The following is a 124,657-nucleotide window of genomic DNA, read 5'->3' as shown; positions in this document are numbered from 1 at the left end:
TTAGGATAATGAAAGACTGGGTAAAAATCATAATGTTCTAATCTATACCTTGAAGTTTTCATGCAGCTCTTTGATGACGGTTAATAGCGCACTGTTCAATGTTAGGATTTTAACTTATAAACTGCAAATAGCAAAAGAATCTCAGACAAAAACAGTAACTCACTGACCTATTTCCATGATATGCATTTTGTGATCTGCGTGGTACACGTTCTTTGCAGCAGCCATATTAACACATTGTGGCTACTTACCAAGAGTCAAAACTTCCAGTAGTCAGACCTCTGATCTCTCTCAATAAAGATCATTAATCACTGAAGTTATCTTCACATTTTTATTGTTGCCTGAAAACACAGGGAGGCCACCGAGGTGCCGCACATTTCCCCACGCAGGGGGCATAATCCGGAGTCATGAAGCATCAACATCTCATAATGACATAGGCATATCAAGATCGAGATCACGTCCTCGTATCCATACAGCTATATAGCAACAGTTCGGTGAGTCTCTCAACGGGCTTGTGCGCTATAAGGGCCACGCAGGAGAGCTGTCAGGCCCAAGCTCCCACATGTCCAAGTCGATCAAGCCACGGACCCAGCTACATGCACCTCAGTGTACCATGAACCAGATAATAAAACTCCCCCCCTCTACCCCCCTTCCCATGGTGGCGACTCCAGTCATACCAACACACATTCTATCATTCAGACTAGACTTGAAACAGGTGTAGCGACCTTAAGGACGCAGGGCATACAGCTGATGGCAACCCCTTAGAGAGGAAGGTAACCAAGGGACCCCACTGGCAGCCCCTAGACAAAGCCACAAAATCTTCTTGTCTGCCCGAGTCTGATGTTCCAGGCCGGGTTCACGCAGGCCTAACAAGACAGAAGCCATGGAGTCCTATACGGGGTAGTGGAGAATATCCCTGATGTGGGAGAGGATTTCCTCCCAGTACGGCCGGATCACTGGGCAGTCCCACCAGATGTGGCGGAAGTCCCCGAGGAACCCACAGCCCCTCCAACATTTATCGGAGGTAGACGGGAAGATGCGGTGAAGCCTGGTTGGGCATAGATACCACTGCATAAGGGTCTTGAGATGGGCTTCCCTTAGGTGTAGCGAATGGTTAAACGCCGTCAGGTCCTGCCACAACGCCGACCACTCAATATCGGAGATATCTCTCCCTAGCATCTCCTCCCATTGCCCCATGTAGCGAGGCCTAGGTGACACCGCCGATTTGAGCAAGAGCTGGTACAGGGAGGAGATGACACCCTTCATGGCAGATGTCCGCAGAAGGAAGGCCTCGAATGGCGACGGAGGTCTCGTAGCTGCCTCCAGTACCCCCGGCGACGTGGCCCAATGAAGCAGTTGTGCATGACGATACCGGTCGGACAAGGGGACCCCGTAGTCCCTCACGCAGTTAGCAAAAGTGAGGGGATCCTGTCCGTGAAACAGGTGAGTCAAGGCCCTGCAGCCTCCCTCCCTCCAGGCGTCGAAGGCCCCCTCTCGACATGCCGGCGGGAAAGCCGGGTTAAAGTGCAAGGGCGTGAACGGCGATGGGAACCTAGTCCAATGTTCGTCCGAGGCCAGGGTGTCCCATACCTTCAGAGTGGTACCCGTGGGGGTACTGATATAAGCGTTCAGAGGGCGATCCTTCTTTGGCTTCCAAGCCAAGTCCCAGACCAATCTTCCAGCCACGCTCCGATCCATGTGCAGCCAATGTTTTTCTGATGTTTGCTGCGACCACTCCACCATCACCCTCAATTGCGCCGCTTTATAATAGAGCTGTAAGTCAGGGAGTCCCACTCCGCCCTCGGACTTCGGCCTACGCAGTACCGCAAAGGAAAAGCGTGCCCGACCCCCTTGCCATACAAAACGCAATATCTGAGTCTTGAGATGCCGAAAATAATCGCTGTCCAGAGGAATGGGCAGGGCTTGAAGTAAGTACAGATATTTAGGGAGGAGAACCATTTTTATAGCATGGATTCTACCCAGCCATGACAAAAATTCAGGTTTCCACCTGTCCAATTCCCCTCGGGTCTTTGCCAACACGGGCGGGAAGTTGGCCGAGAATAGCTTGCCCACTTTTGGAGTCAGGTGGACCCCCAGATAGACAATTGAACCATCGGCCCAGGCCAAAGGCGTCAAGGGCCGCACGCGTTCCATCTCAGCCTGCGAAAGAGTAAGTTTCAGGATATGCGATTTGCTATAATTAACCTTGATGCCAGCCACCTCTTCATATTGCAGCAGGATCTCCCTGATACAAGGCAGCGAGTGTTCCGGGTCCGCCACAGAAAATAAAATATCGTCCGCGAAGAGCGTGATTTTATGTTGCTCTCCCGTAAACGGAAGGTCCCGAACCCCTTCATGCTCTCGCACCGCCACCGCCAAGGGCTCAATGCTCAGTGCGAACAGGAGGGGGGAAAGGGGGCACCCCTGCCTAGTGCCTCTGGAGTGCTGGAAGAACGCCGACATGTGGCCATTTACCGCTACGCGAGACCTAGGACCGCCGAAGTTAGCCCTCACCATGGTAATAAACTTTTCCGAAAAACCAAAGGCCGCCATTGTATTAAACAGGAAGTTCCAGTCCACACGATCGAAAGCCTTTTCGGCGTCCAACCCCACCAGGACCGCCGGAATGCGAAACCTGTTTGCTTTTTCAATTAAGTGAACCACCCTACGCGTATTATCGGTCTCGGCCATGCTATTAAAGAGGGATACCAAAAAATCACAGAGGTCGGTGGCGTAGGTTTTGTAAAAAATGGCGGTTTCGCCATCCGGCCCAGGAGCCTTGTGTAATTTTAGATTCTTGATAGCTTCAAGCACTTCCTCTCTGGTAATCGGGGCCCCCAACAGCTCGTTCCACTCGTTAGATATCTGGGGGAGGGGCAAGCGCCGCAAATACTCCCTCTGAGCTCCCGTGTCCAACCTGTCCCCCGCGTAGAGGTCCGCATAAAAGCGGCCAAAAATGGCCGCTTTCGCTTCATCCCGATGTTGTACCACACCCGTCGCATCTCGAATCCCACCGATGTATTCTCGTTCCCTCCTATCTCGTAGTTGACGCGCCAGGTGTCTGCCTACCTTGTTCCCACAAGAGTAAGATTGTCTTCCCAACCTCAATAGTGTGAATTCGGCCCTATTATTGTAGTGGGCTCTCAATTTCCCTCGGACCGCCATCAGGGGTCGGAGGGTCACTCTCGAGGTGTTGAGCTTGTGAGCCTGTTCGAGTTTCGCCAACTCAGCCTCCAGGTCCTCCCGGTCCTTTCGCCGCAACCTATTGAGGTGTGCATTGAGGCCCAGGCACGTGCCCCTGACGGACGCTTTAAAGGCATCCCAAGTGTTGGAAACCGAGGTGTCGGACGCGGGATTAAGCTCAAAAAATTCCCTGATAGCCTCCCGTAACGACTTATTAGAGGTATCATCCCTTACCACCGAGGCAGGGAAGTACCATTTCTGTTGCCCGTCACCGGACGGCGACCAACGGAGGCTAAGCACTAGCAAACTATGGTCAGAGACGGAAAGCGGAAGAATGGTGGAATCAAGAACATCCCCTCTAAGATCCTGGCTAAGGAAAATGTGATCCAGTCGGGAGTATGAGTGATGTACATGAGAAAAAAATGTGTAGTCCCGGGAGGTAGGATGGAAAAAGCACCAACCATCAACCAGCCCTAGCTCCCCCACCAACTGCTGCGATGAGGCAGAAAACATCCCTGTGTCAGCCCTATGGGCCCCAGAGCTATCCACTGTTTTGTCCCATACCAAGTTAAAGTCCCCCAAAAGGAACAAGTGCCCTTCAGCAAAATCACCCACTCTCTGCAGCAGATTTTTTAGGAACTTGTTTTGGCCAGCATTGGGGAGATACACTACCACAAAGGTACATAGCCGTCCTTGAACGAGCCCCTTCACCATCAGCCAGCGGCCATCCTTATCATTGCGCACGTCAACAGGCTGGAAGTGCAGCGCAGCGCGGAAGAGGAGTGCAACCCCCCTGTGTTTCGTGGATGCCGAAGATCTGTATATAAGGGGATACGCCCTATTCCTAAGGCTCAGCTTGTCTTTGTGCGCTAAATGGGTCTCTTGGAGCCCTACAACATCCAACTGGTGTGCAGTCACATATTTCCATACTTTCTGTCGCTTCTGCAGAGAATTCAGGCCCTTAACGTTCCAAGTCCCTATACTAACAGGCATAATGGAATAACAGATCAGAACGCTCTACAGCCACCTCATGAATCTCCCATCCCATATTCGAGAACCCATCAGTCAAAGACAATGCGGAAGGGTGACCCATCTCTCCCCCCCGGGCACCGGATCCTGGCAATTAGCCTTCATTACCTGTGGCACCGTACCCTCCCACTCCACGCACGCCACACTCACCCACATCCATCCCGGCCATAGAAGCCAAAGAGCATTCACGTCGCCACCATTAAACCCCCATGCAACCCCCCCAAGCCCCCCCCTTCCAACCCCCCCTCAAACAAAAGAACAATAGGAAAGAACTCAAGGCACTACAACCCAATGTACTTAACACTCCCAGTAGAAGGTAGAACGGAAGAATCCTCCTCGGGTGGGGCCGGGAGACCACATCAGGCGCCCCCAGGGACCACGGACCGGGGTGTCTTCTCCAAAAGTACATTCAAACCCATGGCACCCAAAGTCATGTGCCCCTCCGGCGCCTGCCTGCTGTTGGTCAAAGACTAAGCAGCTCCAGAGCTTTGCTGGGAGGACGCCAAAGTCGCAGAGGCCACTGAAGCTACAGCGGCCCCCTCTCCTGCAGGCTAGTCGAGCGGTCAGGACGTCTGGTATCCAAATCTGGGCCCACCCTTTGCCAAGAGGAGGAGCGCCTGCGCCTCCTGGACGGAGAGCCACCCGCGGCCTGTGATGGAGGCACATCATCCAAGCCAAGTAGATCCTTCGCCACTTGGAGGGAACGGATCTGCACCAGCCTGTTCTCCCACCGAAAAATAATGCGGAATGGATGGCCCCAAGAGTAGGAGATGCCACGCTCCCAAAGAAAGGAAGTCACAGGGCGAAACTCCCGCCTCTTCTGGAGGGTCGTTGCCGCCAGGTCTTGGTATAGCTGCAGCCTGTGCTCCCTAAATTGCAGTGAAGCGATGGTTCGGGCCTTCCGCAGAATGCGTTCTTTCAGTTGGAAGTCATGAACTCAAACTAATATGTCCGGGGGCGGCCCCCTCTCCTTGGCAATCCAACTCTGTGCACCCTGTCCATCCTGATTTCCTGGACGTCGTCGTCGCCCAGCACCTGCAGTAGAAGGGCCTGGACATAGCCCCGGAGGTCCCCCGCCTCCCCGTCCCACGGTACAGCTTGAATGCGAATATTGTTCCTTCGAGAACGGTTCTCCAGGTCTTCCGTATGGGATTGGAGGTCCAGGTTTTGTTCAGTGAGTCGGATGATGTCTTGCTGCAACTGGTGCACATCATTTGCCACACTCAGATCATGATCCTCCAGAGTAGCCACCCGCTCCCCGATACTATCCACATCCCTCCGCACCTCTCGGAGGTCCGATGCCAGTTGGGCACGTAGCTCCGAAATGTCTTCCTTGATGGAGGTAAAGAGCTCCGTCATGGCCTTAGTCGCTGGGGCCTCATCATCCGACTTCTTAGGCGATGCGCTGGCTCCGGGGGATGCCGGGTGCAAGGTAGACTTTGACGCGCCATCCTTACCCGCCTTCCCTTTGTTGCGGGATGCGTTCGACATTGCGGCACTTCTTGTGGGGCGCAGTGAGCCTTTCGCTGCTATGGACGACTCCGGCACTCCAACTGTCCGCCTCCACTCTCTGTCACCCAGTGCTGGTGCATCACCCAAGTTGCGTTGTCCAGTCCCCGCAACAGCCCTCATCAGGTGGTCCCAGTGCCCACTCCAGGCGCCCTCGGCACCCCGCTCCGCAGTGCAGCAAGAGGAGGCCCGGGTGCAGTGCTAGGCCGGGGATCACAGGCCTACGAATCACAAACGCCACCACTCCAGTCAGAGCCGAACTCCGATGCTCCCCTCTTGCGCGGCTGCGGCAGGTCGTGTGCGCCAGACACTCCCGTTGTGCACCACTCGCGCGGCCGATCACTCCGTTGACCCAGGTATTCAGCGCCAAAGCAGGACCAGGCAGACCCCAGCCCGATGCCCAACTTCTCAGGAGTAGCGCTCCAGTAGGGCCCCTCCACCATCCAGGGCGCCTCGGAGTACCTTGGGCAGAGCCAGAGGGATGAAGAGCTATGTAACCGGGCCCCCACAAGCTGCTGGGTCTTCAGCAACTACCTCCGCCGGGCAACAGCGACCACTCGATCTCCTCTCGGGCCAGCTCCCCAGGTGCTGCGGGGCCAGCCAGCTCAGGCCCCAAGGATCAGGGCCCTCCCGCCTCAGGCCTTCTCCTCGTCCCCTCCTGCGGGGTGCTGCCGCTCGATTCCGGGTCCGCCTGGCTCCCAAGTCCAAACAACCCCCCCGAGTCCGGGCCGCTAGGGGTCCGGGGACCTCCCTCAACGCACCTCCAGGTCAGCGGGCTCACCAGCAGTCACAGCTCCACGCCCGGGTGCTCTCCAAGGGCAGAAGCAGGCAGGGAAACCGCGATCGGGCCGCTCCGCCAGATCGTAGGGACCGGGCCGGGGGGGAGGGGAAGCTGCAAGCCCGCAGCACTCACCAGCCTCGCCGCTCCGATCCACAGCTCCCCCCGCCTGTCCCGGCCTCCAACGTGGTACTGAGGCGCTGCGCTACTCCGTGGGGGCGATCGCCCGCTCCACGTCTCCTCTCAGACCCGGCCTGTGCTGTTCCGCCGCAGACCGGAAGTCCGGCGTCTCCCCTCACGGCAGGCCAGGGATTGCAAGGCCGCTGCAGGGCCGCAGGTCGCCGCCACTGCCGATTCCACTCTCGGGCCTCCGCGGCTATCACCGAGACTCCGGACCTGTCCCCTCGTCACCAGGAGCACGGCGGGACCCAAGAAGGCGAAAAGCAGGCCGCCAATAGTGCTGGAACAATGCTAAGCACGGGCTCGGCGCCGGAGGGACTCGAAAGAGCGTCCTACTCCGCCGCCATCTTGGCCACGCCTCCCAAGACCATGTTTTTTTTAACATTTGGTCTGATTACTATGTGAATGTAAATAACAATAAAGCAAACATGCAAACTGTGACTACATGCCTGCTTTTCTCAATATTTCACTTCAAATCTATGCGACTGTATTTGTTTAACAGGTGGTGATTTGTATAGAGTCAACGGAAAGTCCACCAGGTCATCCCTGTCCCCCCCAGAATTTTAGTGTCTCCTACGCCCCTGCCCGAGAGTGATCAGCAATGTGCCTGGAGGTGGGGGCACCCTGGGTAAACACACCCTGCCGCGGTGCCCCCGTGCACACAGCGCCTCGTTACTCACACTCTTTCCATGCAGCGCTGACAGCACCATCGCCACCGGAAATGAGTCCGTTAGAAGAGCAGGAAAGGGGGGGTCCGAGGAGATGGGGGGTCCGAGGAGGGTGGACCCAGAGTGTGCATCAGGGAGGGGGGGCAGAGTGAGCATTAATGTCCCTGGCGGCGGGGGCCCACTGGGTAAACACACCCTCCCGCGGTGCCCCCGTGCACACAGCGCCTCGTTACTCACACTCTTTCCATGCAGCGCTGGCAGCACCATCGCCACCGGAAATGAGTCCGTTAGAAGAGCAGGAAAGGGTGGGTCCGAGGAGATGGGGGGTCCGAGGAGGGGGGACCCAGAGTGTGCATCAGGGAGGGGGGGCAGAGTGAGCATTAATGTGCCTGGCGGCGGGGGCCCACTGGGTAAACACACCCTCCCGCGGTGCCCCCGTGCACACAGCGCCTCGTTACTCACACTCTTTCCATGCAGCGCTGGCAGCACCATCGCCACCGGAAATGAGTCCGTTAGAAGAGCAGGAAAGGGTGGGTCCGAGGAGATGGGGGGTCCGAGGAGGGTGGACCCAGAGTGTGCATCAGGGAGGGGGGGCAGAGTGAGCATTAATGTGCCTGGCGGCGGGGGCCCACTGGGTAAACACACCCTCCCGCGGTGCCCCCGTGCACACAGCGCCTCGTTACTCACACTCTTTCCATGCAGCGCTGGCAGCACCATCGCCACCGGAAATGAGTCCGTTAGAAGAGCAGGAAAGGGTGGGTCCGAGGAGATGGGGGGTCCGAGGAGGGGGGACCCAGAGTGTGCATCAGGGAGGGGGGGCAGAGTGAGCATTAATGTGCCTGGCGGCGGGGGCCCACTGGGTAAACACACCCTCCCGCGGTGCACCCGGCACACAGCGCCTCGTTACTCACACTCTTTCCATGCAGCGCTGGCAGCACCATCGCCACCGGAAATGAGTCCGTTAGAAGAGCAGGAAAGGGTGGGTCCGAGGAGATGGGGGGTCCGAGGAGGGTGGACCCAGAGTGTGCATCAGGGAGGGGGGGCAGAGTGAGCATTAATGTGCCTGGCGGTGGGGGCCCCCTGGGTGAAAATACCCCCCAGTGGTGCACCCGGCACACAGCACCTCGTTCCCCACACTTGCTCTTTCCATGCAGCACTAACAGCACCAGCGCCACCGCGAACATAATTCCATTACAAGAGCAAAGGCGGGGTCGGGGGGGCGGGGGGGGGGGGGGGGGGCAGAGTGAACAGGAGGGGGCTCCAGAGTGAGCATCAATGTGCTTGGAGGTGGGGGCCCCCTTGGTGAAAATACCCCCCAGCGGTGCACCCGGCACACAGCACCTCGTTCCCCACACTTGCTCTTTCCATGCAGCACTAACAGCACCAGCGCCACCGCGAACATAATTCCATTACAAGAGCAAAGGCGGGGTCGGGGGGGTCGGGGGGGCGGGGGGGGGGCAGAGTGAACAGGAGGGGGCTCCAGAGTGAGCATCAATGTGCTTGGAGGTGGGGGCCCCCTGGGTGAAAATACCCCCCAGCGGTGCATCCGTGCACACAGCACCTCGTTCCCCACACTTGCTCTTTCCATGCAGCGCTGGCAGCACCAGCGCCACCGCGGACATAATTCCATTACAAGAGCAAAGGCGGGGTCCGAGGGGGGGGCAGAGTGAACAGGAGGGGGCACCAGAGTGAACAGGAGGGGGCTCCAGAGTGAGCATCAATGTGCTTGGAGGTGGGGGCCCCCTGGGTGAAAATACCCCCCAGCGGTGCATCCGTGCACACAGCGCCTTGTTCCCCACACTTGCTCTTTCCATGAAGCGCTAGCAGCGTAGGGCGACCAACTGACATAGGTGCAAATTCAGGACGGTGAGTGTAAAAATTAAGGACAAAGGTATTAAATTCAGGACAAAAATTCAGGACAAAAGGTCAAAATTCGGGACAAAAGTTCGGCACAAAATGTACGTTTTACAGACACGTCAGAGGTCGTCGTGCAATAGTATATAAGTAAGTACATAAACAACCAGCTAAGTACAAATCTAAATAAGTTTATATTAGGTTGAGACAATCATGCACTTCACGTTTTTTCAGTATGGCCGCAGCTTGCTACCTTAGACGATTCAAAATTCGCATCTCGCTCCAGCAGGTACATTAGTCACCAGACAATGGTGAACCACAACTGAATAGGCAGCTTTTATTGTTGATTGAAAACTACTGGATATACAAGGAACTTTGCAGTGCCAGCCCCGAGTAACAAAACCACCCTCTACCCCCTTTCCAGCCTCCCAGGGAAACACCCAATGCCCGGTCCGGCCAGCCCGGCCTTGCTACCACCCTCCAATGGTGCCCTTCATCTTCACTTAGACGGTCTCTCATATGTATTTTATTTCTTTTATAGTGCTGCTCATCCCAAGTATGTAGCGCAGGGTGTCGGAGTATGTTACATCACACACACATTATATAGAGACAATGATTCATATTAACATGAAAGTCAATGTATAGGAAATGTTACTTAAGATAATGGGTGCTACAAGGTGTAATCATACTTTCATCCATCATTCAGTCTTTCACCATTCATTCTGTCCTTCCATCTGTGTACCCATCTACATCCAAACATATTCAACCATTTTCAAACCTATCCACCATATATCCTTCCATCCATCATTTCACTCATCCATCCCTCCATCCACCCTTCCACTCATCAATCCATTATTCATCTACCCACCCTTTCCCACCTACCCATCATCCGTATAGTCATCCATACACTCTTCCACCCATCCATCTATTCACTCACCCATCCAGCCATTTACCCTTTTACCCATCCAGCCACCCATCCACTTACTCATCCATCCACCCAGTCACTTATCCTTCCACCCATTCACCCTTTCAGTCATTCATCCCCCCTTTTTCTCTCCATCCCCCTTTCACTTATCCACCCATCCATCTACTCATCCATTAATGAATCCATCCATTGATCCTATTACTCATCCATCCTTTCACTCATCCAGCCATCCGTTCTCTCATCCATCCACCCTTTCACTTCACTCATCTATCCATCCTTTTGTCCATCTACCCCCTTTCACTCACTCATCAATCCTTACATCCACCCTTTCACTCATCTATCCATTCACCCTTTCACTTATCAATTCATCCATCCACCCATTCACTCACCCATCATCTACCCATTCACTCACCCATCATCTACCCTTTCACTCACCCATCCATCCTTTCACTCATCCATCCATCCTTTCACACACCCATCCAATCCACCCTTTTACCCATCCATCTACCTTTCCAACCATACATACATCGATTTACCTTTTCTCTCATCCATCCTTCCACTCACTCATCCATTCATCCTTTCTTTCATTATCTATCCATTCACCCTTTCATTCATCCATTCATCCTTTCAGTAATCCATCCAGGCATACACACATTCCTTCACTTATTTACTCACCCACCTTTTCACATTATGAGCTGAGCCTTTGTATGCAGAGTTGCAGACAGAAGAGGCCCATCAAGAACGTCACCTCGCTGTAGTTCCTAAAGCACAGGGTGGCTGCGGTGGGGGAGAATTCACTATGCCCCTGCACATAGGCAGACTGAAAAACGTAGAAGTCATGAGTCATGCATGATGCACAGTGCCAGGATGTGAGGTGACTATGACACAGTGTTGTTATCAGGGCTTTAAGTGGTGTAAAAAAACTGGGGGGTCTCTTCAAAGGGGGTGTTCGATGTAATTAAGAGCGTGGTTTAAAACACCTAGGCTACAAATCTGCGCTTAGCATAGTGTTGCGCCTGACTGGTATTATGTCATTTCAGTCATTGCATTCATATATATATAATACAGCAAGTATCATTACACCAACAACAAGCCAGGACTATTGGCTTTGTCAATGGTTGCTAGTTCCTTAAAATAAAAATAGCAGCAACCATGGTTTTGTTGAATATTATATTGAAAATACTTCAGTTCTAAAATGACCAGACAGTGAAAGAACGATAACCTGTTCTTTTTAACTTATTTTTCGGCTTTATTAAATAAACTGTTTTTTCACGTTGCAGCATTGGCGTTTTACCTATTTTCTAACAGATTGCCCTGCTGTACACCGAGGCTCGAGGAGGCCTCCACATGCTGTCACACCCCAACTGCCCCATTGACATTCTGTATGTGGCAATTAGCCGGCATACAGAATGACAATGGACAGGTGGGGCTGCTCTTGTGCTCCAGGAGGAGTGCGAGGTGGCAGCAGCAAGAGGGGAGCAGCGCTGCTCCCTGTGATGGGCAAAATTACGGACAAAAGGCGTCCGTAGTTAATCAAGGACGTGATCATCATCTTGATTGTTTCTACTCTGCCCCACCAGCTAATGTATTTGGGTGACCATGAGTTCAGTTTCTCTTTTACCTTTTTTAGGGTGACCTCCTCATTGTGATCCAGCGTTACCCTGAGATCCCTACTGAAGTGGAGGCCAAGGTATTTTAGGTGTTTCTTTTGCCATGCTAGCCCTGATAGGCCCAGGACTGCGCTAGTGGTGTGGACATTCATGGGTTTGCACTCAGATTTATCCCTGTTCAGTTTGTACCCCGAGACCTCTGCATACATCCCAATGGTGTTCATTAGAGCCGCTATTGATTTATTCGGTAGGGTTCTTGGTTATGATCAGAATATCATCGGCATATGCGGCCAACTTCACCGTATTCCCCCCTATGCAGATGTCAGAATTATGCGATATCAGTATTGTTCCTGATCATGCCTAGCAGCGGCTCTAGTGCTATTAGGAACAGTGCTGGGGAGAGCGGACACCCCTGTCTCTAGTGTTAGTTGTTCGGATGTGCTACCGTTAACCACGACCCGTGCTTTGGGTTCCTTGTAGAGGGCCATCACCATACTCCTGTTTCTTCCCCAGCCCGAACTTCTGCATACATAGGACTAAGTAAGGCCAGGAGACTCTGTCGAAGGCTTTTTCTGCATCAAGTGCGATCATGACTGAGGGGTCAGTACTGTTGGATGTGACGTTAATAAGATGGCAAAGAAGCCTAGTGTTGTCTTGGGTCACTCTGTTCTTAATTTACCCTACCTGAGAGTTGTCGATTAGGTGGGGGAGGTGGTTATTGAGTCTGGTTGCTAGTATTTTTGCGTAGACTTTGCAGTCCACGTTGATTAGTGAGATCGGCCTGTAGTTTTGGGGGTACTGTGGGTCTTTCCCTTCTTTGGGTATTACTATGATGTTGGCCTCTGCCATTGTGTCTGTCATACAGCCTTTTTGCGCGCAGTACGAGAACAGATGATGATCACGCCCTTGATTAACTACTTGATAGGCATGCTACCACTAACACTGACGGATGAGTTCCACAAACAGCTGGACAACATGATAAACACATTTTTATGGAAAGAAAAAAGACCCAGGATAAGCCTGCAGAAGCTAAGGCTGAACAAAAGCCTAGGGGGGCTAAACATTACAAACTTCAGAATATTCCAAAGAGCATGCTTAGCGAAACAGGGAGCCTACTGGCTCATCCCTAACGAGGAATACACACTGGTGTGGCTAACACAGGAGAGGGCGATCATTGGCGGATTAGACCCCGTAGCCATGCTCACAGCAAACAAGCACCCAGAGAGCAAAAACATTATCCTCAAGAACACAAAGGCCGCCCTACTAAAAGTAGACAAAAAGATGGAACAGACAATCAGGAACACTAGCTGCGAATCCATCTGGTTCAACTCAAAGGTCCAATACAAAAGGAAAACTCTAGACAACAGCACCTGGTACGGGAAAGGAATCTCAACCCTAATACAACTCGAAGTGAACAAGACACCACTAACATTCAAAGCCCTAAAACAAGCCCATAATCTACCAATGGTTGAGTTCTATGAATTTCTCAAAATTAGAGCAGCCATCACAAAAGCAAACCTAGACAAAAAAATCCCCTCCATTATACAATACATGCACAACCCTAACAAGATAGGCCACCAGACCTCGCACATATACAAACTCCTGAACCCTGCCACATCGAACCTCAACACCAAGGCAGTAGGGTTCTGGGAGACATTGCTCGCGAGACAACTGAGCGAGAGGGAAAAGTGCCGCCTGTGGGTTTCAGCATCCCAGAACAAGATCTCCCCCCAGGTGGCACAAACTAAATATTGGCTACTACACAGGGTCTACTGGACACCGGCCCGCCTAGCGGAGGTCGGAGTCAGAGACAACGACACCTGCTGGAACTGCCAAAAAGAAAGAGTCGACCTCAGCCACCTGATCTTCTACTGCACCAAAGTAAAGAATTTTTGGAGCAAGGTCAGGGACTTCATCACTAAGATAGCAGGGAGGGAAATACAACCAGGCTTTGTGGTGCTAGCCACTGCATTCATGGCCACAGATTTAGACTCCAAGGGGGACAGGGACCTGATAGGCCTTCTCCTCACCACAGCAGTCAAGACAATACTGGCGAACTGGAAAGACACAGGGAAGGCGACCTTCAATGGCTGGGTCAACTGCGTCACCTTCCTCAGAGGGGCGGAAAACATAAGGGCACAACATGCATCCAACCACACAGCAAGGGGCGATATGTGGGCCTCGCTGGATAGACACTTGGGGAAAAACAAACTTCCAAACAATCCCCCATAGAAGCCCCATACTAGGCCCACCGAAGCCAAAAAGAGCCAGTAAAGAGCACTGGATCATCACCGCGGAGAACCATCAAACATCTTAACGCTCTATGTCCCCCCCCCCCCACACCTCCTCTCTTTCTTCTTTCTTCTTAGTGGGGGTACAACATTGCGACCGAGAACAATCTGCGTCGGCCAGCAATTCGAGAAGCGTTGACTTAATTAAGCCATACGAGCCACTACGCCTAATGTAACCCCGAAGGCGTTTTTTCTCACCCTCACGCACCACTACTACTGTACTGTATGTAACAGCAAAGCTCTAGCGAGAGCTTTCTGTTTCTATGTAATGTGAAAGTCTTTAAGATTTTTCTTCTGAATGGTTAAGGGCTTTTCCGTTCGCTCTAAACGCACCACACACTCACCCAGCTACAAAGTACTCCTCAACGTAAACACTAGGCAGAGCACCCCACGTATCTGAGATCTTTTTGAAAAAACCCTCATAGCTGTATCTTACTGTACTGTATGTATCTATATAATCTTCAATAAAATACTTTGAAATTAAAAAATAAATAAAAGGGATCCTCCCGGACAACGGACGTGAGGTCCCAATTACGGACTGTCCGTGAAATTTACGGACGGTTGGTCACCCTATAGCAGCACCAGCGCCACCGCGGACATGAGTCCATTAGAAGAGCAGGAAAAGGGGGGTCTTTCATCTCCTGTGGCGGTAGGTCAGGGTGTTCCTCAAGGCTCTACACTTGCACCCACATTGTTCAATCTCTATTTCGAACCACTAGGTAATCTCCTAAGTAAATCCGGGATCCACTATCATCTCTATGCAGACGACACTCAAATCTACCTCAAGGTTGCCTCCACTCACGATCTCTCCATCCTAAGCTCTACTCTCGACTCCATTCAAAACTGGATGTTTACTCATCAACTGATTCTGAATCCCTCCAAAACTGAATTCCTCCTCTTCTCCTCTGCAATCTCTCCTCCCCCGGTGCAATCATGGATGGATCAGTTGAATCTACTGAACACTAAACCCATCATTGCTGACAGCGCAAAATCCCTGGGCGTCATACTCGACAAAAAACTCAATTTAATCCCCCACATCAATTCCATTACAAAGTCTGCTCGATACCACCTGCGCCTTCTTTGGGGAATCCGTCGCTTCTTCCCGGAGCAGGACCTTATAACCCTGGTGCAATCGCTGGTCCTCTCCAGACTGGACTACTGCAATTCTCTTCTGACTGGCCTCCCCGCATCCCACTTGTCCCCCCTTAAATCTGTTTTCCATTCAGCAGCTCGTTTCATTTATGGGGCCAAAAGAAGCGACCACATCACACCGATGTTATCCACCCTCCGCTGGCTTCCCATCGAGGCTAGAGCTATCTACAAGACTGCTTGCATTACCCACAAAGCCTTGCACTCCTCCTCTCCTCGCTACCTGGCGAATAAACTGAAACTCTCTGGAGGCTCTAGACCTTCACGTAATGAGGAAAATCTTCTGCTTGAACCCCCCACTTTCAAGAAGGAAAGATCGATGGCCCAATCCTTTTCATGCAACACGGTGAGAATCTGGAACTCCCTTCCGCCGCAGCTCCGGACCACCGCCTCCTCCCAGGCCTTCAAAACGGACCTCAAAGTTCTCCTCCTTCAAAGACACCTCCAAAAGTAATTCACGCCCTCTCTATTATCTGAAGGAAGACATCCCATTACTGGAAACTCTATTCTCCTTGACTATGGAAGTGCCTTCCCAGTGTGTTCTTGTGGTTGGAGTGTTTAACATTCACTGCTGTTTTATCCTTGTACCTGTGTTTGGTACTTTTTTGTAACTTGCACACGCCACTTTTCCCCTGTAACACACAGTATGCTACAGCTCACATTTTGTTTGCCTTTGATACTTGCACAAGGGCCACCATTGCCTACGTTACGTTTGCTCTTGTGCCTGAGTGTCTAGCATATTTTTCAGTATTGTACTTTGTTTTCTCTTGTAACCTGCACACTTGTCCCTTTTTCCTCCTGTGCACTTTTTGCTACCTCATGTATTTGGTTTGCTCACGATTGTCACTTTTGCCTCATGTAACTTAGCGTTTCTTTTTGTAATTTGCTCACCAGTAATGTTCTCATGTATCAGTTCTGTTCCTATTGTAAAGTGCTCTGACGCCTTCGGGTAAGGTCCGCGCTATATAAAAACGCACAAAAAAAATAAATAAATAAAATAAAAGAGTGAACAGGAGGGGGCCCCAGAGTGAGCATCAGGGGGGGTGGGGGCAGAGTGAGCATCAATGTGGCTGGAGGCGGGGCCCGGGGCACCCTGCCGCGGTACACCCAGGACACAGCGCCTCGTTACCCACACTCTTAGTGCCAATATCGGCCCCCACCCAGACCTTTATTCAATACAACACACTATTTCCCAATAACCGACACAACACAAGTTGATGGAGAAAGTTGTTGCAGTTTTATTAGCATAACATTATGCCAACATGTTGGGTTATCGTATGGGCGATCCAGAGCAGGCCGCCCCTCGCGACCCGTCCACCTGATGAGTCATAACCCCGCGGTGTTAACCGTGGGGGCGTTGTCAGTTTCTGGGGGGAAGGTCTAACCCCTCCCCCGGCAAACCCCTCGTTCGCCCATTACTCACGCCCCCCCCTCGGGGGGCGGAGCGTTGGCAACCCCCGGTTGCTCAGGTGCAGACCGCCCGAAGGACTAACGGGGCGCCGTCGGTCCTCCAGGATCCGCCGTGGATCTCCCTGGGGGATAATTCGCTCACGCACCCTTCCGGTGCTCCTGTAGAGGGTACCCTTCAGTGCCTTCCTGTATTGGATCGCCCTGTAACTCCGCCTGCAACACGAAGACAAGTCATTAGTACAACAAACAACCCTCCAATCTGCCCAAGAGCAGGGTAAGCGGATGGGAGGGAAAATGCAGGGCAGTTCTTCGCCCCGCGAATATACGGGTCAGCCTGGGGGTGGGGGGGGCGAGGGTCAACTCGCCGCTGCAGCAAGAACAAAGAGGGTGCTTGACCCTCGCCCCCTGGGCTATATAGCCCATCCCCTCCCCCCTCTTAGCAGGAAGTGACATCACGGGGGGACCACTGGTCCCCCCCAACCACTAGACTGCTCAGGGTGTTTGCCATCCTTGGCACTAAGGTTGGCCGCCCTCGTAGGTGGCCACCTTTGGTGTCCCGGGGCAGCCTGGCATAGTGCCAATATCGGCCCCCACCCAGACCTTTATTCAATACAACACACTATTTCCCAATAACCGACACAACACAAGTTGATGGAGAAAGTTGTTGCAGTTTTATTAGCATAACATTATGCCAACATGTTGGGTTATCTTACGGGCGATCCAGAGCAGGCCGCCCCTCGCGACCCGCCCACCTGATGAGTCATAACCCCGCGGTGTTAACCGTGGGGGCGTTGTCAGTTTCTGGGGGGAAGGTCTAACCCCTCCCCCGGCGAACCCCTCGTTCGCCCATTACTCACGCACCCCCCCCTCGGGGGGCGGAGCGTTGGCAACCCCCGGTTGCTCAGGTGCACAACCGCCCGAAGGACTAACGGGGCGCCGTCGGTCCTCCAGGATCCGCCGTGGATCTCCCTGGGGGATAATTCGCTCACGCACCCTTCCGGTGCTCCTGTAGAGGGTACCCTTCAGTACCTTCCTGTATTGGATCGCCCTGTAACTCCGCCAAGGCTCTGGGTGCGGCAGCCCCCGTCCCAGAGTCCCCCCACCTACTAGCTTCCTATTAGTACAACCTGCTGCTCCTAGTGCTCTCCGCTATATCAACCAAGGATCGCCATATCATTTTGGGTAAAAGAACCCTGCTACATCAAAGCACACAGTGCATTTGGCAAATAGCAACCCAAGCCTGATGAAAAAAGTTCTCCTATGTTTCCGGCTACTTCCAAGTTTGACGGGTGACACTATCCACCTCTCCTAGGCAATCAATTCACCTCTCTGCCCCCTGAGATGTGGCCTGCCTGTATGGGAGATCTTCCACCCCCTAAGCAGCAAATAAAAAGCCTAGGGATCTGGTTCGAACCCCAACTGTCCTTCAAGACCCATGCGCAGAAAGTGGTTGGAGGCTGCTTCGGTCTGCTTCGGGCAGCCCGGAAGGTCCTTCCTCTCCTTCCGTTTCAATCTAGAAAGCTGTTAATCCAGGGTTTGATTTTGTCCAAACTGGATTATGGTAACTCCCTTTTCCTCGCAGCCCCTCTTGCTACCATCAAGACTCTTCAGCGAGCTCAGAATGCCGCAGCCAGGCTGCTGATGGGGGCGCCGAGACGGGCCTCAGCCAAACCATTGCTGAAAGCCCTGCACTGGCTCCCCATCCAAGAGCGGGTCTCTTTTAAGTCTCTCTGTATTGCACATAAGACCCTGCAGGGTAAAGGCCCTCCAGCCTTGAGAGGATTGATCCGACCTTACAAGTCGACCAGGGCCCTTCGCTCGGATGGAGAAAATCTGGCCATTGTCCCACGAGTGAGGAAAGCACGAACAGGAGGCCGACGGTTCTCACTGAATGTGTCAAACAAATGGAATGCTCTCCCTAGAGAACTTCGAATGGAACCGGATCATCTGAAATTCAGAAGAGCACTTAAAACCTTTTTGTTCCCTACCACCCTCTAACCTTGCTTCTCGCTTGAGTTCACTAGGTTCAGATTAGGATTAGCGCTGGGACGCTCTAGGGCAGCCATGCGCTCTCCAAGTCCAAATCAAATCAAATCAATCAAATCCTTGGCGCCATGGACCTATTGCACTACAATTGCTATCACTGGCCTCCCTCGGCTCAGGCAAGGACAAGTCTGCTCTCTTCCTCAGCACCGCCAAGCTGGCACGCAACCAAACTTCCTTCTCACTTCTGCCGCCCTCTGGACAGGGAACTGTGACAGTGGTGTCCATGAACTTCACAACTAACTGCCAACTGTGCTTTGCAGGTGTCCATCTAGTGCGCCATCCCCCAGTCTATTCCCATTCTGTACAGCTGGCTGACCAGCAACCAACAAGCCCCTATCAGGTAACCAACACCACTGGCATGGTGTACCCGGTCTAGCATTTGGCCTCACGCCCTTACTTAGACCTACTGGGGACTTATTCAACATCAAGGTCCCGCCAGGCAGCTCACTCCCATGAAGCTGACCCTACTGTAGGCTAACACACTCCTCGCATGCGTAGCCTCACTGGAAAGACACGTAACTTACAAACCCATGGAAACCTAATTGTAAGTCCATCACCTCTCAACTATGCCTGCCAACTGCGTTCTGATGTTGATTGATAAAGGAACTCCATTTCTGCACTTAAGTCAAAATGCCCACTCCTGGAGCTAACTTACACACACACACACTTGATCCAAAAGGCAGGTATTAAAGAAACCCAGAACTGTGTAACTCCTCACCTAATCAGTGTTCTGCAGAAAATATAGCAAGATAGACTGCTGAGTGTGCATAGAACCACCCGGTTCTGAAAGTCCTCCACACCGTATCCGGCCGCCAGCTGCTGACCTTGCCCGCCCAAACCCTGGGCGAAATAAACTGAGCCACACTGTTACCCATGTGCCCAGCCGCCGCTACTACAGATGATCCCTACCGAAACAGAGAACTAGCTGCTGTACTAAGCCGTTACACAACTTGACAAGCTCTGGAGTAAGCCTGTTCTGGTTAACCCAGGTCCCTCCTGCGCTCGTCTTGCCCTAAAGAGCTCTCTAATACGTCTATAAAATAAACAGAAATGACCCAGCCCAGAGAGACGCCGTGTGACAGAAGAAGCAACCAGGCCCCTCTAAAGTGAAAATGTTGCCCTGGGCAGAGGGCCGATGTCCACCATCCTCTGGACCTTGGGCGACCCTGGTCGTGCTTACCCAAAGACCCATGGCCCCTGATGATCCCAAGCCAGTCTTCTGCACACTACCCTTGAGGGACCCTACGCGCTGAGGCCAGTATCTGCATAAGAATTGAGCACAACAGGGGCTGAAGTATAAGGGTTGTCCTGTTAATTTGCGCAGCCGCTGTATTTAACACTGCTACTACTCTCCCCTACCAGAAGTCAGAAACTCAATGTCGCCATGCCCCCCAAAAGCACTTAACCATGAACAGCATTCAAGTTCCAAGCCCGGGGCAGGCCATGGACCTCCTGCTCCATTCCCACCTGTCCTACTCCGAGTGGTGCCTGTGTTTTTGACCAGAATTGTCCAGAAATCTGAGAAATGTTACACTCCTATCCTGGACAGTTTGATTCAGGCCCCCAGTCACTGGCCGCAGTGAGTTCTTCCCTATACCAGCTCCAAGGCCTAACATGCCAGACAGCTAGGCGTATTTTGACCATAAAGGCGCGAAAATTGTGCATTACTGAAGGAAATAACAATTCCATGGAACATTCCCCAACCAATGATGACAAGTAAGTCATTGCTCCTTCGATCGCCGGGATCAGCGCCCATCGTTGCGCTCCCGTTGCTGAACTAACAAACCTGATTCCTATAGCACATGGGATGCATGATATGCCAAAATCAAGTAGTAGTATAGATGAGAACACCTTTCCAATTCTCTATCGCATGAAATGCATGAGTAGCCCCAGTTCTGCCACTGCATCTAGCTTGAACATCCCCATTATTGCACCGTAAAACGCATTGTCCAGACTCAACAGCAGAGAGAACATAATACTGCACAGGGCTACCCAATATGTCCAGGCTCCCAGTTAACTAATAATGTCTCATTTACCTGAAAGAAACCTGCACGCGTCCCACACCCCGAATAGTCATGGCAATGGGGGGGAACATGGGAATCCCAGACCCTAACACACTGCCCACAGTGTGCTAAGACCCTTATACCTTTTGATAATTCATGTGGTCTCCCATGTGGGTAGGGCCGTTCTCCTGCGCGGTCCCTGCATTAGAGACAGAAAAGAAACATAAAAGCTGTCCCCCTGATCCAACACTCTGCATTGAGACAAGGCCCTCAATGCCCCAAGCGCTACCCCGGCCAGTGGGATTTGCGAGTACTAATTAGTCCCCATTAACTGCGCACTTCCAAATGAAAGTTGTCCACTCTAATACTTAATGGAAGACCTTTCCTAAAGAACTACTCCTCTCCCTGACTCCGGAGGTGACTTCTCAGGACCGGTGCCTAGTGGGTTTGCCCATAAATGCCGTAATGGCCCTCTAAATGAGTCTGGTCCTCTTTAGTCAGATGCACCCTACATGAATCTCTGGTAACACACAGCTGCCTACCTCTTACAGACTGTTATGTACCGGTGCTTGCACAAATGCACACAAGCCTACATAACGTTTGTTCTTACATGAGACTGTCTACCCAGAAGTACCAATGACCTCATTGGTACTAAATAGGCTAAAATAATAGCCTACATGACTTCCAACACCCGGAGCATTGAGCTGCAGAGACTTGCAAACAAAGTTTCTATCACCTCTGCCTATAAACTAAGGAGTCTAGTCGTCGGCGGACCATTAATCTGGCCGAATAGTTCAGTCATTCATCTCTTAACTTATTAGAATTTTATGCTCGCTCCCCAGAATTCGGCCTGAAGGTGTAATAGTTAGTGCGCTAATATCCTTATGCAAAGCCAAAACATCCTAGTGAGCCCGCCCTGGTCCGGATCAAATTATGATGCCATGCTAGCATGGGTACCCCTGCCCCCATATATCGTGACCGGACTGATGAATGAGGGCCTTATAACCACAACACCACTAATGCGCTCTTAACTGATCATAGATGATAACCACCATCAGTTAATAACAGATCTACTTAATAGGTTATGCTATATACACCCCATCTACATCAGTGTGTAACTGTAGGAAGGGGGAGGCTCTAGTTGGCGCAGTGCAACACTAGCGACAAGCAGGGACTCTCTCTTCCTCGTCAGGGCTGAGGGTTACCTTCCAGACAACCTCTGCTTACCCTCTAGGTAGTGTGGCTTAAGCAGTCGTAGGCTAATCTTTGGGGCACATAGGGTTAAACACTTGTAATATTACACCCTCACAACCAACCCACCACACAATGAGACCAAACTGTATTCTGTAAAAATATATATCTTTATATAGATTTTAAGCAGGCTTGTGAATACAGTTAACGAACTTTCAAATATCGGTTCCAAATTACTTAGTTCAGGTTGCCACAGTTCTTTCTAGCAATAAGCGTTCTTTTAGGCCTTCAGGCCGGTTCAACAAAGTTCTTGTGGAGCGGGCGGCTTCCAGGGGAGCTGTCCCACGTCGCGTTGCCTTCCCGGGGTCGCTGTTCGTTGCGGCTCTCAGCCGAGCCGGTCACGGGTCATCCGGGGCAGCGGTGTTCTGTGGCGGCAGGGTCCTTTCCTCGTCGTTCGCTCCGACCCTGGAGGTGGCGGCTGTGTGGTGGCGGCAAGTGGCAGTACGGTCCCCAAGTGCAGGACGTACCCAGCCAAGTGCCGGTGCAGCTGTGCGCTCACAGCGGAGCTGTCGGGCAAGATACCAACCCAGAGGACTCTCACAGGGCGACTGTCCGTCTTTGCAAGTGGATTGGCTGCTCGTGGTGCAGTCAACTCGAGAGCTCGGACCAGACGGGTCCTCCTTCGCTTTGCTCTCGGGCTCCCGGTGCAGTTGCGGTCACGGTGTTCGGGCCAGCGGCTGCTGGACCTCACGTTGCTCTCGCTGTTGCTTTGGGCCCCGGTCACGGTGGTCAGGTGGATGTCGTTGCCTTGGAGGAGGTTCCTCCGTCGGTACTGCAGCGATAAGCAGCACACACAATCGCTTTCTTCAGGGTGTAGCGCCCACTGGTCCTGGGGCGCTGGTCAGGGGGCAAGTTCACAGCAATCCCTTGGAGATCTCTCAGCAGAGTTTGGTACAAAGTCTTTGTAAAGCAAAAGTCTTCTCGCAGTCTTTCCTTTTTCCTCTCCTTCGGCAGCAAGGCACCAGACACAGGCAAGAGACAGCACCCTTCCTTGTCCTTCACGGTCCTTCTCGTCGGGCAGAGTTCCTTCTGTAGCCCAAACCGGATCTAACTTTCAAGGAGCAGGGCTCCTTCTTTTATATGGCCTTTCTTTTGTTCTCGCAGGCCAGGGGGGGCCTTTGCATAGCCACTTTCAGTCCTTGAGTACTCCGGCGGGTGTAATCCGGCTTCTGCTTTCAGTGTGAGGGGCAGGCGCATCAGACGCCCCACAGGAGGTGGAGCCAGCATTGTGCGGACAGGGGCAGCCAGAGTACCTTGTTGATGGGGCTTCGCCCTTCCTGGGCCAGATGTCGGCTGAGTCATCAGTCGCTCCCCAGGAGGGTGGAGCCAGCATTGTGGTGGCAGAGCACAGCAAGATCCAGAGTCAAGAGCCACTCCTACCTCCCACTAAGGTGTAATCTGCGCATTCACCACCTGTCACCCCCCAGCCCTGTCACTCACACATCCCAGACAGTCAGATACACATACCAGCAGAGGCGGGCTGAAATGGTTAGGCAAGCAAATGCTAACTTTCTAAAAGTAGCATTTGCAAACCCAGGATACTAAAATAAACTTGACTACAAGAAATATTTTATCATCCTGAGTTCAGGCATACTAAACACGACTCGCTACCATGCTCCTTGAGCCTGCTGGGATTATAGGGTGTAATAATTCCAGCAGCTCAGTCTGGCCTAATGGAGCAGGTAGCCTTCAATAGTGAGCTACGATTTTGGTTGTAAGTCACTACTAGGACATGCCACACACATCAGGGCTTGTCCTACCTTACACCTACAATGCACCCTGCCCGCAGGCCTACCATAGGGGTGACTAATATGTAGTTAAGGGAAGGTTCAGGGGCTGGCAAGTGGGTGCACTTGCCCAGCTAGCGTGACAGTACGAGACCGCACGCGGGTTCTGCGGGCGCAGTTCCCAGACACATCTTTACGGCTGCTACGGTGGGTGGCGCAACCAGCGCTGCAGGCCCACCAGCAGTATTGGCATCTACAAGCCCCGGCACTCTCTAGTGCGCGTTACTAGGGATTAACAGTAAATCCAATGCACCAATCATGGATACCAATCGCATGTACAATTTACAGTAGGGAGCACTTGCACTGCGGCACGGGTCGGCCGTGGCGCAGTGCCCTGAGTATCGGAAAACCAGCAAAACATCGGAGGCACATCAGCAAAAAGGTGCCAGGTCTAACATGTGTCCCCTCCAGCTGAAATGTGGGGGGAACTACCCTTCCCCAGGGAGTTCCACATCACTAAGGCGGAAAAATCTGGACAGACCGTCAGCGTTGGCGTGATCGGTGCCAGGGCGGTGTTCCACCGTAAAGTCCATACTCTGTAGAGAAATGGACCACCTCAACAGTTTCGGGTTCTCACCCCTCATTTGCATCAACCATCTGAGGGGCCTGTGGTCCGTCTGAACTCGGAAGTGAGACCCAAACAAGTAGGGTCTTAGCTTCTTCAGTGCCCAGACCACAGCAAATGCTTCACGCTCTATTGCACTCCACCTACTTTCCCGTGGAAGTAACCTCCTACTTATGAAGGCTACGGGTTGGTCAAAGCCCTCCTCAGTCATCTGTGAAAGAACAGCCCCTACACCATGCTCTGAAGCGTCTGTTTGCACTATGAATTCCTTGGAGAAATCAGGAGCCAGGAGCACGGGCGCCGTGCACATGGCAGTCTTCAGGGTGTCAAAAGCCTTCTGACAGGTGTCAGTCCAAATCACATTCCTGGGCTGCTTTTTCGAAGTCAGCTCTGTCAAGGGGGTCACAATCGTGCCATAGCCCTTGACAAACCTCCTGTAATACCCAGTGAGCCCCAGGAAGGCTCTCACCGCAGTCTGGGTCTTGGGGGGTTTCCAAGCCAGGATGGTCTCAATTTGCAAGGGTGCTACCTTGCCACTCCCAACTTGGTGTCCCAAGTACACCACTGAACCCTGCCCAATCTGGCACTTGCTTGCCTTGATTGTGAGGCCTGCTCTGCGCAGGGCCATCAACATTTCCCAGAGGTGTCGCAGGTGTTCTGGCCAGGTGCCACTGAACACCGCGATGTCATCCAGGTAGGCGGCACTGAACTCGTCCAGCCCAGCCAACACCTGGTTGACCAATCTCTGAAAGGTGGCAGGGGCATTCTTCATCCCAAATAGCATGACCCGGAACTGGAAATGCCCATCTGGTGTCGAGAATGCCGACCTCTCCTTTGCCCCATCGGTCAAGGCGATCTGCCAGTACCCAGACGTCAAATCAAACGTACTGAGGAACCGGGCAGCCCCTAGCCGATCAATGAGCTCATCAGCTCTGGGGATGGGGTGCGCTTCAGTCTTCGTGACTGAATTGAGCCCTCTGTAGTCCACACAGAACCGTAGTTCGGGTGTGGCTCCCGGCGCAGCAGCCTTTGGGACCAAGACCACGGGGCTGGACCAAGGACTGCTGGAAGACTCAACCACCCCGAGGGCAAGCATCTTGGAGACCTCCTCCTTGATGCAGGCCCGGACCCTGTCAGTCACTCTGTAAGCCTTATGCTTCACAGGTAAGCTGTCTCCAGTGTCCACATCATGGACGCACCAATCTGTGACACTCGGAACCAGGGAGAACAGATCGTGAAACTGCCCCAGCAACTGGCGGCAGTCCTCCTGTTGTTCGGGGGTCAGGGTGGGTGAGAGGTTAACTCCATCCACTGACCCGTCCTTCTCACAGGCCACTAAGAGGTCAGGAAGAGGCTCCGACTCCTCCTCCATTCCGTCATCAGTTGCCAACAACATGCCCACTTCGGACCTTCGTAAGTGGGGCTTGAGGCGGTTGACATGTAGGACCCTCAAAGGGTTCCTGGGCGTCTTCATGTCCACCAAGTATGTCACTGGGCTCTTGCGCTCCACAACCTCAAATGGGCCTGTCCACTTATCTTGAAGGGCACAGGGCTCCACCGGGGCCAGGACATACACCTCTTGTCCAGGCTGAAGCTCGACCAGAGTGGCATTCTGGTCGTACCACCGCTTCATCTCCTCCTGGCTCGCTTCCAGATTTGCCTCGGCAAGTTGTCTGAAGCGTCTGGTCTGGTTTCTGAAGGCCAGCATGTAGCTATATACATTCTGGGGAGGTTTCCTGGGAGATTGCTCCCAGCCTTCCTTTACCAAACTCAGCGGTCCTCTCACGGGGTGACCGTACAGCAGTTCAAAGGGGCTGAACCCTAGGGACTTCTGTGGTACCTCGCGATATGCAAAGAGCAGGCATGGTAAGAGGACGTCCCACTTACCCCTCATTGGACCTTCTAGGCCCATGATCATGCCTTTCAGGGTTCGGTTGAATCTCTCAACCAACCCGTTACCTTGGGGATGGTAAGGTGTGGTGAACTTATACGTTATGCCACACTCTTGCCAAAGGGACTTCATATACTTGGATATGAAGTTGGTCCCCCTGTTGCTCACCACCTCTAGAGGGAATCCTACTCGTGAGAAAATTCCCATCAGTGCACGTCCCACCACGGGGGCCGTCACTGTCCTCAGAGGGATGGCTTCAGGGTACCGGGTGGCATGATCCACCAAGACCAGGATGAACCTGTTGCCCATGGCTGTCTTGGGGTCCAGAGGCCCAACTATGTCAATACCCACTCGCTGGAATGGCGTACCGACCACAGGGAAGGGTTGGAGGGGAGCCTTGTTCTTCCCTCCGGTCTTCCCACTTGCCTGGCAAGTCGGACAAGTTCTACAATGAGCGTCTGAGCTCTTGTGCATTTGGGGCCAGTAAAAGTGGGTGACAAGCCTGTCATAGGTCTTGTCCATCCCCAAATGTCCTGCTAAAGGCACATCGTGAGCCAAACCCAGTAGGAAGGCTCTGAACTTCTGGGGTACCACCAGCACACGGGCTGACCCAGGTTCAGCAGCCTTAGGCTCTGAATACAGGAGGTCGTTCTCCCAGTACACATAATGTGTTTTGGCCTGAACACCATTGGCCTGGTCTGCAGCCTGCTGCCGCATACCCACGAGAGAAGGGCATTCTTTCTGCTCCTTGCAGAATTCCTCCCTGGAGGGTCCTCCTTCTTGCTGCCAATGGGTCAGCTCAGGCAGGTCCCCCAGTTCGGCAATCTGTTCCCCTGTAGGCTCCAGGGCATCCCCCTCAAGGTCTGCTTCCTCCTGGACCGTGGGAACTTCGGGGACCGGTTTCCCGCGTCCCCTGCGCCTTCTCCCTAAGGCCGGTTCCTGGGCCTCTCCTTCAGGCCCCAGGACCTCTTGATCACCCCTACTGGCTGCCATCGACCGGGTGGTCACGCACGCCCAGTCAGGCAGACCCACCATCCGCAGGTGAGTCGTTTTCTCCACCTTTTCCCAAGGGGAGTGCTCCAAGTCATTCCCTAGCAAACAGTCAACAGGCATGGTTTTTCTCACACAGACCTGCAGAGTACCAGAGACCCCCCCCCACTCGAAGGGGACTTGAGCCATCGGACACTGACTCTCAGAATTATCCGTGTTGATAACCCTACAGTAGGCATGGGGTACAACCTGCTCTTGAGACACCAGGTGCTGCCTCACTGCAGTCACACTGGCTCCTGTGTCTCTAAGAGCCTCAGCTTCCTTGCCATTGATGATCACCACCTGCCCATATTTCTTAGTGTTAGAGGGCAGGTAGTTCGTAGGGATCATCTCACTGTCTCCTAGCGAGACCAGGGTCATGTGAACGGGATCTCCACCCCCCCCGGACCATCACTTCTTCTCCTAAGTGAACACTAGTCACTTGACGGGGCGGAGCACCAGTGGGTGCGGGTTTTCCAAACAGGCGACACTTGGGGTCATTGGATATGTGCCCATGCTCGCCACATTTGTAACAATTGAAGGGCCCCTTTGGAACAGGCTTACCTGTCGGGGCCCCATTCTGCTTCGGGGTGGGGGAGGCTGAGAACCTTGCTGCTGGTTCCCCTGGGAACTACTTTGGGGGCCTTTTTGGAACTCTTTCTGTTTCCCCCCCTTGTCCCCCCCACTCTTCTGCTGGGGACCCTGCCCACTCTTGGCGGAGTCTCCCACGGGACCCTTGTGGACCCTGGTGCTGAGCCAGCGGTCCGCCTCCTCAGCAAGCTTCCTCAGGTTGGACAGCTTGCTATCGATCAGGTGTTGGCGTAACTCAGGAAAACAGTGATCAGACAAGTGCTCCCATGCAATCAAATCAAAGAGACCTTGAAAATCATTCACTTTGCTACCCTTCACCCAACCATCCAGTGCTCTGCAAAAGTAAGTCACATACTCCACATACGTATTCCCAGGCCGCTTAGTACATCCCCTAAACTTCTGTCTATACATTTCAGGGGTAAGCCCGTACCTGTTCATTAAAGCTTCTTTCATGTGGGAATAGGATCTCTGATTTTCCACGGGCAAATCTAGCAAGGTATCTCGCCCTTCGCTAAGGAACCTTCCCCACAACCCCGCTCCCCAATCCTTGTCAGGGACCCGGTGGGAGGACATGGCTACCTCGTATGCCCTAAACCACTGTCCTATGTCATCCCCCTTAAAGAACTCCTTAACTACGTCCTTCGGGATGTGCACTCTTGACTCTACCTGCACTGGCGATGTGCTGCCACCAGAGGGAGGATGATCCAAGCCTCTTTCTTTCAGGCTCATCTCCCTCATTTTCACTTCGTAATCCATTTGGTGCTTTTGCTCTTCCAGCGCCATTCTTTTGGTTTCAAGCTCCAGTTGGATTTTTAATTCTGCCAGCTTTCTTTCGTGATTCCTCGTTTCCTTCCTGTCCGCCAGCTCCTCTGGCGACAGGCCTTTACCAAAGCTGTGTACGCTGTCCTGCCTTTCGAGGTCTATCAGATCCCCAAGTGCATTCTGCTCCTCAGTCGCATCTTGCTCCGCGAGGGCGTCTTGATCCTCCGGGGTCTTTCTGGACTCTATCCAGGCTTTCATGGCCTTGTAGAGCTGTGGCTTGTTCTTGCAACCAGCGTGCGGAACCTTGAGTTTCTTGCAAAAGAACTTCAGTTCATCCCTGGTGTATGTATCCAGCTTCGCGGCGTCCTACTCCACCTCCAACACCTCGGAGGTCGTGGACTCCGCTCCATCCAGGCTTTTCGTGCCCGGCATGGTTCTCGCACTCGGAATCTTCTTTCGCAAAATTCAAAAGCAAAGTCTGTGGCTAAGTAACTGGACTGTAATCACTGTGCAATGGTCAGAAGCTTAGGTATAAATAATGCAAATGTAGATTCGAAAAATCCCACCGCTGCCACCAATGTAGGAAGGGGGAGGCTCTAGTTGGCGCAGTGCAACACTAGCGACAAGCAGGGACTCTCTCTTCCTCGTCAGGGCTGAGGGTTACCTTCCAGACAACCTCTGCTTACCCTCTAGGTAGTGTGGCTTAAGCAGTCGTAGGCTAATCTTTGGGGCACATAGGGTTAAACACTTGCAATATTACACCCTCACAACCAACCCACCACACAATGAGACCAAACTGTATTCTGTAAAAATATATATCTTTATATAGATTTTAAGCAGGCTTGTGAATACAGTTAACGAACTTTCAAATATCGGTTCCAAATTACTTAGTTCAGGTTGCCACAGTTCTTTCTAGCAATAAGCGTTCTTTTAGGCCTTCAGGCCGGTTCAACAAAGTTCTTGTGGAGCGGGCGGCTTCCAGGGGAGCTGTCCCACGTCGCGTTGCCTTCCCGGGGTCGCTGTTCGTTGCGGCTCTCAGCCGAGCCGGTCACGGGTCATCCGGGGCAGCGGTGTTCTGTGGCGGCAGGGTCCTTTCCTCGTCGTTCGCTCCGACCCTGGAGGTGGAGGCTGTGTGGTGGCGGCAAGTGGCAGTACGGTCCCCAAGTGCAGGACGTACCCAGCCAAGTGCCGGTGCAGCTGTGCGCTCACAGCGGAGCTGTCGGGCAAGATACCGACCCAGAGGACTCTCACAGGGCGACTGTCCGTCTTTGCAAGTGGGTTGGCTGCTCGTGGTGCAGTCAACTCGAGAGCTCGGACCGGACGGGTCCTCCTTCGCTTTGCTCTCGGGCTCCCGGTGCAGTTGCGGTCACGGTGTTCGGGCCAGCGGCTGCTGGACCTCACGTTGCTCTCGCTGTTGCTTTGGGCCCCGGTCACGGTGGTCAGGTGGATGTCGTTGCCTTGGAGGAGATTCCTCCGTCGGTACTGCAGCGATAAGCAGCACACACAATCGCTTTCTTCAGGGTGTAGCGCCCACTGGTCCTGGGGCGCTGGTCAGGGGGCAAGTTCACAGCAAGCCCTTGGAGATCTCTCAGCAGAGTTTGGCACAAAGTCTTTGTAAAGCAAAAGTCTTCTCGCAGTCTTTCCTTTTTCCTCTCCTTCGGCAGCAAGGCACCAGACACAGGCAAGAGACAGCACCCTTCCTTGTCCTTCACGGTCCTTCTCGTCGGGCAGAGTTCCTTCTGTAGCCCAAACCGGATCTAACTTTCAAGGAGCAGGGCTCCTTCTTTTATATGGCCTTTCTTTTGTTCTCGCAGGCCAGGGGGGGCCTTTGCATAGCCACTTTCAGTCCTTGAGTACTCCGGCGGGTGTAATCCGGCTTCTGCTTTCAGTGTGAGGGGCAGGCGCATCAGACGCCCCACAGGAGGTGGAGCCAGCATTGTGCGGACAGGGGCAGCCAGAGTACCTTGTTGATGGGGCTTCGCCCTTCCTGGGCCAGATGTCGGCTGAGTCATCAGTCGCTCCCCAGGAGGGTGGAGCCAGCATTGTGGTGGCAGAGCACAGCAAGATCCAGAGTCAAGAGCCACTCCTACCTCCCACTAAGGTGTAATCTGCGCATTCACCACCTGTCATCCCCCCAGCCCTGTCACTCACACATCCCAGACAGTCAGATACACATACCAGCAGAGGCGGGTTGAAATGGTTAGGCAAGCAAATGCTAACTTTCTAAAAGTAGCATTTGCAAACCCAGGATACTAAAATAAACTTGACTACAAGAAATATTTTATCATCCTGAGTTCAGGCATACTAAACACGACTCGCTACCATGCTCCTTGAGCCTGCTGGGATTATAGGGTGTAATAATTCCAGCAGCTCAGTCTGGCCTAATGGAGCAGGTAGCCTTCAATAGTGAGCTACGATTTTGGTTGTAAGTCACTACTAGGACATGCCACACACATCAGGGCTTGTCCTACCTTACACCTACAACGCACCCTGCCCGCAGGCCTACCATAGGGGTGACTAATATGTAGTTAAGGGAAGGTTCAGGGGCTGGCAAGTGGGTGCACTTGCCCAGCTAGCGTGACAGTACGAGACCGCACGCGGGTTCTGCGGGCGCAGTTCCCAGACACATCTTTACGGCTGCTACGGTGGGTGGCGCAACCAGCGCTGCAGGCCCACCAGCAGTATTGGCATCTACAAGCCCCGGCACTCTCTAGTGCGCGTTACTAGGGACTAACAGTAAATCCAATGCACCAATCATGGATACCAATCGCATGTACAATTTACAGTAGGGAGCACTTGCACTGCGGCACGGGTCGGCCGTGGCGCAGTGCCCTGAGTATCGGAAAACCAGCAAAACATCGGAGGCACATCAGCAAAAAGTGGAAGGGAAACTCACGCCAAGGTGCCAGGTCTAACAGTAACCTACATGTCAGAGAACCTCGAAGGTGAATGAATTGATTAACAGGCACGCGCCACTATCATTTACTATTTTGCTCACATGCTGGACCACAGCACCGGTCACTTCGGTGTCTTCCTTTGACCGATACCTGCATGTATGAGAAATGACATCCAAGCCCAGACCCCTCCCTCTCAACACAGCAGGCCCTGGGGAGGCTGGGCGGGCTCGAGAACATGCCTAGGGATAAACTCTCATGGTGTTGTGAAGCCCTTGGCATGTAAGCGTATAGTGGACACGACACCTTCCATCGGTATTGCTTCCTAAGACCTGTCCAGTGCCTATGTGCACCAAGTAGAAAAGATTAAGCAATTCGAGATATAATCAAGAGTGCAATACTAATCAGAATGAGCAACAATAACCTCCGGAATACATTAACAATGGGTACAGCAGCAGTGTGTTGCCGGTGTAAAGAGCTCTACCTGGTGGCAGTAAACGCTTGTCGTCCTACAAGTGTTGTGTTAGACGCATGGAGAAAGAAACGATGGCCCTCTCTCCTTCATCACCAATAAAGAATGATTATATATTGAACATTGTCTGTCCACCACGTGGTTTCCCATGTATAATTAGGCCAGGCATATCGCGGAACAATCCATCCGTAGGAGCTGGGGGGGGAGGGATGATGGCTAAACCCTGGTTGATAATATTGTATAACTGCCACTAAATGTAAACTTTCTCACATACCGAAAGCTAGAAAGAAGCTCCCTGTGAAAGTGTTGACCTTGGTGAAAATTAACTAAACCTGCGTAACTATGGAAGTAAATTACAAACCGACAGGAGCATAGATGTTACATCAATTCAACCTTTAGTTAAGATCCCTACTGTACTCCAATCCAAAAAAAAAAAAAAAACACGACTCTCGTACCTCCCTCTGGACAGCTAGAAAAGAGCTCCTTGTGAAAGTGTTGACCCTGGGTTGAAATTTAGCTCAACATGCGTAGCTATGGATGTAAATTACAAACTCAACAGGAGCATGGATGTATACATCGACTCAATCCTTTAGTTAAGCTCCCTAATTTACCCAGACCTAAAACCCGACTCTCTCACCTCCATCTAGCCATGTCGCAGTGGAAGAATAAAGTAAGATCAATTCACTCCTCAGTACCTCATCCTTGGTTGGCCACCTAGGCTACCTGATCTAAGCCGTGGGTGTACCGCCTTAGCTGTCCATAAGATTGCCACTAAATATGCAGTACTTATTGAGGTGGTACCAAATCTATTCCAGATTTCAATATTGATAATTATTATTTAGAGTACTTCCATCGATCACGAATATACCCAAAGGTGTCAGGGCACTGCACTATCTAACCAGACACGTGACCTGAGATAACTGTTACAGGAAAAGAACGAGCAAAATTAGCAGGCCATAGCGCTGAAGCAACACATGAAGAAGGCACACAATCTCAAGCGCAGCATGTACAGACTGTACAAGCCAAAGTAAGAATAACATTACAACATTTTCAATTACAAAGAACTTCCTGGCGAGCAATCCTTCAGCCTGTATCCCTTAAAGCCGGCCCACTGACCAATGGAACAAACCAAATGCCAAGCGCTTTCTGTTGTGATGTGTGATCCTACAAACTCATCTTGATGAAGTCCTGCAGTAAAAGAAATTGAAAGTAACAATACCTTATACCCGCCCCCCCACCACCCCGTTCACTCCAGGTTTGTCGACCTTCCCTTTGCTGCTCTCCAGCTGAAAGACAAAAAACAATACGTAAATTCCCCAAGCCCTCCACCCCCCTCAACCAACAAGGTCGCCCAGCGGGCAAGCGCGACCCCGGAAGGCCAGCGAGTGATAAACGCTCTACCTGGCGTGTGCAGACCTTCTCTGCCGCCATCCTGCAGTAAGACACAAACAAAAGCGTCAATGCCACCCCCCCCCCCCCACCCACATTGCACCGGTGAATATAAACCCCAACATCTGCACCAAATTCGCCGATCCCTTAATAAATCCATGACATGATATATAACGCCTGCATCCGTGAACAGTTACATGAAAGTTATCCTTGTGTTACAAATAATGTTCCTCATCATAGCGCACCGACGCCTGCTTGTAAACATCGCGCTAGTAAAATGCCTAACGGCCACATCATGCACAAAGAAACTCACCGGACCACCAGGATCGCGACAGGGGAGGAGGCCCGGGGCCGGCGCGTGCAAAGTCAGCAGCACGGTGAGGTTGCTGAGAGGCTGCGGAGCTGAGCGCCGACCAAATGCTGCCCCAGAGAAAACCCGATGGAACAAGGAGGCTGCGTGCAATAACATCGGTCGCTCACAGGAGGGGGAAGGAACGAAGCGGAATCATGGACGAGGGGGGGCTATTTATTAATTATTTGTGCGTGTTTATACAGCACGGACTACACCCGAAGGCGTAAGAGCGCCTCACAACAGGAACAGAACCGACACATGAGAACATCAAAGTGAACAAAACACAAAAGCAAACGCTATACCAAAGAAGCCAATGACGATCGTGCCAACTAAATGCAAGAGGTAGCAAACGCTTCCGCCCGCTAGAATGGCCCCCAGGAAACACCGGCCCCTTCTCCTCATGCGGACAACAAGAGTACAGCACCTCCAGCCGCCTACCTCGCCTCCCTCAGCCTACCCTCTTCCCCTCCCCCCCCCACCCCCCCAACAGGAGAAGCAGAGCGCCTCACAACAGGAAGATAATCGACCCAAGAGAACACCACAAGCGAACAAATCCAAAAGCCAACGTAGCCAACGTTACACAAAGAAGCCAAAATGACAATCGTGAGCCAACAAAATACAAGCGGAGCAAACGCTTCCGCCCGCTCACATGGCCCCCAGGAAACCCCGGCCCTTCTCCCCACACGGACAACAAAATTACAGCAGCCTACCTTGCCTCCCCACCCCCAACAGGAGAAGCACCGAATGCCCCCCCCCGACAAACCAGCCACCCTTAACCCTGCAATAAACCCACACCGTCCCTCCTCACCTTCTGCAGGAAAACGCAGGGCAGTTCTTCGCCCCGCGAATACGGGTCAGCCTGGGGGTGGGGGGCGAGGGTCAACTCGCCGCTGCAGCAAGAACAAAGAGGGCGCTTGACCCTCGCCCCCTGGGCTATATAGCCCATCCCCTCCCCCCTCTTAGCAGGAAGTGACATCACGGGGGGACCACTGGTCCCCCCATCCACTAGACTGCTCAGGGTGTTTGCCATCCTTGGCACTAAGGTTGGCCGCCCTCGTAGGTGGCCACCTTTGGTGTCCCGGGGCAGCCTGGCATTACATGCAGCGCAGTCCGTTAGAGGAGCAGGAAAGGGGGGGTCCGAGGAGAGGGGGGCCCAAGGAGCGGGCGGGGGTCGTGTCGGACGGGGATCACCATTAGGCCCGAGCGCGTGGTCTCCTTTCAGAATTGTTCCTTGTGGCCCTTGTGTATAGTGTGAAATCTGAACTGACACGAATGAGGGGGGAGGGGCAAACACTACCAGCCCCCACCACCCACCCGGCCCTCTGGGCCGCTCACCCAGCATCTGCAGCGCCTCGAAGCCTGGGGTGCGCCTGCGAGGAGCCTCTGCCTCTGGGGGTAGGCTCAGGACATGTCTGCAGGCAACCTTTATGGGGTGCACAGGCAGCCTTTATGGGGTGCGCAGGCAGCCTTGTATGGGGGGCACAGGCAGCCTTTATGGGGTGCGCAGGCAGCCTTGGCAGCCTTGTATGGGGGGCACAGGCAGCCTTTATGGGGTGCGCAGGCAGCCTTGTATGGGGTGCGCAGGTAGCCTTGGCAGCCTTGTATGGGGGGCACAGGCAGCCTTGTATGGGGTGCGCAGGCAGCCTTGTATGGGGTGCGCAGGCAGCCATGTATGGGGTGCACAGGCAGCCTTGGCAGCCTTGTATGGGGGGCACAGGCAGCCTTGTATGGGGTGCGCAGGCAGCCTTGTATGGGGTGCAGAGGCAGCCATGTATGGGGTGCACAGGCAGCCTTGTATGGGGTGGACAGGCAGCCTTGTATGGGGTGCTCAGGCAGCCTTGTATGGGGTGCGCAGGCAGCCATGTATGGGGTGCACAGGCAGCCTTGTATGGGGTGGACAGGCAGCCTTGTATGGGCTGGACAGGCAGCCTTGTATGGGGTGCACAGGCAGCCTTGTATGGGGGTGCACAGGCAGCCTTGTATGGGGTGGACAGGCAGCCTTGTATGGGGTGGACAGGCAGCCTTGTATGGGGTGCGCAGGCAGCCATGTATGGGGTGCACAGGCAGCCTTGTATGGGGTGGACAGGCAGCCTTGTATGGGGTGCACAGGCAGCCTTGTATGGGGTGCACAGGCAGCCTTGTATGGGGTGCGCAGGCAGCCTTGATGGGGTGGACAGGCAGCCTTGTATGGGGTGCACAGGCAGCCTCTATGGGGTGCGCAGGCAGCCTTGGCAGCCTTGTATGGGGGGCACAGGCAGCCTTGAATGGGGTGCACAGGCAGCCTTGTATGGGGTGCGCAGGCAGCCTTGATGGGGTGGACAGGCAGCCTTGTATGGGGTGCACAGGCAGCCTTTATGGGGTGCGCAGGCAGCCTTGTATGGGGTGCGCAGGCAGCCTTGGCAGCCTTGTATGGGGGGCACAGGCAGCCTTGTATGGGGTGCGCAGGCAGCCTTGTATGGGGTGCGCAGGCAGCCTTGTATGGGGTGCGCAGGCAGCCATGTATGGGGTGCGCAGGCAGCCTTGGCAGCCTTGTATGGGGGGCACAGGCAGCCTTGTAAGGGGTGGACAGGCAGCCTTGTATGGGGTGCGCAGGCAGCCTTGTATGGGGTGCGCAGGCAACCATGTATGGGGTGCACAGGCAGCCTTGTATGGGGTGGACAGGCAGCCTTGTATGGGGTGGACAGGCAGCCTTGTATGGGGTGCACAGGCAGCCTTGTATGGGGTGGACAAGCAGCCTTGTATGGGGTGGACAGGCAGCCTTGTATGGGGTGGACAGGCAGCCTTGTATGGAGTGCGCAGGCAGCCATGTATGGGGTGCACAGGCAGCCTTGTATGGGGTGGACAGGCAGCCTTGTATGGGGTGCACAGGCAACCTTGTATGGGGTGCACAGGCAGCCTTGTATGGGGTGCGCAGGCAGCCTTGTATGGGGTGGACAGAAATCCTTGTATGGGGTGCACAGGCAGCCTTGTATGGGGTGCACAGGCAGCCTTGTATGGGGTGCTCAGGCAGCCTTGTATGGGGTGCACAGGCAGCCTTGTATGGGGTGCAGAGGCAGCCTTGTATGGGGTGCACAGGCAGCCTCATATGGGGTGCACAGTCAGCCTTGTATGGGGTGGACAGGCAGCCTTGTATGGGGTGCACAGACAGCCTTGTATGGGGTGCACAGGCAGCCTTGTATGGGGTGCACAGGCAGCCTTGTGTGGGGTGCACAGGCAGCCTTGTATGGGGTGCACAGGCAGCCTTGTGTGGGGTGCACAGGCAGCCTTGTATGGGGTGCACAGGCAGCCATTATGGGATGCACAGGCAGCCATTATGGGGTGCACAGGCAGCCTTGTATGGGGTGCACAGGCAGCCTTGTATGGGGTGCACAGGCAGCCTTTATGGGGTGCACAGGCAGCCTTGTATGGGGTGCACAGACAGCCTTGTATGGGGTGGACAGGCAACCTTGTATGGGGTGCACAGACAGCCTTGTATGGGGTGGACAGGCAACCTTGTATGGGGTGCACAGGCAGCCTTTATGGGGTGCACAGACAGCCATTATGGGGTGCACAGGCAGCCTTGTATGGGGTGCACAGGCAGCCTTGTATGGGGTGCACAGGCAGCCTTTATGGGGTGCACAGGCAGCCTTTATGGGGTGCACAGGCAGCCTTGTATGGGGTGCACAGACAGCCTTGTATGGGGTGGACAGGCAACCTTGTATGGGGTGCACAGACAGCCTTGTATGGGGTGGACAGGCAACCTTGTATGGGGTGCACAGGCAGCCTTTATGGGGTGCACAGGCAGCCATTATGGGCTGCACAGGCAGCCTTGTATGGGGTGCACAGGCAGCCTTGTATGGGGTGCACAGGCAGCCTTTATGGGGTGCACAGGCAGCCTTGTATGGGGTGCACAGGCAGCCTTGTATGGGGTGCACAGACAGCCTTGTACGGGGTGGACAGGCAACCTTGTATGGAGTGCACAGACAGCCTTGTATGGGGTGGACAGGCAGCCTTTATGGGGTGGACAGGCAGCCTTGTATGGGGTGCGCAGGCAGCCATGTATGGGGTGCACAGGCAGCCTTGTATGGGGTGGACAGGCAGCGTGGTATGGGGTGGACAGGCAGCCTTGTATGGGGTGCACAGGCAGCCTTGTATGGGGTGCACAGGCAGCCTTGTATGGGGTGGACAGGCAGCCTTGTATGGGGTGCACAGACAGCCATGTATGGGGTGCACAGGCAGCCTTGTATGGGGTGGAAAGGCAGCCTTGTATGGGGTGGACAGGCAGCCTTGTATGGGGTGCACAGGCAACCTTGTATGTGGTGGACAAGCAGCCTTGTATGGGGTGGACAGGCAGCCTTGTATGGGGTGGACAGGCAGCCTTGTATGGAGTGCGCAGGCAGCCATGTATGGGGTGCACAGGCAGCCTTGTATGGGGTGGACAGGCAGCCTTGTATGGAGTGCGCAGGCAGCCATGTATGGGGTGCACAGGCAGCCTTGTATGGGGTGGACAGGCAGCCTTGTATGGGGTGGACAGGCAGCCTTGTATGGGGTGCACAGGCAGCTTTGTATGGGGTGCACAGGCAGCCTCATATGGGGTGCACAGGCAACCTTGTATGGGGTGCACAGGCAGCCTTGTATGGGGTGCACAGGCAGCCTCATATGGGGTGCACAGTCAGCCTTGTATGGGGTGCACAGGCAGCCTTGTATGGGGTGGAAAGGCAGCCTTGTATGGGGTGGACAGGCAGCCTTGTATGGAGTGCGCAGGCAGCCATGTATGGGGTGCACAAGCAGCCTTGTATGGGGTGGACAGGCAGCCTTGTATGGGGTGGACAGGCAGCCTTGTATGGGGTGCACAGGCAGCCTTGTATGGGGTGCACAGGCAGCCTTGTATGGGGTGCACAGGCAGCCTCATATGGGGTGCACAGGCAACCTTGTATGGGGTGCACAGGCAGCCTTGTATGGGGTGCACAGGCAGCCTCATATGGGGTGCACAGTCAGCCTTGTATGGGGTGGACAGGCAGCCTTGTATGGGGTGCACAGACAGCCTTGTATGGGGTGCACAGGCAGCCTTGTATGGGGTGCACAGGCAGCCTTGTGTGGGGTGCACAGGCAGCCTTGTATGGGGTGCACAGGCAGCCGTGTGTGGGGTGCACAGGCAGCCTTGTATGGGGTGCACAGGCAGCCATTATGGGGTGCACAGGCAGCCTTGTATGGGGTGCACAGGCAGCCTTGTATGGGGTGCACAGGCAGCCTTGTATGGGGTGCACAGGCAGCCTTGTATGGGGTGGACAGAAAGCCTTGTATGGGGTGCACAGGCAGCCTTGTATGGGGTGCACAGGCAGCCTTGTATGGGGTGCACAGGCAGCCTTGTATGGGGTGCACAGGCAGCCTTGTATGGGGTGCACAGGCAGCCGTGTGTGGGGTGCACAGTCAGCCATATATGGGGTGCACAGGCAGCCTTGTATGGGGTGGAAAGGCAGCCTTGTATGGGGTGGACAGGCAGCCTTGTATGGGGTGCACAGGCAACCTTGTATGTGGTGGACAAGCAGCCTTGTATGGGGTGGACAGGCAGCCTTGTATGGGGTGGACAGGCAGCCTTGTATGGAGTGCGCAGGCAGCCATGTATGTGGTGGACAGGCAGCCTTGTATGGGGTGCACAGGCAGCCTTGTATGGGGTGCACAGGCAGCCTTGTATGGGGTGCACAGGCAGCCTCATATGGGGTGCACAGGCAACCTTGTATGGGGTGCACAGGCAGCCTTGTATGGGGTGCACAGGCAGCCTCATTTGGGGTGCACAGTCAGCCTTGTATGGGGTGGACAGGCAGCCTTGTATGGGGTGCACAGACAGCCTTGTATGGGGTGCACAGGCAGCCTTGTATGGGGTGCACAGGCAGCCTTGTGTGGGGTGCACAGGCAGCCTTGTATGGGGTGCACAGGCAGCCGTGTGTGGGGTGCACAGGCAGCCTTGTATGGGGTGCACAGGCAGCCATTATGGGGTGCACAGGCAGCCTTGTATGGGGTGCACAGGCAGCCTTGTATGGGGTGCACAGGCAGCCTTGTATGGGGTGCACAGGCAGCCTTGTGTGGGGTGCACAGGCAGCCTTGTATGGGGTGCACAGGCAGCCTTGTGTGGGGTGCACAGGCAGCCTTGTATGGGGTGCACAGGCAGCCATTATGGAGTGCACAGGCAGCCTTGTATGGGGTGCACAGGCAGCCTTTATGGGGTGCACAGGCAGCCTTGTATGGGGTGCACAGACAGCCTTGTATGGGGTGGACAGGCAACCTTGTATGGGGTGCACAGACAGCCTTGTATGGGGTGGACAGGCAACCATGTATGGGGTGCACAGGCAGCCTTGTATGGGGTGGACAGGCAGCCTTGTATGGGGTGGACAGGCAGCCTTTATGGGGTGCACAGGCAGCCATTATGGGCTGCACAGGCAGCCTTGTATGTGGTGGACAGGCAGCCTTTATGGGGTGCACAGGCAGCCTTTATGGGGTGCACAGGCAGCCTTGTATGGGGTGCACAGACAGCCTTGTATGGGGTGGACAGGCAACCTTGTATGGGGTGCACAGACAGCCTTGTATGGGGTGGACAGGCAACCTTGTATGGGGTGCACAGGCAGCCTTTATGGGGTGCACAGGCAGCCATTATGGGCTGCACAGGCAGCCTTGTATGGGGTGCACAGGCAGCCTTGTATGGGGTGCACAGGCAGCCTTTATGGGGTGCACAGGCAGCCTTGTATGGGGTGCACAGGCAGCCTTGTATGGGGTGCACAGACAGCCTTGTACGGGGTGGACAGGCAACCTTGTATGGAGTGCACAGACAGCCTTGTATGGGGTGGACAGGCAGCCTTTATGGGGTGGACAGGCAGCCTTGTATGGGGTGCGCAGGCAGCCATGTATGGGGTGCACAGGCAGCCTTGTATGGGGTGGACAGGCAGCGTGGTATGGGGTGGACAGGCAGCCTTGTATGGGGTGCACAGGCAGCCTTGTATGGGGTGCACAGGCAGCCTTGTATGGGGTGGACAGGCAGCCTTGTATGGGGTGCACAGACAGCCATGTATGGGGTGCACAGGCAGCCTTGTATGGGGTGGAAAGGCAGCCTTGTATGGGGTGGACAGGCAGCCTTGTATGGGGTGCACAGGCAACCTTGTATGTGGTGGACAAGCAGCCTTGTATGGGGTGGACAGGCAGCCTTGTATGGGGTGGACAGGCAGCCTTGTATGGAGTGCGCAGGCAGCCATGTATGGGGTGCACAGGCAGCCTTGTATGGGGTGGACAGGCAGCCTTGTATGGAGTGCGCAGGCAGCCATGTATGGGGTGCACAGGCAGCCTTGTATGGGGTGGACAGGCAGCCTTGTATGGGGTGGACAGGCAGCCTTGTATGGGGTGCACAGGCAGCTTTGTATGGGGTGCACAGGCAGCCTCATATGGGGTGCACAGGCAACCTTGTATGGGGTGCACAGGCAGCCTTGTATGGGGTGCACAGGCAGCCTCATATGGGGTGCACAGTCAGCCTTGTATGGGGTGCACAGGCAGCCTTGTATGGGGTGGAAAGGCAGCCTTGTATGGGGTGGACAGGCAGCCTTGTATGGAGTGCGCAGGCAGCCATGTATGGGGTGCACAAGCAGCCTTGTATGGGGTGGACAGGCAGCCTTGTATGGGGTGGACAGGCAGCCTTGTATGGGGTGCACAGGCAGCCTTGTATGGGGTGCACAGGCAGCCTTGTATGGGGTGCACAGGCAGCCTCATATGGGGTGCACAGGCAACCTTGTATGGGGTGCACAGGCAGCCTTGTATGGGGTGCACAGGCAGCCTCATATGGGGTGCACAGTCAGCCTTGTATGGGGTGGACAGGCAGCCTTGTATGGGGTGCACAGACAGCCTTGTATGGGGTGCACAGGCAGCCTTGTATGGGGTGCACAGGCAGCCTTGTGTGGGGTGCACAGGCAGCCTTGTATGGGGTGCACAGGCAGCCGTGTGTGGGGTGCACAGGCAGCCTTGTATGGGGTGCACAGGCAGCCATTATGGGGTGCACAGGCAGCCTTGTATGGGGTGCACAGGCAGCCTTGTATGGGGTGCACAGGCAGCCTTGTATGGGGTGCACAGGCAGCCTTGTATGGGGTGGACAGAAAGCCTTGTATGGGGTGCACAGGCAGCCTTGTATGGGGTGCACAGGCAGCCTTGTATGGGGTGCACAGGCAGCCTTGTATGGGGTGCACAGGCAGCCTTGTATGGGGTGCACAGGCAGCCGTGTGTGGGGTGCACAGTCAGCCATATATGGGGTGCACAGGCAGCCTTGTATGGGGTGGAAAGGCAGCCTTGTATGGGGTGGACAGGCAGCCTTGTATGGGGTGCACAGGCAACCTTGTATGTGGTGGACAGGCAGCCTTGTATGGGGTGGAAAGGCAGCCTTGTATGGGGTGGACAGGCAGCCTTGTATGGGGTGCACAGGCAACCTTGTATGTGGTGGACAAGCAGCCTTGTATGGGGTGGACAGGCAGCCTTGTATGGGGTGGACAGGCAGCCTTGTATGGAGTGCGCAGGCAGCCATGTATGGGGTGCACAGGCAGCCTTGTATGGGGTGGACAGGCAGCCTTGTATGGGGTGGACAGGCAGCCTTGTATGGGGTGCACAGGCAGCTTTGTATGGGGTGCACAGGCAGCCTCATATGGGGTGCACAGGCAACCTTGTATGGGGTGCACAGGCAGCCTTGTATGGGGTGCACAGGCAGCCTCATATGGGGTGCACAGTCAGCCTTGTATGGGGTGCACAGGCAGCCTTGTATGGGGTGGAAAGGCAGCCTTGTATGTGGTGGACAGGCAGCCTTGTATGGGGTGCACAGGCAACCTTGTATGTGGTGGACAAGCAGCCTTGTATGGGGTGGACAGGCAGCCTTGTATGGGGTGGACAGGCAGCCTTGTATGGAGTGCGCAGGCAGCCATGTATGGGGTGCACAAGCAGCCTTGTATGGGGTGGACAGGCAGCCTTGTATGGGGTGGACAGGCAGCCTTGTATGGGGTGCACAGGCAGCCTTGTATGGGGTGCACAGGCAGCCTTGTGTGGGGTGCACAGGCAGACTTGTATGGGGTGCACAGGCAGCCATTATGGGATGCACAGGCAGCCATTATGGGGTGCACAGGCAGCCTTGTATGGGGTGCACAGGCAGCCTTGTATGGGGTGCACAGACAGCCTTGTATGGGGTGGACAGGCAACCTTGTATGGGGTGCACAGACAGCCTTGTATGGGGTGGACAGGCAACCTTGTATGGGGTGCACAGGCAGCCTCGTATGGGGTGCACAGGCAGCCTCATATGGGGTGCACAGGCAACCTTGTATGGGGTGCACAGGCAGCCTTGTATGGGGTGCACAGGCAGCCTCATATGGGGTGCACAGTCAGCCTTGTATGGGGTGGACAGGCAGCCTTGTATGGGGTGCACAGACAGCCTTGTATGGGGTGCACAGGCAGCCTTGTATGGGGTGCACAGGCAGCCTTGTGTGGGGTGCACAGGCAGCCTTGTATGGGGTGCACAGGCAGCCGTGTGTGGGGTGCACAGGCAGCCTTGTATGGGGTGCACAGGCAGCCATTATGGGGTGCACAGGCAGCCTTGTATGGGGTGCACAGGCAGCCTTGTATGGGGTGCACAGGCAGCCTTGTATGGGGTGCACAGGCAGCCTTTATGGGGTGCACAGGCAGCCTTGTATGGGGTGCACAGGCAGCCTTGTATGGGGTGGACAGAAAGCCTTGTATGGGGTGCACAGGCAGCCTTGTATGGGGTGCTCAGGCAGCCTTGTATGGGGTGCACAGGCAGCCTTGTATGGGGTGCACAGGCAGCCTTGTATGGGGTGCACAGGCAGCCGTGTGTGGGGTGCACAGTCAGCCATGTATGGGGTGCACAGGCAGCCTTGTATGGGGTGGAAAGGCAGCCTTGTATGGGGTGGACAGGCAGCCTTGTATGGGGTGCACAGGCAACCTTGTATGTGGTGGACAAGCAGCCTTGTATGGGGTGGACAGGCAGCCTTGTATGGGGTGGACAGGCAGCCTTGTATGGAGTGCGCAGGCAGCCATGTATGTGGTGGACAGGCAGCCTTGTATGGGGTGCACAGGCAGCCTTGTATGGGGTGCACAGGCAGCCTTGTATGGGGTGCACAGGCAGCCTCATATGGGGTGCACAGGCAACCTTGTATGGGGTGCACAGGCAGCCTTGTATGGGGTGCACAGGCAGCCTCATATGGGGTGCACAGTCAGCCTTGTATGGGGTGGACAGGCAGCCTTGTATGGGGTGCACAGACAGCCTTGTATGGGGTGCACAGGCAGCCTTGTATGGGGTGCACAGGCAGCCTTGTGTGGGGTGCACAGGCAGCCTTGTATGGGGTGCACAGGCAGCCGTGTGTGGGGTGCACAGGCAGCCTTGTATGGGGTGCACAGGCAGCCATTATGGGGTGCACAGGCAGCCTTGTATGGGGTGCACAGGCAGCCTTGTATGGGGTGCACAGGCAGCCTTGTATGGGGTGCACAGGCAGCCTTGTGTGGGGTGCACAGGCAGCCTTGTATGGGGTGCACAGGCAGCCTTGTGTGGGGTGCACAGGCAGCCTTGTATGGGGTGCACAGGCAGCCATTATGGGGTGCAAAGGCAGCCTTGTATGGGGTGCACAGGCAGCCTTTATGGGGTGCACAGGCAGCCTTGTATGGGGTGCACAGACAGCCTTGTATGGGGTGGACAGGCAACCTTGTATGGGGTGCACAGACAGCCTTGTATGGGGTGGACAGGCAACCTTGTATGGGGTGCACAGGCAGCCTTTATGGGGTGCACAGGCAGCCATTATGGGGTGCACAGGCAGCCTTCTATGGGGTGCACAGGCAGCCTTGTATGGGGTGCACAGGCAGCCTTGTATGGGGTGCACAGGCAGCCTTGTACGGGGTGCACAGACAGCCTTGTACGGGGTGGACAGGCAACCTTGTATGGAGTGCACAGACAGCCTTGTATGGGGTGCACAGTCAGCGTTGTATGGGGTGGACAGGCAGTCTTTATGGGGTGGACAGGCAGCCTTGTATGGGGTGCGCAGGCAGCCATGTATGGGGTGCACAGGCAGCCTTGTATGGGGTGGACAGGCAGCGTGGTATGGGGTGGACAGGCAGCCTTGTATGGGGTGCACAGGCAGCCTTGTATGGGGTGCACAGGCAGCCTTGTATGGGGTGCGCAGGCAGCCTTGTATGGGGTGCGCAGGCAGCCTTGTATGGGGTGGACAGGCAGCCTTGTATGGGGTGCGCAGGCAGCCTTGTATGGAGTGCACAGGCAGCCTTGTATGGGGTGCACAGACAGCCTTGTATGGGGTGGACAGGCAACCTTGTATGGGGTGCACAGACAGCCTTGTATGGGGTGGACAGGCAACCTTGTATGGGGTGCACAGGCAGCCTTTATGGGGTGCACAGGCAGCCATTATGGGGTGCACAGGCAGCCATGTATGGTGTGCACAGGCAGCCTTGTATGGGGTGCACAGGCAGCCTTTATGGGGTGCACAGGCAGCCTTGTATGGGGTGCACAGGCTGCCTTGTACGGGGTGCACAGACAGCCTTGTACGGGGTGGACAGGCAACCTTGTATGGAGTGCACAGACAGCCTTGTATGGGGTGCACAGACAGCCTTGTATGGGGTGGACAGGCAGCCTTTATGGGGTGGACAGGCAGCCTTGTATGGGGTGCGCAGGCAGCCATGTATGGGGTGCACAGGCAGCCTTGCATGGGGTGGACAGGCAGCGTGGTATGGGGTGGACAGGCAGCCTTGTATGGGGTGCACAGGCAGCCTTGTATGGGGTGCACAGGCAGCCTTGTATGGGGTGCGCAGGCAGCCTTGTATGGGGTGGACAGGCAGCCTTGTATGGGGTGCGCAGGCAGCCTTGTATGGGGTGGACAGGCAGCCTTGTATGGGGTGCGCAGGCAACCTTGTATGGGGTGGACAGGCAGCCTTGTATGGGGTGCACAGGCAGCCTTGTATGGGGTGCACAGGCAGCCTTGTATGGGGTGCGCAGGCAGCCTTGTATGGGGTGGACAGAAATCCTTGTATGGGGTGCACAGGCAGCCTTGTATGGGGTGCACAGGCAGCCTTGTATGGGGTGCTCAGGCAGCCTTGTATGGGGTGCACAGGCAGCCTTGTATGGGGTGCAGAGGAAGCCTTGTATGGGGTGCACAGGCAGCCTCATATGGGGTGCACAGTCAGCCTTGTATGGGGTGGACAGGCAGCCTTGTATGGGGTGCACAGACAGCCTTGTATGGGGTGCACAGGCAGCCTTGTATGGGGTGCACAGGCAGCCTTGTGTGGGGTGCACAGGCAGCCTTGTATGGGGTGCACAGGCAGCCTTGTGTGGGGTGCACAGGCAGACTTGTATGGGGTGCACACGCAGCCATTATGGGATGCACAGGCAGCCATTATGGGGTGCACAGGCAGCCTTGTATGGGGTGCACAGGCAGCCTTGTATGGGGTGCACAGGCAGCCTTTATGGGGTGCACAGGCAGCCTTGTATGGGGTGCACAGACAGCCTTGTATGGGGTGGACAGGCAACCTTGTATGGGGTGCACAGACAGCCTTGTATGGGATGGACAGGCAACCTTGTATGGGGTGCACAGGCAGCCTTTATGGGGTGCACAGACAGCCATTATGGGGTGCACAGGCAGCCTTGTATGGGGTGCACAGGCAGCCTTGTATGGGGTGCACAGGCAGCCTTTATGGGGTGCACAGGCAGCCTTTATGGGGTGCACAGGCAGCCTTGTATGGGGTGCACAGACAGCCTTGTATGGGGTGGACAGGCAACCTTGTATGGGGTGCACAGACAGCCTTGTATGGGGTGGACAGGCAACCTTGTATGGGGTGCACAGGCAGCCTTTATGGGGTGCACAGGCAGCCATTATGGGCTGCACAGGCAGCCTTGTATGGGGTGCACAGGCAGCCTTGTATGGGGTGCACAGGCAGCCTTTATGGGGTGCACAGGCAGCCTTGTATGGGGTGCACAGGCAGCCTTGTATGGGGTGCACAGACAGCCTTGTACGGGGTGGACAGGCAACCTTGTATGGAGTGCACAGACAGCCTTGTATGGGGTGGACAGGCAGCCTTTATGGGGTGGACAGGCAGCCTTGTATGGGGTGCGCAGGCAGCCATGTATGGGGTGCACAGGCAGCCTTGTATGGGGTGGACAGGCAGCGTGGTATGGGGTGGACAGGCAGCCTTGTATGCGGTGCACAGGCAGCCTTGTATGGGGTGCACAGGCAGCCTTGTATGGGGTGGACAGGCAGCCTTGTATGGGGTGCACAGACAGCCATGTATGGGGTGCACAGGCAGCCTTGTATGGGGTGGAAAGGCAGCCTTGTATGGGGTGGACAGGCAGCCTTGTATGGGGTGCACAGGCAACCTTGTATGTGGTGGACAAGCAGCCTTGTATGGGGTGGACAGGCAGCCTTGTATGGGGTGGACAGGCAGCCTTGTATGGAGTGCGCAGGCAGCCATGTATGGGGTGCACAGGCAGCCTTGTATGGGGTGGACAGGCAGCCTTGTATGGGGTGGACAGGCAGCCTTGTATGGGGTGCACAGGCAGCCTCGTATGGGGTGCACAGGCAGCCTCATATGGGGTGCACAGGCAACCTTGTATGGGGTGCACAGGCAGCCTTGTATGGGGTGCACAGGCAGCCTCGTATGGGGTGCACAGTCAGCCTTGTATGGGGTGCACAGGCAGGCTTGTATGGGGTGGAAAGGCAGCCTTGTATGTGGTGGACAGGCAGCCTTGTATGGGGTGCACAGGCAACCTTGTATGTGGTGGACAAGCAGCCTTGTATGGGGTGGACAGGCAGCCTTGTATGGGGTGCGCAGGCAGCCTTGTATGGAGTGCGCAGGCAGCCATGTATGGGGTGCACAGGCAGCCTTGTATGGGGTGGACAGGCAGCCTTGTATGGGGTGGACAGGCAGCCTTGTATGGGGTGCACAGGCAGCCTTGTATGGGGTGCACAGGCAGCCTTGTATGGGGTGCACAGGCAGCCTCGTATGGGGTGCACAGGCAACCTTGTATGGGGTGCACAGGCAGCCTTGTATGGGGTGCACAGGCAGCCTCATATGGGGTGCACAGGCAGCCTTGTATGGGGTGGACAGGCAGCCTTGTATGGGGTGCACAGGCAGCCTTGTATGGGGTGCACAGGCAGCCTTGTGTGGGGTGCACAGGCAGCCGTGTATGGGGTGCACAGGCAGCCGTGTGTGGGGTGCACAGGCAGCCTTGTATGGGGTGCACAGGCAGCCATTATGCGGTGCACAGGCAGCCTTGTATGGGGTGCACAGGCAGCCTTGTATGGGGTGCACAGGCAGCCTTGTATGGGGTGCACAGGCAGCCTTTATGGGGTGCACAGGCAGCCTTGTATGGGGTGCACAGGCAGCCTTGTATGGGGTGGACAGAAAGCCTTGTATGGGGTGCACAGGCAGCCTTGTATGGGGTGCACAGGCAGCCTTGTATGGGGTGCACAGGCAGCCTTGTATGGGGTGCACAGGCAGCCTTGTGTGGGGTGCACAGGCAGCCTTGTATGGGGTGCACAGGCAGCCGTGTGTGGGGTGCACAGTCAGCCATGTATGGGGTGCACAGGCAGCCTTGTATGGGGTGGAAAGGCAGCCTTGTATGGGGTGGACAGGCAGCCTTGTATGGGGTGCACAGGCAACCTTGTATGTGGTGGACAAGCAGCCTTGTATGGGGTGGACAGGCAGCCTTGTATGGGGTGGACAGGCAGCCTTGTATGGAGTGCGCAGGCAGCCATGTATGTGGTGGACAGGCAGCCTTGTATGGGGTGCACAGGCAGCCTTGTATGCGGTGCACAGGCAGCCTTGTATGGGGTGCACAGGCAGCCTCATATGGGGTGCACAGGCAACCTTGTATGGGGTGCACAGGCAGCCTCGTATGGGGTGCACAGTCAGCCTTGTATGGGGTGCACAGGCAGCCTTGTATGGGGTGGAAAGGCAGCCTTGTATGTGGTGGACAGGCAGCCTTGTATGGGGTGCACAGGCAACCTTGTATGTGGTGGACAAGCAGCCTTGTATGGGGTGGACAGGCAGCCTTGTATGGGGTGGACAGGCAGCCTTGTATGGAGTGCGCAGGCAGCCATGTATGGGGTGCACAGGCAGCCTTGTATGGGGTGGACAGGCAGCCTTGTATGGGGTGGACAGGCAGCCTTGTATGGGGTGCACAGGCAGCCTTGTATGGGGTGCGCAGGCAGCCATGTATGGGGTGCACAGGCAGCCTTGTATGGGGTGGACAGGCAGCGTGGTATGGGGTGGACAGGCAGCCTTGTATGGGGTGCACAGGCAGCCTTGTATGGGGTGCACAGGCAGCCTTGTATGGGGTGCGCAGGCAGCCTTGTATGGGGTGCGCAGGCAGCCTTGTATGGGGTGGACAGGCAGCCTTGTATGGGGTGCGCAGGCAGCCTTGTATGGAGTGCACAGGCAGCCTTGTATGGGGTGCACAGACAGCCTTGTATGGGGTGGACAGGCAACCTTGTATGGGGTGCACAGACAGCCTTGTATGGGGTGGACAGGCAACCTTGTATGGGGTGCACAGGCAGCCTTTATGGGGTGCACAGGCAGCCATTATGGGGTGCACAGGCAGCCATGTATGGTGTGCACAGGCAGCCTTGTATGGGGTGCACAGGCAGCCTTTATGGGGTGCACAGGCAGCCTTGTATGGGGTGCACAGGCTGCCTTGTACGGGGTGCACAGAAAGCCTTGTACGGGGTGGACAGGCAACCTTGTATGGAGTGCACAGACAGCCTTGTATGGGGTGCACAGACAGCCTTGTATGGGGTGGACAGGCAGCCTTTATGGGGTGGACAGGCAGCCTTGTATGGGGTGCGCAGGCAGCCATGTATGGGGTGCACAGGCAGCCTTGTATGGGGTGGACAGGCAGCGTGGTATGGGGTGGACAGGCAGCCTTGTATGGGGTGCACAGGCAGCCTTGTATGGGGTGCACAGGCAGCCTTGTATGGGGTGCGCAGGCAGCCTTGTATGGGGTGGACAGGCAGCCTTGTATGGGGTGCGCAGGCAGCCTTGTATGGAGTGCACAGGCAGCCTTTATGGGGTGCACAGGCAGCCATTATGGGGTGCACAGGCAGCCTTGTATGGGGTGCACAGACAGCCTTGTATGGGGTGGACAGGCAGCCTTTATGGGGTGGACAGGCAGCCTTTATGGGGTGCACAGGCAGCCTTGGCAGCCTTTATGGGGTGCACAGGCAGCCTTGGCAGCCTTGTATGGGGTGGACAGGCAGCCTTGTATGGGGTGCGCAGGCAGCCTTGTATGGGGTGCGCAGGCAGCCTTGTATGGGGTGCACAGGCAGCCTTGTGTGGGGTGCACAGGCAGTGCCCGTGTCCGATGCCCCCTGGCCAATCAGAGCCCGTGTGGGAAGCTTATTTGTGAGACTGGGTGAAGGTTTTCAGGGTGCAGCACCTGCACCAGGGCGTGGGGGGGGGGGGGGGGGAGAAGTGAGTGTGAGTGTCACCTTCGCCTCCTGTAACTCGGCGTCGTCTGCTGCTGTAACGTGTTCTCTTGTCTTCTTCTCCTCGTGTTTCTTTTCTGTTCCTGTTGTGAAGCCTCCGACGCCTTCGGGTAAAGTCCGCGCGAGATAAAAACGCCTCAGATAATATAAATCAATCAATCAGTGAGAGTGCACGAGCAGCACAGGAGGCGAGGCTGTGCAGGGCGGGGTGTGGCCCCCGCTCTCTGATTGGCCCTTTCAGAGGCCGGCCCCTCAGCCCTCCCCAGAGCCCTCCGGAGTGAGCAGAGAGTGCACACTCACACTCACTCCATCCTGCCCGTCCAGGCGCACTGCACTCTAGCGCCTTGAAGCTGCTGCCGCCGGCCGTCCTACACCCAGGGGTAGCAAGGAGGGTGCCCCCTGGAGAGGGGGGCCGACCGTCCAGCAGAGGGCGCTGCCCGTCCAGCAGAGGGCGCTGCCCGTCCTGCAGAGGGCGCAGAGCACCGACCTGCACCCAGGGGTGGCACAGAGGGCGCCCCCCTGGAGAGGGGGGGGGGGGCGACCGTCCAGCAGAGGGCGCAGAGCACGGGTGAGTGAGTGCCTGAGGACTGCAGCTCCTGTGCAGCGCTCTCCGTCGAGCCCTTGGTCTCTAAGCGCTAGTCTTTGGGAGTCAGGTTGCACTGGCCCGAGGGGCCTGTGGCGCAGCCCAGCTGGGGGTCGCTCTTGCTGATAATCTGGTCCCATTGGCCAGGGCGGGGGCCGCAGCAGCCTTAGGGTGTGTTTAGGGCTCAGTGTGACCGACTCCAGTGCCTGGGTGGGGGCACTGCCATGAGCACGAGGACAACAGGGCAATCTGAGCAGGCACTGTAGGGGGGGGGGGGGGGCTCCTCTGAGCAGGCACTGCAAGGGGGCTCCTCTGGCTGTGCTCACCCTCAAGCAGGCAACCAGTGTCCATCCTTAAGGGCCTGTGAGGCTGGTTGATGCCTGTATGAATGAATGAATTAAATATACACTTATATAGCGCAAAACTGCCACCCTACGGGTATCCTGGCGCCTGGATTGTCGAATAGACACCACAAAGCAGACTCAGTTGTCAGTGAGAGGATCTAAAGATCAGCCTTTGGAAATAGCCAGGTTTTCAGGATCTTCCTGAAGCATGTCAGGGAACTGGCCTGTCTACGGTCCAGAGGGAAGTCATTCCATACACGCGAGGCCGTCACACCAAAGGCTCTGCCCCCCCATCCGAGACCTCTTAAATCTGGCAGCTGTTATCAGATTTCCATTTGAAGAGCGGAGGTAAACCTCTCCTGCAGGGGGACAGGACCCTGACCATGTGCTGCCCTGTATATAATGCAGAGAGATTTAAAAGTGTCTTTTGGAAGTAGCGGAAGAACCTCCGTAGCATGCTTAGCAGGGTGAAGCAAACACTGGCCGTTTATTTGGCTTGTGAGTCCATTTGAAGATTTTCATCCACCATGACCCCCAGGTTATTACTTTTCCAACGGACACACAACTCAGGGGCAGAACAGATGCCCGTGTGTGACCGGCACGCGAGACCTGAGAGGACCTAGCCGGCTGCCAGTTGACGGAGACACGTAATGTATGATGTACGATGCATGTGCGAATAATTCCCTGCCTTTTCAAGCATGGTCTAGACTGGTATGCATGTCCCGGGAAGGTGAGGGGCCCTCACACAACGAACCTTGTAAATTTAGATTACAGTTATAGTGCGCATTGCACAGCAACCCCCTTAGCTTTGGACTTTGTTGCTCTCCTCGAGAGAATGGACGGGGGCATGTTTGGCAACCGACCTTTTGGTATTGTACATGTATATTACGTTCCATGGCTTATCGTTTTATTAGTCATGTCCCCCCCCCCCCCCCCCCCCCCTATTCCAATGATGTGGTGTGTGGACATGGGTACGATTTCGAGGAGCACTGATGGGAGAGTATTTTCGTTAGGAACTGTGCGGTCTTCTGGAGGGTGGCGGGAGGGCCGGAGAGGGAGATTCGCTGATGATGTACAATGTCTACTGTTAAGATATGTACGTGGAATGTGAGGGGCATGCACACACCGTCCCCACGCTATCAGATCTACTCATACCTTAAACGTCACCACATACAAATAGCCCTCTTACAGGAGACGCACCTCAGCGAGGCAGAAATTCGTATCTTACAACGCAGATGGCGAGGGCAACTATATGCCACGCACTACTCCTCCTACGCTAGAGGAACTTTGGTATGGGTGAGGCTGGGCACTCCTTTGACGGTAATGGAAACACATATAGACCCCGGTGGGAGATATGTAGCGGTAAATGGTAGGCTAGACGGGAACCCAGTGGTATTGGCCTCGATATATGCACCTAACACGGGTCAAACGGACTTCCTAGCACAACTATCAGACATATTAGCGCCCTGGCATGGAATCCCGTGGGTGTTGGGTGGAGACTACAACTGCACATTAGATCTGACACTAGACCGGTCACATCCCCTGCCACCAGGCTCACAGGCGCAGCATGCCGCTAAAACCTTACAGGCCTGGTCTGCGCAATGGGACTTGCAAGATGCATGGCGCAGTCGCAACCCACACACTAAGGTATATTCCTACTTTTCAGGAGCACATGCCCTACATGTACGTCTGGACAGGTACATGGTCACCAGTGAGCTACTACCATATGTGACGGACACCTATTATATGGGCCGCACACACTCGGACCACAACCCACACTTCATAGACCTGACATGGGAACAGCCACGACCTCCGGTGCCTACCTGGCGACTGCAGCCTGATCTGCTACTGGACGGTCCATTTAGAAATTCCATATGCGCACAAACGGCGCAATACTTCGAAGAAAACACGGGCACGGCATCGACCCCACAGCTTGAATGGGACGCATTTAAAGTGGTCCTCAGGGGGCAGTGCCTGGGCAATCAGGTTCACTCCCGGCGTCAGATAGAAACAGATCTGAGGCGTTTGGAGTCAGACCTGATGCGGGCAAAACATGAAGCGACCGACGGCGATACACCCTGCTGACGGCCCAGTGGTATACACACAGGTGCAGATACATGAGGCCTTCGTAACGCACTATCGCGCACTATATGAGTCGAGACTCCAGACTCCTCAGCCGGGCATAGCAGCCTACCTCGAAGAGGTCACGCTGCCTACACTAGATGATGGCCAACGAGATGACCTGGGGCTGCCGATCGCACCAGACGAGTTACGTGAAGCCATCTTCGCCCTCTCGAATGGCAAGGCTCCTGGCCCGGACCGGCTGCCAGCCGAGTACTACAAAGCCTGTTCCGACATACTGATCCCGGAGCTCCTCCGGGTATACTCTGCGGCGCTGGAGGACTCGTCCCTGCCCCAGTCGATGAATGAAGCAACATTAGTGTCTCTTCTTAAGCCAGGCAGAGATGGCATACTCCTCGGATCATATCGGCCTCTGGCACTCTTAAATACGGACCACAAGATCCTGTCATCAACCCTAGCCCGACGACTAGAGGCCTTGGTGCCCACCTTAGTACATGGAGATCAGAACGGCTTTGTGCCCACCAGGTGCACCTCCCAAAATATCAGGAGGCTGTTCCGAGTGCAGGAATACGCAGTGCGACGATGGCCGAGATCGGGATGTTTGGTTTTAGACCTTGAAAAGGCATTCGACTCGGTCAAATGGCCTTATCTGCTGGCAGTGTTGCGCAAATTCGACCTGGGGGATGACTACATTGAGATGGTCAGATTGCTATACAGAAACCCAGTGGTAAGAGTCCGCACGGGCAAGCTGCTGTCCGATGCCATTAAGGTCAAACGAGGCACCAGGCAGGGGTGCCCGTTGTCCCCTCTACTCTTCTCGCTGGCGATAGAGCCTCTTGCCGAGATACTGCGCAATGGAGGCGCAAACTGGGGCATCCCATTGGCAGATGGCACACACATAGTCTCGCTGTACGCAGACGACCTGCTCCTGTACATTAGAGACCTGACCCGCTTACCACCGGAGTTGTCAGACATCTTCCGAACCTTGAAGGCCATGTCGGGCCTAAAGGTAAACTGGGCTAAATCGGGGGTGTACTCATTCGGCCCTGACACCCCAGAGCCCGAAATCAGGATCAGTGGCGAACGCTTACCATGGTACCCCACCACGTTCAAATACTTAGGAATATATATATATATAGGACTCCTCCAGACATTTTGGATGGCAACCTGACACGCGCCATGTAAATGTAAATGTAAATGTAAATGTACAGGAATTAATATAGCGCAAATCACCAACCGGAATCTAAGCGCTTGCTTAGGGAACCCGTCCTGGTATTCCCCTGTGAGATAACCCCAGCAGGGTATCCGCAAGCTGAAAGCTAGGCATCCTGCCGCGAGGGGCCGTTGTGGAGATTAAGCAAGCTATTTCCCAGAGTCGCAGAGTGTGAACCCGTGAATTGAGTAGGCACCGGAGCGAGAATTGTCAAGCCCATGGACATTTTAGGACTCAAGACCCAGCCGAGCCGGGAATTGAACCCTGGTCCCGGGCTGACCTCTGCTTCCAGGTCTGCCTCCTCTAACCAGTGAGCCACACTTCTCCAGTGAGCCATCACGTCCATAAGGTCCCAGGTCGCCTTTTGGAAGACCCTTCGACTCAACGTACCAAGCAGAGTGACACTGACGAAAATGATTGTGCTACCTAGGCTCCTATACTACTACGCCAACATCCCGGTATACGTCCCGGTCCGTACATTCAAGGAATTGGAAACCATGGTCCGGGATCTGATTTGGAACACTGGGAGACCCAGAGTGGCACTGAGTAAATTATATGCGCCTGTCGACGACGGGGGTCTCGCAGTACCAAACCTAGAGCTTTATTACCTGGGGGCACAACTACAAGGGGTAGCGGCCTGGCTCAGTGGCAGACATCTAGAAGATACGGCCACAGACGTAGATGCGATGGTACACTGGTTAACACAAGCACTGTTATCACACACGCTACATACTTTACAACCGTTGCGTGACAAATGGGCGGTAGATAGAGGGAAAGAATGGACGGACAAGGAATGGGCGATGGTAATAGTGAGTCCCAGAAATATCCCTCGCAACGCACGATTTAAAGTGATACAATTTTATATATTGCACAGAGCGTACCTCTCTCCAGATAAAATTAACCAGTACTTCCCGGGCGCCTCAGCGGGTTGCCCGAGATGCATGCTGACAGGGGCGGACCTACTACACATGTTGTGGCACTGTCCGCGGATCCAAACGTACTGGCAGACGGTACTGCCGATACTCGAGCGGAGCACGGCCATGCCAATACAACACACATGGGAGGCATGTCTGCTGGGCCTCTACAAGAGGACCAAACTCACCAAAGTCCCCTCCCGTTTTTGGGACCTAGGCCTGCTCACAGTCAAAAGACTCATCACTAAGCATTGGAAGAACGCGGAGCCACCTCTAACTGAACACTGGCGCGCCTCCCTAGATAAATGGGCGAGAGCTGAGAATATCAACCTTCATAATGAGGAAACAGCAGGACTGCGGAAATTCCCCATTGCGACCCTATGGGACGAGACGCTGAGCTCCTTCCATCGAGAATGCCAGACGCAGGAAGTTCCCTCGAATGACACTCCCCCGACACAAACGCGTCACCGCTGACAGGATAGACACCACAAGCCATAGCCCCGAAGGCCCCACTGTAGACGAATTTGAACCGTTAGATTGGGGCACCCTCTGACCTGTTGGTGGTACTTCTACCTAACCTGCACGATGGCGCCCCTACCCCCCCTCACCCACACCATGACCTACCCTCCGACTGGCATGCTAATCTCCCAGGAGAGGACGGGCTGCCATGAGCAACAAACGACAACACTTCCTAGCTCCCACCACACTGATGTGTTCCCACCATGACACACGATCCACAACTCCGAGTTGACTAACCCCTACCCCTCCTTCTTCCCCCTCTCATCCCTTTTTTTCCCCTTTCCCAATTGCATCCCCACTCACTCTTCTCCTTGAACGTCCCGCCTCCTCCGTTCCTTCTGCCAAGGTCACGAATTACCCCTTCATTTCCCAGCTGACCTTTTGACCACATTAGCGGACTATCTTGGAACACTTGAGTATATGACGCGGCCTTTCCACCCGACCGCCGCCGCATGGCGTTAGATATACGCCGGACCACCAGAGTGGGAGAGATACACATTAACACATCAGCCATGACGTTGACCGCAATTGACAATCAGGTTTTGTACCAAGATGCGATGACGGCGGGCCTTCCTGCCCGCCCCGAAACATGTGAATGGCGCGTTAGTCTCACTTCCAGGCCCCGTGGCTGCCGCTGCAAAAACACACAACACCGTGACATTAGAATAGCGACACGCGGTACAAGATAGGTCTCCCCAGTGACCGCGACCCTGTGGCAACCGGAAGGGGCAGGGACCGCAATAAATTGCACGTTGCCAGACTATTGAGACTACGCAGATACCATTACAGCTAGACTGCATATGACATGAACCTGATGATGTAAAAAATGTGATGTAACACTGTATTTCGTTTCCACCCCGTGGAGATATCATATGCTGTTGTAATGTGAGTCAATGAATGATGCACAGTTTATGTTTTATATTTGTGAAAACAATAAAAGATATATTTTAAAAAAAATGACCCCCAGGTTACGCACCACTTTAGCCGGAATCAGGGGTTCATCCTCGGGGGTGAGTTTAAACTCCACCGATCGATGACAAGACATTCTAGTGGCAGGACAGTACACCACCTCTGTTTTCCCCCCTTTAAACCAAAACTGTAGACAATTTTTCCTACGCCAACCAGCAGTCTGGCGCGCACACTCCTGGAAGGTGTCCATAGATACCGCTTGTTGACCGTCCTGAGCCTCGGCGAAGCAGTCGCTCCCCTCGCTGCTCCCTGCACATCAGCTGGTATTGTTACGATCACGCTCTGCACGCATTGCTTGCACTGGTAGAAGCTGCTAGGCATTGTAGCGATCTATTACCTGACTGTAGCGCCTATTACCTGACTTTCTTCGCACGGCAGATTGATTAAAGATTGTAGCGCTGAACTTTGGAGACCGTGCATAGATATTTACTGCACCATTATTTTTGTCTGTGTCACCCGCTTTGCCTGCTCTGTTTACTGTTATCTGACTGTGCTGACCAGTCTATTAGTGCTTCTTTTAGGCCGTACCCCATCTCGTCCTGTAGCGCTTTTTAGCTCGCTGCCATTTTGTCTGTTTGTTTGTTGTTCTGCCTCATAGCCCAGCTATCCACCCGCACCCGCCTCCCAGCTGCTCCTCCCTCCCACAGAGAGTAAAGCCCTACCCATCCGGCAATAGCGCTGTGACCGTCCTGAGCCTCGGCAAAGCGGTCGCTCCCCTCGCTGCTCCCTGCACATTAGCTGGTATCGTTACGATCACGCTCTGCACGCATTGCTCGCACTGGTAGAAGCTGCTAGGCATTGTAGCGATCTATTACCTGACTGTAGCGCCTATTACCTGACTTGCTTCGCACTGCAGATTGATTAAAGATTGTAGCGCTGTACTTTGGAGACCGTGCATAGATATTTACTGCACCATTATTTTTGTCTGTGTCACCCGCTTCGCCTTCTCTGTTTACTGTTATCTGACTGTGCTGACCAGTCTATTAGCGCTTCTTTTAGGCCGTACCCCATCTCGTCCTGTAGCGCTTTTTGGCTCGCTGCCATTTTGTCTGTTTGGTTGTTGTTCTGCCTCACAGCCCAGCTATCCACCCCGCACCCGCCTCCCAGCTGCTCCTCCCTCCCACTGAGAGTAAAGCCCTACCCATCCGGCAATAGCGCTGTGACCGCCCTGAGCCTCGGCGAAGCAGTCGCTCCCCTCGCTGCTCCCTGCACATCAGCTGGTATCGTTACGATCACGCTCTGCACGCATTTCTCGCACTGGTAGAAGCTGCTAGGCATTGTAGCGATCTATTACCTGACTGTAGCGCCTATTACCTGACTTGCTTCGCACTGCAGATTGATTAAAGATTGTAGCGCTGTACTTTGGAGACCGTGCATAGATATTTACTGCACCATTATTTTTGTCTGTGTCACCCGCTTTGCCTGCTCTGTTTACTGTTATCTGACTGTGCTGACCAGTCTATTAGTGCTTCTTTTAGGCCGTACCCCATCTCGTCCTGTAGCGCTTTTTAGCTCGCTGCCATTTTGTCTGTTTGTTTGTTGTTCTGCCTCATAGCCCAGCTATCCACCCGCACCCGCCTCCCAGCTGCTCCTCCTTCCCACAGAGAGTAAAGCCCTACCCATCCGGCAATAGCGCTGTGACCGTCCTGAGCCTCGGCAAAGCGGTCGCTCCCCTCGCTGCTCCCTGCACATCAGCTGGTATCGTTACGATCACGCTCTGCACGCATTGCTCGCACTGGTAGAAGCTGCTAGGCATTGTAGCGATCTATTACCTGACTGTAGCGCCTATTACCTGACTTGCTTCGCACTGCAGATTGATTAAAGATTGTAGCGCTGTACTTTGGAGACCGTGCATAGATATTTACTGCACCATTATTTTTGTCTGTGTCACCCGCTTTGCCTGCTCTGTTTACTGTTATCTGACTGTGCTGACCAGTCTATTAGCGCTTCTTTAAGGCCGTACCCCATCTCGTCCTGTAGCTCTTTTTGGCTTGCTGCCATTTTGTCTGTTTGTTTGTTGTTCTGCCTCATAGCCCGGCTATCCACCCCGCACCCGCCTCGCAGCTGCTCCTCCCTCGCCCCTCCCCACTCCACTATCTATATATGACAGATGCTTTTGCGCGCATTGATTAATTGTATCCTGTGGTTTATAATTCTGCAATAAAAATATATTTAAAAAAAAATATATATATATATATATATATAAAAAAAAATGCTTTTGCGCGCAGTGTTCACGCGCAGCGGTCGTGCCCCATGCGCGCCGAAGGTGCGCCAAAGGTAAGCCCGTCTACGCCCGTCTGCGCCTGGACCGCACCCAGCGCCAGACCCCCTGGCCCCCGCAAAATCCCCTCCACCCGCATAACGTACGATACCGCTAATCTCCTTACCCTTAACCCCGGTCGCACCCCACAATGCTGCGTAGCTACCCCAGGACACTTCCATGGTCCTTTCTCCTGCCTCTCCTGCAAGTTCGCCTGCATCAAGACCCATACCAAATCCTCCTCCTCCAAACACAGATCTGATTCCAACCACCTGAAATGCATCCTGCTGAACACCCGCTCGGTCCACAAACACGCCACTGAACTCTGGGACCTACTCGACACTACATCACCGGACGTCGCCTTCCTTACAAAAACCTGGATGAACACCTCATCAGCGCCCGACATCGCCATAGCCTTCCCGGAAGCCTACAAGATCATCCGAAAAGATCGCACAAACCAAACAGGAGGAGGCATCGCCATCGCCCATATAAACACCATCCGAATCACAACCAGCTCTGACGATAACCTCGCGACCGCCGAACACCTTCACTTCCAGATCCACACCGACCCCAGAACCACACTTAGAGGCACCCTCATCTACAGACCACCAGGATCCCGCACACAATTCAACGAAGACATCACCGACTTCATCAGCCCACATGCCCTCACCCACAAGAATTACATCCTACTGGGAGACCTCAACTTCCACCTGGAAAAGAAATTGACAGCAACACCACCACCCTTCTGAACAACCTAGCCAATCTCGGACTCAAACAACTTGTTGACACCCCCACCCACTTAGCCGGACACACGCTCAACCCTATCTTCACTTCCAGCAAACACATCTCCTTCGATCACACCACAGCCCTCCACTGGATGGACCACAGATGCGTCCACTTCAGCTACAAAAAGACCACGACCCACATCCCACCATAACATATTCCTCGAAGAAACTGGAACAAAATCACCACCGACCAACTCTTCACATCGCTTAACCAAAACCCCCCCGCCAGATCATCGGACCCAAACCAAGCTGCCACTAATCTCACACAATGGATCGCCCACAGCGCTGACTAATTAGCACCCTTTAAAAACCACCAGATCAAACAAGGAAACAAAAAGGAACCTTGGTTCAACGAAGACCTTAAGAAATCCAAGAAGTTATGTCGTACCCTCGAGAAAACATGGAGAAAAAACCCAACCACTGACAACCTGATTGCCTTCAAAGACGTCACCCGCAAACACCATCAATTGATCCGATCCACCAAGAAATCAGCTTTCAAGGATCGAATCGACAACAACCCTCACAACAGCAAGGAACTATTCAACATCTTTGAAGAATTTACCAACCCCACCGCCGGCACCAACGACATCACTCCCTCCCAGGACCTCTGCGATTCTCTATCCTCTTTCTTCCACAACAAAATCGCCGACATTCATAACAGCTTTGTAAACCAATCCGAAGACCAACCCACTCCACCCGACTCCGAACCAAAACAGCACTCTCACAACCTTTGCGCCTGGAACCCAATCACCACCGAAGACACCATCCGCCTGATGAACTCCATCCACTCAGGATCGCCAACCGACCCATGTCCCCACCACATATTCAACAAAGCAGACTCCATCATTGCACCCCATCTCCGTGATGTCATCAACTGCTCCTTCACCTCCGCTACCTTCCCAGAAAGATGGAAACATGCCGAACTCAGCGCCCTTCTGAAGAAACCCACAGCGGACCCCTCTGAACTTAAGAACTACCGCCCCATCTCACTCCTCCCATTCCCGGCCAAAGTCATCGAGAAAGCCGTCAACAGTCAGATCGCAACCTTCCTTGAATCCAACAACTCACTTGACCCTTCACAGTCCGGCTTCCGAGCCAAACACAGCACCAAAACCGCCCTCATCGCTGCTACAGACGACATCCGAACACTATTGGACAATGGAGAAACAGTTGCCCTCATCCTACTTGACCTCTACGCCGCATTCGACACAGTCTGTCATAACACACTCATACAACGCCTCAACAACGTCGGAGTACAAGGTAAAGCTTTAGACTGGATTACCTCGTTCCTCACCAGAAGAACCCAGAGAGTCCGCCTCCCCCCTTTTAAATCAGAGGCCATGGAAGTCATCTGCGGCGTACCACAAGGATCATCACTTAGTCCCACCCTCTTCAACGTATACATGAGTCCCCTCGCATCCATCGCACGCCAACACAACCTCAACATCATCTCCTACGCTGATGACACCCAACTGATCCTCTCCCTCACCAAAGACCCAAACACTGCCAAAACCAATCTACACGAAGGAATGAAAGAAGTAGCCGAATGGATGAAGAACAGCCGCTTAAAACTAAACTCGGACAAAACGGAAGTCCTCATCCTAGGATCATCCCCCTCTGCCTGGGACGACTCATGGTGGCCACCGGCCCTGGGCACAGCTCCCATACCCACAGACCACGCACGCAACCTAGGCTTCATCCTTGACTCCTCCCTATCGATGACCAGACAAGTCAACGCCGTCTCATCATCATGCTTCAACATCCTGCGCATGCTCAAAAAAATCTTCCGCTGGATCCCCACCGAAACAAGGACAGTCACCCACGCACTAGTCACTAGCCGACTAGATTACGGAAACACCCTCTACGCCAGAACCACAGCCAAACTACAGAATAAACTCCAACGCATCCAAAACGCCTCAGCCAGACTCATACTGGATATCCCCCGTAAAGCTCACATTTCCGGTCACCTGAAAGATCTCCACTGGCTTCCCGTCAACAAGAGAATAAAGTTTTGTCTCCTCACCCAAGCACACAAGGCCCTCTACGAACTAGGACCCGAATGCCTCAACAAACGACTATCCTTCTACACACCCACCCGCCAACTTCGTTCATCCAACCAAGCCTTCGCCGCAATTCCACGCATTAATAGATCCACCATGGGAGGAAGATCTTTTTCCGGCCAAAACCTGGAACTCTCTCCCCACCCACCTCCGCCTCACACAGAACCATCTCTCTTTCAGAAAATAGCCAAAAACCTGGCTATTCGATAAGTAACGCATCCACCCTCCCTTAAGCGCCTTGAGACCCTCCGGGTGAGTAGTGGGCTATACAAATTACTGAACTACAACAACAACAACTCCAGGGAAAACACCCCTATACCTTTCAGTCTCTCCGCTAACACAGTATGGCTCACCGTATCGAATGCGGCTGACATGTCCAGTAACCCTAGGACAGAGGAATTCCCATTGCCAGCACCCATTCGTAGATTGTTCATTACGGTTGCCAAAGCAGTCTCGGTACCGTGTTCCGGGCGGAAGCCATATTGGTCCCTGTCCAGCAGGAGATTGTCTTCAAGGTAGCACAATAGACTTTTACTAACTACCTTCTCTAACATTTTAACAGGATATGGCAGTAGAGAGATTGGCCTAAAATTTGCTGGATTAGAAGGGTCCAGGGATGTTTTTTTAAGCAAAGGAGTTACTACTGCTTGCTTCTATACCTCCGGTACCTCCCCCTCCTCCAGCGACTGACAACAGATCTTCCATAGCCAGGGAAAGGTTTCTTGACCAAACATTTTCCAGATTTTATTTGGAAGAGGATCTAACCGGGAGCCCGAGGATATACTTTGAGCCAGCTGGTTAAAAGAATCCTCCGTGGGGGCATGAAAGATATTCAAAGAGGTTTCTATCTGAGATTCAGCATCTAAGGTCCAGGCTAAATCATCCGGACCATCAGGATGTAGTTCTCCAACAATTTTTGTTATTTTTTGCTCGAAGAAAATGGCAATCTCATCGAAGAGTTTCTGCGATGCGACCACCTCATTGCTCGTGCAAGCAGGACTAGATAAATCCCTAAAAATATTAAAAAGCGCTTTTGTGCTATTTGGAGCTTGCAGAATGGATTTAGCATAAAGGTCTGCTTTGGCCCTGACTAGATTCCTTGTACTGGGCCTGTACCGATTTCAAGGCTTTCTTAACTGATTCTAGGTAGGCCCTCCTCCATTTCCTCTCGGCTTTTTTTGCATGCTACCAGTAGCTGTTTTAATTCATCATTATACCAGGAAGCAGAGATTTTTTCCTGTTTTTGATACGTTTTACTGTAGCTATTGAATCCAGGGTTCCTGCAATATAATTACAGTGCGTCTGATAATTTTCACCTACAGGGGCAGAGGGAGTAAAGAGATTCTGATCCTAAAAGACCGGCAGTGCTCTATTTTTCACCAGCTTGGCCCATTCTCTTCCTTTTCGATAGGTCGATGACTGGTTATTATTATCCTCTGAACTGGGTGTCATGATACGGAAATGAATTAAAGAATGGTCGGTCCAGTTTTGAGGCAGCACATCCACCACCTCAGTCTCGGCCTGGTTCGCAAACAGGAGATCTAAGACATGTCCTGCTAGATGAGTCGGTGGTAGGACCATTTGATGTAAATTAACGTTCTCACAAGTGTACCTTAAGTCTCTCAAATGGTTATCTAGGCTGCCATTATCCCATAAGTTAAAATCCCCTGGTACGATCGTTCTCGAATGGGTGAGGCTCAGGTCAGTGATGGAGTTGAACAGATCTTGAAACTGGGTGTCTGCACCCGGGGGTCTGTAACAGACCACTCCAGTGAGTAGTCTACCTTTAGCCTCTTGCAACGAGAAGCCCAACCGTTCAATCCCTGTAACATCGTCTACTTGTAAAGGTGAGAAATTCAATTTTTCCTTGAAAATCACCCCAACCCCCCCTCCTCTCCCAACAGTCCTTGGTTTGTGAAACTTTTTACATCCATCCGGGCAAGCAAAGCTCATTTGTACCAACGACTCAGTAAGAGTCCACGGTTCTGTTAAAAAGAGGACGTCCATATCCATGTTTTCTAACACGTCGGATACCTCCTAATAATGTTTACCAGGGATCTGCAATTAAGCATCCCACAACCAGTGACAATCTTAAAAGGCCCGTGAGGCTGGTTGATGCCTGTATACAACCAGTGCCAATCCTTAAGGGCCTGTGAGGCTGGCTGATGCCTGTAGGTAAACAGTGTCAATCCTTAAGGGCCTGTGAGGCTGGTTGATACCTGTAGACATCCAGTGTCAATCCTGAAGGGCCTGTGAGGCTGGCTGATGCCTGTATACAACCAGTGTCAATCTTAAAGGGCCTGTGAGGCTGGTTGATGCCTGTAGACAACCGGTGTCAATCTTAAAGGGCCTGTGAGGCTGGTTGATGCCTGTAGACAACCGGTGTCAATCTTAAAGGGCCTGTGAGGCTGGTTGATGCCTGTAGACAACCAGTGTTAATCTTTAAGGGCCTGTGAGGCTGGCTGATGCCTGTAAACAACCAGTGTCAATCCTTAAGGGCCTGTGAGGCTGGTTGATGCCTGTAGACAACCGGTGTCAATCCTTAAGGGCCTGTGAGGCTGGTTGATGCCTGTATACAACCACTGTCAATCCTTAAGGGCCTGTGAGGCTGGCTGATGCCTGTAGGTAAACAGTGTCAATCCTTAAGGGCCTGTGAGGCTGGATGATGCCTGTATACAACCGGTGTCAATCTTAAAGGGCCTGTGAGGCTGGCTGATGCCTGTAGACAACCAGTGTCAATACTTAAGGGCCTGTGAGGCTGGTTGATGCCTGTAGACAACCAGTGACAATCCTTAAGGGCCTGTGAGGCTGGCTGATGCCTGTAGACAACCAGTGACAATCCTTAAGGGCCTGTGAGGCTGGCTGATGCCTGTAGACAACCAGTGTCAATCCTTAAGGGCCTGTGAGGCTGGTTGATTCCTGTAGACAACCAGTGACAATCCTTAAGGGCCTGTGAGGCTGGTTGATGCCTGTAGGTAACCAGTGTCAATCCTTAAGGGCCTGTGAGGCTGGCTGATGCCTGTAGACAACCAGTGTCAATACTTAAGGGCCTTTGATGCTGGTTGATGCCTGTAGACAACCAGTGTCAATCCTTAAGGGCCTGTGAGGCTGGTTGATGCCTGTAGACAACCAGTGACAATCCTTAAGGGCCTGTGAGGCTGGTTGTTGCCTGTAGACATCCAGTGTCAATCCTTAAGGGCCTGTAAGGCTGGTTGATGCCTGTAGACATCCAGTGTCAATCCTTAAGGGCCTGTGAGGCTGGTTGATGCCTGTAGACAACCGGTATCAATCTTAAAGGGCCTGTGAAGCTGGTTGATGCCTGTAGACAAGCAATGTCCATCCTTTAGGGCCTGTGAGGCTGGCCGATGCCTGTAGGCAACAGGTGTCAATCCTCCAACAAAAGAGAGCCAGGAAGGAGAAAGCTTGTGCCCTGGACTGAAGACTGTGGTGAAACTGTGAGGGCAAATACAGTGCAGGGTGAAGAGAGGCAGCACCGCCTGTGCTTGAATTCATTAGAGTGTAAACACATTATTTCTACCTGCTCCCAGTCAAAACGTATCACTTATAAAATGTAATAATGCATCCCAATGTTATCCAATGGGAAAGATTGGCCTTCAAGTAGTGAAAACAAATGTAGGGTTTTTTCACTACCAAGACATGTAATATTTAAAAACATATGTCCTAACTTTTACATACAGTGCACCCTGTCCTGAGTGTTGTTTAGGGCCTACCCTAGAGGCGACATATGTTTTTGAAAAGACTGTATGGGTCTAACAAAATGTTCATGTTACCAGGTCGAAATGGAAGTTTTAGGCTGCACTCCCCGGCTGCAGTGGCAGGTCTGAGACATGATTTTAAGGCTACTTTAGTGCTTGGCACAATGGATGCTGCATGCCCACTAGTAGCATTTAATGTACAGTCCCTGGGTATGTATAGTGCCACATACTGGAGGCTAACCAGTACATTAAATGTGGCAGGTGAATGCATGCCACCTTCATCATGTTTAAAAGAGTAGCCCAAGCACGTTTGCTTTGGTTAGCAGTGGCAAAGTGAACATAGTCCTAAAAGCCATCTAAAGCTGGTTAAAAAACACAGGAGCAGTGAAAGCAAAAGGTTTGGTGGTGACCTTGTAGAGAGGGGCAAGTCCAGCAAGTCTGAAGTCTTTTATCTTAGACTTCTTGTTGTTGCTTCCTGATTGGGGAAAGAAACTTCTAAATCGCTTAAGAGTATAATCATATTTTTATCTTTTGACCTGAGTCCCTGGTTTATCTTTTAAGTGATATTATTTAGCTTTTTTATTTCTTAACTTTGCTATAGGTGGCCAGGAGTTTCCCTTCTCCATTCCCACCAATATTTCATCACAATGTAATGCCGCGGAGGGTGTTGTCTTCAGTATATGTTCATTTCTCGTTAATGTACACATTTTCTAGGCTTTGTTTTACTTCGCTTTCATAGGGCTACAGAGCCTTTGGTAGTCTCTAGATTTGTTTTGGTGGCTAGCGCTATATTTTCTCTACCAAGACATGCTTTGTGGGCACAGCACGATCGTCTTTTTTTAAATTGTCTGTGTCATTAATATTAGAGAATTCATTAAGTAATTTTCTGAAAAGATTTACTTTATCTGGATTATTCAGCAATTATTTGTAAAACTGTCAACTGGAGTTGTATACAGGGGCAGAAGTGTTGTGAAATACCAGTGATATTGGAGTATGACCTGATAAAATTATTGATCCAAAGCTGACATCAGTGGGGATGTTGAGTAAGTGTTTTGATGTTGGGAGTAATAGATCCTGATGTGTGAATTATGAACGTTGGAGAGAGGTGTTTCTTGCTTTGTCACATTGGCAGTGTGCCATACAGCAAGGTTTATACTTTGAGTCAATTTAAAAAAAAGCATTGTTTGTGATAACATTCGCCTCCATGTTGGGGAGTTGCAGTCTACCTGTGCCCCAGATTGCAGTGACGCAGCAGTGTCCGGACGTGGTAGGGAGGCAGACTTCATCTGTTTCTTTCCCTTGCTCTGTGCTAAGACCTGTATGTTAAGCAGTCCACCCCAGCTCCCATTTTGTGTTAGCAAGTGAGTGAAACCAGCCATCCCCCTAGCAACAGGGATATTTCTACATCAGAGAGAGAGATCAGAGGGTACTCTAAGACAACAGTAATCCTCTGTTTAAGCTTTGTTTATTAGGGACTGTGCACTTCGTTTTTGCCCAGGAAAAAGGGAGTACAATTTTATTCAAACAGTATTGTTAGAGGACAAGTTTGTTAGGCCCTTACCTGCAGAAGTCCAAAGTTGGGATTGAGCCGGTCTGTCTCCTAGGAGATATCTGAATAGAGGAGCAGCTTCCAACTCCCTGGCCAGCAAACCTTGTATGAGGTCGCTGGGACCTTATATAGTCTGCTATTGGTTGGTACATGTGTGCACTGATTGGTGGTTGTATCTGGTGTTTCTATTGGATTAGGGTTAGTGTCCTCATTGGTTGGGTATTTGAGGGTTCTGTTTGGGTTCTGGGTCTGTGACTCAATCAATGTATGGTTGGTACTAGGGCTATGGCTAGGGTTAGGATTTCTATTGGAAGTAGGGACTAGGGCTTCAAGTGTGATTGGTTGTTGGGACTAGGGTTGGGGGTAGGCCTTTAATTGGAAGTAGCGATTAGGGCTTCTGGTGTGATTGGTTGCTGGGCTAGGTGTCGGACTAAGAGTAGAGTTAGGCTTTTTATAGGAAGTAGGGACAAGGGCTTCCTGTGCCATTGCTTGCTTGGGCTTGGGTTGAGACTATTGGTAGGGCTAGGGCCTCTATTGAGGTAGAGATCAGGATTTTTGAACTGATTGGGTGCTTGGACTAGGGCTAAGATTGGCTGTAAGGTCCTGGTCTCCTATTGGTTTTAGATTTTAGGGCTAGTGTTGTGATTGGATAGTGTTAGGGGTAGGGTTCCCTTTGACTCAAGGGGGTCAGCTGATTAATTGGGTGATAAAATGTAAAGCTTAGGGTATATCAGCCTGGGCGTCGAGGCTAAAGGCAGAGAGGACAAGGGCAATTGCCTGTTTGAGCCGGGTCGAGAATGTTTGAGCCCACTAGTCGAGCCTAGGGCCGGAAATGCTGGCCATTTTTCTATTCAGTAATACCCAGCCTACACCATTCACATTCACAAACAGAGCAACACACTCACCACACCAAATATACACCACACACTTACTACAAACCAACACTATGCACAAATCCATGTCTCAGCACTCACTACAAAACCACACAACCCACACCTATACACACTTCTATCCCAGCTACCACACATTTCCACTATCTTCTGAGAAAGGGAAAGTCTTGACCCTTTCGGTCAGTGGTCACCACCTTGGGTGTGGTTGCACATCACACATCACCAACACAGCATTTCACTGAGAGAGAAGGAACACAGATGTAAGATACCAGACGTTCAAGTTGGAGTGGCATTTTATTTTCAATTGACAGGCAGAAGAAATAAATGCATATCTATACTTGCTATAATGCAATGTTCTAAAAATGATTCAGACTTCGCCCTGTCTGGAGTAAATGATAGATGACAAATGCTCAAAATATCTCAAGGCCTGTTTTAGCCTGGTCAAGAATGTTTGAGCCCACTAGTCGAGCCTAGGGCCGGAAATGCTGGCCATTTTTCAATTCAGTAATACCCAGCCTACACCATTCACATTCACAAACAGAGCAACACACTCACCACACCAAATATACACCACACACTTACTACAAACCAACACTATGCACAAATCCATGTCTCAGCACTCACTACAAAACCACACAAACCACACCTATACACACTTCTATCCCAACTACCACACATTTCCAATATCTTCTACAAACAATACACAACTCTATCCTAAATCACCAACCAATCCACTCATCACTAACACAACCCCATTCCACACCATACTTAACTACATCCCATTCAGACATGCACTCCTTGCTCTAATTACTCCTAACAGACCACTTTCCATCCCTAATAAACATATAATCAGCCATCCATCATTTATCTAACAAACACCCTCCTCTTCCTTCTATCATATTAAGACAAACACACAACACATACACTGCACAGCACCACACTTTTAAACTCTTGCAACAAACCAGTCTAAGACAAACACTCTTACCTTTACTTCATTCCCTTCTACACAAAACAAACACTCTACTCATAAACACATCATCACCCCCCACCTTACAATCTCCTCTTACAAACAATACTCTACAAAAAAATCCATTGCATGAAACAAATACACCAGAAACTCTTTTCACTACTCCTCAAAAACAAAACCTATCACGCACACCAACACAGCAAGATCTTCCAAGCACAACACCTCATAATGCTTACCATCACAAAATACAAGCTTACACCCACCTTTCAAACCACACAAAGGAACACACACCAATGCCAAGCTTTCTCTCTTCCACCACATCTAGCTCAGTGTGTGGTGCTGTGTTCAGTGTGTGGTTGTGTGTAGTGCACGAGTGTGTGTGGCTGTGATCAATGTGGCTGTGTGTAGTGCATGAATGTGTGTGGCTGTGCTTAGTGTGGTTGTGTGTAGTGCACGAGTGTGTGTGTGGCTGTGCTCAGTGTGTGGTAGTGTACAAGTGTGTGTGGCTGTGCTCAGTGTGGTTGTGTGTAGTGCACGAGTGTGTGTGGTTTATTGCTCAGTTTGTGGTTGTGTGTAGTGCACGAGTGTGTGTGGCTGTGTTCAGTGTGTGGTTGTGTGTAGTGCACGAGTGTGGGGTGCTGTGCTCAGTGTGCGGCTGTGTGTAGTACATGAGTGTGTGTGGCTGTGCTCAGTGTGTGGTTGTGTGTAGTGCACAAGTGTGTGTGGCTGTGCTCAGTGTGTGGTTGTGCTTAGTGCATGAGTGTGTGTGGCTGTGTTCAGTGTGTGGTTGTGTGTAGTGCATGGGTGTGTGTGGCAGTGCTCAGTGTGTGGTTGTGTGTAGTGCACGAGTGTGTGGTGGCTGTGCTCAGTGTGCGGTTGTGTGTAGTGCATGAGTGTGTGTGGCTGTGCTCAGTGTGTGGTTGTGTGTAATGCATGAGTGTGTGTGGGTGTGCTCAGTGTGGTTGTGTGTAGTGCATGAGTGTGTGTGGCTGTGCTCTGTGTGGTTGTGTGTAGTGCACGAGTGTGTGTGGTTGTGCTCAGTGTGTGGTTGTGTTTAATGCAGTCTAGAGAGGATATGCTGGGGAGGAACGTGGGGGCTATACTACACTCACTACCCCGCTCTCTGATTGGCCATTTCAGGGTCTGCACCTGTTTGGGCCCTCCAACGGCTGAAAGCAGAGGCCCCCCAGCCCTCGTGGGTGAGCAGAGCCCCCCCCTTCTGCTTCACTCCAGCCTCACCATTGTGGCATCCAGGCGCTCTGCACTCTAACGCCTTGAAGCAGCTTCTATTCGCTGACATAGAGAGAGGACACCCCCGGGAGAGGGTGCCATGATCGTCCGGCACTGGTGAGGGAGTAGCCACCCCTCCCCCCCACCTCCTCATGGTACAGAGGGTCACACCAGGTATCTTCACTGACTCGCCTCGCCATTTCCTGTGTGAGGTGAATTTGTCACGGTACAGATGGTCATACCAGGTGTCTGCACTGACACGCCTCACCATCTCCTGTGTGAGGTGACTGTGTCACGATACAGAAGGTCACACCAGGTGTCTGCTCTGACTCGCCTCACCATCTCCTGTGTGAGGTAAATGTATCACGGTACAGAGGGTCACACTAGGTGTCTGCCCTGACTCGCCTCACCATCTCCTGTGTGAGGTGAATGTGCCACTGTACAGAGGATCACACCAGGTGTCTGAGCTGACTCGCCATACCATCTCCTGTGTGAGGTGAATGTGTCACGGTACAGAGGGTCACACCGGGTGTCTGAGCTGACTCGCCTCACCATCTCCTGTGTGAGGTGAATGTGCCACGGTACAGAGGGTCACACCGGGTGTCTGAGCTGACTCGCCTCACCATCTCCTGTGTGAGGTGAATGTGCCACGGTACAGAGGGTCACACCAGGTGTCTGCACTGACTCGCCTCACCATCTCCTGTGTGAGGTGAATGTGCCACGGTACAGAGGGTCACACCGGGTGTCCGAGCTGACTCGCCTCACCATCTCCTGTGTGAGGTGAATGTGCCATGGTATAGAGGGTCACACCAGGTGTCTACACTGACTCACCTCACTATCTCCTGTGTGAGGTGAATGTGTCACGGTACAGAGGGTCACACCGGGTGCCTGCACTGACTGGCCTCACCATCTCCTGTATGAGGTGAATGTGTCCCAGTACAGAGGGTCACACCAGGTATCTTCACTGACTCGCCTCACCATCTCCTGTGTGAGGTGAATGTGTCACAGTACAGAGGGTCACACCAGGTGTCTGAGCTAACTCGCCTCACCATCTCCTGTGTGAGGTGAATGTGTCACTTCCGAGAGGGTCACACCAGGTGTCTGCACTGATTCACTTCACCAACTTCCTGTGCAAGATGAATGAGTCACTGCACAGACACACCTGGTGGCTGCGCTGACTCGCCTCACCATCTCCTGTTAGAAGTGAATGTGCCACGGTGCAGAGGGTCACACCAGGTGTCTGCACTGACTCTCTTGACCATCTCCTGTGTGAGGTGAATGTGTCATTGCACAAAGGGTCAAACTGGGTTCTGTGCTGACACGCTTCACCATCTTACTATGTGAGGTGAATGTGTCACGGTACAGAGGGTCACACCAGGTATCTTCACTGACTCGCCTCACCATCTCCTGTGTGAGGTGAATGTGCAACGGTACAGAGGGTCACACCAGGTGTCTGAACTGACTCGTCTCAACATCTCCTGTGTAAGGTAAATGTGTCAGGGTACAGAGGGTCACACCAGGTATCTTCACTGACTCGCCTCACCATCTCCTGTATGAGGTGAATGTGTCACAGTACAGAGGGTCACACCAGGTATCTTCACTGACTCGCCTCACCATCTCCTGTGTGAGGTGAATGTGTCACGGTACAGAGGGTCACACCAGGTATCTTCACTGACTCGCCTCACCATCTCCTGTTAGAAGTGAATGTGCCACGGTGCAGAGGGTCACACCAGGTGTCTGCACTGACTCGCCTCACCATCTCCTGTGTGAGGTGAATGTGTCATTGCACAAAGGGTCAAACTGGGTTCTTTGCTGACACGCTTCACCATCTTACTATGTGAGGTGAATGTGTCACGGTACAGAGGGTCACCCCTGGTGTCTGCACTGACTCGCCTCACCATCTTACTATGTGAGGTGAATGTGTCACGGTACAGAGGGTCACCCCTGGTGTCTGCACTGACTCGCCTCACCATCTTACTATGTGAGGTGAATGTGTCACGGTACAGAGGGTCACCCCTGGTGTCTGCACTGACTCGCCTCACCATCTCCTGTGTGAGGTGAATGTGTCATGGTACAGAGGGTCACACCGGGTGTCTTCTCTGACTCGCCTCACCATCTTACTATGTGAGGTGAATGTGTCATGGTACAGAGGGTCACACCGGGTATCTTCACTGACTCGCCTCACCATCTCCTGTGTGAGGTGAATGTGTCACGGTACAGAGGGTCACACCAGGTGTCTGAGCTGACTCGCCTTAGCATCTCCTGTGTGAGGTAAATGTGTCAGGGTACAGAGGGTCACGCCAGGTGTCTGCACTGACTCGCCTCACCATCTCCTGTGTGAGGTGAATGTGTCACGGTACAGAGGGTCACACCTGGTGTCTGCACTGACTCGCCTCACCATCTCCTGTGTGAGGTGAATGTGTCACGGTACAGAGGGTCACACCTGGTGTCTGCACTGACTCGCCTCACCATCTCCTGTGTGAGGTGAATGTGCCACGGTACAGAGGGCCACACCAGGTGTCTGCACTGACTCGCCTCACCATCTCCTGTGTGAGATGAATGTGCCACGGTATAGAGGGCCACACCAGGTGTCTGCACTGACTCGCCTCACCATCTCCTGTGTGAGGTGAATGTGCCACGGTACAGAGGGTCACACCGGTGTCAGCAGTGACTCGCCTCACCATCTCCTGTGTGAGGTGAATGTGTCACTTCAGAGAGGGCCAAACCGGGTGTCTGTACACAATTAACATAATCATTAATTAATATTTATTATCAACTAATTACTAAATACAAATTAATTACTTCCCACACTTTTACCATTATATCCCCACAACGCGCACCAAAACAATTACGCAATTACCAGAATTAATGATCAATTAACTAATTAATATTAATTAATAACTAATTATTAATTGATTAAAACTATATTACTTTCCACCCTATAAACCCTACAACCCACACATAAAATTTACCCCCCAAATCACAATTAACAGTTAAATATCAAATTCATAAATACACTACAGAACTAAAAAACACAAAATTTATTTAAATTAAATGTAATAAATACTAAAAATGTAACACATACATTAAAAAACATAAACAACAATTACAAAAAAGTTACATCACATACATTTAAATAAATACTAAAATACATAACACTAATTAAAAAACGATGTTTTAAGCAACTATATTATTGCAAACGATAAATGACTTCTATATTTTAAAAATTGACATTACTTACGTTCATATCGCTATTTTTAACATTGATATTCTTGACGCCGATATTTCCATGTCAAGATATTTTAAACCTGATATTCTTGCCTGTCGATTATTGCAACTCGATATTTTGTCTAAACACCAGATGAAATTGGTATGAAAGAATGACCTCATAAAGATATTCAAATCTAGCAAGAGTGGGGAAACAAAACCCAAGATTATCGAAAGTAATGATATGGCTAAGAGAGACGAGGTGTATTGAATGTTTTAAATGTGGTGAAGCGGGCCATTATGCTAATGACAGAACATGTCCGGCTATTGGACACTTTTGTAGAAACTGCAAAGTTAAAGGTCATTTTGCTAAGGTTTGCAAAAATAGAATTCACAATGTTAATAGTGGAGCCAGTAAACAATGTCAGATTAGAGAGGTTAGACAAGATGAAGAGCCTAATTTGGAGGAAGATATACTAGGTGTGTAAGGAGTGATAGAGAATAATAAGGATGCACCATTTTGTGTGGCAGAAATAGTAGAACATACTTTTATTGGAGATGATGTATTACACAATTTTCTTGATGTACATATGTCTCCACCAGATATTTTATTGGTGAGTTAAGGGAATAAACCTGGTTGATGTGATTGAGTGTTTTCTTTAGCCTACAAAGGGAAAGAAGTGATGCTAAGATATATGTTGCCAAAGAAGGTTCATGTTTATTGGGGTGGCCACAACAAAGGGATTTAATGATTAAGCTTGATGACAACAATCATGAGCAATTATTAGGGTATGAAGATTTGATTGCTCAGGTGAAGGAGGATAGTTCCAAGGGCTTAGAAAATATGTTCCCTAGGGTATTTTTTTTCACAACCAATTTTATTGAGCAAAGCAGGCAATAAAATCGTGGCACCCCACAGATCGGAGATCACCACCAACAGTCAAGACACAGTGTATAGGACATGTAGCAATGTTCAATCAGGTACCAAAAAATAGGCTCAAATATGAATCAACCCACAACCCACCCTACCCCGTCAACTCCCAGAACTCCCTAATTCCCAGAACCACCCCCCTTCTCCCCCCCACACACGTGTACAAGTAGCAGCAAATAAAGGTTTAGGTGTAGTGTGACGGGTGTGTCGCAGAATCGGGCCAACAACTTTAGTACAATCATATGTCCTCTTCCCGTTCTACGGGGTGATCCAGCGATAGTCCTCTGTAGTCGGCCCACTGCTTCTAGATTTTGTAGTGTTTGCGTTGGCAACCCCTTGCCTCAAAGATCGTCTTCTCAAGTCCCATATAGTAGTCCAACCCTGCTTTCCACTCAGACAAGGGGGGGCCCTCACTCCCTTCCACGCCCGGGCCAGATCCCGTTTGGCAACAACAAGCCCCAAGAGCAGCAGGTGACGTTTATAAATGTTCCCACCAATGCCCTCCATAACATGCAGCAACCCCAGTCGGTGAGTGCGGGGAAGATCCCAACCCAGGACCTCGGATAAGCAGCTCCACACACCTCTCCAAAAGCCAGACAATCGAGCACATGACCACACGGTATGCAACAAGGATCCAGGCACGGCTCCACAGCGCAGGCACTCTGGGGATTCAATCAATCCAGCTTTCCACAACCGTTCGCGGGTATAATAGGCTCTATGTAAGTATTTGAATTGGATAAGCCGGAGTCGTACAGCGATAGCGGTCCCACGCGGGGATTCCAAGGCCTCCCTCCAATCGTCCTCATCCAGGGGGCCCACATCCACTTCCCATGCCGCCCGAAGAGGGAGTAGGGTAGAGGAGCATTGAGTGACCAGTGTCTGGTAAATACGGGAGACCTTTCTATCCCCCAGGTCCCCCATAAAGACCTTCGCCTTAACCGGGCTAAACTCAGGGAGAGAGTCCAGTTGGGCAATGCTCGAGGTGAGGGCGTGGCGCAATTGTAAGTAGCGGAAGAACTGGGACTGAGGCATTTGGAACTCCGTGCGGAGCTCCTGAAACGATTTAAGGGTAGTGCCGGACATTACCTGGCCCAGTAGCGAAATACCAATTGCCTCCCACCCCTCAAACCCGTCTAGGGCTGAGAGCTCCGGGAGCAGGCCATTATGCCATAACGGCGTCTCCGCCGTCAATTTGCCCCACCAACCCATGCGGCGTAAGGCCTGTCTCCACACCGCAAAAACCACTCTCGTGACCGACGGCAGTGCACGTCGCAGGAGGGCCGTGTTATCGCCCATAAGCGATCGCTCCAAGGCATAGGCCGGGTCCCCCCTGTCACTGTACCACCACTCGTTAAGGATAAGCAGTTGAGAAGCCTGGTAGTAAGATAACAGATCAGAGGTGGCCAGGCCCCCACAATAGGTAGACAGGAAACATGTCCTCAGCGCCACTCTGGCCGCACCACCAGCCCACAGAAAACGGCCTAGCGCCGAATTAACCTGGCGAAACCACTGCGGGCCAATAGGGTAGGGGTAGTTTTGTAGCTGATACAACAGGCGTGGGATTGCCACCATTTTGAAGATAGCTGATCTCCCAAAAATAGTGAGGGGCATCCTGGACCACGTTTTGATATCGGCCTGGACCCGTTCCCACACCGGCAGGATACTGCGGTCCCAGGCGACGGTGCGCGACTCCGAGAGAAATACACCGAGGTACTTCAGCCCATCCGTTGCCACGCACAGTCCTGCTGCCCAGGGGTCTGCCACAACCCCGCCACCCAGCACCCATAGGGTCGACTTGTGTAGATTGAGCCGAAGGCCGGAGACCTCGCCAAAGACGCGCATGACCTCTAGGACTCGGGGCCCTGAGTGCTGCAGGTCCGTGAGGAAAAAGAGGATATCGTCTGCATATAATGCAATTCTATCCACCAGTTCTCCACTCCACACAAACCCGCGTATCCGTGCATCAGTACGCACCCGAGATGCCAGGGGCTCCATAGCCAGGGCGAATAGGTATGGGGACAGTGGGCAACCTTGTCGGGTCCCCCGACCAATCCGAAAGCGCCCGGACGCGGCACCGGCCACCCGGACCGAGGCCGTGACATTGGTGTATAGCAACTTCAGGTATGACAGGAACACCGGGCCTAGATTAAGACGGGGCAAAAGTGCAAACAGGTATGCCCAACTCACAGAGTCAAAGGCCCTGTCCATATCCGCTAGCAGGAGTGCCGCCTGCTCGTCCCGGGCCCCCATGGCATCTACCGCCGCCTGCGCCCGCCGGATGTTATGGCGAGTGGCTCTGCAGGGCATGAACCCGGCCTGATCGGGGTGGACCAGGTCCGTAATATAGGGAAGAAGGCGGTTCGCCAGGGTCTTCACCAAGATTTTGGCCTCTATGTTCAATAGCGATATGGGCCGGTACGAGTCATGCCTGTCAGGGGCCCTGCCTGGCTTCATAAACACCACGATTTCGGCATGGCGCCAATCCGGTGGTAGCTCCCCCCGAACCCGTGCCGCCTCAAGCGCGCGTCTGTATTGAGACCCCAGCTGGAGGTGAAACTTCTTGTAAAACTCACACGGGTAGCCGCTCGGTCCCGGCGCCTTCCCGGTGTTGAGCTGCCCCAGCGCCTCCCCGAGTTCCTCAGCAGAGAGCGGAGCGTCCAGTGCAGTTCTGGCGTCATCGGAGACGGCCTGTGGCGACAGATCATCCAGGAATGCGGATATCTCATCTGCCTCCAGGGAATCTCGAGGGGCATATTGTTCCTCGAAGTAATGGGCAAAGCTAGCCGCTAGGCGGGCCGGGTCCGTTACCACTGAGCCGTCCTCTGCCGTGAGGCCCGGCAACGTGAGCGGCTGGAAAGTAGCCTGACACAGCCTGTGGAGCATCGTGCAGGACTTGTCACCCCACTGATAAATCCTGCTGCGTGTGGCGAGCCACGCCTGTCTGGCCTCATCATGCAGGACTGAAGCATAGGATTGCTGCGCCTGCAGGAGCAGCCGTACCGCAGCCTCATCCCCCCCCTCCCGCCCACGCTGTTCCAAGGTCTCCACCTGAGCGGCCGCAGCGGTAATGGCCTCCCGATGCTTCCGGCGGGCGGCTGCGCACCAAGCGATGTCCACCCCCCGTATCGTGGGCTTCAGCGCCTCCCACACCACCACCGCGTCAATGTCCCCCACAAGATTATCGTGCCAATAATTATCAATCGCCTCCCGCAAGTGATGAACATAGTCAGGTTGTTGTAGATGCCATGAAGACATCCGCCAACGGAACGGCTGCCGTTTTGTGGGAAGGTCTATTGTGGCCACAACTGGGGAGTGGTCGGACAGACCCCTGGGCAAGATAGCAGCATCTCGCACACGATTCAGACAGGCACCAGGCATAAAGATATAATCAAGTCTCGAAAAGGAGCCATGTACAGCCGACACATACGTGAACTCGCGCGCAGCCGGATGCAAATGGCGCCACACATCCACCCAGCCCAAACTGTCCGCTGTCGCACGCAGCCTAGTATGCGGGGCAGAGGGAGAAGGATCCACAACCACTGGCAATCGCCTCTGGCGGTCCGAGCACACATCCATCACCTCATTCCAATCGCCCCCAACCACCGTCAACACATCCGGGATTTCATCCCATATCGCAAATAGTCTCTCCGACAGGGCCCACTGCAGGGGGCATAAACACTACAGAAAACCACAGGTTCAGCACCCATCATTCCCTTTATAAAGACAAAGCGGCCCTGAGGGTCCACCCACTGCTTCTCATGAACATAAGCCACCCTGCGATGAACCAAGATGGCCGCCCCTCTGGATCCCCTTGTAAAGCCGGCATGGTAGACCTGCTGGAAGCCAAACCTCTGAAGGCTAAGGACCTTGGAGCCCAGCATATGAGTTTCTTGGAGCAAAAGCACGTCCACCGCTTCCCTTTTCCCCCAGCGCAACACTGCTCCACGCTTGATTTTATCGAGCATCCCCCTCACATTCCATGTTGCAACACGTATGGACTTATTGGGAAGCATAGCAGTCTGATCAACCATTGTCCAGGTGATTTCCCCCACCAGGCCCCCTGCGCCACCCAAACACACCCCACCACTCACCCAATCCAGCAGTAATACACACGTGCGATTCCACCCACCCACCCCAAAGCCCCCCCACCCAATCCCAGTCCTGAACCCCCCCAACAACAAACCAACTCCCCCCACATCCCCATCCCAACTCCCCCCACTCCTATACCTCATAGAACACTGAAGTATCTGTCGCGGTATGGTTAGACCCGGATCCAAAACCGAGGACCCAGGGCCAGCCATACCAAAGGATCCCAACATCCCGACCTCAACACACACACCCCCCCCCCCAGACAACTCTCACAACTCTTGAGGGTCAGAGGCCCCTTGGAAATCGCCTCCCGAGCCCCAACAGCGTCACCACATATAGCCACAAAGAGTCTCAAAGCTGGCAGTCTGGCATCGACGGTTCCCCCACATAAACAGCCCCGCTAAATGATCCGTTGCAAAGTGGGGCAACACATTACCAGGAAAGACCAGGGCACAGGCCCCATCGGGGTTCAACTGCCAGCATCCGAGTGTTCAGAGTCCATTGTTCCACTAGTCTGCGTCGCACTGGCGGAGGCGGATCTCTTGCGGGATCTGGACCTCTGATGTCGTCCTTTTCGAGCCTGGCGGTTTGTCCGTTCCTGTGATGATCCCCTCGACCCGCCCGGATCCAGCCCCGGCTGGGCATGCGGCCTGATCCTCACCGCTTCGTCTGTCCACCGAAAGACCTCTTCTGGCGAATCAAAGAAATGGGTCCGGGACTGGTACACCACCCGTAGGCGAGCCGGGTACAGCAGAGAGTACTGGAGTTTCAGGCCCGCAACTTGGCTTTGGCGGCTACAAACGATTGTCTTTGCTGTTGCACGAGCCTAGTATAATCAGGAAAGATCATGATGGTGTGATTTTCATAAGAGAGTGGGCCTTTGATCCTTGCTTCTCGCAGTATGACATCGCGGTCATGGTAATTCAAAAGTCTAGCAATGACAGGCCGAGGACGCTCACCCTCCGGCGGCCGCTGTGTTAGGGCCCTGTGTGCACGCTCGATCACAAAACAAGAAGACAGGGCCCCCGGCGGGAGCCAGCCCTCCAGCCACTGGGACAAAAACTGCTCCATGTCGTCCTTCTCACACCTCTCCGGAAAACCAATAAAGCGAAGGTTGTTCCTGCGTGCGCGCCCTTCGGCATCCTCCACTCGAGATGCGAGAGTCTTTTGGACACGCTCCATCTCCGCCATTTTCTGTTTCAGCGTGCCAATGTCCGTCTCCGCCACCGAGATTCTGGATTCCGTCTCCGTAATCCACTCCCCCGCATTGCGAAGGTCTTGGCGCAGCAGTGTCACGTCTGCACCCACAGCCCCAATCTTAGCATTGAGCATGTCTCTGGACTGGGCGATAGCCGCTAGGAGCGCCGCGTTGTCCGGCCCAGCCCCGCCGCCGGGCGCCCCAGATCCACCACTGGGCCCTGTAAATTGGTCGATAGGACCCTGCTTAGGCGGGCCTCCGCCACCACCTCTGGTCATGGCCGCTTGCAGTCCCAGCTTCACCACACCTTGGGCGGCCGCCTCGGGTACCGTCTCCGGAGTCCTCAGCCAAGCCGGGCAGCACACACCGAGAGCAGGGCAAACTCCTTCCGCAGCGGGCCCCGGTGAATCCTCAGGAGCGGACCCACAGCGTTGGGCTCAGGAGGCTCCGAGCCCTGGGCCAGGGCACGGCCGAAAGTCTCTCTGGGACGATAAGTGTCAACCACTGCTCCCAGGTCCAGGCCGGTCTCAAGGTCGCGAAACTCGAGGCCCCGGTCTCACAAGGGCGGAACAGGCCTCCACCACGCCGTGCCGCCCGGGGAGGTTCTCCAATGCACGGCGCTAGACCCCAGGGCACCTCTGCACTTCGTCAGCTCTCGGAACTGCAATCACCGGATGGGGACCCGTCCGGCTGATTCGATCTCCGGCAGCCTGCCACCAACCACCTCCCGGCCTCCTGAAAATCGAGGTCCCGGCTCCACCGCCAACCGCTAGGCCGCACTCCGTCGCCGGCGTCTCCGGTCCCCGGGAAAGTTGGAAACGTGGGGTCAGCACACCGGAGAGGTCAAGGCACCTCCAGGAACAGACGCCACTCACGTGGTATCGCTGGCGGGCTCGGGGGCCAGGTAAATGAGCAAATTGTGTCCGGGCCGGCGGGAGCTCTACAAAGCTGCGATCGCCATCTTCGCCCGCCAAGCCACGCCCCCCTTCCCTAGGGTATTTTTAACCGATTTAGGAATATTGAAAGATTTTATTCACATGATAATTCTTTAAGAGGGTGCTGAAATGAAATTTCATAAAGTTTGAAACGTGCCCATATCAATGCAAAAAGCTCTAAAGAAAGAATCGGAAAGATTATGTAATTTAGATATAGAAGAAATGGAGTCCTCAGATTGGTTGTCTCCAGTTTTCGTTGTACATAAATATAGTGGGAACATTAGATTATGTGTGACTTTGAGGGATTTAAAAAACTGTGTGTGGGTAGATCGCCATTTCTGCCCAATAATAGATACATTTTTGCAAAGCTAAAGGGGGCTACAGTGTTCACAACTCTAGATAATTGCTTTGCATGATGGTAGTAAGCCTTATACATCGTTCATAACTTCAGTAAGCCTTATACATCGTTCATAACCTCAGGAAGCCTTATTCATCGTTCATAACTTCAGCAAGCCTTATACATCGTTCATAACTTCAGGGGGCGCTTTTTGCGAATAGAGAATGCTGTTTGGTCTAAATTTGGCATCAGCTGTATTCCAACGCATTATGCACAAATTGTTTAAAGATATTAATAATGTTATGTACTTTTGGTGTGGGAAAATCAAAACAAAAGCATGCAGAAACTTTGGTAAAAATGTTAACCATTCTTGTGAATAGCGGTTTGACAATACCTAAAGAGAAATGTAGGTTTGAAAGAGATTCTGTAGATTATTTAGGTCATAATATTTCTAGTCATCGTATTGCACCCAAGGATAGCTTAGTGAGAGCTATTGAAGATGCATCAGAAGACAAGGATCAACTAAGATAATTTGTAGGTTTAGCAGAATATTATGCTTAATTCATTTAAATTTTACAAATCAGACTGTACACACGAGAGAATTACTTCAGTTAAAGCACATGTTTGACTGGTTCAATGATTGCAAGTATGAATTCAGCAATTTAAAACAATGCATTGCTAGTGCACCTACACTAGCACAATTTGACACCAATGGTAAGACTATAATAACAACAGATGCCAGCGATGTGTGTCTGGGTGCGTTGCTAATGCAAGAAAAGGATGGAAAGGTGGTAAATATAGCGTATGCTTCAAGGCCTTCCAGGGGTGCGGAGAGTAAGTACTCAACGTCAGAAAAAGAAGTCGTTGTTTGCTGGTGGGAAGTTTAGTATTTTAGAAAATATGTATATGGTATGGAATTTGATAAAAGGACAGATCATTGTACGTTACTTGATTTGTCTTTTACATTCAGGTGTAGGAGGGCTACACAAAGAGTGGCAAAATGGCAGAATAGATTTCCATTCTCAGGTGAAATACATTCTGGGAGCCAGTAATGTCCTTGCTGATTGTTTATCAAGGTACCAATGCACATCAGTGATGAATTACAGTTAGAAGGGTGTTTAGCTGAATATTAATGGAGGGAGGCTAGTGAAGATGATATTGAGATGCAATTAGTGCTAAAGGACATTAAATCCAGGTGGCCAAAGAAAAATATGTTAGATGAAAATGTATTATTAGCATATTGGCATGTGTAGCGCGAATGGTCTGAATTTAATGGGATGTTGACATCCAGGTATGAGTAGCCTGAAACAGAGGGTAAGATGTGATGTTTGGTGGCCTAGTGTGGACAGGGAGATTGGAGGCAAGGTAAGATTGTGCATAAAATGTGCAACAAATAATAAATCGCAGAAAGTTGTTAAATATTAGAAAGGTCCCATGACAAGACCCAGCAGAGTTTGGGAGAGAGTATCGCTAGATATTGAGAGGCCTATGTGTTTAGTCAAATGTCCGGTGTTTGGATGTATAACGTTACAACGCATGCATTTACCACGCATGCCTTTACAACGCGGTTTTTACATCGCAATCCATTACAACGCATAGCGCTTTGGGGTGCTGGATAGTGTATAGTTTATTTTACTATTCCAACACCAGTCCCCGTGGACACTAGGGAAGGTGTTGGATAGTAAATTAAACTTATTCCCTATCCTAGAGCACCCCCCAGCGCAATGCGTTGTAATGGTTTGCGTTGTAATGACCGCGTTGTAAAGGCACTGCGTGGTAAAAGATGCGTTGTAAAGGTTGTTCACCCCGGTGTTTTGTCTAGTTTTGATTAATCAACTGTCCCAGTGGCCGGAAGTGAAGTTTGTCAATCAGGTCACATCCGAAAATGTAATTCTATTTATAAAAGAAGTGTTGGAAAGAGAAGGATTCCCTAAAAGTTTAGTGACGGGTAATGGGGTCCAATTAACGTATCTGGAGACTAAATGTTTTTATCGAGTCATGGGATTGAACGCATTTGCACATCTGTGTATTATCCACAAAGTAATGACATTGTGGAAAGGTGGATCAAATTGTTAAAAGGAGGGTTGCAATTGGCCGTGGCTTCTGGTAAAGATTGTCATGAAACCATTAGAAAAGTGTTTTGGAATTATCGCAATACTCCTAGGGGTGTGGTAGGAAAATCTCCATTTGAAAAGATGCGTGGATGATCTGCTGGGTGCAATATGAAACCATGGTGGACGTTGAATGTGTTTGAGAAAATTAAAAGGTATGACAATCAGCATGGCAGTGATAGATAGAGTGGTGAAACTGCGGCCAATTCTGATTGTCAGAGTCGTAGGGCCCAATTCACAGAACTAACTTACGACAAAATCCTAAACTTACTACCATTTTTGTATTCACAAAAGGCACTTACTCATTTTGGTATTCACAGGAGGCATGTACTCATTTCGGTATTCACAGAAGTTAGGACTCCTGAGTTTACTACTCCTAAACTGAGAAAAATCCTAACTTTAAGACTTTCGGTATTCACAGAAGGCCTTTAGGAGTCCTAAAGTTAGGACTAACTTCTGTGAATACCAAAATTAGTAAGTGCCTCCTGTGAATACCAAAATGAGTAAGTGCCTTCTCTGAATACCAAAATGGTAGTAAGTTTAGGATTTTGTCTTAAGTTAGTTCTGTGAATCGGACCCTTCATATGTTTCTTAAGGTGGGTGATTGGGTCAGTGTGAAAAAAGGGAGGTATGTAAGAACAGTATAATCCAATTTCACTGAACCTATGAAAGTTGTCAGAGTTGGTCATAATGTGATAGAATTGACTGATGGGAATGTGTGCAGCATGAGCAAAGTGCCTGTACTGAAAAAGATATCTGTGGCCTAAGAAGCATAGAACAGACAATGATGCATCCACTATGGTGGGATTCACGGAGGTGAGTATGCGTCAAGGGAATGGAAGATTGATGACTCTTTTGAAATGCTCTCCCATTTGGAGGGTATGCAACGCTTACAACGCGCGCGTTACCACGACCTACCATTACAACTGCTGGGGGGCGCTCAAGGATAGGAAATTATTTAATTTACTATCCCAACACCTTCCCTACTATCCACGGGGATTGGTGTTGGAATAGTAAATTAAATTATTTAATTTTGCGCCCCCCCAGCGCAATGCGTGGTAACAACTTTTGTTGTTACGACCGCGTTGTAATGGTAGGTCGTGCTAAACGTATGCGTTCTAACGTCATACATCCCATTTGGAGTAATGATTATGAGATGTCCCAAATCACCACCAGTTTTAATTCCCACCCGTGGTTATAGGTAACAAATGTAGACAGGTTTTGAGGTTGATAAAGTGTTATGGTAAGTTGTTTGGAAACTGTACATATGTAACTTAAACTCAAATTTACAGACTGGAATGTGTAATATCCTCGTGGGTATATATGGAATCTTGACATGGGCTCCAGACTTCAGAAGGTGAAGGAAGACAGGCCAAGTTTCCAGATGAGGCAGTTACTTTCAGGTTGTCTCTTCTGTAGAGAAGATGTACGTTTTGTAATAAATGAAGTTCTTAAATCATGGTGTAAAGAAGATGATTTATTTAAGATGACCTCACCTATCTTATGCAAATTAGTCCCAACCCAGCCGCTCTCGAGAACAGTCCGCCCTGATTTAAAGCCCCAACTCCGCCAAAACCTGCCGGGGCTGCTTGTGCTCCGGTTCAGGGAGGACCTGGCCTGGCAGTTTGGGCTATTCTGTTCATGTTGCAGCAGGAGCACACTGATTTGCAGAGGGCTTGGTCTAATCTGAAGTGGCATGCTGGCCAAAAAATGATGCAAAAACAGCAGTTGATGGACCGAATGCAGAACAATGTCTTACATTCACCCCAGTACAGAGACCTGGGCCTAAATCCATCTTTTTTTGCACTCCACACCACCCCAGTTCAGACATGGCCATATGCAAATCAGCCTTGACCCTGTGCCTCATGGGAACAGTCCAGACCGAACTGCCAAGCCATGTCTTTTCTGGACCGGAATCAAGCATCCTAGGACCGGTTTCTGGCTATCAGCCGTCTTCAGCCTGGATAGCTTGACTCCAGTGGTGTGGAGAGCCTGGGACTCACGTCTGAGCATACCCATCCCAGTGCTTGTTTGTGCCTATGAGTGCCTGCTTGTGCCTATGAGGGCCTGCTTGTGCCTATGAGTGCCTGCTTGTTCTTATGAGTGCCTGCTTGTGCCTGTAAGTGCCTGCTTGTGCCTTTGAGTACTTGTTTGTGCCTATGAGTGACTGCATGTGTCCATGTGTGCCTGTGCATGCCCAGGGGTGACTGTGTGTGCCCCTGAGTGGCTGTGTATGCCTATGAGTGGCTGTATGTTCCTATGAGGGCTGTGTGTGCCCATGAGTGCCTATGTGTTCCTATATGGGACTGTGTGTTCCTATCAATGCCTGTGTGTGTGACCATTTGTGCTTTTTAGTGGCGGTGTGTGCCTGTGTGTCTACCAGTGCCTTTTTTTGTCTGTGCATACCTGTGCATTCATATGTGTGTGCCTGTGAGTGCATCTGTGTGCCTGTAATTGCCTGTGTGTGCTTCTGTGGCCCGGGGGGTTCGTGTGTGGTCTAATGTGTGCCTTTCAGTGCCTGTGAGTGCCTGTATGTGCCTATGAGTGCCTATATGGGACTGTGTGGTCCAATAAATGCCTGTGTGTGCCTTTGTATGCCTGGGTGAGCCTATGAGTGACTTGGTGAACCTATGTGTGTCTGGCGTGCCTGTGTGGCTATGAGTGCCTGTGTGCGCTTATGTGTGCCTGTATGTGCCTGAGTACCTCTGTGTGCCTGTGTGTGCCTATGAGTTCCTGTGTATACCTGTGTGTGTCCATGAGTGCCTGTTTGTGCCTGTGCATGCATGTGAGTGCCTGTTTGTGTGTCTCTGTGTGCCTGTGTGTGCCTATGAGTGTCTGTGTGTGCCTATGTGTGCCTCTCTGTGCGCATGTGTGCATGTATGTGACTTTGAGTGCCTGTGAGTTTTGTACCTGTGTGTGTCTCTGTGTGCATGTGCGGGCCTATGTGTGCCTGTATGTGCCCATGTGTGTTTGTATGTGCCTTTGAGTGCCTGTGAGTTTTGTACCTGTGTGTGCCTATGAGAGCCTGTGTATCCCTGGAAACAAATGAAAAGTGGAATTTGCAAGCTGCGTGAGAATTAATTCAAACTCTGGCTTCTGTATGTTAAAGATGTTCTGAGTTGGTGTGGACTGGACACACACCATCAGAATTGCTACTGAATGCACATTTGTCCACTCTGCACTGCTATGCAGTTGTCCCTGACTGGTGTGTGGTTGTCCCTGACTGGTGTGTGGTTGTCCCTGTCTGGTGTGTGGTTGTCCCTGTCTGGTGTGTGGTTGTCCCTGTCTGGCGTGTGGTTGTCCCTGTCTGGTGTGTGGTTGTCCCTGTCTGGCGTGTGGTTGTACCTGTCTGGTGTGTGAATGTCCCTGTCTGGTGTGTGAATGTCCCTGTCTGGTGTGTGATTGTCCCTGTCTGGTGTGTGGTTTTCCCTGTCTGGTGTGTGGTTGTCCCTGTGTGGTTGTCCTTGTCTGGTGTGTGGTTGTCCTTGTCTGGTATGTGGTTGTCCCTGTCTGGCGTGTGGTGGTCACTGTCTGGCGTGTGGTGGTCACTGTCTGGCGTGTGGTTGTGCCTGTCTGGTGTGTGGTTGTCTCTGTCTGGTGTGTGATTCTCCATGTTTGGTGTGTGGTTGTCACTGTCTGGTGTGTGGCTATCCCTGTCTGGTATGTGTTTCTCCCTGACTGGCGTGTGGTTGTCCCTGTCTGGCATGTGGTTGGCCCTGTCTGGCATGTGGTTGTCCCTGTCTGGTGTGTGGTTGTCCCTGTCTGGTGTGTGGTTGTCCCTGTCTGGTGTGTGGTTGTCCCTGTCTGGTGTGTGATTGCCCCTGTCTGGTGTGTGGCTGTCCCTGTCTGGTGTGTGGTTGTCCCTGTCTGGTGTGTGGTTGTCCCTGTCTGGTGTGTGGTTGTCCCTGTCTGGTGTGTGGTTGTCCCTGTCTGGTGTGTGATTGCCCCTGTCTGGTGTGTGGCTGTCCCTGTCTGGTGTATAGTTCTCTCTGTTGGGAGTGTGGTTTGCCCTTTTGGGTGTGTGGTGGTCTCTGTCTGGTCCCTGGTATATGGTTGTCCCTGTCTGGTGTGTAGTTCTCCCTGTCTGGTGTGTGGTAGTCTCTGTCTGGTGTGTGGTTGCCCCTTTCTGGTGTGTGTTTGCCCCTGCCTGGTGTGTGGTTCTCCCTGCCTGGTGTGTGGTTCTCCCTGCCTGGTGTGTGGTTCTCCCTGTCTGGTGTGTGGTTGTCCCTGGCTGGTGTGCGGTTGTGGATGAGGGTGGGGTGGTTGTGAAGAGGGCCTTTGGTACAAGGAGGTAAGAGGTGTTTGTTTGGGAGGCAGAGGCATGTCTGAGGCGTGACTTACAAGGACTCCATGCACATCAGAAGGAGCAGCAGAGGGGCCCCTCCCAGAAGAAGAAGCAGAGGGTCCCTCCTAACCTCCTACAGGGGCCCCCAGGGGGAGGCAGCAGCAGTCTCCCAGGGAGGGGTTTATTCTGTCTTTATTTTGGGATGTTTATAAAGCGTGAAGGAGGCCGGAGGGAGTCAAGGCGCCTCGGATTAAACATTTATTATCACAAGCTGTGCCCAAGAAGAGATACACACAGTATAACACCCCCAGAGGGACAGACATCAGGAGTGGGGTACAGTGGGGGGCAGTGTCAGCTGCACAAGACCCGATCATCACCACAAGTCAGAAATACCCCAGAGATCTGCCCCCTCCAGAGAGGACACTTCAGGGTTAAAGGTCACTTTTGGGGACGGATCATTGAGGAGGGAGGGGGGCAGTATCACCGGAGCCAGGCCCTGGGGCTGAAAGATGGAAATGGATCAGGACATTTCCCTCATTCTGAGGGATGAACACGTGCCTCGTGCGTGTGTAGCGCCTCGTGTCTGGTGTGTGGTATTAAAGCGCCTCGGTCCGAGCCAGAGTCCTGCCCCCAGGGGGCGCCTCTAGGCAGCTCCAGGTGAGCAGAGTCTCTCTTCGGGGCCTGTGCATAGCGCTCCGAGGCTCAGGGCGGAGTCAGAGGCGCTGTATGGGGTGGAATGAACCTTGGGCTCCTCTGTCCTTAATGAGAATCCTTCACCGAGAGGCCTGTCCAGGGGTGCAGAGGAGCTGAGGCCTGTCTACAGGTGCAAAGGAGGTGAGGCCTGTCCAGGGGTGCAGAGGAAGAGATGCCTGTCCAGCGGGTGCAGAGGAGGAGAGGCCTGTCCAGGGAGTGCAGAGGAGGTAAGGGCTGTCTAGGGAGTGCAGACGAGGAGAGACCTTTCCATGGAGTGCAGAGGAGGTGAGGCCTGTCCATAGATGCAGAGGAGGAGAGGCCTGTCCAGGGGTGCAGAGGAGGAGAGGCCTGTCCAGGGGTGCAGAGGAGGAGAGGCCTGTCCAGGGGTGCAGAGGAGGAGAGGCCTGTCCAGGGGGCAGAGGAGGTGAGGCCTGTCCATAGATGCAGAGGAGGTGAGACCTGTCCAGGAAGTGCAGTGGAGGTGAGGCCTGTCCAGGGGTGCAGAGGAGGAGAGGCCTGTCCAGGGGGCAGAGGAGGTGAGGCCTGTCCATAGATGCAGAGGAGGAGAGACCTGTCCAGGGAGTGCAGAGGAGGTAAGGCCTGTCCAGGGAGTGCAGAGGAGGAGAGGCCGGTCCATGGCTGCAGAGGAGGTGAGGCCTGTCCAGGGGGGTCAGAGGTGGTGAGGCCTGTCCTCTTCAGGGGAGTGCATAGGAGTGAGGCCTGTCCATAGATGCAGAGGAGGAGAGACCTGTCCAGGGAGTGCAAAGGAGGTAAGGCCTGTCCAATGAGTGCAGAGTAGGAGAGGCCTGTCCAGGGAGTTGTTGGACAGGCCACATGAAGGGCCGCTCTCCCCCGGCCCAACCAGGCCCGAGTCCAGTCACGCAAATACCACACACCACCATTGCCCGTTCTCCGTCCCCTCAGGGACCCCTGCCCTCGAGCATGCCGACCTCGTGGGTCCGATCCACTGCTGGCCCACGCGCCCAACCTGGGGCGCCATCTTGGACACTCCACCACGAGGCCGCCTGGCCCCCGATCGACCTCGACCCTGGGCCTGGCCCGGCCTCAGACATTCCGGCACCACTCTCCACCCAGGAGGTGAGCGGGCTACTTGGCAAGTCAATGGGAGAAAGGAGTGTCGATGGCTCTCCCCCGCCAAGTGCCGCTCGCCCATCGCCTCCCCGGGCGCTGGCTCCACCCCCCTGCTGGGTGTCTGGACTCCCTCATCCCGGACCTCCCGACCTCCAAGTGCGAGGGTCCGGACATCAAAGCACGCCCGCCCTATAACTGGGGCAGCTCCAGAGCAGGAAGGCAGTTGTATCTTGGAGTCGAGAGACGTAAAGAGGAACTCATCCTTGACGGACTACTGGCGCTGCCGTAGCTCTGTCTTGTGCACCATCGTCCTGCCTGTTGGCGCTGCCACAGCCTTCGCAACCTTCATCCTTCATCGTCGTCGGGACCTGCTGGCGTGGCCGCGGACCGTTGTAACCGTCATCTTCACCGGGACCTGCAGGCTCTGCCGCGGACCGTCGTTTTCCTTCGTCCATCTCGGGACCTGCTGGCTCCGCCGCGGCCCGATCATCTAGAACGCCGAGCTCGAGGATTGAGAGCTATATCCATCTTTTGGTAACAAGACTGTCCCGCTACCCTTTTCCTAAGCCAGAGACTAGAACCGAGGGGACCCCTGAGTCCAGACCTCCTTGTACCATATCATCGTAACCTAAGAATTGCATATAAAGTCTCGTTAACCTTCAACCTTGTGTGGTGTCCGTCTGTGGGGGGGAAGTTACTTGTCTGTACAGTCGTTGGAGACGGCTCTCCCCGGAGACCTCTCCCCGTAATCTCGGCCGACCCTCCCGGTCCGTCTAACATTGGTGGCAGCGGCGGGATTCGAATCACCGCATAACGTACAGAGAGTAGCTCACCCCACGATGAAATCACAATGTCCACTAAAGAAAGCGGATCAACCGAGAAGTTCCAAATGGAGAAACTGGAGGAGTACAGCCATTGTGAACTAAAACAATTCTGCATCGAACTGGGTATCGCTACCACCGGACTAAGCACCAAAGACGATTTTAAGCATGCCCTAGAATCTTGGGCAGAAACCGGGGCTGCCGGAACCCCCGATCAAAGCACCGCGGAAAAAACCACCACGGCCCCTGAAGGGCAAAGAACGGGTCTCTCGCAAGACGAGATCCAGGAAAGAGAAAGAACCCGACTACACGAGCTGGAAATGGCCCGACTCAAGATGGACATTGAACTTAAACTGGCCGAACAAAAAATCAACTTAGAGCACCTGCGTCTCCGAGAAGAAAGAGAGGAGAAACAGAGACAAAGGGAGCTCGAGGAAAAGAAACTGGCGTACGAACACGAACGGAACCTAGCTGAGATCAACCTGCGCAAACAGAATAAAGAAGCAGGGGTGCCCGAGCGACCCCACACCTCAGGGACCACAGAGAAAAAGGTACACATCCCCAAGGATGTTGTCCGAGAATATTTTCGAGAGGACGACATCCAGCAATGGTTTAAGGCCTATGAAATCGCTATGACTGCACACCGGATCGATAGAAGCGATTGGGGAGCTGGTCTATGGGGGAGATTCCTCAATGAGGGTCGCGACACCCTGCTACAGCTCCCGGACCACCAGATGACCTCCTATGACCATATGAAAGCGGCCCTCCTCACCCGCTATGGCCTCACACCCGAGATGTACCGTCAGAGGTTCCGAGACTGCACCCGCATCCCGGGTACAACTTGGGTGGACTATGTAACCTACTTTAGCCGAGCCTTCGAGGGCTGGATCAGAGGAAGCAACGTTACGACATACGAACAACTGTTCAATCTGATGGTATGGGAGCATTTGTCGAACAATTGCTTCATTGAACTCCGCCAGCACCTCCTCGACAGCAAGTTAACAGATCCCCGGCAGCTCGCAGCAGAAGCTGACCGGTGGGAGATCACCAGAGTGGGCCGAAATGGGTTCTACGAACAGAACCGGAACAACAATGGTCAGCACCGACCCAGAGGAGGAGGAGGAGGGGGCCAAGGACGAGGAAGAGACAACACTCCGGCCACCCCCGCAACCAGCACCACCCCCCCGGCCAACCGGGGCAGCACCCCGGCACGACCGGGGTACAGAGCCAATGTCACGTGTCACCGATGCCAACGAGTCGGCCACTACGCAAACGACCCAAACTGCCCGCAGTACCAGAGTCCAAGACCCCGCCAAGTGGCCGCCGCGGCCCTAGGGGAAGAACAGATCTCCGAGGAGCAGGAGGAATACGAACAGGAGCATCAGGAGTGGGAGCCAGCGCCATGGCTCTAGCGTGCTTAGGGGGGAAAGACATGGTCCCGCGGGTCCCCCTACCCGCTAACACCCAGAAGTACAGCCAATGGGTGAGCATCAATGGACGCCGGGCCGAAGCCCTTCGTGACACCGGGGCCAGTGTAACAGCCGTCCGCTGCCATCTGGTGACCCCAGAACAGTATCTACCGAACATTCTCTGCCCTGTACGATCAGCCGATAACTCGGAAAGTCTGTGTCGGATGGCCTGCGTCCCTTTCGAATGGGGAGGGGTCTCCGGCATGTTGAAAGTAACAGTCCGAGACGATGCCCCCGTAGACTGCCTCCTTGGAAATGACCTTGAAAGCTCCCCGTGGGCAGCCGTGGAGCGAAGAGAACACCTGGGAATGTTGGGCGTCCCGGACTGGGCGTGCGTCACCACCCGGTCCATGGCAGCCCGTGCCAACCACCGCCCAGAAGAACCCGAATGGCCGGCGCCACCGCCTCCGGTCGCCCCAGCCGAAACCACCGACCATGACATCCCCCCCGAACCAGCTCAACCTTCCGACCTCGCTAACCTCGACCAGTGGCCTCAAGAGGGGGGACCCACGCAAGAACAATTTCGCCAAGAACAGAGGACCTGTCCCTCCCTCGAGGGACTCCGCCAGCAAGCGCTCGCCCAAAGCGCGGGGGATACCTCCGGAACTCATTGGGTCTACTGGGACAATGATCTGCTGTACAGCGAACAAAGAATCGCCGAGCTGGGGGCCAACAGAGTATTAGTGGTGCCCCTCCGTTTCAGAGACTTTCTGCTAAACCTGGCCCACGATGTCCCCCTGGCCGGGCACCTGGGACAAGATAAAACCTACAGTCGCCTAGTGACCCACTTCTTCTGGCCCAAAATGAGAAACGATGTGCACCAACATTGCCGATCTTGCCCCACGTGCCAAGCCAGTGGAAAGAGCGGCCGCAAACTAAAGGCCCCCCTGCAACCTTTCCCTGTGGTCACTACCCCATTTGAGAGGGTCGGAATAGACATTGTGGGGCCCCTGGACCCGCGCACAAAACAAGGCCATCGATTCATCTTGGTGCTAGTGGACCACGCCACCCGCTACCCTGAAGCTGTTCCTCTGCGGACTGTGACAGCCCCGGTAGTCGGCCGGGCTCTGATGGGGATCTTCTCCCGTGTGGGCTTCCCCCGAGAAGTCGTCAGCGACAGAGGCACGAACTTTATCTCTAAGTACATGAAATCCCTCTGGCAACAGTGCGGGGTCACCTACCGATTCACGACCCCCTATCACCCCCAAGGGAACGGACTTGTTGAGCGGTTCAACCGCACGCTAAAGGGGATGATCGGGGGGTTGGAAGAGCCCCTCCGACGCCAGTGGGATGTGCTACTGCCGTGCCTCCTCTTCGCCTACCGAGAGGTCCCTCAGAAATCCCTAGGCTTCAGCCCATTTGAACTGCTATATGGACACCCAGTGCGGGGGCCGCTCAGCCTAGTCAAAGAGGGCTGGGAGATGCCTCCGTTAAAGAACCCTCCAGATGTCTTCCGGTACCTCCTAACCCTCCGCAACCAGACCAGACGATTCCGAGAACTAGCGAAAGCCAACCTAGAGGCCAGTCAAGAGGACATGAAAAAATGGTATGACCAGAATGCCTCATCCATTGAATTCGAACCTGGCCAACAGGTATGGGTGATGTCCCCCACTGAACCATGCGCCCTACAAGACAAATGGACGGGGCCCTTCAAAGTAGTCGAGCGCAAGGGTCCTGCCACCTATCTCATCGACATGGAATCCTCCCGGAACCCTCTCCGGGTCCTCCACGCTAACAGACTAAAGCCCCACTTTGTGCGAACAGAGCTCAGCCTCCTGATGGCCACAGACAATGGGGTTGAAGAAGACTCCGAGCCTCTCCCTGACCTACTACGGACTCAGGAGCAAGACGGCTCCGTGGATGGGGTCCGACTCTCGGAGGCCCTCACCAGAGAACAACGCCAAGAGTGTCAAGCTCTCCTGTCACAGTTCGCCAGCCTGTTCTCCCTCACCCCAGGTGTCACTTCCTGGTGTGTGCACGATGTGGACACGGGGGACAGCCCCCCTATTCGCCACCGGGCCTACCGCGTGCCAGATCGGGTACGGGCCTGCATCCAGGAAGAAGTAGCCAAGATGCTCACGCTCGGGGTCATCGAGCCCTCAGACAGTCCTTGGGCCAGCCCTGTCGTACTGGTCCCCAAAGCAGCTGCCCCCGGCACCACACCAGAACTCCGGTTCTGCGTCGACTACCGGGGCTTGAATGCGGTCACCAGAACCGACGCACATCCCATCCCCCGGGCAGATGAACTAATCGACCGAATGGGAGCTGCCCGCTACCTCAGTATCTTCGACCTGACGGCAGGCTATTGGCAGATCGGTCTCACACCCCGGGCACAAGAACGTTCTGCCTTCTCCACCCCCGATGGCCATTACCATTTCACGGTCATGCCCTTCGGCATGAAGAATGCCCCAGCAACATTCCAACGGCTCGTCAATCAGGTCCTGGCGGGGCTCGAAGGATTCAGCGCCGCCTACCTAGACGACATCGCTGTATACAGCCACCATTGGTCCGAGCACCTCCACCACCTCCGAGCAGTGCTGCAAGCCCTTCAGCGAGCTGGCCTCACGATCAAGGCCAGCAAGTGTCAAATTGGGCAAGGGTCGGTAACCTACCTCGGACACCAGGTGGGAAGCGGACTGGTGGCCCCTCTGCAGCTAAAAATTGCCGCCATCCAGGCCTGGCAGCCCCCCATCACCCAGACCGAGGTACGAGCCTTCCTGGGCCTCACGGGTTATTACCGAAGGTTCGTGAAAGACTATGGTACCATAGTGGGGCCCCTCACAGAACTCACGTCAAAGAATCAGCCCAAGAAAGTCAACTGGACCCCAGAGTGTCAAACTGCATTTGAACAATTGAAGGCCGCCATGTGTTCCGCCCCTGTGCTCCAGGCCCCAGACTACAGCCGGGAATTCGTCGTCCAGACGGATGCCTCCGACCATGGCATTGGGGCAGTCCTGTCTCAAGTGAACACCGAAGGCCTTGATCAACCGGTGGCCTTCATCAGCCGGAGACTCCTACCACGGGAGCAACGCTGGAGCACCATAGAGAGGGAGGCCTTCGCTGTGGTATGGGCCCTCAAGAAGCTCCGGCCCTACCTTTTTGGCACCCACTTTCGGGTGCAGACCGACCACCGACCCCTGCAGTGGCTGATGCATATGCGGGGGGAGAACCCAAAGTTGCTACGTTGGTCCATCTCCCTACAGGGGATGGACTTCACTGTTGAACACCGGCCTGGGCCAGATCACGCCAACGCGGACGGCCTGTCCCGGTTCTTCCGCCTCGACGAGGAGAGTCCCCAAGAAGATGGGTAACTCTCCCCGCCTTCAGCTGGGGGGGACGCATGTTGGACAGGCCACATGAAGGGCCGCTCTCCCCCGGCCCAACCAGGCCCGAGTCCAGTCACGCAAGTACCACACACCACCATTGCCCGTTCTCCGTCCCCTCAGGGACCCCTGCCCTCGAGCATGCCGACCTCGTGGGTCCGATCCACTGCTGGCCCACGCGCCCAACCTGGGGCGCCATCTTGGACACTCCACCACGAGGCCGCCTGGCCCCCGATCGACCTCGACCCTGGGCCTGGCCCGGCCTCAGACATTCCGGCACCACTCTCCACCCAGGAGGTGAGCGGGCTACTTGGCAAGTCAATGGGAGAAAGGAGTGTCGATGGCTCTCCCCCGCCAAGTGCCGCTCGCCCATCGCCTCCCCGGGCGCTGGCTCCACCCCCCTGCTGGGTGTTTGGACTCCCTCATCGCGGACCTCCCGACCTCCAAGTGCGAGGGTCCGGACATCAAAGCACGCCCGCCCTATAACTGGGGCAGCTCCAGAGCAGGAAGGCAGTTGTATCTTGGAGTCGAGAGACGTAAAGAGGAACTCATCCTTGACGGACTACTGGTGCTGCCGTAGCTCTGTCTTGTGCACCATCGTCCTGCCTGTTGGCGCTGCCACAGCCTTCGCAACCTTCATCCTTCATCGTCGTCGGGACCTGCTGGCGTGGCCGCGGACCGTTGTAACCGTCATCTTCACCGGGACCTGCAGGCTCCGCCGCGGACCGTCGTTTTCCTTCGTCCATCTCGGGACCTGCTGGCTCCGCCGCGGCCCGATCATCTAGAACGCCGAGCTCGAGGATTGAGAGCTATATCCATCTTTTGGTAACAAGACTGTCCCGCTACCCTTTTCCTAAGCCAGAGACTAGAACCGAGGGGACCCCTGAGTCCAGACCTCCTTGTACCATATCATCGTAACCTAAGAATTGCATATAAAGTCTCGTTAACCTTCAACCTTGTGTGGTGTCCGTCTGTGGGGGGGAAGTTACTTGTCTGTACAGTCGTTGGAGACGGCTCTCCCCGGAGACCTCTCCCCGTAATCTCGGCCGACCCTCCCGGTCCGTCTAACAGGAGTGCAGAGGAGGTAAGGCCTGTCCAGGGAGTGCAGAGGAGGAGAGACCTTTCCAGGGAGTGCAGAGGAGGTGAGGCCTGTCCAGGGGTGCAGAGGAGGTGAGACCTGTCCAGGGGCAGAAGAGGCGAGGCCGGTCCATGGATGCAGAGGAGGTGAGGCCTGTCCTCTTCAGGGGAGTGCATAGGAGTTAGGGCCTATCCAATGAGGTGCAGAGGAGGTGAGCATTGTTCAGGAGATGAAGAAGATGGGAGGCCTGTCCTGTGCTTGTGCGAGTTTAGAGGAGGTGGGGCTTGTCTAGGTGGGATGCAGAGGACATGAGGCCTGTCCTGTAGGGTTGCGAAGGTGGTGAGGCCTGTGCAGAGGAGCTGAGATTGATCAAACTGCACCGGCTCCCGCTGAAACAGAGAGTTCAGTTCAAGTCTCTGTGCCTTGTTTTTAAAGCCCTACATGGGCTGGGTCCGGCGCTCATGCGAAAGAAGTTTGATTGGTATGTCCCATTGAGAAGGCTTCGCTCCTCATCAGCCAGGCTGGTGAAGGTACCGAGGTTTAGGAAAGTCAGGTCAGGTGGCAGCGGCCAAACTATGGAATGAACTCCCGTGAGAGGTTAGACAAATCAAGGAGCTCCTCCCATTTAGAAGGAGACGGGAGACCTGGCTGCTCCCTAAGGTATAGTCCTCTGCCTTTTATTTGACACACGTCTTTTGTCCTCTGAGATGCCTGGCGCCAGGATGCCTGCAAGGTGATAGCGCGCTTTATAAGTTTAATAAATACATAAATAACACTCTGAGGGGAGTGCAGAGAAGAGGGGGTCTGTCCAGGGCAGGCGGGAGCGGTGAGGCCCATTGTTGGAAGGTGGATTATTAGTTGTGGTCAATATATATCTACCACTGACAATAATGCCACAGACACAATCTAGGGCTCCGAATAGGTCTCATACAAGTATTCCCATGCTCAACCCTTGGTAGCTTGGCTGCGAGCAGGTAGGCTTAACTTCAGAGACAGGTATGTAAAGCATTTAGAAACACTCATTCAGTAAATAATTAAGACACAACCCACAATAAAAACCCAACACCAATTTACGAACATAGGAAATATGTTTATCTTTTAAATAACATCAAAACAAAAAAATCCAATGTAGGGAACCAGAGATATGATTTTTTAAAGATTAAACACCTTTTAGTACTTAGGAACCAATAGAGTCACTTCTAGACATTTGGTCGCCTCTGACTGAGACACGGTCAAAGTTTGAAGCCGGCGAGATCGATCCCTGGTGGGTACACAAAGCAGGAGACCCTGTCAATAGTTTACCTTTACACTTGAAACCTTTTCTGGAGGATTTCTCACCAGACGCCGTGCAACCTCCTCCAGCAGGCTGGCTTCAGTGAGGGTTCGCCGGATTGCCTTTCTGTGAGAGTCCGGTCTCCCTATGGAGCTTTTTCACAAAAGTTCACCAAACTTTCCCAAACCTCTGGAACTTCTTCCCGAAGTTCCTCTTGATGGTCCAAAGTGTCCAAAACACAACCTAAGGGTCTGGAATCTCAAAAATCGTCCTTGAAAGGTTAGGACCACAATGCCCACAATGCACCTGTACAACACCCTTAAAAGTCCACGCTGACAACCACTTATCTTGCCAGCCGTGAGGGGAACAGCAGTTCATGAGAGGCTCCAGTGGGGGCCAGGGGACAAGTTTTTTGCCCTAAAGTGCCGTGAGGGAAACGGCCAGAGTTCCCAACCAGGGACTCCAACTCTCAGCATCCTCCACCAAGGCGCCATCTACTGGCATCATCAAGAGGCGACCAACACCTCTTAAAATCCGCCTGCACCTCCCGCTCCGTGGGATGCTGACAACCACTTACCTTGCCAGCCGTGAGGGGAACGGCAGTTCTTGAGAGGCTCCAGTGGGGGCCAGGGGACAAGTTTTCCGCCCTGAAGTGCCGTGAGGGAAACGGCCGGAGTTCCCAACCGGGGACTCCAACTCTCAGCATCCTCCACCAAGGCGCCATCTACTGGCATCATCAAGAGGCGACCAACACCTCTTAAAATCCGCCTGCACATCCCGCTCCACGGGATGCGCGCGGGCAGCGCCTGGGCGAAGGCTGGGCCAAAGGTGGGCCCGTCCTTGCCCGTCATCGCCCGGAAGAGGCTGGGCTGGGCCACCTTCTTTTCATTTGGAGCAGGGACACTATTCAAATGGACTGAGGTATTGTTGTTTCTTCACTGTCATTTGTACAACATCCTAAACCTGGGACCATTTAACATTGTTTGTTTTTTCAAAATTGATCTAATCCTCCCTGCACAAGATGATCCAGCCAAATCCTCCTAAACGTATTCAAGGGAAGCAAGCTTGTGCACTTAAGCCCCCCAAAGTCCAAGCTAACCCCTCTGCCACAAAATCTGTTACCGCCATAGACCTAATGCTTCAGAAAGCAATTGGTGCAGTAAACACCGAAATAGTGAATACTGAACGCCGATTATCTATAACACCAGATCTATCATTACTGGTACCCACTACCCCCCATTGAGCCAGCCCTAGACGATATTCCAACTCCTAGTGAGGCTTTTTCCTCCCTAGTTAGTACCTCTAACCTGACTCAACATCCTAATGATATACGGGAAGAAGACAATGTTATAGGTCGAACTACTGGGAGGAAAAAAAGAACAGGAAGTAAGGGTGGGACTAGATATAGAAAGGCCAAAGAGAAGCAGACAACAAGCTCCAGTCAGCCAAGTAATGTAATGTAATGTAATGTAAGTATACTTGTAGTAGTAACCCACCTCCAACTACTACACCCCTACTTCTTTCATCTAACCCCTCCTACCCACCCTGGATAGATACATTACTATCTGATTTAGTTATCCAGTGTAGGGCAATTATAAAAGAGGAGGTGGCTCCAATACTCAAATTCCTTACAGATTTTACCGCAATACATCACTGCCCTCTTCCTACCCCAATTTCACAAACTATCTCTATTACTGAAAGCGATCAAAATCGTCCAGCATTGTTATGCCCCGGGGCTGGGCTAGGGAATGCTGACAGAAGTTCTAACCCCACAATGACCAAACCATCATCAAAAACACCATCGCAGAACAACAACCCCAGTACCATCCACATAACTACTACCCGCTCCCAACAAGCTCCACGAAGACTCAATCAACAAACAGATACCATCCCTCCAATCATAGTGCTCATAGTGCTCACCCAAGGACTGATGAGCCAATAGGTGTTCCCGCAGTTGGATTGCCCATCCAACGGAATCATCCTAGTTTTAGTAATGATCCACTTTTTGGAACCCTCCCGACGATAGATCTTTCCCCTGCAGCTTCCCCCTATGTAATTATACTAACAGGCATCCCCGAACTTACAAATACTTCTAGGGAGGTCCAGTTGGATCTCCGTAACAAAGTTCTATTCTGGCTGGCTAAGCATAAAAATGTTCCATATTAGCTGGCCAATGAAATCCTGATGGTAAGGAGAGTTGCCTGGGTGGGCCCTACAGAAAACAATATCAATGGCGATTGCGTGAGTATTAACTTTAGAGATCGCCAACTCACGCAAAGAGTCCTTACCCAGCTGGTACCTCTCAGGGGAAATTCTACATCTATAACTGCATTTAATCTTGGATCTTTTTATCCCCCTAGTAATAGGTTAGGTGAAACTAGCCCTACTAGAGCGCTAACGCTAGGTGCAATACGATTCCACCATCCGCCCTTGGGGCATTATGAAGACCTGACTTCTTTCCGCATTCCCCTCAATAATCGATTTGCTTCGCTAGAGGACGTAGATTGACTGGAAGACCAAGTTCCACCTATTTCTAACTCTGCTCAAGTATCACCTAGGGCTACTATACATAGACCAAGTAACCCCGACCTAGACACTTTACGATCTGTTTATCCCGGGGCCCCTCCCATACCATCATGCCCTTCCCTTAAGAGTTTTGCCAATGGTTCCCCATCGTCTCCCTGCCATCCCCCACCCTGTTCAAATATGGCCATCTCTTCCCTTTACAAAGGTCGAGATAACCCCCATAACCATATGCAGTCTCACAACCCTTCAATAAGCATCCAACAGGCTAGCAGTAGCTCGACAGACTCACTCACGACCAAACTTAAAATCCTGTCATGGAATGTGGCGGGTACTCCAAAAAAGCTAATTTGCCCGGAATGGAACCAATTTATCAACCAATACCACATTTGTCTACTCCAAGAGACATGTGGAGAAGTGTGGCTCAAATGGTTAGAGCGGCAGACCTTGATGCAGAGCTCAGGCCTGGGACCAGGGTTCGATTCCTGCCTCGGTGGGTCTCGGGCTCATAAATTCCTCTGACCTGATATTCTCGCCTCAGCGCCTATTCTAATCATGGGCCCCACGCTGCAACCCTGGGCAATAGCTTGCTTAATCTCCACAACGGCCCCCAGCAGCGCTGGGGATGCCTGGTTTCACCATGGGGGTGTCCAGGAGTGGACACTTCACAAGGAAAGCCAGGAAGGGTTCCTCAGTGGTGTGAGTACAAGCACCGGGAGACCCTTGTTGGGTAGCTGTGTGCTATACAAGTACAAAAACATTTACATTTACATTTATGGGCAAGGCAAGAGTTAACTAAGCAGGAGTTTCACATGGTCAACAATCTAGCTCTTATTGGCTCTAGAGGGAGACCATTCGGGGGCCTAACCATCTTTATCGCGTCCCACTTGGGCTGCGTAGTCTCCCAAATTACCACCCCCACAATAGACTTACAATGCCTATCATTAAAGTTCCCTAATGATTTTACCCTGATCCTTGTCAATGTCTATTCCCACCCTAGAAGACTAGGGAGCGAATCGCCCACAGTGGCAGCTCTGGACGATTTTATATACTCCCTAGCGGGAAAGGGTTCGCTGATTGTGGCTGGCGATTTCAATTGTCAGTTCGAACCACTACATGGTATTATTGAGAGTATCTCTAGAGAGGAGGATGACCAGTGGTCGATCCGAGATCTTTCAATTCCACCGATTAAGGCATGGACACCTCTTGCAATTCAAATCAACTCTCTAACTCTCGCACATTCCTTAAGAGCATGCAATGGCCGTGCACAGTCAGACCTACTTGGGTGCCCTACTTACAATCGCCCCGGGCAGACCTCTCGCATCAACTACATTTTGGTCGAGGCAAGAGCCTGGCCTTTTGTAGAAGACTTTGCGGTTTCTGTTTGTCATGACAGTGATCACAACGCCCTAATGCTTCTCTTTAGGCTCCCTCTACCTAATTCCTGTAGTCATTACAATGAAGCAATTTCCAATCCTCCCTTACTTACTAATGACAGGAGACAATTAAAATGGCCAACAATTAGTAAATCCTCGGAAAAAATGAGATGTACTTATAATGCTATCTCTAAAGCACTCTCAGACCTCACCCTTTCCCTTGCTGAGAACCAAGAAAGGAAGATGATTTCTATCATCCAGTTGGTGACTACTTTAGCTGACCTTTTTAATCCTGTGGTATCTAACTCAAGAAAGCTACAGAAGGCCTTAACATGGTTTAACCCCTTCCACACTCATGACGAGCTGGGCTCGTCATGGTGTAGCCTCCTCGTACACTGATGACGAGCCCAGCTCGTCATAAAACAATGTAAAATATCAATTCCCAGCACAGGAGGGGAATTGCCTTAGCAGCCATGGAGTTAACTCCAAATGTAAGGGGGCTAAATCTGCACTTCTGGAGTCTTTAAAAAGTGGCGATAGGACACTGGTGGCGTCCAGGAGAATTGATTACAAAGCTGTGATAAGGGAGGCAAAACAATCTTGGGAATCAGAAAAATGGGAAAGTATTAAAGAAGCCTTAAACAAAAGGGATATGAGGGGCTTCTGGGAAATAGTTAGATCAGATACTAAATGGGGCCTAGTGGCAGATGACCCTAATATAGCACCGGACCAGTGGATAGACCACTACCAGAACCTCTATGCCCCTCTAACTTTTTCTAACCAGGATCCCTATGACCCAAATTAGAGTATTACAGCTATAACTTTCACTGAGGTGGAATTAGCCATAAATAAGCTCCCCTTGGGCAAAGCCCCAGGTCTAGATAAAATTCCTGGGGACCTCAATAAGGACCAACCTGAAATATGGATCCCTTATTTTCTGTTATTATTTAATGCTATAATTAACGGCGCACCCATTCCTGAGACATGGGCTGGCGCCGAAATAATCCCAATCTTCAAAAAGGGCTCCCCACTCCTCCCAGTTTATTACCGCCCAATTACTCTGATAGATGTCAGCCAAAAACTCTTTTCCCGTATTATCTTGGATAGGGTACAAGTATGAATTGAGGACCAACATATACTCAGTCCATACCAGGCTGGCTTTAGGGAAAAAACTTCCACGGTGGACCAATTTTTACGATTATTACTTCTTTATAGGAAAACCGTGAGGGTAGAGGGCGGCAGCCTCTACCTAATTTTTGTAGACCTCAAGGCTGCGTTTGATTTGGTACCTCGTCAGACTCTTTGGGCGGTACTTACAGAAATTGAGTTTACCCCTTCCCTTCTCGGGGTCGCACAGAGATTGCATCTAGATAATTTTGCTCAAGTTAGGATTGGCAAAATGGGTAATTTGACGTCTAGGTTTCCCGTTAGTAGAGGAGTCAGGCAGGGGTGCGTTCTGGCGCCCACGCTTTTCTCCCTCTACGTAAATGGCCTGGTCTTCCATTTAAGGGGATCCAAAGACATTGATGCCCCCAAACTTAACAACGAACAGGTGGTGGCGTTAATGTTAGCGGATGACTCACTCTTGCTGTCAAAGTCCCCGATGGGAATCCAACGTGCTCTGGACAGCTTCTCAGAATTCTGTCAGTTTAGAGGTTTGGAAAGTAACACACAAAAGACCAAATATATGATTTGCAACCCTCCTAACTCCTCTCGTCCGACGCTTAAATGGTGTTACTCTAGACAGGGTAACCGTTTTTGAATACCTAGGGGTTACCCTAACGGATAACATGGATTGGCGTCCTCAACTAGCTAAGACAAAATTACGCCTTACTCAGCTATGTGGCGGTATCCTTAAAACCCACAAGGCCTCTACTATAAAACCTATTGCCCCTATTATGGAAATGTATAGAGCCCAAGCTCGGGGTGCAAATTTATATGGGGCCAAACTATGGGGCCATTCTAAGATTAAGGACATCACCACAGCCGAAAACTCATTTTTCAGATCCCTACTGGCCCTTCAGTCAGCACTCCTTTAATCCCTCTTAGAATGGATCTCGGCATCAGACCTGTACAAGATGAAGTGGCGCTGAGGCCGCTACTTTACTGGCGCAGGCTGTGGACAACGCCGGAGCTGGCGCACTACAAAAATTAACTCAAACAACTATTGGGCCTACCCGGCATTGTTAGAATACCTTGGTTCGCTCATATAGAAACTACGAGTGCAATCCTCGGCATCCCAGCTCTCTGGCTTAATCCAGAACAAACTGTTTCTAACTTGTCACGTCCTGATTTGCTTAACCTGTATAGGGCAAACAGATTGGCTGCAACATTTAACAGCGGGGTGGCAGATTGACTTCAGAATTCTTTGATATTAAAGTAGAGTACAAATCCGACGACTTTTTGGACTACATTGAACCATGGGCAGCAAGGAAACTTTACGTCCAATTTAGACTTGGTACTCGTGGAGGAGTGTGGCTCAATGGTTAGAGCGGCAGACCCTGATGCAGAGTTCTGGGGCGGGACCAGGGTTCAATTCCCACCTCGGCGGGTCTTGGGCTCAATCTCCCTGGACCTGACAATTCTCGCCTCGGTGCCTGTTCTAATCATGGGCCCCACGCTGCAACTCTGGGCAATAGCTTGCTTAACCTCCACACCGGCCCCAACAGCGCTAGGATGCCTGGCTTCACCCTGGGGGTGCCCAGGAGTGGACACTTCACAGGGAAAGCCAGGAGGGGTTCCACAGCGGTATGAGTAATAGCGCCAGGAAACCGCTTGGTGACAGTGCGCTCTACAAATACCTTGACATTTACATTTACTCTTCCTCTCAGGGCTGTGACTGCTAAATGGTCCCTTAATACTCCATCTGAATGCCCAACCTGAGGTGCTCCAACTGAAAATGAAATCCATGTTCTGTTTTTATGCCCAACATACAAATGTATCAGGAAACATTGGCTTGTACAAGCATGCCGTAATTTAGGCTTTGTACATTACAAGGACGCCTATAGAGTAATGAAATCTGATACCTCTATCATATTAGTTTTTTCGGTATCACATTTCTGGCATGCTGTGTGGCGGAGGCGATGGTCCCACATCAAGTCTACCAACACCCTCAGCCACAAAACTGATAGCCTTGTATAGCCTCTTGCCTAATCCTATTTTTAACCTAAAACCAATCCTTTTAAAACTTTCTACTTGTTTTTAAATTGTTTTTTTTAAAAAACAACAACAACAAACTCTGTGATTCATGTAATGAGTTGCTATATCGTATGTGTAATTACAAAATGTTTTTTAACAAAAGTTTTTATATGTACTATCTTTTATAGTGATTTCCGAAATAAACATTAATTTGACTTGACTAAAAGTCCACTGGATTCACCCTATGCAGGGGACTCTTGGTGGAGTTGATGCAGGTGAGCTCTTTTAACCTGCAGTTTGCAGGGAGCCCACTGTTTATTCCTCTTGAAACAAGGTACATTTAAAGGGCTGTATTTCCAGATAACAATAAACAACTACAACCGCCACTTGTTTTTCTACTTCAGAACGGGGAAAAATAATAAAACCAGTCCCTCTTAACCACTCTTTCAGTTTGAATTAATCTATTTCTTTTTTCAAAATACAACTCATTACAACATTTCCATATTCAATAAAACCTATACAACATTCCCCACAGAAAATGTCACCCTTTTTGGAAACTAATTAGTGTTCCTTTTTCAACAATCTTACATCAGCATTCTCTCTTTCATACTCACATATAGTGTCACATTCATACGTGTGTTTGGACTCATTACCACATTCATACATACATCCTTCTTTCATTCACTCTAAACCCACCCTGGGGTACCAACAAAAAATCTTTTTCAATGCAAATATAACAAAACATTTTTCCAAAAATATAAACAAAGACTAATACATTTCAAATTTCAAAATAGGCCATCCGCGATTCAACAAAACCATACAATTCTTGAAATGATGATTTGACTTGATTGGCCTAAAAAAAAGGTTGACGCGTTTCGAATCCCTTTATTCAAGAGATTCTCCTCAGGACCACGTGTCTCTGAAAAACATGATAGACAGTTTCTTACTATGCTGGTTTGTGGCTTAATACTCCAATATCTATCTAGGACTACAGCGTGAGACTTCTTCAACCATTCGGCAGATTCTCATGGATTTTTTCTCATGTCTTATCTGTAAACAAAACTTACATAAAATACACTTGTCACAGTCTCCGTCTTAAATATGTCATGGCATACATTACTGGTCTGAAAAACCGAAGTTGCTTACTTCAACTCGTCCAGGCGTGGAGCGCCTGAACCTGGGTAGTCTTCCCAATGTTGTTGTTGTCAGTGTGCTGATGTTCTGAAAAGTGTGGATTGGTTCTATCAGTAACCAAGATGTCAAAAACGGTAGCAGTAATTGATAACAGTTAAGGTTGCATCTTCGTAACTGTTTAACTCTAATGCTCTTCTGTGCGGAATTCTCTCTATGTAGAGTAAGCTGGGTTTCCGAAAATGAAAAAGAGACCAAGGGCCAGATGTAGGTAATCCCAGATTACTGATTCTTAAATACCGAATCATACCGATTCGGTATTTAAGAACTGGCAATCGGGATGTAGGTGTTTTTACCGATTCAATTACCGAATCGGTAATTGAGGCCCATAGGAATGAATGTCAATTACCGAATCGGTAAATACCGATTCGGTAAAATTACCGAATTGACAATAGGGACAGGGTGTCACTTTGACACCCTGTTGCACCCCTGATTCTTGCTTGTGTGCCATGTGGCACACATACATGCCCTAACGGCATGTATGTGTGTCACAGATGTGCATGTAGACAGAAATTCATTATTTACCACCAAATATTATTTAGTGGTAAATAACGAATTCCTAAGGGCCTTTGGCACTGTTTTCAGTGCCACCTACATCTGGATTTACAGAATCTGTAAATTTACCGATTCGGTATTTTATCAAATCGGTAAATATACTGAATCTGTAAATTTGCCAATTGTGTAAAATTTAGGCCCCCTACATCTCAAACTCCAAATACTGGTCGGTACCGACCAGTATTTGGCGACCTACATCTGGCCCCAAATGTGTTATGCCTATTTTTTTATGGTATTTTTCTGCATCGGAATGGGGTCGTTCTATCGTGCCATGGCAGCAATTAATTTTGCTCACACGTGCTGAAAGAATTGTCTGTTTATAAGCTGGTATTATTTATAGAACAACAAACTCTATTGCTTTCCAGTAACCAGGCTGGGCATAATATGGCAGAATGTGCTTCTTTTGGTCTTGATATTTTGTCCTTAAACTCAAACTTTCTACTTGTCCAAAAATGTTGAGTGTGGGAATAATAAACACATACTGCTCAAGCAAATGCCTTATGTATTATCAGAAACGCCATGTTATGTCTACGCGGTCGGCAAAGCTATTTTTATCCGGAGCTAGTGAGTGTTTAAAGCTCCGCGTATTGTTTTGGGCTCTGCTTAGCGCTGCGAGGTCCTGGATAGGGGAATATATATTTTTCTTCGTGGTACTGGTACAAAACTCTTAACGAATTACAGGGGACACCGCATTATAGGCAAGCGAACGGCAGAACTATTTACCTCCGTGGCTTGTAAATACTTAACCCCTCCCACACTGGTGACAGAACCGCTCCGTCACACCCCTCGATTGGGCTGTGCTGGTGACGGAGCGGTTCTGTCACGGCCCGCTCGCCGCGCCTGCGCGGCGCTGATTTCGTGCCTGCGCGGGGCGTTCTATTGAGCGGGCGGGGCCGTGACAGAACCGCTCCATCACAAGCACAGCCCACGCGATGGCCGAGACGGAGCGGTTCCGTCAGCAGCGTCGGAGCGCCGCGCCCTCCCCCGCCCGCTAGCACTGCGGCGGAATAGCACCGCAGCAAAGGGATTAAAGCGTGACTATTGTTTTGCTGTCTAACCTGTTGTCAAATGTTGTGGGCTCTACTTGCCGTTACAGGGACATGACTAAAATGCTTAAAGACTGCAGCCAGTGTTATCATAATTTCTAGACATTGGCGTTTACCTCTGTTGTCTCGGCCGAGTTCTGCTCGTCTTGTTTGTTATTTTTTCGCGGGTGTGGAAGGACGTATCCTCTCGGTACTTGAACGCGAGGAATATGCATTGAATTCTGGGAATTGTAGTCAATACTTGTTTGCGAAAAGGCTGGGCCATAAATACGTCTGTGATCTTAATCTCTCATATTTGACACAATGGATCATCATTTAGCTGTCATACGATTTCCCGTATACATTGTTTGCCCATAGTTAGTTCTCCCGATGTCCAATAAAAAAAAGGGGGGGAATCATTCGTGCAATCATTTGCCACGATGTATTACATAGCACTATTACTACGCTAAGAGATAAGTGAAACTATCGTAATCTAGTTCATGGTTGGAATCAAAATGAAGTGAACATGCGAGATAGAATCCCAGCACTTTTTTTCTTACATGGAGCTTAATCAGATGAGAATCATGTCTTATTCAAGTTAAACATTGCTCTTAAAAGAGGAATAATAGTGTTGATCTCATAATTTCTCAGGGAACTTGGATTGTGAACTCAAGATATCTGTCACAATTATACAAGCGCAGTTCAGCCTTTCCTGTCACTTTACTGTTGTATAACATGGGTACTCAGCAAAGGATGGTATCTTCTGTTCTCTAAAGCGTTATCCTCGCTGACCAAAAGAGAAGCAACACTAATTATCAAATTCAACAGGGCAGTAGATGGACTTAATGAACTTTCAGAAATGTACCATCTTTAATCTATATCACAATTACCACACACAGTTTCTGCAAGCATAGTGAGCGAGTACCAACCATCGTGAGTTAGAGCAGATTTACACAATATAGCAAAGTCAGAGACCGGACAGAAGAGGGCGCCTGTGGTTTAGAGTCTGCCTGTATTTAGCGTTGCATCCAGAAATGTTTTTTCTCAAAGTATTGGTTTTACTAACCATGACAATATAAATACCTAAAATATTAATAATATGCAGAATAAGACACGCCCCTTGCCATGCTTGCATCAAACTGGGAAACAGGAACATGATTCAGATGGCACAGAATGGGATGTCACAGCCAATGGTCCCAGCCCAACTGGCCTCTGTGACGAGCATGCAGACTCAAAGGCAGTTAAATTGGAACACGCCTTCAGTCCCGATGGCCCCACAGCCCAATACAGAATAGAACGCCTAATTCTTAACGAATTCAGGATTTCAACAAAATTCTTCAGTGATTAACAATGATTTTCCACAACTTTCACCTACACTATGAGTTTCTACTGGACTGATCAGACACCATGACTGTGCCTGAGACGGGAGAAGGGTTGCATGCTTGGTGTAGTCCTAGAGGTCACCCAGAGTGGCCCTTTTGTAGAAGAAGTAAATGGGAATCCGGCATCTCTTTTAATCAATAAATGTGCCTCCCGTTCCACAGTCAGACTGACGGGAGCTCCCAACCCACCCCTCTTGGGAAAGGAGTCCAAGTTGTAGGCATTTCTAATAAATAACTAATGAGCTGTCAGCAAATGTTCTCGTACAAATTGTGTCAATGATGAATGGCCACAAACTTAAACTGTGATTAAGATCCAGTTATAATGTTAGAGAATAACCTTGTGAAATGACTTGTGTAAATTACTGTACACCGGATGGTGTCGGTATTCAAACACAATGTGAAGACTCTAAATAACATTCAGCAACTTGAGAGTTAATTTGTTTCCAGTCTTTACATAAGAGTAGTTAACTCCAGATTAAAATTGCACAGTAAATCAAGAGGCTTGGAATTTTGCAGGAAAGAAATGTGAATTGATCGAAAGTGCAGAGCCAGCTTAAATCACGGTAAAACTGAATACAGTGTGTCTACACTCTCCTCAGTACAACCGTACACGTGAAGCAGAGGAGGGCATATACCTGTCATTGATAACATTTTTAAGCAAGGCATTCTAAAAGATGAGATATGGAGCCCATGTAACTCTACTATCACGGGAATTAAATAAACGGGTATAACAAGCATTTACAAAGCAACGGTCTCACCTTTGCAAAAGTTAGAGATATTGATATTGTAACTGACAACATTTGTATTTATGTGTTGGTTTTGAAAACATAAATAAATGGCATTGTCATTTCCAATGTCAATAGCTTAATCTCTCGCAAATGCCACACACAGACCCACAGACCCCCCCACACACACACAGAGCCCCCACACACACAGAGCCCCACACACACACAGAGCCCCACAAACACACACACAGAACCCCACACATACACACAGAGCCCCCCACACACTCAAAGCCCCACCCCACACACACAGAGCCCCCCACACACACACAGAGCCCCACACACACACAGAGCCCCACAAACACACACACACACACAGAACCCCACACATACACACAGAGCCCCCCACACACTCAAAGCCCCACCCCACACACACAGAGCCCCCCACACACACAGAGCCCCCCACACACACACAGAGCCCCCCCCCACACACACAGAGCCCCACATACACACACAGAGCCCCCCTCACAGACACAGAGCCCCCCACACACACATAGCCCCCCCCACACACACACAGAGCCACACACACACAGAACCACACCCAGAGAGACAAACACACAGAGCCAAACACACACACAGAGCCAAGCACACACACAGAGCCACACACATGCAGAGCTACACACACACAGAGCCACGCACACAGAGCCACACACACACACACACACAGCCACACACACACACAGAGCCACACACACACACAAGAGCCACACACACCCAGCCACACACACACACACAGTGTCACACACACACAGAGCCACACACACAGAGCCACACACAGAGCCACACACGCACACACATACACAGCCACACACACACAGAGCCACACACACACACAGAGCCACACACACACACACAGAGCCCCCCCCCCCCACACACACACAGAGCCCCACACACACACACATCCTTCCGGTCTGTTCCGGAAGGACGGGAGCTCTGGTGGCAAAAGAAAAGCCAGTTCATGTACGTGAATAGGATACACAAGCGGCAATTTTTGGGATTATAAATCGACTACATTGGAGCGAATTTAGATATCTCCCCCCGCCCCCCACCGCTTTTCAGGAAAGGTTGGTGATATATTTTAAAATCAGGAGGGACAAGTAGACAAAAGGGATGGTGAGGAAGCAAAGAGGCCATAAAGGGTGCGTAAAGCAGTTTCAAGAAGATGATAGGAGACTTTAAAAAAATAAACTGCAAAGTAGAAGCGGCCAAGAGACAAGAGTGAAAAAACAAAAAAGTCAGGAAAGATTGAAGAAATCAATGAAAACCACATGTTCAAAACTGCAGAAAGAGAGATGGAATTATAGTGGAATGAAGATTGGTAACTAGAGAAGGGGATAGGAAGAATATAAATAAAACTACTTGTAGAGAGGCAAAACTACATGGGATAAGGAAGAAAAAAAAGACAACAACAGTCCACAAAAATGTGATGGAGAAAACCTCTGCTTCATTTTTTGGAGACTGCTTATTTATTTATTTGATTTATATAGTGCATTATAACCCAGGGGTCTCTAAGCGCTTTGTCAGGATCCACTTAAGCGATTAAAAAAGATACAGCTGGTCAAAGGTTAGAGGCAACCCCACGCTTGCTGAAAGAGCACTGTTTTTAATCTCTTTCGGAAGGACAGCAACTTGGTTTCTTTCTGCAGTTCCATTGGTAGTTTGTTCCAGAGAGCTGGGAGAGTATGGGAAAAGGCACGACCTCCCACGGTAGCCAGTCTGCAACGTGGTTGGGTAAGGAGGGCAGCTTCTGCAGATCTTAGCGCCCTACCCGGCCTGTAGAGGGTCAGGCATCAGGCGTGATTTCATATAGCTTGGTGCCCTACCATATAGGGCTTTGTGGACAATGCACAACCCTTTGAACATTATCCTCTGCTTGACTGGCAGCCAATGCAATTCTCGCAGGAGGTGGATGCATGCGTGTTCCTCCGCTTTTTAAAAATGAGTCTAGCAGCGTCATTCATAACAACCTGCATCTTGTTCAGAAGTTGTTGCGGCAGCCCTATGTACAACGAGTTGCCGTAGTCCAGCCTGGCTAAGATCATAGCAGAGACCGCACTCCTCAAGGTGGAAAAGGACAGCAACGAGGAAACTTTCCTAAGTTGTCGAAGGAGGCCTACACAGGTGCCCACCACAGCCATAACTTGTTTTTTCATGGACAGCTTACCATCCACATGGATGCCCAGGCTTTTGACAACAGCCGCCGGTTCCGGGGGTGTACCTAGCTCCCTTGGCCAGAATTGATCATTCCATGGGTTGCCAGCGATGGTAATTGGCAACATCTCGGTCTTATATGGATTGATCTTTAAAGAGTTCCTGGACATCCAGTTGGCTGTGCATCTCAAGATATTTTGCAATCTTGCGAAAGCATCCTGGCCATCATCCAATTGGATGATGATCTAGGTGTCGTCCGCGTAGTTGTACACCTGGCAGTCCATTTGGTTGAACATCAGAATCAAGGGCTGTAAATAAATGTTGAACAAAAGGGGTGACAGTGCAGACCCTTGCGGTACTCCGCAGGTGATCGATGTTGTGGTGGAAAACAGGTCACCAAGTTGCACTCTCTGCATCCTCCCTTGGAGGAAAGAGGTGAACCATGCAAGTGCTGTGCCCTGAATACCGAAATCCCTCATCCGGTGAAAAAGGTGGGACAAGGATGAGCAAGAGAACATTAGATAGGCGAGTGCCTTGGGTCCTATTGCAGAGAAGGAAAATGGGCACACTGCCCGACTGGTTGAGGAGTAAAAGGCATAGTTGATGTGCAGTACGCTAAGGGTAGCCCTCTCTCTCCATGTCACCGGAGACAGCGTTTCCACTCTTGAACTTTTGATTAACAAATGAAAGATATCAAATGTTTCAGTCCAATTAGTGCAATGTTAGCAAAATTAAACTACAATACCCAGAAGGCATTAGGTTGTCATATGAAAGACTAGTACTGTAAACAATGTGATTGCACAGAGTGAGGTGGCCACCTGAAGTCAGTTCTTCAGAGCCCTGGCATCACCATTACTGCTTTGTTAATGGCAGCTACATCCTCAGTAGTCTTTGAGCACCTCAGCTGAACCACAAGGACCGAAAACACGTTACAAATGTTTGAGAAGGGCACGTCCAGTAGTATTTCCATTGTGCAAACGTAGCTGGCAGGTAGTGACCCACTCAGCAACAAGCGGATGAAAGGAGCATCAGTTCTCAGTGACACTGTGAAACATGTACAACGAGCAGGAGACTGAGAAGGAGGAAACGGACAGCAGAAGTGGACATGAAGAAGAAAAAAATGAATAAGGGAGAAAGGAGGAAAATGAAAGAAATTGGAAAAGATTATAGATAGAGAAATAGAAGGCTGAGAGAATTTGTTTTTTATATATTTCGCATAGTTCACCAATTCCTTTGCCTCTTCGCGGTTTGGGGAATCTCGGAGCGCAGATTATCTTCAGATGGATAAAGACAGAAGTAGACAGTGTGGATGAAAAGAGGAGACGGTGGGGCATGATGGGGGGGCGGGAGAAGTTTTCAGGCAAGGCAGGGAGATGTAATAAGAACTTAGGAAATATACGGGAGGGAGAAGAGAGGGGCGGAGAAGACCAAAAGAGGGCAGGTAAAAGATACTTGGGAGAGAGGAAAGAGCGACTATTGGGGAATGTGAGGGGGGAATATAAGAAAGGAAACCTAGTAAAGGAGGACGACCCTGAAAGTTTCTTAAGTTTCACTAGGACAAAAACATGAACATGGATATGCGGAGGGATGCCTGAAACTTGCAGAACCCTCATGTGTACATTACATGGATGTTGCAATAACCAGCGCCTACCTGACCCGGCTCCCCGCAACCAGTAATGACCGGCCCCCTCGCTCGCTGACTGACCCCTTGTCGAAAACGATAACTAACGGACTGGCTGGACTGCAGGAGACAGCGGCCACAACTCCTGCGTGCTCCTCTTCTCCCCCCAAACTTAAAAAAACAAGCATTGGCAAGGTCAGCAAGTCAATCGGGAGCCTGCTGAAATATTAGGCATGGCACCTGTGTTGTTGCTAATGCTGAAAGTTTTGCACGTGCCTGGGAGCGGCAAGACATCGCCGGGTCCGCGGAGCGCCGCGAGGCGCCGATCAGGCAGATCCCGGACTGCGGCAGGCTCCGACGAGAGGAGGGGGAGGGAGGGAGGAAGGGGGAGGCATCTGAGGGAAAGAGAAGAGGTGGGAAGAGACGGGGCAGGAGGAGGACACCAGGGGAGGGATCGTGAAGAGAAGCGTTCGCCAAGACAAGAGTACGGTGTCTGATAGGGGACACATACAATCACAACAAAGCCCTGTCCTTTTCAGACTTGGGGGCGTGTTTTTTAGGTTTGAGTGACTTAAGACATCACAGAGAGAACCTAAAAAACACACCCCGAGTCCGAAAAAGACGGGGCTTACATGGAGTGACGCCCCTTTCCTCCAATGGCTGGCCAGCATTTACGAGGCCAGCCAATGGAGAAGAGGGGCGGGTTTAAGCCCCCAATACTGTAAACATTAAATCTTGGCTGCGCGAACACTGCTGCGCAGTGTAAAGCTAGGCCGAGACCTATAAAGGAGGATAGTAAAGTACCTGAGAAGAATTAATACTATTGTTGTCCCATGTTGCTGTATTGTATGGTAGAGCATGCAAAGTCCAATGCCAATCTCCTGCTTTAAGGTGAAGAGTCATAATTAATTATTCATTTCGTAGGTGTGTGTTTATAAAATTACATTTTGTTGTGCTATGTTTTCATGAACATTCATTGGTTGTTGTCATTTTTACCTCACCATGAACCATGTCAATAATGTGTTCTCTCTGTCTAAAATCTTATAAAATGTATTGTTTTGGGATATTTGTTACAATTGTTTTATTTTATTCTTTTCCAAAATGCAGACTACATGTCACTCCTCTTACTGATTTTGTACGTAAAACTTTTCCTTGATTTTGAACTAAGCAGATTCTATATCAGTTTGCTATTTGATATTATAGAAAAAGGTTTTCTTATTTCTTAGCACACATTTGTTGTGGTGGTCTGTCTATTGACTTTACATCTTGAGTTATATCAGAGTCTGGCTTTTGATATAATTTGAGGTTAACTGTATGTGATCCTTCTGCAAATATTATGATGATTATTTCTCTGACTAAGTAACCATTATTTTAAATCTTTAATATGACCTTACTGCTTGCTGTAGCTCCAAAGCTAAATGCAAGTGCCTTTACCAAGGGAACGGTCCTTTAATGGGCAGTATTGCCTGCTATGGCTGACTATAAGGTCATTACACTGTTTGCCCCATGAGGGCTGAATGTGTTAATTAATAAAACAAAGGTGTCCCAGAGACCCAGGGGGTTGAAACACCTGCGGTACTCCGGAACCTTTGTTTCACAGCTATTGCCGTGGATGTTGAACAGTTAACAGCCACATGCAGGACCACTGTGGTTATTTGTTGAACATTCACAGCAATAGCTGTTAAAGGAGGCTGAAGTCAGCCCCCGATTCTTCCTGGGCTCGACTAAACTGCTTTTCATCATTCAGTTGAGCCAGGGAGATGCAGGAGATGAGCAGAACCCCCTTCTTCCTTCTTAGATACCAGTGACACTGTGAGCTACGGGAGGAGGAAGGGGGGAGGCTCATGTGTGCCCTGCTGCATGCTCTATCTTCTGCCTTCTCCTCCCCAATCCATATATTTCAGAGAGGCAGAGGAAATAGAGAGGCAGAGGCTGTGTATTAGGACATTGTAATGTTGAGTGCAGCGGGCCTATATCAGGTTGTATAGTCTGCTGCTGCTCCGTTGTCTTCAATGGAGGTCTAAACATTTCAATGTTCCAAGCTTTGTCTCACGAAGGATTTATTTATACTGACCCTCCGCATCATTCCTTCAGATAAGTTATAGATAAAAAGCACCAACACGTTGATGCTTTGTTGCTCCCATTGCTTATTATTCCCACACTGCATCAGCTTGAGCTTGAATTACTGTTGCTCCGAGAGCATGGTTTGTATAAATCTAAGAGCTTGGTTGACTGATTTATGAACGGTGGGCAGAATTATGTTCAAGGACATTAACCTACCTTTGCAAACCAGATTGTTTTGATTTGCAAGTATCATGGTCTGTAAATGGAAAGATAGGGGTTATGAAGAAGTGGACTGGGTTGTTAGGGTTTGTTCTCTGAGACTGTGGGTGCACTCTATATTCACAGAGACCTTTTCCAGCAAAGGATCGTGGTTCTTGAACCGAAAAAACAATATTTATTCATAACCAGAGTTGCTTCACAATGGCATCCAGAGAACAAGAGATTCTTGTGTTTTGTAAGTTCAGGACGTTTTTTTGTAAAATGTGATGAAGTGTGATAGTCGTCTGACGCAAAACCATTTCTTTACTTCCTTTCAAGATATTCTGGGATGACCAGGCAGTGCATCGTGGCTGCCACCCTCGGAAGAACAAAATATAATATAACTCTCAGGTAAGGATTCCTATTACTCTTAAGTTTCCTTTTCCCCTGTTTCTTCCTTCTCTATTCCCTTTCTTGATCTCTGTTTTTTTTGTCTCTTCACTTCAACATTTGACTCCCTCTGTGCACTATTCTTGTTGTTATCAAACTTCTGATAATCACCTGATGGAGCCACATTCCTCCTGGTACATGGTGGGAGTGTAGTGCAGGTCCAATTCTTTTTAGCAATTAGTATGTGTACGCAAAGATTTGCAAATACATCCCCTATAGGAGGCACTCCATAAATGTTCAACGAGATTGAAAATAAAAGAATAAAGAGCAATGCAGTTAAATTTGACAATAGACTGTATTCCACACGATCGTTCAAACCGTGGGGTTTAAACCCCACGGTTTGAACGATCGTGTGGAATACAGTTGTTACCTTTAACTGTCTATTGTCAAATTTAACTGCATTGCTCTTTATTCTTTTATTTTCAATCTCGTTGTATACCTTTGCTTATTGCGTTTACCTATCTTCACCCACCCTAAGATGGCACCAGCGTTTACTGCCTATTTAGTCCCTCTTCACCCCTTTCACCCTTTCCAAGATGGCTCCCGCCCGCACGTTTCCATGAGTCCGTCCTCTACTCTATAGTCCGTCAGCTTCTTTATTTACACTTCTTCACTCTGGTCTATCGAACCAACTTTCAAGACCCGAACCGCTGTCTCGCCACAGCGATGCACACGGCCACGGCCACCAAGTAAGTGCTATCACCACTCATAGGTGCCCTTCGGGGAACCGCGTCGCTATAACCTTACGTTCTGGCTAACTCGACTCGTTTTACGCACGGTGACTCTTGCTATATATTTCATTCTTTAATCCGAGGACTACACCCCTTAAACCTGTGACACGACTTTCTCCGTAAATGTTTGGCACACCACCCTATTTCTTTTACTCCGGCACACGACCTCATTACCATATTGATCGGCACTTTAATACCATTAGCCTGATACTTCTGTACTTGTTAATCATATATCCACACTCCTCCCCCTTCCCTGACTTGGGCTTATCTCTTCTTTTTTCTAGCTCTCCTTGATAAAGGGCGCGTAGCCCAAAATGCATTGGAGTTGACGTTTTACCATGTACATGCTACATTGTTTTCTCAACACCGTGATATGATGAAAATATCATTGAAATACTCACCCATATTTACGAAGATTGATTAATAAATCTCTACATTTAAACCTTGGAATCATTTCGATGAACATTTATGGAGTGCCTCCTATAGGGGATGTATTTGCAAATCTTTGCGTACACATACTAATTGCTTATCTCTAGGCGCCAGACGGAAACAACATCCTGGAGTGCACCCAATCTTTTCTGAAATTAGCATTCAACATTACTTTCAACAGCGTAGTGCACCTCCCACCTCTTCATTTTTGCCAATTCTTTTTAGGTCAGTTTTGCACAACAGTTCCTTAACAATTGGCATATTTGTCTCCTCTTCCAGACCACATGATACCATCCTCCCTCTGTCTGTTCTTTCTGCGTATTTTCTCTCTGGATTTTACTTCCATCTCTTTGCGTCCTCATATCCTGCCCTTTTTTGTCCTGTCTACTACAAGCAAAAGACACAGTACACATGCGTGGACACACATGCACACAGGGCTTGCTTAGGGTGGTGCGACCGGTGGAACTGCACCTGGTGCTGACCTTGGGGGCACTGCATTTAGAAGTAACGTATGCGTTCACAAGCATCTGCTGAAGAGTAGGGGTGGGCGGAATTTGAGTAGTCGCGCTACGCAATGCTTGGCGAAACGGTAAAAAATCTCCGCCAGCATGCAAAAGTTCAGTGAACACACAGAATTGCTTGTTCCGCCCGTTCGCGTTGCTTTTATGTTCGCGAATGCTGTTGGCGTGCTCGGGGAGAAATATCTTGCAAACAAGCATTTTGAAAGCGCGAGCAAGCAAAAAATTCCTCGAAACAGTCGAATCGCAGAATTTTTGGCAATTCCGTGTTCTCCGCAGAACGGTAAATTACCCAAATTCAGCAAATTCCACAAGCTGAATTTACCACCCAGGCCTACTGCAGAGTTTCCTACGCCTGACCCCTGTTTTGAAAGTAGAAGATAGCCTTTTTTCTCTTTCCTCTGTTTTGTGTTTTTCTTTTTTTGACCCTTTTTGGTTTCCATTACTGTTCAATCAATCAATCAATCAAAGCATTTATATAGCGCACTACTCACCCAGAGGGTCTCAAGGCGCTAGGGGAGGAGGGTCCGCTACTGCTTGAACAGCCAGGTCTTGAGTTGCTTCCTGAAGGCGAGGTGGTCCTGGGTCAGGCGGAGGTGGGTCGGGAGGGAGTTCCATGTCTTGGCAGCGAGGTAGGAGAAGGACCGTCCCCCTGTGGTGGCTCTTCGGATGCGGGGGATGGCGGCGAAGGCGTGGCTGGTCAATCGAAGCTGGCGTTTGGGAGCGTAGAAGTTGAGGCGGCTGTTGAGGTATCCTGGGCCTTGATTGTGTAGGGCTTTGTGTGCATGGGTGAGGAGTCGGAAGGTGATTCTCTTGTTGACCGGGAGCCAGTGCAGGACTCTCAGGTGTCCGGAGATGTGGGGATGTCCAGGATGAGTCGTGCTGAGGCGTTCTGGATCCGCTGGAGTCTCTTCTGGAGTTTGGCGGTGGTTCCGGTGTAGAGGGAGTTGCCGTAGTCCAGACGGCTGGTGACAAGGGCCTGGGTGACCGTCATCCTGGTCTCGGTGGGGATCCACCGGAAGATCTTACGTAGCATGCGCAGGATGTTGAAGCACAACGAGGAGACGGCGTTGACTTGTCTGGTCATGGAGAGGGAGGAGTCCAGGATGAAGCCCAGGTTGCGTGCATGGTCTTTTGGTTTGGGTGCGCTGCCTAGGGCGGGGGGCCACCAGGAGTCGTCCCAGGCGGAGGGTGAGGATCCCAGGATGAGGACTTCCGTCTTGTCCGAGTTCAGTTTCAGGCGGCTGTTCTTCATCCATTCGGCTACCTCTTTCATCCCTTCGTGAAGGTTGGCTCTGGCGGTGGCGGGGTCGCTGGTGAGGGAGAGGACCAGCTGGGCATCGTCGGCGCAGGAGATGATGCCGAGGCTGTGCTGGCGTGCGATGTCTGCGAGGGGGCTCATGTAGACGTTGAAGAGGGTTGGACTGAGCTAGGAGCCTTGAGAACCGCCGCAGATGACTTCGGTGGCTTCAGATCTGAACGGAGGGAGGCGGACTCTCTGTGTCCTTCCGACGAGGAAGGAGATGATCCACTCCAGTGCCTTCTCCTGGACCCCGACGTTGCTGAGGCGCTGTACTAGGGTACGGTGGCAGACAGTGTCGAAGGCCGTGGAGAGGTCTAGGAGGATGAGGGCCGCTGTTTCTCCATTGTCGAGCAGAGCTCGGATGTCATCGGTGGCTGCGATCAGGGCGGTCTCGGTGCTGTGGTTGGCCCGGAAGCCAGACTGCGAGGGGTCGAGGGATCCGTTCGTCTCGAGGAATGCGGCCATCTGCCTGTTGACGGTCTTCTCGATGACCTCTGCAGGAAACGGGAGCAGCGAGATGGGGCGGTAGTTCTTGAGGTCGGTGGGGTCGGCTGATGGCTTCTTGAGTAGGGCGCTGAGTTCGGCGTCCTTCCAGCTCTCCGGGAAGGTAGCGGTCTCGAAGGAGGTGTTGATGATGTCCTGCAGGTGGGGTGCGATGACAGCGTCGGCCTTTTTGAAGACGTGGTGAGGGCAGGGGTCGGTCGGAGATCCGGAGTGGATGGATTTCATCGTGCGGACGGTGTCTTCGGGCCGATCGGAGTCCAGGCGCGGAGGGTGGTACTGTTGTGCTGTTCAATAAAATGTCCCTTCCTAGATCACTGGAAAAGGGATTAGATTAACAGTCTAGGTGGGCAGGGGAGTAAATAACATCTAGTAATTTATTACAAGAATTACAAATATCTCACTATGTTCCCAGCCGTTGCCACAGAAATTGCAATTTGATAATGTGGCTGCTCCTGAGAATCTGTGTTTCTTTCTTAAATATTTACTTCTTTTGCTATCACATCCTTGATTTCCAGTGATCCCAAGGTCTCTGTTTCACCACTATCAGAAATACAACTCAAACTGATTTCCTATCTTGTTTTTGTTAATGCTTTCTTTGTGCAAAGTATAAAGTCACTAATATTTTATCTTTGTGTTCATTTACAATTTTTTATCTCCATTTTTACAGGTGACTGAAGCATGAACAGAAGGTTTAAATTTTAGTGAAACACAACGAAAAGGATTATTGCAAGGAAAGTTAAAACATTCTCGAGCTCTAGAGAAGAAACAGATTCTATGTGCCAGGAATGGTGAAGATGTTGGAGGGGAATGCCAGGAATGGTGAAGATGTTGGAGGGGAAGAAACTGGTGAATGTGAAAGTTGTCAAATCCCTAAAGGAAAATGATCATAAATGTTTACCAAGTGTCAGTAATTGAGATTAAGGAGAACATTGGCCACAACTGATACCCACACAGAGCACTCGAGAAAACTCAGTGTTGTAAATTCTGTTTGATGGTTTATGAGAAATGGTTTGGAGACCGAGACACTCCCCAACAGATCAGCATCTGTAGACGTGTTGTGATGTGACAGAACCGTCAAAAAGACTAATATCCACGATTTACAAGTGCAAGCTTTTGACTCCGTCTCCTGTGATTCAGAGGAGATTAAAGATTGTTTAAAAGAAACAAATTATAAATGCTCTTTCTTAGATGTTGTTTCGGCAAAGATGCCGGATTATCATTTCCAATATAGGAAGATTTTCCCCCACGAACTCTGTCTCTTGGGTTGATCTGAGTAGTTTCAAAGTGTTCTGTAACTTCCAGAGTGGATCATGTACTTGTCTTAGCCACTGAGCAAAAAAAGCAGAAAGTATAAAATGGACCAGTGTTACGCTATTGACAATTCATAAACCACCCTGGCATGCCCTAATTACCTGCCATTAATTGTATCAACAAACATACTTAACAGGAAAACACTAAACCCCAAAGACCTTATCAATGCCTTTAAAACTCCTAAATCAAATGTGATAAACTAGAATAACTAAATGAGACTAATAAAACTAGATAGAATTCACCCGGGCATAAATTGGAGAAAATGAATCCATGAGGAGCAGCTTAGTAAATACAAGGGGCTCCTCAGTGAAAGTTTATAAGACAAGTTAGATCGGTGCCTTTAAAGGTAGGAAAATGATCTCCAGGAAAAAACTATAATTAGTTAAATTCATATGTTAAGAGAGCATCTGAAATGTATTTTACAAGTTAATGCTAAGTTGTAACAAACAAGTACATGATCAGAATTCAGATTCAGTCTTAAGATGGCATGTATCCAGGACCAAACCCAACTTGGAGAAACAAACAACTTGAATAAGAGCAATGAATGTGAGAACAGCTTTAGTCATCAATCCCACCTCACTAAACATGAGAAAACTAGCGCTGGACGAAAACCCTATCAGTGTCCTGAATGCCAGAAAGGCTTCACTCGCAAATACAACCTTACGGTACATGAAAGAACCCACACTGGGCATAAACCGTATCATTGCTCTGAATGCCAGAAAAGCTTCAGTCATACATCCAGCCTTACTGTGCATGAAAGGACCCACACTGGGCAGAAACCGTATCAGTGCTCTGAATGCTGTAAAAGCTTCCGTACCCAATCCAATCTCACTTTACATGAAAGAACTCACACTGGACAAAAACCATATCAGTGCTCTGAATGCTACAAAAGTTTCACTCGCAAATTCAGTCTCACTTGTCATGAAAGAACCCACACTGGACAAAAACCATATCAGTGCTCCACGTGCCAAAAAAGCTTCAGTTTTAGTAGCAATCTGATTCAACATCAGCGAAATCACACTGAACAAAAACCTTATCAGTGCTCTGAATGCTGGAAAAGCTTCAGTCAGAAATACAGCCTTACTGTACATGAGAGGACCCACACTGGACAAAAACCTCATCAGTGCTCTGAATGCTGTAAAAGCTTCATTCATAAATCCAGCCTTACTGTACATGAGAGAACTCACACTGAACAAAAACCTTATCAGTGCTCTGAATGCTGGAAAAGCTTCATTCAGAAATACAGCCTTACTGTACATGAGAGAACTCACACTGAACAAAAACCTTATCAGTGCTCTGAATGCCGGAAAAGCTTCAGCCATAAATCCAGCCTTACTGTACATGAAAAAGCCCACACTGGGTATAAACCGTATCAGTGCTCTGAATGCCAAAACAGTTTCTATTACAAATCCAGTTTAACTCAACATCAGAGAATCCACACTGGGCTCAAACCGTATCAGTGCTCTGAATGCTGTAAAAGCTTTAGAAGCAAATCCAACCTTACTGTACATGAGAGAACCCACACTGGGCATAAACCGTATCGGTGTTCTGAATCCCAGAAAAGCTTCAGTCATAAAATAACTTTCACTCACCATGAGGGAACTCACACTCTGAAAAAACTTTATTAGCTCTCTGAATGCTGAAAAAGTCGGAAATCGGGTCTCACTCAACCTGCGAGAACTTACCTGGAAAAAACCTAGTCATTGTTCTAAATGCCAGGGAAGCATCTGCTGGAGATTCAATTTCATTCAACAAGAGAGAAGGCACAATGAGAAAGAAAATGACTTGTTCTCTCAATCTGACAAAAACTTCAGTTGTAAATGTAACCTTACTACATAAGCGAGCCAATGTGGGAGAATAAAAGGTGCTCATTGTCAACCCTGAGGAGGAGCTTTCAGCATCGCAAAACCTTTACATGAAGCAGACACAAAGAAACCATTACATTGATTGTCCAACAAACCGTCTACTGAGAAAAGCACACAGCGAGGGATGGAAATGCTTGAATTAACCTCATTCTTTTGTAACTATTTGTGGCCTCATTCCATTCAGCGTGTTTTATTCCCTGAGTGTTTATAAGCAATGACTGACCCACAAAGGCCATTTGATCCTGAACTTTGAGGCCATGCCCCCAAGGGTCAGGAATGCATGTAACCTCGAACTGTTTCCAGCCTTATTGAGCCTTACCAGGGAGCTGCAGCAGGAGTCCCTTTGTCGTAGGTCTCCATGGGACCCACGTCTGTTCATGTCTGTTCCACTTACAGCTGATCATTGAGAAAAACGAAAAGTGATGGATTGACTGGTAGTTGATCTAAGCACCATCCCGCCACATCATTCTCTAGTCTCTGTACCACTACAGACAAGGCCAGCCGTATGCAAACCATTCTTGGCCTAGATAGTCCTAATGACTTCTGTTCCGAGGGGACATGGCCTCGTATTACAAAGATCCACTTTAGCTGCCTCTTTCCATGTCCTTTTTGCTACAAATGGACCTGCTTCCCATCTGCTGAGGACAGTTTCACAAGCTTTACTATCTCATCAGAATCACCCAAGAGAGTCTCACAGATAATCAGGCCTATTCATAAACTACTATAGGATGACTAAAGCACAAGAAAATGCGATTCACAAAGTATGTGCTGTCGTTCTGTCTCTCCTATCTTTTTCTTTGTGGAGTTGCCTGCCCGGACTGCAGAGTTTCCGCACATGTTTATATACTTTTTGTAGTAAATGCAAGAGGGACAGAGCGGGAGTGGGTGTAAAATGGGAAATATTTATGAATAAAGGGGAGGGGCTAAGGGAGGAATAAGGAGGGGTGTAGGGACGGACAAGCATTCACCCACAAAGGAGTAAACCCATTGCTATTTACAAACCACACCTCTACAGTCACAACAGCCATGATGTACCTAAAACAGTTGTAAATGTACCCGAGCTCAGAGTCCAACATCACACATGCTCATCCACTGGAACTGCAACACACTCCCATTAATAATAATGGAGGTACGGACATGAATTAAAACGGCTTTAAATGAAATATTTTAAACTAATTAAAAATCTAAACGATTGTCATTCAAGGCAAAAAAGTATCTAAAAAGAAAAAATTATTTTACAATGTTTTAATAACATTTATTGAATTGCAACAATCAATCAATCAATCAATCAAAGACATTTGTAGAGCGCACTACCTACCCGTAGGGTCTCGAGGCGCTTGGGGGGGGGGGGCCGCTACTGCTCGAACAGCCAGGTCTTGAGCTTCTTCCTGAAGGAGAGGTGGTCTTGGGTCAGGCACAGGTCGGCCGGGAGGGAGTTCCAGGTCTTGGCGGCCAGGTAGGAGAAGGACCTTCCTCCTGTAGTGGCTCTGCGGATGCGTGGGACGGCGGCGAGGGCGTGGCTGGCGGAGCGGAGGTGGCGTTTGGGAGCGTAGAAGTTGATTCGGTTGTTGAGGTAGCTCGGACCTTGGTCGTGGAGAGCTTTGTGTGCGTGGGTAAAGAGGCGGAAGGTGATTCTCTTGTTGACCGGGAGCCAGTGCAGGTCTCTTAGGTGTCCGGAGATGTGGCTGTGTCGTGGGACGTCGAGGATGAGTCTGGCTGAGGCGTTCTGGATGCGCTGGAGTCTCTTCTGGATCTTGGCGGTGGTTCCGGCGTAGAGTGCGTTGCCGTAGTCCAGTCGGCTGGTGGCGAGGGCCTGGGTGACGGTCTTCCTGGTCTCTGTGGGGATCCACCAGAAGATCTTCCGAAGCAAGCGCAGGATGTTGAAGCACGACGAGGAGACGGCGTTGACTTGCCTGGCCATGGAGAGGGAGGAGTCCAGGATGAAACCCAGGTTGCGTGCGTGGTCCGTCGGTTTGGGTGCGGTGCCCAGGGCGAGGGGCCACCAGGAGTTGACCCAGGCGGAGGGCGAGGAGCCCAGGATGAGGACCTCCGTCTTATCTGAGTTCAGTTTCAGGCGGCTCCTCGTCATCCACTCGGCTACCTCTCTCATCCCTTCGTGCAGGTTGGCTCTGGCGGCGGCTGGGTTGTTGGTCAGGGAGAGGATCAGCTGGGTGTCGTCGGCGTAGGAGATTATGTTGAGGTTGTGTTGGCGTGCGATGGCCGCGAGGGGGCTCATGTAGACGTTGAAGAGAGTCGGGCTCAGTGAGAATCCTTGAGGGACGCCGCAGATGACTTCGGTGGCCTCTGACTTGTACGGTGGTAGGCGGACTCTTTGTGTTCTTCCGTCGAGAAAGGAGACGATCCATTCCAGCGCCTTCTCCTGGATTCCGACGTTGCTGAGGCGCTGCACTAGGGTGCGGTGGCAGACCGTGTCGAAAGCTGCGGAGAGGTCTAGGAGGATGAGGGCCGCTGTTTCTCCGTTGTCCATCAGGGCTCGGATGTCGTCAGTGGC

General features: G+C 51.8%; 1 protein-coding gene across 1 annotated transcript; it reads left to right on the top strand.

Annotated features, from left to right (window-relative positions):
* The first annotated feature begins 50,384 nt into the window (after positions 1-50,384).
* Positions 50,385-123,328, top strand: LOC147666677 (uncharacterized). Its single transcript, XM_086948978.1, has 3 exons — positions 50,385-50,673; positions 115,374-115,445; positions 119,637-123,328. The coding sequence occupies exon 3, from the start codon at positions 120,763-120,765 to the stop codon at positions 121,906-121,908; it is 1,146 nt and encodes a 381-aa protein (XP_086805104.1). The 5' UTR covers positions 50,385-50,673; positions 115,374-115,445; positions 119,637-120,762; the 3' UTR covers positions 121,909-123,328.
* The last annotated feature ends 1,329 nt before the right edge of the window (positions 123,329-124,657 follow it).

This window comes from Lissotriton vulgaris, unplaced genomic scaffold (assembly GCF_964263255.1).
Source record: "Lissotriton vulgaris unplaced genomic scaffold, aLisVul1.2 SCAFFOLD_1845, whole genome shotgun sequence".
Lineage (NCBI taxonomy): Eukaryota > Metazoa > Chordata > Amphibia > Caudata > Salamandridae > Lissotriton > Lissotriton vulgaris.
This window is presented reverse-complemented; position numbering and strand designations above follow the sequence as displayed.

Coding starts and splice junctions, on each gene's coding strand:
- LOC147666677 (XM_086948978.1), top strand. CDS start 120,763: ATGGCATGTATCCAGGACCAAACCCAACTTGGAGAAACAAACAACTTG.